This window comes from Camelina sativa, chromosome 20, assembly GCF_030686135.1.
Source record: "Camelina sativa cultivar CO46 ecotype springtype chromosome 20, ASM3068613v1".
Lineage (NCBI taxonomy): Eukaryota > Viridiplantae > Streptophyta > Magnoliopsida > Brassicales > Brassicaceae > Camelina > Camelina sativa.
In genome coordinates this window covers 13,519,675-13,661,380 of record NC_141899.1, presented here as the reverse complement: position 1 = coordinate 13,661,380, position 141,706 = coordinate 13,519,675, and the positions used below count along the sequence as shown (strand labels likewise).

Genomic DNA, 141,706 nt, shown 5'->3' with positions numbered 1-141,706 from the left:
AAAACACATAGAATCTAGAGATCTTAGCTTAGATAAGCCATGGTCATGCACTCACCTCTTTGCAGGAAGATTCTGACCAACAAGAACGAATTCCCTCACTCCTAGCAAGCTTCTAGCACCTTTCCAGCCTTGAATCTCCCAAGAACAGCAAGGAATCTCTCAATCTCTTCCCAAAAGCTCAAGAACACTCTCTCTTTGTGTTTTCTCTCAAAAACGGCGAATAAGACAAAACCACACGACCCTAGGTCATTTTCTTCTTTTAAAACTCGATTTAGGGATTCCCTAAACCAACCACGCAAACCGGACAATTAAAATTGAACCGACCAAACCAACCACAATTGGTGTCGATCGATGCCTCACTAGAAGGTGTCGATCGACACCCTTACCAAAATACCAAAATTTGGTTTGCGGGTGTTACAATTCTCCCCCACCAATCTAGATTCGTCCTCGAATCTCGAACAACCATCAGTCAAGGACTCCCGTGCAACCGTCTCCACGGCCCGCACTCCTCCGACCGATCTACAGAAGGTCACCTCTAGGCGATAGACTCACGTTCCAGGCTCATTTGCTCTTGACTTTTTGTACTTTCCTTTACTCCTAGGCCTAAACCTTGAGTTTTTATTGGCTCCTCATCAGACCTAAGTCTGCATGCCAAAATATATAAGGAAAAGTCCAAACTCGTCTCTCGGGTTGCCACCCTACAGTGCGCCCCCGGATCGTTATCCGAAGTCGATATACCACCCATACTCCCGAGCCACAAAGTCTCTGAATATGGCAGTACTAGGAGAACCTAAGTCCTCCAAGAGTCGCGAGCAAACGATTCTGAACACGTCTGAGCCCTATCCCTATCCAGGTTTCCTTCCCGTGGCTCGCGTAAAACATCTCAATGTCCTACCAACCACATATCCCCTCACCGGGATACCCCATGACCACACAAGTATCACCTTCACGCCACAAAGGCCATCTGTCCCGAAGGACCGTCTGTCTCGAAAGACCATCAGTCCCGAAGGACCGTCTGTCCCGAAGGACCATCAGTCCCGAAAGACCGTCTGTCCTGAAGGACCATCAGTCCCGAAAGACCGTCTGTCCCGAAGGACCATCTGTCCCGAAGGACCATCAGTCCCGAAAGACCGTCTGTCCCGAAGGACCATCAGTCCCGAAAGACCGTCTGTCCCGAAGGACCGTCACAAAGACACTCTGGCTAAACAGCCCGCCACAAAGGCCAAACAAACGTCCTAAAAAGGACCGCCACCAAGGCCACACAATTGTCCTAAAGAGAACCGTCACAAAGACACTCTGGCTAAAAAGCCCGTCACAAAGACCACACAAATGTCTAAAAAGACCGCCACACACGGGCACACTGACTCAAAAGTCCGCCACTAAGGCCACACCCAAGCCTCTCCAAGGCTCTCCACCGCTAAAATGGACAAATTCCAACTCCCGGAAAACTTTCCATATTTAGCACTTTCCATTTTTTGGAAACTTTCCACTTTAGGAAACTACTTTTTCAGGAAACTTTCTTCCAAAACCCCGCCTCACGGAAACTTTGTACCCCGAACACCACCTCATCTTGTTACTGAGTCGCACAACCAACCTCCCCAAGCGACCGAGTAACAAGAGAGATGGGCTGGAATACTCCATTCCCGCTCCAGCCATGGATTACAAATGGGACCAGGCTAAACAAGCTCAAGTCGCGGCTTGCTTCTCATACCACTTCTTGAACCTTGCCTTCATCTTTGCCTCAGGCTCCCAAGTCTGCTCCTCAACACCATCACAGTCCCACAGGACTCTCATCAAAGGAATCTTCTTCTTCCGAAGTTCCTTGATCCTCCTCTCGAGAACCCTCACTGGTCTCGCCTCCAAAGTCATGTTAGGCTGAAGATCCTCAGGAATCTTAGCCAACACCTCCTCTCCCTCACGGAGACACTTCCGCAACATAGACACATGGAAAACCTTATGGAATGCACGCATCACCTCAGGTAACTCCAATCTATACGCCACTGGTCCAACCCGCTCAATCACCCTGAATGGACCCATATACCTCGGACTCAACTTAGTCTCTGACAATGACCTGTTCGGACCCCGCAACATGGCCATATTGAGGTACACTCTGTCTCCCACCTGAAACTCAAGATCTCTCCTCCTCCTATCTGCATAACTCCTCTGCCTATCCTGAGCCTCCTTCATGTTCAGCTTGAGAACCCGAATCTTCTCTGAGGTCTCCTGAACAAAACTAGCACCAAACATGCTCGTCTCCCCCACATGAGTCCAGCATAATGGTGTACGACATGGCCTCCCATACAAAGCCTCATAAGGAGCCATCTTAATACTCGCCTGATAACTGTTGTTATAAGCAAACTCTACCAGGTTCAGGTGATCTGCCCAATGGCCACCCCAATCCAACACACACATCCTCAGCAAATCCTCCAGCGTCTGGATCGTCCTCTCTGGCTGTCCATCAGTCTGGGGATGATAAGCTGTACTCATATGCACCTTAGTGCCCATCTCTGCCTGAAACGCCTTCCAGAACACCGAAGTGAACTTGGAATCCCTATCAGACACAATGCTCGCTGGCACCCCATGCAACCTGACTATCTCCCTCACATACTTCTTAGCCAAGACCGCAGCTCCATCACTCTTCTTAATGGCCAGAAAATGTGCTGACTTAGTCAACCGGTCCACAATGACCCAAATAGCATCAGAGGTCCGTGACACTGGCAATCCCACCACAAAATCCATAGTGATCATATCCCACTTCCACTCCGGAATGGGTAAACTCTTCAGTAACCCGCCAGGAACCTGATGTTCAGCCTTCACTAGCTGACACACATCACACCTCGAAACCCAACTAGCTACATCCTTCTTCATCCCGACCCAATGATAGTACCTCTTGAGATCACGGTACATCTTAGTCGCTCCTGGATGAATGGACAACTTGCTCGCATGAGCCTCTCTCAGAATCTCCTGTCTCAACTCCTCATCCTTGGGCACACAAATCCGACCGTGCACCAAGATAGTACCATTATCTGAGACCTGATACTCTGAATCCACATCCTTAGAGGCATTCACCAGCCCCAAATCCTTCTCCTGAGCCAACCGCACTCTACTCAGAAGATCTGCTCTATCTACTGCTTCCAAACCCAACGGTTCCTGTGAAACAGCACATAAGCTCAACGCACTGATCTCCCCTACCAGAGACTCCATCTCCTGCTCCTGAGCCGAAGCTACCCTCTTCCGACTCAGAGCATCTGCAACCGTGTTAGCCTTTCCAGGATGATAGGCTATCTCCAAATCATAATCTGCCACAAGCTCCATCCACCGCCTCTGTCTCAAATTCAACTCAGGCTGAGTGAATATATACTTCAGGCTCTTATGATCTGTGAACACCTGTACCTTTGCACCATAAAGATAAGATCTCCAAATCTTCAGGGCAAAAACTACAGCACCCATCTCCAAATCATGGGTAGGATAGTTGCCTTCATGCACCCGCAACTGCCGCGAAGCATAGGCAATCACCTTCCCATGCTGCATCAGAACACAACCTAAACCAACTCTGGATGCATCTGTATAAACCACATAGGGTTCTCCCTGCTCAGGCAAAGCCAACACTGGCGCAGTAGTCAACATCTCCTTCAGGCTTGCAAAGCCTTCCTCACACTCTTCTGACCAGACAAAAGGAACATCCTTCCCTGTCAACTTAGTCATAGGACGTGCTCTGCTTGCAAACCCCTGCACAAATCTCCTGTAGTAACCTGCCAATCCAAGGAAACTTCTGATCTCTGTGGCATTCTGCGGTCTAAGCCAATCCCTGATAGCCTGAATCTTCTCTAGATCTACAGAAACCCCCTCTGTAGAAACAATGTGACCCAGAAAGCCCATCTCACGCTGCCAAAAACTGCACTTGCTCAACTTAGCAAACAACTTCTGCTCCCGAAGCTTCTCCATAACTGCCCTCAAATGCACTGCATGCTCCTCAGGACTCTTAGAATAAACCAGGATATCGTCGATGAAAATGATGACAGATACATCCAGAAACTCCTGAAACACACTGTTCATCAATCTCATAAACGCTGCTGGCGCGTTAGTCAATCCAAAAGGCATCACCACAAACTCATAGTGCCCATACCTCGTCCTGAAAGCAGTCTTCCTCACATCTGCCTCATCTATCGGTATCTGATGATAACCCGATGCCATATCCACCTTGGAGAACCAAGTAGCACCCCTCAACTGATCCAACAACTCGTCAATCCTCGGGAGAGGGTACTTGTTCTTCACAGTGACCCGGTTCAAACCCCTGTAATCAATACACAACCGGAAACTCCCATCCTTTTTCTTGACAAACAACAACGGCGCTCCCCACGGTGACACACTAGGACGGATGAATCCCTTACTCAACAAATCCTCTAGCTGCTTCTTCAGCTCTGCCATCTCTGCTGGAGCCATTCTGTAAGGAGCCTTGGATAACGGTGTCGTCCCCGGTTCCTGTTCAATGGTAAAAGGATCCGACCGAGATGGTGGTAATCCCTGCAAAGACTGAAACACATCTTCAAACTCCTCCACTACCGGAATACCGCTAACCGTAGACTTCCCCACTGACTCTGGCATAGATATAGTAACCAAATAAGCCTCACGGCCCTTCTCGATCATCTTCCCAGCCTGAATGGCTGAAATCACGAGACTCCCCGAAGTCGGTCTAATACCCTGAAAAACCAACTTCCCTCCTGGACGCTCAAACTCCACTCTACCCCGATAGCAATCCAAATGCACCATATGCCGATGCATCCAATCCATCCCGAGAATAACATCATACAGCTCCACTGGACTGATAAGCAAATCCGCTGGCCATGACTCTCCTGCGATCTGAATATCAATTCCTCTAGCTCGTCCAATAACTCTCAGGAACTTGCCTCCCGCAACTCTAACAACTCTAGTACGCTCTCCAGGATCCCCGCTGATCCCCGCACACTCTGCACACTCTGGAGTAATGAAGCTATGCGAAGCTCCAGAATCAAACATAACGTGGAACTTAAACCCGCCCACCAACAAGGTCCCTACACAAACCTCATGTGTTGAGAACCTAATACTTTATCACAGGAAACATAAAATCTGACCCTACTAAAATTCACAAGGATTAAGTACCAGAAATTATACCTGTGATCGCTCCGGCACTAGTTCCACCAGTCTCTGCTGTCGTGTAAACCCGTGGCGCCTGCTCAATCCGTGCTACCTGCTGACCTCCAGGCTGCACCTGCTGCAACGCTGCCACTGCTGCCGGCTGCAACTTGGGACACAAGGGCCTGATGTGCCATGGCTCCCTGCAATGATAACATACTCGAGGCCCCACCGTCGGAGCACTCCTCTTGGGACAGCTAGCAATCTTATGATCCTTGCTCCCACACTTGTAGCAACTCGGACCACTCTGTGTCTGCGTAGCCTCCCACTTCCTCTTGGTTCCCTGTGCAGGCCTACCACCCCTGCTCGAACCACCCTGCTGCTGAGCCCTACTAGACTGAGCCACTGGAGTAGCCGACACTGACTGTGCCCGGATATCCTCCTCAATCTCTGCTGCAGTCTCAACCAGCTCTGCACGCGTAGCATAACTCCTCCCTCTACAGTGAACTCTCAAGTCATCACGTAAAGCCCTCAAGAACCTCCTGATCTGAGCCTCCTCAGGCTCCATAGCCCAACCCCCATAACAAAGAAGTCGACTGAACTCCAAGTCCAGCTCCCGCACTGACCGTTTCCCCTGAGACAACTGAAGGAACTGCACCTCCAAATGATCCAATGCCTCTCTAGGAAAATACTTGCGGTTGAACTCCAAAACGAAGTCAGCCCAAGTCATCTCCCGCTGCACCCTCCTAGCAGCCACAGATCTCCACCACAACTCAGCATCACCACTCAAAAAGTAGACCCCTATGTCCACCCAAAACTCCTCAGGACATCTCAGAGTATGGAAGTTACGTTCCACTCTCGTCCTCCACGCATCCGCAGCAGTAGGATCTACACCTCCTGAAAACTGCTCAGTACGCAACCGACCCATCTCTGTCAACATGCTGAGATAACGAGCATGGACCCCCGCATCCGCAGCCACTGGCTGCCGCTCCTCCGCCACCACTGGTGGCACTACCTGAGCCTGAGCCGGTACCACTGGTGGTAACCGCTCTAACACCTGTGCTAGCAAAGCCGCAACGTCAACACCAGGGACAACCGACCCTTTTTTTTTTTTTTTAATAAATAAATAATAAATAATAATATAATAAATAACTACAACTAGTGGTCCCATACCCACTAGCCACCTAACCACATTCACAATCCAACAGCGGAACAACATACCAATAAATATCCAATAAAACAATATCCAATAACCAAATAAGTAATATCCAGCATTAATCCCAAACAGCATAAATCAAACAACCAGCAATCCTAACAATGCTCTAAGACTCAATTCTAGCAACCTAACAATGCCAGATAACCATACAATCAAGTCCCTAGAACATCCTCCTCTTCATTGCCTTTGATTCCACGATCACACTTTGCTTTTACCTGCACCACAAACACAAATTGAGATGCATGAGTATTTGATAAACACTCAGTGAGGCAATCCTCCCATCTACTGGGCTATACACACAAGCAATAAGATCTCTACATGCCACAAACAACAATCAATAAAACAAACCAGGCAATATACATAGCATGCAACATCCATCGTAACTGAACAAGGGGTGTCGACCGACACCAGATGGTGTCGATCGACACTGACTATCTGGTGTCGACCGACACCAAACTGGTGTCGACCGACACCCTGCCCGACACTCCCGAAAACCCTTGTTTGTGTCGACCGACACCTCCACATGGCATCGATCGACACTCGCCAAAGTCCCGAGCCGTCCTCGCGTTGGTGTCGACCGACACCCCAACTGGTGTCGACCGACACCCCAACTGGTTTCGACTGACACCGATGCCGAGCAGCGATTTCCCTCGATCAGAAACTCCGAATCTCGCCTCCAATCTTCTCCAATCCGCTCCTTGCACTCCCAGAAGCCAAACCCAGCCCAGACAGCAACGAAATATCATAGAGAACTCAAAGAAACAACCACATAAGCTCCAAAACACATAGAATCTAGAGATCTTAGCTTAGATAAGCCATGGTCATGCACTCACCTCTTTGCAGGAAGATTCTGACCAACAAGAACGAATTCCCTCACTCCTAGCAAGCTTCTAGCACCTTCCCAGCCTTGGATCTCCCAAGAACAGCAAGGAATCTCTCAATCTCTTCCCAAAAGCTCAAGAACACTCTCTCTTTGTGTTTTCTCTCAAAAACGGCGAATAAGACAAAACCACACGACCCTAGGTTATTTTCTTCCTTTAAAACTCGATTTAGGGATTCCCTAAACCAACCACGCAAACCGGACAATTAAAATTGAACTGACCAAACCAACCACAATTGGTGTCGATCGATGCCTCACTAGGAGGTGTGGATCGACACCCTTACCAAAATACCAAAATTTGGTTTGCGGGTGTTACACTTACACATAATATTTCAAAATAAAAAATATTACTTTTTAAGTGACAAACTAAATTAGTTTTCTTATAAAATTATATGAATTCTTCAATCTCATTAATTTTTAAAATCCCAAAGATAACTTATTTTTTTTTGGTTTTCACTCATCAATTTAATTTATAGTGCTAGATTTCATACTAATGGTTTCATCTTTAGAGAATTTAGTGAAATGACATTTTTGAAATTATACTTTATTTTTATATTTAAGTTCCAGTTGAATATGTTTTGTTTTTTGGATCATTTTTTATTTTAATTAAAGACACAAAAAAACCAATTGTTTAATTATGTTCTTTTTGTTTTCAAAAACCTCAAATCATAAAAAATATATATATTATACTAATCTCTGCAGATTTAACAATTGGATCACAAAACAAAATAGTCTTTATAAATGGATAAATGGATAATTATATTGATCTTTAAATATTATATTGATCTATATAAATTATTTAAAATGATACATGAATATGTGAGATAACCAGAGACATAATAGATAATTACATATGGATCATTTCAACTTTATGATCTTATTGTGTGGTGAATATTGTAAGGAAGTATGAAAATAATGACTTATAAGATGTTAATATAAAATAGAAAATGGAGATAAACATTTTAAAAGATTAAAATAAATATATAAGATATACATATCATACAAACTCTAAAACTAAGCTTTTACAATGATATTTGATTTGATTTTTTATAACCCATACAACAACAATAACAAAAAAAAATACAAAACAAAACAAAACAAAACAGAAAAGAGATTTGAGAGTAGTGGAAAAAGATGAGAAAATGAAAGAGTGATAGACTAAGAGAATAAGATAATGAGTATTCATAGGAAGAGAAATGATGAAAAATTACATTTAGAAAAATGAGAGTTACAATTCTAATTATTGTTTTGTTTTAATACAATTGATTAATACAACTTAGTGGAGAAATAAAGTTAATGCATAATTTATAGGGAGAAGCTATAAAGATTTCAGTTTTATATTATGTGAGTTAAATGTGAAAATTAATTGTTTTAAATTTGTGTTTTAATATAATTTTTTTTCTTATAAAATTATATGAATTCTTCAATCTCAATAATTTTTAAAATCCCAATGATAACTTATATTTTTTTGGTTTTCACTCATCAATTTAATTTATAGTGCTAGATTTCATACTAATGGTTTCATCTTTAGAGAATTTAGTGAAATGATATTTTAAAATTATATTTTATTTTTATATTTAAGTTCCAGTTGAATATGTTTTGTTTTTTGGATCACTTTTTATTTTAAATAAAGACACAAAAAACCAATTGTTTAATTATGTTCTTTTTGTTTTCAAAAACCTCAAATCATAAAAAATATATATATTATACTAATCTCTGCAGATTTAACAATTGGATCACAAAACAAAATAGTCTTTATAAATGGATAAATGGATAATTATATTGATCTTTAAATATTATATTGATCTATATAAATTATTTAAAATGATACATAAATATGTGAGATAACTAGAGACATAATAGATAATTATATATGGATCATTTCAACTTTATGATCTTATTGTGTGGTGAATATTGTAAGGAAGTATGAAAATAATGACTTATAAGATGTTAATATAAAATAGAAAATGGAGATAAACATTTTAAAAGATTAAAATAAATATATAAGATATACATATCATACAAACTCTAAAACTAAGCTTTTACAATGATATTTGATTTGATTTTTTATAACCCATACAACAACAATAACAAAAAAAGTACAAAACAAAACAAAAGAAAACAAAAAAGAGATTTGAGAGTAGTGGAAGAAGATGAGAGAATGAAAGAGTGATAGACTAAGAGAATAAGATAATGAGTATTTATAGGAAGAGAAATGATGAAAAATTACATTTAGAAAAATGAGAGTTACAATTCTAATTTATTGTTTTGTTTTAATACAATTGATTAATACAACTTAGTGGAGAAATAAAGTTAATGCATTATTTATAGGGAGAAGCTATAAAGATTTCAGTTTTATATTATGTGAGTTAAATGTGAAAATTCATTGTTTTAAATTTGTGTTTTAATATAATTTTTTTTTTGTTAAAATTGCATTGCCAAGTGGACCAATAAGGAGAGACTGAAACTCTACTTTTATATATATGATTAGACAATTTTTCTTGTCCAAAAATTTTGGGTAAGAACATAAATAAATTTTATGGTTCTCTCACATTTTTTTGACATGTAATTTATTTCATTTTGCAATAGAAGATTTATTCATAGTAAGTAAATTAAAAAACTACTTATTAATATTCAATTTTGCATAAATATATAGTAATACAACATAGTCAACCAATTGTAATTATTAAACTTTAGAGTTTTAAATACTTATTTTACGATAATTATTTAGAAATACAAATATAAATTGAAATTTCTTTGCTTTTTTTTTGTTATTTATAAATGATTTTTAATCCTTTTTCTTAAACAACAAATGTAATCCTTGAAATAGTTTATTTTCATAAATACATATTATTTTTATTTATGATTACAAAATATATTAGTGATATACGATATTTTTAAAGATATTTCTTGCATATCTTGTGTTTTAGAGAGCATTTACAAATAAGTTGATTTTAGATATATTTTATATATCCATTAAAACAAATTTGAATTGATTTTTCTTAATTTCACATATCATATATATTAATTAAAATTATATTATTAAGTCTATAATGATTACTTTACTATTCTAAAATCCCTTTTAAAGTAATTTAATTTTTATTTTAAATTATAATTAGTTAATTGTTTTCAAAATTAAACTTGATTTATTTATTTCTTCTTAAAATTGTGAGAAAAATATGCACAAATATTAATTGTAATTATCTTGTCTTGTTTTATTCGTTTTTTCCTAAAATATTTATAAAAATTCAGAAATTTAAATTTGAGATATTTTCAATGGTCAAGAACTATTGTATTTATAGTGAGATTAGGTATATTTAGATAAATATTTAGAAGTTAATATATATAATGTCAAATCTCCTAAAAATTATCTTGTTTCTTGTTTTGTTATAACTAAAATATGAATATTCCATGTGAGATTATCTCATAAAATTGTTTTAGATTTGCAGTTAATGAAATCTTGGCAATCAAGCAAGTTTGTAAGATTCAGAAATAAAAATATTTGATTTAAATTAAAATCATTGAAAAATCAATAGCCAAGATTTAATTTCATTTTGATAATCAGCGGTAAATATTTGAGAGATAATTGGGTCAACTAATCAGGTAAATGACCGCACATATCCATCTTAATTTAAAAGCTTAAAATTTTTTATCTCATTGATATACTAATGTATGAATATTTATTGATTACTAAACTTTTTATTTAAATCTACCAAAACAAAGTTTTATATTTGGGTCAACTAAAATTTTTATTGATTACTAATAGTATAAATACTTAAATAATCGAATATACTCCCACATCACATTATATGCTTCTTTAGTTCCACTGAAAACTTGACGATGAGCTATAATAAGAAAATAAAATTTTATATTTCTTATAAAAAGATTTTAAAATCTCATTCATATGATAACATCCATTTTTAATAAAACGGAAGTACACGACATCAAATTGGTAGACCATATAATATTAATATATGTTATAATTAAAATTAATTATTTAATAGGTTATATGGAATAATTATTTGATAGGTTATATAGATCTAGGATTAGGATTAGGATCCTCTTAAAAAGTATATTCCAAAGAATAAAATAAAATCTCCAAAAAATATTCAATTAACCATATATAGACAAAAAAAAACTCAAAAATTAATAGAAATTAATCACTCTTCCATATATTACAAGTGATTTCCGATTATACCAAAAATAAAATCTTACCTGACATTATAAGAAATTTTGAATGAGTAACAAGTCAAAATTTGAATATTTAAATTTATTTCATAATTTTTTTGTTGGATTGTATAGTTTTATATACTATAATAAACTTTTTAAATAATTTAAATTGGAATCTTTAAAAATAGTATAATTTGATATTTTTAAGAATAACATAAATATATGATAGATCAAAAAGTTAAAAATTATAAATACTTTAATTTGATTTGTTATAGCACGGATCAATAATATGTCACTATAATATGAAAAAATTTCAAGAGCACGGGTTAAAATTTCAAAAATATGATTTTTTGGATTTAATTTAAGTTTGGAATAATGTTGTTTGGTAGGCTTTCTCGGCCATGATGATTTTAACAAACATACGTTACATATTTGGACCTAAAATTAATATGTATTATACCATATGTTAAGTCATAGAATTAACAATCAAAATACAATATATAATTTTAAACACTAAACAAGTCAAATAAAATTAACAAACAAAAAATTATTTTTTTTATCACACAACTTAATCCATGTTATACCGCGAGCCAAAATCTAGATATATTAGGATATATCTTACAAAATAGATGTTATTTTCATAAGTCATATTCAATATGTGATTTCATGGCATAGTGTTTCATCCAAAAAAACTTTTAAAACAAATAAAATAATCACATATACGATGTTTTAAATAAAAATTACCAAATAAACAAAAAAATAAATTTTAATCTGTGCTAGAGTACGGGTCTTATTCTAGTAGTATGTATCTTTCAAATAACATATCAATTTCAGTTTCATGAATTAATTTGAATGTCTTCCAAATAACATTTGTTTCAGTTTTTGTCCGTTTACGTATAATGTGGTCCACCACCTAATGACCAATGCGTATAAAACATATCACGGCGACTAAAAATATAATAGGAAATAAAATAACTTGAGATTGTCAATGACGTGATTTGTGACTAGTTGATCGACAAGAAGACGGCCACGTTGAAAGCTTTGAATTACAGCTATACATTATAACAAGATACATTTCACTATATATGTTTCCTTAACTGTACTTACGTGAACACTTATTTATAGTACGAAGACGTGTTTTGTTTCTCGCCCAAACCAACTCACTTTTTATTTTTTATTTTCTTTTTTCTATTTCCTCCTTCGTCTTCAAACCAAAATCCCCATTTTCCTTATCTCTACAAGATACAGAGAAAAAGAGAAAGATCTATAATTGTTTTTTAAAAACACCATTTCTACGGCTGCAAATCTTGAAGTTCTCCAGGTTAGTGTTTATTTCATTTCTCCTTCTTTATTTTTCTGGGTTCATTGTTGACAGAGTCCATTACATCACTTTGTTACGAAAATGCGATTCTTCATTTGCATTAATATTGATCTTTTACAGCTATGATTTAGGAGTTCTTTTTCTGATGATTCTTGCTTTTCCTAAACCCAATTGAATGCTTCAAACACACAAAATTAGGCTTAAACCCCAAAATGTCAATTGATGCAAGTTTTAACGCGTTAACTGTGTAAAACCAACGTACATGATATGTTGTTAAATTTATTGGAGATTCATATTTTTACTAGTACAGGTAGTGATATTATATAGGATCAAATCAGTTTTCTCAATCGATGAAACAATTTATATTGGTTACCAAGACGTACGCGTGAATAAGCATAGCATTGTTTGGCCGGTTGAGCCATAACTTTGAAGTGGACCCGATGAGTTGATGGGTACATAGCAACCACACCATACATTTGAGATCTTTTGTTATTTTGTTTCCAAAAATAAAAGTTTTTTTCAAATGACAGCAAAAAGAAAGAAATATATTTTATTTTTTATTCTTTTTCTGTTGTTTACAGGAGTTTTTTTTTTTCGTTAAGAAAAAATTAGTTAGCTCTTTTGAATATTTCCAAAATATAGAAAAATTAAGTGTTAATATCATCTAAGAATTATTTGAAACTTGAAAACACAGATTTTTTAAATTGGTTTAGCTTTAGATCATTGACGTGGAACATCTCAAATGAATAGGACGAATGAATTACCACGTAAAAAAAAACGGTGTATATAAGTATTTATCAATGCAGTTCTAAAATTACAGTTTTTGTTTTCTAAAATACAGTTTCTCTTAAATAAAATATGAAAGAATTTATACAACTCAAATTCAGAAACCAAAAGGAAAACTTAAAATTCGAAAACCAAAAAATTATGAAACTGTATTTATTCTTTTTTCTCTTTATGATTGTTGTTTGATTTGCAGAGAGAATTCTAGGGATCTCAGATGCATGCAATGCAAGAAACATTTATAGGTTTCAAGTGCATGCAATTGTTAGTGTTCTTCTTTTCTCTTTCTAGCCGATAACATCATTTTCCAATACATATAGGGCAAGTGAAGTAAGTGACTACGTATGTCAAATTCCATTCAGCTGAGAAACCACAGCTTAGTGGCAAACCACTAGACATTGCATATTATTGATATACATATTAGGTAGATGTTATATGTGGAGAATTTAGGTCAGATTGATTTTTAGTGGGCTAAACCACTAGACTTTTCATATCAGTTTGTGATTTTAGTAAATGTAAAACCCAAATTCATTTTTCCAAATCATGTTATAGAGAATTGTAAAGGGAAAAAGGCGAACATTCTAATGAATTAAGAACTCGCTAGAGCCTAGAAGTCCTTTTCCCTGGCCAATATTTTATTGTGAATATTCTCTAATATATTTTTTTGTTTCCCCTCGCATATGCTTTTTTCAACCATCAAAAAAAAATATATAAATGCCAATTGAATTGACTTTAAGGGTCTATACTTATCAATCATTTTTGTTAATGAAATGAATCAATAATATAAGTCAAGTCAGAAGATTAATTAACTAGTATAAATTTTTAAAATAACGAAAAACTTATATAGGTGTCAACTAATTATGTAAATAATTTGAATTTGTTATAGGGTGGGAGAAAAGAAGAAAAAATGGATCAGAAAACAAACTATGCAATTCAAGTAGAAGAAGAGCTTCCAAGTCTACTGAGAAAAGCCACAACAGAAGAAATGGTTGGCTTTGACAATTACAAAGATAGTGCTCATCCTAGTCCTCACATAATCAGTCGTTTTCATCCTTCTCATAACTCCACGCCTACTTTGGTATATTATTTATTTTTATTTATCACTTTCCACATTCGCAAGAATCAGGTTACAAACTTATTATATAACTAACTCCGAGCAAATTATGTTACACAATATTTATATGGACAGGACGGTCAAGAAGCATCATCAGTATCAATAGACTCAATGGAAGGTCATCACAACTACAATGAGACTCCACCATGGACTCATCAAAGAAAACCATCAATCTCAATGCCAACTTCACCAAATATTCTCATGATCTCTGATCCAACGACATCTTCATCTTCCGACAACAACACAAACGGTGGATCCACTGGCAAATCTGTTAAGTTTCTCTCTCAGCCTATCACCAAAGTCTCATCTCTCTACATAGAAACTGGTAACGGTGATAATGATCGTCGTCGTAGCAATGATAATCATCATCATCATCAACATCAACAACATCAGAGTGGTCGTCAACATCAAGATCATATTCCGGCGACGCACAAGCTTAAAGACAATAGGTACAACTCGTTCAAGACTTGGTCGGGGAAACTCGAGAGACAGTTCACAAGAAAACCAGCTTCTATTGAACCGGAGACACCAAAACGGAATAACCCGAATATGAATACCAATGAAGCCATGCCTGTGGACCGCTACTATGATGCCTTGGAAGGTCCTGAATTGGAGACTCTACGGGTACGTACCAACGCTTATTTTTCGATATCTATATTACATTTCAATTAATACGATTTAGTTTCGATCATATATTAAAGCATTACGGCTCATATAACTCTCTGAAACAACGAATACAGATACAATAATTGCGTTAATATTTGTGATAAGCTTTTGGTTTAATGTTTTATAACACACTTATTTTTTCTTACGTCGCAGCCACAAGAAGAGATCGTTCTACCAAATGATAAAAAGTGGCCGTTTCTTCTCCGTTACCCGATCTCCACCTTTGGTATGTGCCTAGGAGTGAGCAGCCAAGCCATAATGTGGAAGACCCTAGCGACCGCAGAGCCAACCAAGTTTCTTCACATACCTCTTTGGATCAACCAGGGTCTCTGGTTCATCTCAGTCGCTTTGATCCTCACCATCGCCACCATCTACCTCCTCAAGATCATCCTCTACTTCGAAGCCGTACGCCGTGAATACTACCATCCAATCAGAATCAACTTCTTCTTTGCTCCTTTCATCTCTTTACTTTTCTTGGCCCTCGGTGTCCCACCTTCCATAATCACAGATTTGCCGCATTATCTTTGGTACCTCCTTATGTTTCCTTTCATCTGTCTTGAGCTCAAAATCTACGGTCAATGGATGTCTGGTGGCCAACGCCGGCTCTCTCGAGTTGCCAACCCGACGAACCATCTCTCGGTCGTTGGGAACTTTGTCGGGGCTTTGCTTGGTGCGTCCATGGGACTTAGAGAAGGCCCTATATTCTTCTACGCCGTTGGGATGGCTCATTACTTGGTTCTGTTCGTGACTCTATACCAAAGGCTACCGACCAACGAGACTTTGCCTAAAGATCTTCACCCTGTCTTCTTCCTCTTCGTCGCGGCTCCAAGTGTTGCCTCCATGGCTTGGGCTAAGATCACTGGCTCCTTCGATTATGGCTCCAAAGTTTGTTACTTTATAGCCATTTTCCTCTATTTCTCATTGGTACGTTTACATATAAGTTTTAACTCATACGTCTTTCCTTCTACAGAAAAGCATTCACTAATACAAATCTTCCCTCTCTTTGATTTATAGGCTGTTCGGATTAATTTCTTCCGTGGAATCAAGTAAGTCTTAAGCAAATTACTTCTGCTACGGTTTGGTTTTCAGTTATCCGCTGGCTTAGCTTCTTATACATTTTTTTTTTCCTTGTAGATTTTCGTTGTCCTGGTGGGCGTACACATTTCCGATGACCGGTGCTGCAATTGCAACCATCAGGTATGCAACAATCGTTAGGAGCACCATGACTCAAATCATGTGTGTGGTCCTCTGTGCCATTGCAACATTAGTCGTGTTTGCACTGCTCGTGACAACCATCATCCATGCCTTTGTTCTTCGAGAACTTTTCCCCAATGACCTTGCCATAGCCATCAGCAACCGCCCAAGACCCAAACAGAATAGCCATCACCGGTGGCTCGACCAACTGAGAAACGTAAGCTCAGAGAACATCGAGAATTACTTGAAATTCACAGACTCGGACAGCAGTCACAGTAATGATCTAGAAGCTTGCAATGTCAAAATTCAAGAGAGTGACTCAGCGTAAATCGGAAGATCACAAACATTTTTCAACCCCTGATATAGATTCGTATCCCAAGTTTTGGTTTTGATTTGTTGTCAGTGTCTCTGACACAAGTGAGGAACTAAGTAACCTATATGTTGCTGTGGTTCTAATGAGCATGTGTGTAAAGTAGTAGTAAACAAACGGAAGGGGTTGTCTACAGTGGTGAAAACGAACAAGTATCTCTTAAACCGGAACTATTTACAATGTGCTGAACCAGAAATCTTATAAGACATGTAAACTTGTTTTGCTTCAATAAAATAAAAGTTTTGAGGGGTTATCATTGTATTAACAGCATGAGAACTATGATGATGGACAATATTTTGGTTCGAGTCAGATCAGCTAAGCTAAGAGTTTCAGTTTCACATAATCTACTTTCAGAACTTAATGGATACCAAAGCACTATACTCAAGCCTATAGTACTAAAGGGACAACAAAATAATCATCTTACCAATTGGCTAACTAGGGGAAAGTTCTGATAAGATCAAATAAGCTATTAAAATTCTCATAACCATTTGACATAAGAACTTGAGATGTATTGAAAAATCTCAATTTTACAAAAACAGATTACAGAAACAGAAATCAAGAACCTTCAAGAAACAAAAGGCATAAGAAATCAAAAGCTTGAACTCAGCAACAAACTAGCAGTAGAATTTCACATTGTCCTAGGAACAAATCTAAATTCTCAAAGCCAAAGTGACAAAATCTTCCAAAAAAAAAAACCTAGTTCCTGTACAAAAGATTTCAATGCATACATACCCGAGGAAGAAGTCCAATTCAGTTTCGATTTCATATCCCATTCAACCGCCAAAGAAAGAAAAGAATCCACGTTTCTTAGGCTCTTCCTCAACCATAACAGCCTTCATACTATCTTGCTCCACGAGTCTCCAAGCTGCCTGCTCAAATGCCAATCCAGCAAGCGTTGGTGGCTTATTCAGAACAAGCGGAAACCCTCGATTCGTACTTCGAATAACCTCAGAATCTTCAGGAATCGCACCTAGCAACGACAACCCTAACATCTCCTGCACATCCAACACTGACATCATATCCTCTCCTTTAATCATATCAGTTCTCACTCTGTTCACAATCATCTTTATATCTCTTATTCCATCGCATTCGAGCAAACCAGTAACCCTATCTGCGTCCCGCAACGCTGTTATATCCGGAGTTGTTACAAGAATCGCTTCATTAGCCGGAGTAATGGCTGTTATGAATCCGGCATCGATTCCTGCAGGGCAATCGATGATGATAAAATCCGGTGAACCTTCCGGTCTCGTTTTCAACGCATCAACAAGCCATTCCAATGCTTTTCCACCAAATCCCATCGGAAGTTTCGATCTAGGTTTCGAGATACATAGCAATTCGAAATTCGACCAACGCTTATCGCGTACCAGAGCTTGATCTAGACGGCAATCTCCGTTTATAACCTCGACGCAGGTGTAATTGACTCGATTCTCTAACCCTAGGAGGAGATCTAGGTTACGTAGTCCAAGGTCCGCGTCAATGGCTACAACTGAGAAACCGTAACGAGCGAGAGAGAGACCGACATTTGCGGTGGTTGTCGTCTTCCCAACTCCGCCTTTTCCGGAGGTGATTACAACGATTCGCGGCTTTTCTCCGGCGAGCTCAGGCTTGCGATTAAACTGGAGTACGGATCGTATTGGACTCCGTCTGATAGGGTTTTTGACGAATCTTGGTGATGATGATGTTAGAGGATTGTGTGAGAGCGACGATGGAAGGAGAAGAGATTGATGATTCGTGGAGAACAATCTCAGAGACGCCATTGATAGCGCTGCTGCTTCAGCTGTCTCTAGAGAGAGACAGAAATGTTTCACTGAGCGTTGTGGCTTGAGAGGGTTTACGGTTTATCAAGAACTTTTTGAGATTCCGGTTTTTATTTTCTCCACTCTAAACCGGTTTAAGATTTAACCAATCGCACAAATAATGTGTTGGTTCTACCGGTTTATTATGTATGATTCATCCGTATTACAAACAAATGGCGAAATGAACAATCAAATAAGTACTCTCTCTACAAGTTACAAAACCAAACAAAATTATACCAAATACAAACCGAATTTCAGATACCGGTACACCGCTTTGGTTTACCGGTTAATGTCTTGTCCCCTCCCCTTTATATATAGCAATGTCTATTTTTATCTGCCAGCGTTGGTCATTAGCTGAGAGAACACTTGGCTGCTACTGATTATGCCTGAAGTTCCATCATCTGCACTGTCCCTCTCTGTGTTTGAGCCACTATAAGGACCTCGTCGAGCTGTTCCTGAACCGGTATCGTCTCCATTAACTTCTTCAGGCTTGTCTAACGGTCCGGATTCTTGAAGCTGAAGCACATGTTCCAAATTCCACAGAACATCACCAATCGTTGGTCTATCCACACCGTAGTCCGCACAGCATTTCTCTGCAGTTTCGGCGAACTTTTTCAACGAGCACGGTTTGATCTGATCAGCGATATTCGGATCAACAATTTGATCAAGCATCCCTTTCTTTTGCCACTCGATAGCCCATTCTGCTAAATTCACTTGCTCCCTAACAAGCAACGGATCAACAGCTGGTCTAGCGCAAAGAACTTCGAATAGAACAACACCAAATGAATAAACATCGGATTTATCCGTGAGCTGTTGTCTTCTGAAGTATTCAGGATCAAGATATCCGAAGCTTCCTTTAACACCGGTGCTCACATGTGTCTCATCAATACAAGGACCTGATCTTGAGAGTCCAAAGTCTGCAACTTTGGCTACATAGTTGTTATCTAGTAAGATATTGGTGGATTTTATATCCCGGTGGATGATTCCTTGCGAAGAACCGGTGTGAAGGTAATGAAGACCTCTGGCTGCACCAATGCAGACCTCAAGACGTTGTTTCCAAGATAAAGGCGGGTTGGTGGATCCGTATAAGTGACTTTTGAGCGGTCCTTTATCCATGTACTCATAAACCAGAATCATCTCAGACTGTTCTTCGCAGTATCCAACAAGCGAAACCAGATGGCGATGACGGATCTTAGAGAGAATGGTTATCTCAGAGAGAAACTCTGGTAAGCCCTGTCTTGAACCAGGCGAGCCTCTCTTCACAGCTACTCTGGTGTTGTCTTTAAGAGACCCTTTAAAGACCATCCCAAATCCACCAACTCCGATTACTAAACTTTTGTCAAAGTTATTGGTTCCGGATTGTAACTCCGCGAAAGAGATTCTCAGAGTTTGATAGCCACTAGAACTAACAGTTCTCTCAGTTGTTCTACTGTTAGAACTGCCTCTAAACCTTCTCAATGGTGTCCATCCAGTGCTCTCTGAACTCCTGGTCTTGGTGTTCTTACGCCTGCACAAGCACAAAGCGCACAAGAAGAGTAGAGACAAGAACACAAATCCTCCCAAAACTGAGCCAACCACGATCCAAACAACACTTCTTTTCCCAGATCCCTCTTTAACACTCACAGTCACAGGGCTCACAATCCTCATAATCTCAACTCCATTCAATAGAGCATTAACTCTAGACGGATTACTAAGATCAGAAGGTCCAACACTAATCCTCAACATTCCAGAACGATCAGACTCAGCAACGAAATCAATGTACAACGGAGAAGCAAGCACATGGAAGTTAAGCGTGGAGAGATCAACATCTTTATACGCAAGATGATCATTGATAAAGACATTGAAATAGAGCTGGTTAAGCGAAGTACTCACGACATCGCAGAAATGCAAACGAACCAAATGTAGAACTTGTTTCGAATCAACAGGGAACCCCCAACTAATGTTAAACCTTGCCTGCAACTCCTGATTATCTCGGTTCATCTCCTGAGCAGTCATGTAAACATTATCAGGAGCAATCTCTCTCGTGGCACCACCTTTTTGATAATTAGGAGAATGAGTAGTCCAAGCACGTTTCGCAGCAGCTCTCAAGAGAATATAATCATCATCAACAACCCAAGTCCTCCACAATGTATCATTAAAGGGCGTCAATTTCGAACCACCAACGTTGATTCTATGAACAGTCTCAAGAACTTGAGATGACAAGTTACTGAAGATTTGAGCTGAGTTAGGTATAACAAGCTTAGTACCATGATCTATTATAAAATCAGTAGGTGCTGAAAACACTTCAACCGCATTAACAAACCCAAATCCAGAAGCTTTAAGAGGGATAAACGAAACTTCTAAAACAGGATCATCGATTTTGAGTACAAATTCTCTAACCACGACGGAGCTAGTAACGAAACTGTTCATCACGGAGAACCCATTAAACAAAACTCGAAATTTCGCAGACCTTAGGTCAAAGCTCGAAGCTTTAAAAGGCGCGAAATGGAGACGGATAAAGTGAGTGCCATTGCTGGTGACTTTGAATTTGTATGCTCCTCCTCCGGTGGGGAAAACACGAGCCGTGTGGTATAAAACGGGTGAATCCGGAGATGGGTTCGGGTCAGAAACCGAAACGGATCGATCGGTTGAGAGGAAACTCGAGCCCGGGTTTGAAGAGTCGCTGAGAAAAGAACGGATTGAGAAGAAAGATGTGGTGGTGTTAGCTCCAGAGTTAAGAAGGTAATTATCAGTTGGAGTGAATGAAGAAGCGAGACAGAGATGAAGATGAGAGAAGAAGAAGAAGAAGAAGAAGAAGAAGAGAAGGGTTTGGATTAGATTTATTGGAAACGCCATTAGAGTGAAGCTTTTGGGGAGAGGTTTGAGAAGGTTTTTTGTTTTGATGATTGATGTTAAAGGAGAGAAGAGAGTGCGTGTTTGCTGTCGCTTCTCTGTATTCATTTTTCTCATTTTTCCCCCACTAAAGTGTGAGTGAAAGAGGAAAGTGTTTGTGAAATCATTAGGGAAAGCGAATTTTGTCAAACAACAATGGGAAACCAAAGGAGGCTTAAACCTGCCTTTTTGTTTTTGTTTTGTGATTCGGTGGCAATCATTTTCAAAAAGGTTTTGCTTTTTATATAGTTTTCATTTTTTTTTACTGATTTGGTAAAGTAAATAAAAGGAAACTTTAGATTAATCATTTTCTTTAAGCTATTAGTAAGCATGTTAAGTTCATTTAAATCTGTTATTTTCATGAGATGTGTTTTAGACTATAAAGAGAACAGAGAATCTGGTTGATTAACCTTGATGATTAACTGATGATTGTGGTTTTGGTACCAACAAGGTTTTGAGTTTGGACCGATACATTAAATAAATAAATAAGTATATTATAGAGTAGACATGTAAATTAGGTAATTTAATGGGTAAATAATATTATTTTATTCAATTAATCTAAATATTTAAATATTTAAATAACTTTGGTCCCAAAAAAAAAAAACTTTAATAATTAAAACTATATAAATAGAAAAATATCCAAAACATTATCTGACTTGAAACATTAATGTGTATTCCCATCTATGGCTCTTGTATTCACAGTGGTGTCACCAAATCCACTATCACCCACACTATCATCGCACCACGTGTCCCCTTCCCGCCATGGCTTTCGTCACGGCTTATCATCAACAATAACCATCCGCCGGAACAAATCTTCGATAAGATTTCCTTTACTAACACCACCGCGTCATGTTTCAATTCGGCGCGTGAAAGTCTTCTCACAACTCCGATTCCCTCTAATCTCTCCCGACGATCACTGGTCCCAATGGGCCACTCTCTTCGCCGCCGGAGCCTTCGGTGTTTGGTAAATCACCTCAATATCCCTCTTTGTGAGTTCTTAAGAGTTTTGTATACTGAAATCTCTGAAATTTACCAAGGTCGGAGAAGACGAGACTTGGAAGTATGGTGAGTGGTGCGTTGACCAGCACGTTGCTTGGTCTCGCCGCGAGCAATTTAGGGCTGATTCCGTTCGAAACGCGGAGCTCACAGCAGCCTACAAACAAGAGGAGGAGTATTGGAAGCAGCGAAGTAGACAACTTTGGCTTACTCTTGGAGATAAGAATTCGGGATATTTCCATGCTGCAACAAAAACCAGAAGAGCCATTAATAATATTTCAGTGCTAGAATCCCCTCTGGGCAATAAAGTGTATGAGGAAAGCGAAATTGTTAAAACTATCTCTGAGTATTTCCAAGATATATTTACCTCCCAGGAGGGAGATAGAGAAAGGGTAGTCCAAGAAGCTCTCCAACCGTGTGTTACACCGGAAATGAATGAAAAACTTATTGCCATGCCATCACCCACAGAGATCAAAGCCGCCTGCTTTGATATACACGCGGACAAAGCCCCAGGGCCTGATGGATTTTCAGCTAGTTTCTTCCAAACCAACTGGGATACGGTGGGAAATGCCATTATAGCAGAAGTCCAAGCTTTCTTCATATCCGGCAACCTGCCACAGAAAATAAACCATACGCATATCAGACTTATACCAAAAACAAAAACAGCTCAGAAAGTGTCTGATTACAGACCCATTGCCCTCTGATCAGTCTACTACAAGATCATTGCTAAACTCCTTGCAAAAAGACTACAACCTGTTCTAAATGATTGTATATCCAAAAATCAGTCTGCTTTCGTCCCTCAAAGAGCCATCTCCGATAATGTCTTAATTACCCACGAAACTCTGCATTACCTTAAGACCTCTGGAGCTGAGAAAAGATGTTTTATGGCTGTTAAAACAGACATGAGTAAGGCTTACGACAGACTTGAATGGGATTTTATCAAAGCAGCTTTAGAAAGGTTAGGTTTCCACAGTACCTGGATCGGGTGTCTGATGCAATGTGTCACCACGGTCACTTACTCCTTCCTAGTAAATGACCAAGCAAAAGGACTGGTTGTCCCTCAACGAGGCATCAGACAGGGCGACCCCCTCTCCCCCTACCTCTTCATTATCTGCAGTGAGGTTTCATCAGGTCTTTGTCTAAAAGCTCAGAGAGAAGGAAGCTTGATTGGCATCAGAGTTGCGAAAGGAAGCCCCAGAGTAAACCATTTACTCTTTGCTGACGATACAATGTTCTTCATTCGGTCGGATCAGCAGAGCTGCCACAAACTGAAAAGCATCCTACAAAAGTATGAGTCAGCTTCAGGTCAGAAAATAAACCAGGATAAATCATCAATCACTTTTTCTGTCAAAACTCCCCAGTACAGAAGAACACAAGCAAAAGCTACTCTCAATATACAAAAGGAAGGAGGTCAAGGTAAGTATCTTGGTCTCCCTGAGCTGTTCGGAAGAAAGAAAAAGGATTTGTTTACCTCAATAGTGGATCGAATTAAACAGAAAGCCCTCAGTTGGTCCTCGAGGTTTCTATCCACTGCAGGAAAGCTCACCATGCTCAAAGCGGTCCTCTCTGCGATGCCTACCTACACTATGTCATGCTTCCACCTACCGGGATCACTTTGCAAACGCCTCCAATCAGCCCTTACAAGATTTTGGTGGGACACAAACACGGAAAAGAAAAAGATGTCGTGGTTAGCCTGGAAAAAGATAACAAAACCAACCAAATTTGGCGGTTTGGGTATCAGAGACATAAAACATTTTAACAAAGCATTGCTGGCTAAACTTGCCTGGAGATTACTGACGAAGCCCCATACCCTCTTTGCAAAGGTCCTTCTGGGGAAATACTGTAAAAACGAATCTTTCTTGGAGTGTAGAGTCTCACGCTCAGCTTCGCATGGTTGGAGGAGTATTTGTATGGGCAGAGATCTTCTCAAAGCCAATCTGGGCATGTTAATAGGCTCTGGCAGCTCCACCCCTATTTGGAGAACACCATGGTTGTCTGTCTCCATCCCTTCTGCCCCCATGGGCCCCCCACAAGAGATTCATAAAACCTTACAGTAGCGGATCTCATTCTGCCAGAAAGCGGAGAGTGGAATGTGGACCTCATTAGACAACTCTTACCAGCTTATGAATCAGATATCCGAATGTTAAAACCTAGCTTAAGAGGAGCTAAGGATACATGGGCATGGCTACCTACAAAAGATGGGGTATACACGGCGAAATCAGGCTACTTTGAGTCCACCAAACTTGCGGATGAAAACAACTCACTGAGCCAGCTCAATCCGAGTACCACAGAAAATTTCAACTGGCACAAATACATCTGGGCTCTTAAAACATCCCCAAAAACCAAACTCCTCCTATGGAAAGCTGTCCATAATGCCTTACCCGTGGGCGCAAACCTCCTCCATAGAACCATCACTGATTCTTCCAAATGCCCCATTGCGATGGTGAAAAAATGACACTGCATCTCTTCTTCAATTGCCCTTTTGCGTCAAGAGTCTGGTCCATGCTCCCTGTTAAACACCCCTTTAGATCGGAAACTATAAATTCAACTATGGAAGGTTTTGCGCTTATGAATAACCTCATCTGCCTACCTCCTACCGGTATAGGTTCTGGTCCCATTGCTCCGTGGTTGATCTGGGCATTATGGACCACCCCGAACCAGCTAATCTTCAACAAAAAGGCTGTATCGGCGGAGGAAGCTCTGTCTATCGCCATGCAAAGAGCCAGAGAATGGCAGAAAGCCCAAGTCCCCCCTCCGAAAACAGATCAACGTCACACTCCAAACCCACAGCCCCCTCGACTTCGATCTAATACCACCTATTTCACAGATGCCGCTTGGCGCGACGGATCAGCTGGTCTTGGCTGGGCGATTATAGATCAATCCGGTCAGATCCAAGCCGAAGGTTCTTCCTCGACGACCCATGTTAGTTCCCCGTTGATGGCTGAAGCGTTGGCAACTCTCACAGCAGTGAGAGTTGCAATCGAATCGAACATCAGGGATATCTCCTTCGCTTCCGACTCGTTTATGCTGGTCCAAGCTCTTAATCAGAAGTTCCACCAGAAGGAACTTCATGGGACTCTCCACGATGTCCTTTCCCTATCCTCTAATTTCAATGTCTGCTCTTTCAATTTCGTTTCCCGAACTCTGAATCACCATGCTGATCGTCTGACAAAGAATGCCCTTCGATCTGTCGTTCTGTAATCCCTAAGTTTTATTTAATTGAAAGTCGTATTTTGTTCAAAAAAAAAAAAAAAACCTTGGTGATTAACGGATGATTGTGGTTTTGGTACCAACAAGGTTTTGAGTTTGGACCGACACATTAAAGAAATAAATAAGTATATTGTAGAATAGACAGGTAAATTAGGTAATTTAATGGGTAAATAAGATTATTTTATTCAATTAATCTAAATATTTAAATATTTAAATAACTTTGGTCCCAAAAATAAAAACTTTAATAATTAAAACTATATAAATAGAAAAATATCCAAAACATTATCGGACTTGAAATATTAATGTGTATTCCTATCTATGGCTCTTGTATTCACAGTGGTGTTACCAAATCCACTATCACCCACACTATCATCGCACCACGTGTCCCCTTCCCGCCATGGCTTTCGTCACGGCTTATCATCAACAATAACCATCCGCCGGAACAAATCTCCGATAAGATTCCCTTTACTAACACCACCGCGTCATGTTTCAACTCGGCGCGTGAAAGTCTTCTCACAACTCCGATTCCCTCTAATCTCTCCCGACGATCACTGGTCCCAATGGGCCACTCTCTTCGCCGCCGGAGCCTTCGGTGTTTGGTAAATCACCTCAATATCCCTCTCTGTGAGTTCTTAAGAGTTTTGTATACTGAAATCTCTGAAATTTACCAAGGTCGGAGAAGACGAGACTTGGAAGTATGGTGAGTGGTGCGTTGACCAGCACGTTGCTTGGTCTCGCCGCGAGCAATTTAGGGCTGATTCCGTTCGAAACGCCGTCGTATGACTTCTTCATGGAGTTTCTCTTGCCGCATACGATTCCGTTGCTGTTGTTTAGAGCTGATCTCCGTCGTATTATCCGATCTACTGGGTCGTTGCTCATTGCATTTTTAATTGGATCTGGTAAAGGTTTTGTCTTTGCTTAGTTTAGATCCGTAGGTTAGGTCTTGGAGAATTATGTGACAATGTCATTGATGATGTGGGTTAGTGGGATTATTGATTGATGTTGGTTTGGTGGCAGTTGCGACGATTGTTGGAACTGTGGTGGCTTTTGTGTTGGTACCAATGAGATCGCTTGGTCCGGATAACTGGAAAATTGCAGCTGCTCTCATGGGGAGTTACATTGGTGGATGTAAGTTTGTCTGGAGCTTCTTCATTGCTTCTTTCGCTTGTTAACCTGTCAAAGGTACTCAATGTTGATTTAAAAAGGTTCTAGGCTTCTAGCTTTACTTTAGATTCTAACAATCTGACATTCTTGGATATTTAAAGTAAAGAGAAAAATCTTGCTAAAATTGGCTTGTACAATGTTTCTCAGAGATTAGGAATAGCTTCTTTGTGAGAAAAGATAATAACTCTTTTGTTGGTTCTTTTTCTTGTTTATGCTCTGCAGCTCTTAATTTTGTTGCGATTTCGGAGGCTCTACAGATCACACCATCTGTTATAGCAGCAGGTGTGGCTGTGGATAATGTCATATGCGCTCTGCACTTCATGGTTTTGTTTGCGTTGGCCTCAAAGATTCCCCCTGAGACTTCCTCAGCATCTGCCCCTGGTAAAGTTCATCTTAATCACATGTTAAAGTTTCTTGTATTTTCAAGGTATATTACATTGCAGTTTGTGATTATTAAATAACTTAGGCCAGGTATTGTTAGAGAATCAGTGACTCTAGGGCTACTTACTTGTAGTTAGTAGTTGTCAAATTAATTTGAGTGGATATTGGTAAAATAGTTATTATGAGTTATGACATTATAATGTGCCTGGCAAATTATGTTCTGAATTCTGATCATAAATACTCAATACTTTTTTATATTATAACATAACCATTCTCATCTTCTAACTGCATTTGCATCCACATAAATGCGCCTGTCAAATTATGTATTGAAGAAAAAAAATTCATTACTTTAGAGTATTGACAGAATCATTTTCAATTTCTAGTCGCAGTTGCATCCAATTATAAGCACAAACACTTCTGTTTAAAGTTATCTGTGTGTGACCTATGGCAGATGCCGACATGGCTAAGGATGACAAGCTTGAGGACAAGAACAGAGTGGTTTCAACTTCGATTGCACTATCAATTTCCTTCCTGATATGCAAATCTGCAATTTTAATGACAAAGCTATTTAACATCCAAGGAGGCATGCTTCCTGCAGTAACAGCCATCACTATCGTCTTGGCAACTTCCTTCCCTGATTTCTTTGATTCTCTTGCACCTTCTGCTGAAACTATCTCTCTTATTCTCATGCAGGTATCTTTTTCGTTACACTTTTATGAGTTTATCTATTAAAACCAATTCAACCAATTAGGGATGTGTCATTGACGAATAAGAAATAGTGATGGGTTTGTCTGGCTTGCACCTGGTCTGTGATGAGTTTAACCATGTGGACTAAACCTGTAATGGTGGCATATTAGTAGTTCATCTAACTAACTATTTATTTCTTAAAATCTTTTTCGGTCAGGTATTTTTTACAATTCTAGGAGCTACAGGGAGTGTATGGAATGTAATCAACACTGCCCCAAGTATCTTCCTATTTGCTGTTATTCAAGTAATGGCTCATCTTGCAGTGACTTTGGTTGTGGGGAAGGTATTATGTATAGACATGAAGCTACTACTTCTTGCATCAAACGCTAACATTGGAGGTCCAACCACTGCTTGTGCCATGGCAACCGCAAAAGGATGGACTTCTCTTGTCGTTCCCGGAATTCTCTCCGGCGTTTTTGGGGTCTCCATTGCAACTTTTCTCGGCATTGGATGTGGAGTTTTTGTCCTCAAACGATTATAGATTTCTAAATGATCGGATGGGAGGATTCTGAAGCCACACTCCTTGTAAAAAATGTAATTGATGTTGTCTCATTTACTCATTAGTTTAGTAAGATCTTTTACTTTCCAAAAGTCAAGTGAACTCGCACGATACAGTTTTTCTTTTTTTGTTTAATTATTATTAATATATGAATTTATCTCATAAATAAACAATAACCATTTCGATTGGTTGAGCTCTACGTGATAAAAATAAAAATATTTCGGAAAAAAACTAATTAATAAAATCGTGTGGTACTGTAGATTGTACTACTGTACCGCTCTTTCAATATAAGTCAACTGTACTTCAGTTCGAAATTGAAAAACTCAACTGTACTTGCCCTTTTCAATCTGAAAAAGTCAACTCCACCATATTAATAAGATTCTTCTGATTCCATATATTTGTATTTTGTAACCCAAAGGCCAAAGCAGTGCTAGATTTATCCTATAAATTTGTGCCTTTAATTGTAACTTTTGATTCCAACTTATATAATATGCAATATGAATATGCCACGGCATGGCTTGGATTTAGATTCCTAACTGAGCCTTTACTTTGTGTTCACGCACCTGCTCGTTCCATAAAATTTATATGATGCCTATAAGGGTCGGAATCCGGACGAGAACACACTTTTGTTAGTAGTTTAGTACAAAGATAATAGATATATTATTAGTTAGCTAAGCTAAGAATAAGTAAAGGTGTAGTACATCAAGTACCAATTTGTCCACGCATGAATCATGCCTTTTTTGGGTCAAGATAGTAGAATGTTCCCAAATCTCAACTCTCTAAGCACGAAACCCTAACTAATAGTTTATTAGTTATGATTGGAACCATTAGTACTGTACTTTGATTTGATTGGAACCATCTTGTACTTCTCATTTCTCTCCTATATAAATGTACATTTGGTAATATTTCTTGTTTTTTAATTTACCAAGATTTATTATAGTAGACTTGAAACAGCTTTAAAAAAATAAAATCGAACCATTGCTCTCAACTCACAAGTTTTCTATTCGAAAATATATGTAACACGGTTTGACCTAGGGGAAAATCTAAGAACCTATCCTATGTTACCTAAAACTACAAGTACTAAAATGCGTTTATATTTTAATTCGTATATATGTACTCAAAGATTTTAAGAGTTTCATTCACAAAAGTTCATTTCAAATATATATAGTTCCCCCCGGAACAAATATTTTAGCATCTAAATGTTATTTTTTTTTGTTGATTTTGCTATCTTGGCGTACGTCAAGATAGGATTTTGTAATTTTGACGTCCAATTTGTTGCTGAAATAGAATTCCGAAATTTAGCACTACTCCATTATTATGTAACTAAACAAACATGTTACAAAGAAGAAAAAAAAGCAAGCGAGGTCATAAACTATATATATATTGCAGAGTTCAAAAAGAAGTAAATCTTTAATCATAAACTACATACAGGTTTTTGTTGTATGGTATGCGGAGTTTCATTTTGTACGCTCATTGATATATTTGAATTCTCGGTTTCGAATTGATAAATAATGAAGATGCTAAAAAAGAAAAACTACATACAGTTTTTTTTCCGTTTATTGTCAAAACCGAATATACTATATAATCATAAGAAGGCATTCAACTGCGTAAAGGGGGTCATAAACTGATCCATGTGTGGGTGTGGCTAACATGTGTCTATATAAATTTTGATACAATTTTCGGGCATTACATTTATGATATACATATGAGTTATCTAATTGCCTACATATTTTATTGTAAATTGTGTGTATATTCTCTGCCGGCAAATATATGTTGGGAGAGATAAGATAAATATATAAAAGCAAGGTTTCTCAAGACATATATGACGCTTACATATTTATATAAATATTACTAATTTGCCCTTGTAATGTACTATAAATAGCAAATCAAAAAAGGTTTCCACACAAACAACACACACATACATCAAAATATTGTATACTAGATATATAAATAAAAAAAATGGGGAACATGAGAAGTGTGGTGAAGATGTTGATGGTGGTTCTGTTTCTTGGATGGATGTTTATTTGGATTATGATTTCAACTAATCTTTTCAAAAGCAAATGGATCCCCAAACTCGCCAAGTATCTCAATACTACTTATTTTGGTCCTCAAGGTATTTATTTCTCTATGTATTCTCGCATTTACTTTGAAAATTTTAATTTTTTTTAAGGCTTGAGTATTCAAGAACTATTACTATAGGCACGAATCTAGTGCTTCTCACGGTTCCAATGATGTTCATTGCGGTTCTGAGTTGTGTTTATTTGCATACCCAGAAGAAACCAACCCAACCTCAAAGGTTCGTTCGACTTGTTATAATTTCATCATTATTGGCTACGTATTTTCATGAAAATATTTGTAACAAATTATCAAAAGTTTATTTATATAAATGCAGGGAATGGAAGGTAAAAAGGAAAATGGGGAGGGTGATGATGGTGATGAAGCCATTTGGGATAGTGACAGCCACGGAGTTGACTTTTTCTCTTTTGTTTGTGGCTCTTCTGGTTTGGGCTCTCTCCAATTATCTATACATTAGCTATCACGTCAGCCTTCATAACCACGACAACTCCAAAATGTAAGCTTCTTTGTTTCCAATTCTAAACTCTATATGGTTTAAATGGTTTGTTAGAATATGAATGGCTCGTTCTTAAATTAGTTTTAATTGGAAACTCATGATTGCTCAAAACCATGTGAAAGCTTCACAGTGAAACAGAACGGATGGTACATACCATTTTTGATACGTTTTGGTCCGATCTCCAAATCCGTAGGAGAGTTTATTAAACTTTGACTGAAATGGTGCAGATGGCAGGCAAAGTTTAGGTCTTTTGGACTGAGAATCGGATATGTTGGCCATTACTGTTGGGCCTTTCTGTTCTTCCCGGTGACAAGAACCTCTACGATACTACCACTTGTCGGGTTGACTTCAGAGTCAAGCATCAAATATCACATTTGGCTCGGACATGTCTCAAACTTTCTCTTCCTAGTCCACACGGTCGTTTTCCTTATCTACTGGGCCATGACCAATCAGTTGATGGAGGTCCGTTACATGATCTAACTAAAATTTCATTTTTGGTTTTAGACTAAAACTAAATTAATATATAACAACCCTTAGGATCGATTTTATGGTGTGTAAAAAATGTGTTTAGGTCACTTGATCACAATGATTTACCCGCGATTTCTTGCATAGAAAAAACAAAACTTACCAAAGGAATCTATTCAATATATACTAGATCATTCAAGTTGTTTCAGCAAAAATCGAATGTTCGATACAAAATCTAATAAAATAAAAAGTATTAAAGCTCTTTGGAGACAAAGTTGTATGATTGTATCTATCTTGCTTCTATTCCGAAACTGATGAATTTACGTTTTCTTATATATGTAAAGACGTTTGCATGGAATCCGACATACGTGTCTAATCTAGCCGGAACAATAGCGATGGTGATTGGAATAGCGATGTGGGTGACGAGTCTACCATCCTATAGACGAAAGAAGTTCGAGCTTTTCTTCTACACTCACCAACTCTATGCTCTCTACATAATCTTCTACGTAATCCATGTGGGAGACTCGTGGTTCTGCATGATCCTGCCCAACATCTTCCTGTTTTTCATCGACCGTTACTTGAGATTCTTACAGTCCACCAAGAGAACCAGACTTGTTTCCGCTAGGATCTTACCTTCAGACAACCTCGAACTCACTTTCTCCAAAACCTCAGGTTAACAACTAGTTCCTCCATTTACTTTATACATTCAAATTAAACAACAACAAACAGTTAGGGTTTTCCTTTTAATAGATACTATCTTTTTAATTATAAATAAATAAATAAATACAAACGAGATGAAAAATAGTTTTGTTAGATTTCTATTTTTTAAAAGTGAAAATTTCAACACTGGATTTAATTAAATGTGAACGTAACATTTAACATGTAAACGCAAAATAAAACACAAATATAACAATCAAAATCCTATTGAACGTAAACACATCCACGCTCAATAATTTGGGCTAGAGTGCCGTGTTCAAGACACAATATACAATGTATAATTATTGTAACCATTTGTTCATGATCTAACTATAGGGCTACAGTATACACCAACAAGTATATTGTTTCTACATGTGCCGAGCATATCCAAGCTTCAATGGCATCCATTCACAATAACTTCGAGCAGCAACTTGGAGAAAAATACCTTAAGTGTTGTAATCAGAAAACAGGGAAGTTGGACTCAAAAGCTTTACACCCATATCTCTTCTTTCATTGATTCTCTCGAAGTTTCTACTGAAGGTCCTTATGGCCCTAACTCTTTTGATGTCTCGAGGTACAAACTCAAAGGTCTTATTTCAGTTTCTTACCTAACTACATTGTCTTAAGTTTAACCAATTGTCATTTCTCATCATATTAGGCATGACTCTCTAATACTAGTGGGCGGTGGCAGTGGAGTTACACCCTTCATTTCGGTTATCAGAGAACTCATCTCTGAGAGCCAAAACCAAAGCACAAAGCTACCAGATGTTCTTCTTGTTTGTGCCTTCAAACATTATCATGATCTAGCGCTTTTAGACCTAATCTTCCCATCGGATATATCAGTTTCAGACATTTCCAGGCTGAATCTCCGAATTGAGGCCTATGTTACAAGAGAAGACAAGAAGCCCGAGACAACTGATGATCACAGACTTCTACAGACAAAATGGTTCAAACCGCAGCCTCTAGACTCTCCTATCTCACCTGTTCTTGGACCCAACAACTTCCTCTGGCTCGGAGTGGTGATCTTATCATCATTCGTCATGTTTCTCTTGCTCATAGCGATTGTCACACGTTTCTATGTATACCCTATTGATCGTAACACAGGAAAGATATATAATTTCTCGTACAGAGCGCTTTGGGACATGTTCCTAGGATGTGTGTGCATTTTCATCTCTTCAAGCATAGTTTTCTTATGGCGCAAGAAACAGAACAAAGAAGGAGATAAGGAGTCTAAGAAGCAGGTACAGAGTGTAGATTTTCAGACGCCCACGTCTTCTCCAGGTTCATGGTTCCACGGCCACGAGAGAGAGCTGGAGAGCGTTCCCTATCAATCTATAGTACAAGCCACTTCAGTCCACTTCGGCTCCAAACCTAATCTGAAAAGTAAGTAATCTGTTACATATATGAGCATGACTTCACTTACATAACATAATGTGTAAGTGAATGTATATGCATGAACCTGATACTTTTCAATCTTATCGTTTTGCAGAGATTCTGTTTGAGACAGAAGGTTCGGAAGACGTTGGGGTGATGGTTTGCGGACCAAGAAAGATGAGGCATGAAGTTGCAAAGATATGTTCATCTGGTTTGGCAAAGAACCTTCACTTTGAGGCAATTAGTTTCAACTGGTGATCGATTCCATGTTCTAACTATGTTTGTTTGTTGTATCTGTTATGGACCTTTGATGTTTAGATGGCTTGCTGCTAGCTAAATTATACTTGTAACATAATGCAAAAATGGAATGTTAATATATATGGCATCTTCATCTTATTCAGCCCATTATCACTCTTGTTTTTAGCTTTTGTTTGTTATAAATTATAATACTTTATTTTCTTCTTTCAAATTCATATAAAAAAATACATAGATGAAATCTACATTTTTTGTTTCTAAAATTCTAGTTGACCAATATTATAAAATTGTTAATAAGCCTTTGGGTGACTTACCCTTATATAGAAGAATTCTATTTCTTTCTCTATAATAGAGTTTAAAAAAATTATTTGCAAAGTAATATTTTAGTTTTTATTATTTAAAAATCGATAGAAAATAATGAGTGAGATTAATATATTTTACCGCTGTCTACTTATCTTTGCTAATTTCGTTACAGTCTAAAACACAAAAATCAAGCTTTAATTAACTTTAGCTTTAAACTACTCTTGAAAGTATTTGGTGTTCGGTCCATAATATACCACCAAAAATTTCACCGTTCCCTTGTGTTTAAAGTCAATTGGGTTACTGTTCACCAAAAAAAAAGTCTAATTGGTTACATTATGAGAAAGATTGTTGTGAGATAGTATATAAGGATACAAATTTTAGAAACTATTTTACTTAGATGAAAAATCAATCACAAAATTTTTAGAAACTATTTTACATAGTTAGATGAAAAATGTAAATTTGCTAAACATCAGTGAGTATATTAAGTAGTAAAATCTGAAGTAAAAATAATTGGTAAATAACATACACATTGTTATGTTTAGGGAAAAACATAAAGCTTATGTTACACATATTTTGGTAGGTCTCAAAAACAAGAGAAAAAAAATAATCACACGAAAATTAAAGAAATCAACGGTAATCAAGTACCAAAGTTTAAAATTGAACTTTATTTGCACCAATAGATCATTCTTTGGCTGCTTCTTCTCCAATGGTAGGAAGGAAGAAAAGGAGATAGAAAGGCATAAACTAGATCTACCACATTGAGGATTGCAACAAATGTGTTATGACCAATATCTTTAATCAGCTTAATTTCTACAAACTTAATATAACATGTAATAAATCACTCATCTAATCCAATCTAGTTACACTACGGATATTGGAGCTATTGCTGCCTCAGTTATTTACTATTGCAAGATTCAATATTGCTTCATCCACTCCACTCAATGAAAGATAAAATATTATATACACAAATGCTTAAAATGTGAGGACAACAATTTCTAATACAGGGAATAATTGTTATCTTAAGAAATTTATTAGTAGATGGTAAACTCAGTTTGACATTAGAAGATCCTAACTTACCATCAAAATGATGTAAAAACTTGTTGTTGTTATGTAATGAGACATCATGCAGAAAAAGTCAAACCCTTGCCCAAATCTGTAGATATCCGTACACAATGTTTTCTCCCCGTTACCACAAGCAACTTTGGCTTCAAAGAGGGATATCTCGTTCAAACCAACATCTCTTCTTTTTCCTACTAATATATATTCATGATGAGTGACATTATCACACCTTAGAATTGAGTTGATCACGCCTTAGTGACATTGTCGAGCCTTCGTCATTTGCTTCAACTTGTTTAATTTGATCCAATATATCTCCTTCATCCGGGCCATTATCCTAAAAATACTAGTCATCCTAAAAATATCACTAGATATGAGAAATCTAGAGATCCAAATAACAAATTCCTCAAAAATCTAGTTCAATAATATAAGAAAAACCTCATGATTAAATGAAATCTAGAAAAACACAAAGCATCAAAAGAAAATCATTAAAAAACTTCGGAAAAATACAAACAAACGACAAAATTTATTTTACAGATTTCTCTTAGATGAAACGAAATATGTAAATGACAACATTTGGTGTCAATGAATGATACGTTAGGAAAGCGACAAACATATACTTGTTGATATCCAATGGTAGGAAATGAAAAATAAGGAGATATAAGACGTCGAAACTTAACCAGGCATCGTGGTCTGGTGGTAAAGGAACCTCGGCTGAGGCGCCAGCCACCCGGGTTCGATTCTGGCCACCAGGGAATTTACATGCGGACTTGCTCTGGCGCCGCAGACCAGCAGTTCTAGGGGGCCCTTAAGTGGAGGCTTAAAAATCCCTGGTCGCGGGCTTAGACCCAGTGGACTAGTCAGATCACTGTGTGGTCTGGATACTGCGTTTAACAAAAAAAGACGTCGAAACTTGATTTACCACATTGGAAATTGAAATAAATGTGTAATCATCAATGTCCTTTAATTTCCGCAAACTTAATACAATGTGTAGTCAAAAAGAGTACGTTTATATATATATATATATATATATATATGCCTCAAAATATTTTTGAAAAATGTATGTTTTATATAAATTTGAAATTAGTTTTCCCATGCACAAAATAAATTACAGTTTTTGTTAAAGTTGTTTTTACTTTGTTTTTTTGTTATAACAATAAAGAAAATATTAAAATCATTAGACTGGAAGATAGATGTAATATTGTTTTCTTGTTATACTAGAATTTAACATTTGATACAAACAGGAAAATTTATATTTTTATATATTTTTGATTTGAAGAATAATTGGATTATTAACACTAATTGATCAACAGCGGCATAGTAGATTATTGGGTAAAATAGTTACAAGAGTTATATAAATTTTATTAGGAGGTAAAAAACAGAAACATGAACAAAAAAGATGAGGATCATGAAGGAGTTGGATGATCCTCTATCTATCAAAATGATGCTTGTCATCAAGAAGTATCCTACGAAATTTTTGGACAATACTTAGGTTCACCTGTAGTCCACCTCCTCTAAACCAATGAAACAATACCAAGTAATACTAAATCGAAACAAAATATTTACTTCAAACTAGAATAAGAATAAACAAAATAAATTAGAAAAAATAGAATCATTAAACAAAATAAATATTTATATCATATTATACTTAAATAAAAATTAAAAATTAAATAGATTAACATATTGAAATAAAAATTATTTTAAAAATATTAATTTTGTTGAACCTAGACCAAAACATATTCTCGTTTAATTATAAAATCTAAACTCTAATGATCATTCGTAAACCAAACCGACATATAAACTTGTTAAATATTATAAAATCTAATCCCTAATTCTCTTATGTAAACCTAAACCAACATTTAAACTTGTTTTGTGACAACCCGTCCCGCGGAACCCACTAGCCCACCGCTAGCTGCCCCAACGGACCATCCGTGGACCCCACTAGTCCACCGCTAGCCGTCCCAACGGATTCCAAGCTGGCCCTGCAGGGCATCGATCCTAATCCAGATCAATTGGTGGCAACTTGTCATGTGGGAAGATTGTTAAAGGGTGGGGACCAGGGTTCGAGGAATGCCTGGCGCACCAATAACCTACTGGTGGATTGGGATATCCACAGTGATGGGTTAGGATCGATGCCCTGCAGGGCCAGCTTGGGGTTCGTTTGGGCGGCTAGCAGTGAGGCTAGTGGGGTCCACGAGACGGGTTGTTACATGTTTAATATTATAAAATCTAAACTATAATTCTCCTTTGTAAACCCAAACCGACATTCAACTCGTTTAATATTATAAAATCTAAACAGTAATTCTCATTTAGAAACCCAAACCGACACATAAACTTGTTTAATTAAAAACCCAAGAGAATTTGTTAGAAATACTCTTTTTTATATGAGAAAATTGCACTCACACCTACTTTCTCTAAAACTATTCACCATTACACCCACTTTCTACTATTCCTATACTTTTCTTATGTCAAATTACAACTTACACCTTCCAACTAAGCTAACCTTCTTTTTTTACTTTTTCTTTTTCCTTCTCATTTCTCTCTCTATTTTCTCTTTCTCTTTTAATTATTTTTCTTCAACATTTGTTTTTCAGTTTCTTTACTATATTTTAAATTTAGTAACTTTAGTTGTTGAAAAAAAAAAAGTTAAGTAATTTGTAAATAAATATTTTTTGCATCTTTCAATATTTTTCTTTCCACAAAAAAATAAAATAAAATCTGAACCTAATACAATTGAATTGGTGTTCATAGTCAAATCAACAATTTCTAAGTCAAAACTAAATTAATTAAATAATTTAGAAATTAATGAATTTATTTAACTAGGTCCCATTAAATGTTAATGTCATGGATATGATTACTTTTGTATTCATCAATGACCACTTTTGGTGTTAGTATTTGAAAGATCTATCAAATAGTAAGAAATTATAAAATAGAGTTTTGTCAATTGTTCATGTTTGCTTATCCACCTAGCAATGTCCACATGGATGAGATGTATGGTAAAAAGAAATATATAATATGTAAGTCATTTTAATTTTTAAATGTGATCGGCTAAAAACATTTAGGTCTTTCATGGATTTAGTGTCAATATTCGGGTTTGGGTTTATTGTTTCAACTGTTTAAGATTTAGTATAAAAGGTTTTGGATTTATGGTCATGTGTTTCTAGTATCCACAAATTCTCTTGGTATCCACATAATCATGAATATATGGATTTGATGTTGTCGTTGTAGCCTAAACCCTAAATCTAAGCCCTAAATCCTAACCCCTAAATCCAAAATATTGACACAAAATCCACATGAACCCTAAAACCTAATTCCTAAAATTATAAAATTCTAAACACTAAAACCTAAACCCCGAATCCTAACCAAAAATCCTAAACCATACCCCCTGAACCCTAGCCCCTACAACATAAACCCAAAACATAGACAATGAATTCACATAGACATATCATCCTAAGTCCAAGACCTAAATTCTTAAACCTAAACCAAACATCCTAAATTCTAAATCCTAAACCCTAAACTCTAGAACCTGAATCCTGAACCCAAAATCAAAATCCTACACCTTAAACCTCAAACCCTAAACTCTACACCCTGAATTTTAAATCCTAAATCCTGAATCCAAAATAAGACAAATCATTCACATAAGCCCTGATACCTAAATCTTAAACCCTAAACCCTAAACCAAAAGTCATTCATATTACTTCACATGCGGAAGACATCCACAAAAGTGAATCCACAAAACCACATCCAACCAACCACATTACATACTCAAATTATGAATTTAATAAACTAATTAACTATCCAAAAATAAGTATCCACAAATGCTTTTGAAGCAAAAATTGTGACAACCAACTCCAATAGTTGAGAGAAGCTCTACAACCTACAATGTATTCTTACAAACTTTGTATTTATGTTAAGTTCATCTAAAAGATATTCTTAAAGTCTTATAATATAATATAGTAATTTATATAAAAAATTAGTTATACATGACTAATTTACCAAACCACAAACTTTTTAATTAATTAGGTTTTTATATGTTTTAAAATTCAAGCATAATTAAGTATCCACAGTTTACCATCCATTTATCGTCAAACAAATGTTCAACTAAAATTTATTCACCTAAAATATAACAAAATGCATCTTAAAATGTAGAAAAAATGAAATCATAATCTTTTGTGTAAAACAATATACAAAACATTTTGATAATAACTAAATAAATGAAAATAAAAATAAAAGAAAGAGAGAATAGAGAGAGAGAAAGAAAGGGAGAGACCATAGGATAAAGAAAAAAACAGACAACATTCTTTTTTTTTCTACCCTAAAAACCATCCATTGCACACTATGGGAGTATGGGGTTGGAAAATACTTTATTTTGGAGGGCAGTTTTGCCTGCAGACACCTAAGCTAATAAGTTGGAAAAGTATAGTAAGAATAGAAAGTAGGTGTAAGTGAAAGAAGAGTGATAAAAAGTAGGTGTGAGTGCTAATCACCCTTTTTATATACTCCTTTCCAAAAATACCATATTTTGGTCATTTTCATTTTTGCCCTCTTTTAATTTTTAATAATCATTTTACCCCTACTTGAAAAATATTTTAGTCAACAAAATAAAAACAAAACTTTCCCGTCAATTTTTTTTAGAAAACTTTTCCGCCAAAAAGTTTATGACAAAAATTTCGACAAAAAAAAATTCCCGCCAAAAAAAATTTACAAGGCTTCTTTAGAGTTTTTATAAGATTTTATGTTAGAGAATATTTGAGCATATATTTGGTGTATATTTTGTCTGTATGTTTTGGTAAGTGTTAGCGTGGAGAATAAGTCAGCATTGATAAGATGCAATCTCCTTAGTTTGGTAACTAGATCTTTTGTCTGTATATATATTTGCGAGACGATGAATGAATAAAAACACAGAAAACATTCTTCATTTCTATACCTTGTTTTACATGGTATCAGAGCCAATTGGCAAGAAAATTTGAAGATTTGAAAGATGTCATAAGAGACAAAGGCGATCATGAAATCAGAAGGTTCGAAGGCTGTTGTCTCAGCGTTCCAACTAGCACCAACGGAGAATCCTGGCGCGATCATAGCGCAAGTTCAATTCAATGGAGATAACTTTGATGAATGGGCTCAGGCAGTGCGGACGGCATTGCGAGTCAAGAAGAAATATGGTTTTGTTGATGGAACCATATCGAAACCAGATGAAGATGAAGCGGAGTATGAAGATTGGCTATCAGCAAAGTCAATGGTGGCACTTTGGATCCTCAACACGATCGATCCAAAAGTGAGAAGAACACTGGCAAACAAGGAAGATCCGAAGGAGCTTTGGACAGAGATAAAAGATCAATTTTCTGAAGGAAATGGACCAAGAATTCATGAGATTAAGGCGGAACTTGCTCATTGTCGCCAAGGGAATCTGAGCGTGATTGAATACTTTGGGAAGCTGCAGATGCTGTGGGAGGACTTGTCTAATTATGACAAGGTGATATCTTGCAAGTGTGGAAGATGCTCTTGCAACATTAACGGCGAACTGGAGAAGAAAAGAGAGGATGATCGAATTTATCAATTCCTTCTTGGACTTGACACGGCTCTATATGGAGGAGTGAGGATGTCGACCATCAGCAAAGATCCGCTTCCAAACATGAACCAGGTGTACTCGAAGGTGAAGTCAGTGGAGCGAGTCAACACCGTCATGAGAGGAAGGGAACAAGAGAACACTCAAGTGGCGTTTGCAGTACGAGGAGGAAATTCCTTGACTGGTAAGGAAGAAAAAGGAAAGATGGTATGTTCGGTATGCAAGAAGACTGGACATACACCTGATACTTGTTTTCAAGTGATCGGATATCCGGAGTTGTGGACTGAGCGAGCTCGAGGCAATGGGGGATTTGCGCAGGGTGGCGGACGTCAAGGAATAGGGAGAGGACGTGGAGGCATGGCTCATGCAAACATCATGGTGGCACAAGATGGAGCTGATACGAGTGTAGAAGCAGAGAGGAGTGGCTACACAGGCCTAACAAACGAGAAATGGGGAACACTCGTGAAACTCCTTGAGAACAGTAAGGGAAACACACCTCGTCTTAGTGGTAAGTCTCTCTCAATCGATTGGGTATTAGATACAGGAGCTACAAATCATATGACAGGGTTTAGTGATTTGTTGTCGGATCAAAAGTATATTTTGCCGTGTACCATAGGGTTGCCAAATGGAAATAATAGTTTGGCAAAAGAAAAGGGAACAGTGAAGTTTGATGATGATTTTGAACTGAGAAATGTGTTGTTTGTGCCTGAGCTGAAATGTAATTTGATATCTGTGTTACAACTAGTTGCGGATCTCGATGTGGTAATGCAGATTGCTAATAAGGGATGTGTGATTCAGGACCGTATAACGAGGAGTGTGACTGGAGCATGAGAGCTTAAGGATGGTCTTTACTTTTCCGTCGCTTGCAAGAGTTTCAAGTTTTTCATTTGAATAAAGTTGGAGCTGAAGATCTTTGGCATCAAAGGCTTGGGCATCCTTCTAATGGTGTTTTTGATTTACTTCCAGTTGTTGGTCCTAGGAATAAAGACTTTTCAGTTTGTGATACTTGTATAAAGGCTAAAACATTGCCGTGAAGTTTTTCATGCAAGCGATAATAAAAGTGATGGAGTTTTTGATATGATACACGTTGATTTATGGGGACCTTATCGACGTCCAACTCTGTGCAACTCTTATTATTTTTTTACCATTGTGGATGACTTCTCGAGAGGAGTTTGGGTATATTTGTTGCGAGAGTAGTCATAGGTCAAAGAAACTCTGATGAATTTTGTGGCACTAGTGTCAAGACAATTTAACAAGGATATCAAAGTTGTGAGGAGTGACAATGGTACGGAGTTTATGTGCCTTACGTCTGAGTTCAAAAGAATGGGAATCATACACCAAACGTCATGTGTTGGCACACCACACCAAAATGGGAGAGTGGTAAGAAAGCATCGCCATATCCTCAATGTGGCTCGGGCGTTGTTATTTCAGTCCTTGCTGTCGGCCAAGTTTTGGGGAGAGAGTGTATTGAGCGCTGCGTACCTGATAAACCGTACCCCGTCACGGTTGCTGAAAGGGAAAACTCCGTATGAGCTTATCTATAACACAGCTCCAGCATACGAGAATCTAAGGGTTTTCGGTTGTTTAGCTTTTGCACACAAACAACGTCGTGGAGGAGACAAATTCGAAGCTCGGAGTAGAAGATGCGTTTTTTTGGGCTACCCTTTTGGAAAAAAGGATGGAATATGTTTGATTTGGAAACCGAAGAGATGTTTGTATCACGAGATGTGGTCATTGTTGAGAACACTTTTCCGATGAGCTGCGAGACAACGGTCCCTATGAGAAAAGAAGATGACATTTCAGATTTTGGCTGGGATGAAGAAGAAGATGTCGAACAGGTCTTAGAAGATTCGTTGGCGTTGCGCAATAATCACGTTGAACAGGAAAATAACATTGAACGGGCTGAAACATAGGAGGATCATCCTCATACTGAAACAAAGGAAAATCGAGCAGAACAAGAAGAGGAGACGGTTGTTATACTCGATGATGAAGAACTTGCAGAAAGTGAATCAGAAAATCTTGAACCAGTGGAAAGACTCGGGCCTGGCTTGCGATCCATGAAACTGCCAAGTAAGTTTCGGGATTATGTGATGAACACTAACATCCAGGTTGAGACCGATGACAACAGTTTGTACCCGTTGTCTGACTATCTCGATGCCACAAAATTTTCTGCTCCGTTTCTTGCTTTTCTAGCCACGGTTAGTGAGAATACGGAACCGACAACGTTTCGAGAAGCGGTAGTGGATAAACGTTGGCGTGTGGCCATGACCAACGAAGTTGATGCCAATGAACTAAACAACACGTTTGATCTGACGGAGCTTCCTCTAGGTAAGAAGGCTATCAGTTGTAAGTGGGTGTTCAAAATCAAGTACAAGTCTGATGGGACTATTGAAAGGTTCAAAGCTCGATTAGTGGCACTTGGAAATAGACAAAAGGAAGGGGTCGATTACACTGAGACGTTTGCACCCGTTATCAAAATCTCAACTGTTCGAATTTTTTTGGAGATTGCTGCGGCAAAGAACTAGGATTTGAACCAGATGGATGTGCATAATGCATTTTTGCATGGAGATCTAGACGAAGAGGTGTATATGACATTGCCACCGGGATTTCGAATAGGGGGCAAGAACATGGTGTGTAAGCTGAAGAAATCGATCTACGGCTTGAAACAATCACCGCGCTGTTGGTTTACAAAGCTGCGCGGAGCTCTCCTCGAGTATGGTTTCTGTCAGTCTCGAGCAGATTATTCTATGTTTCATCTGCGTCGAGGTAGTTCTGAGATATATATTCTTGTATATGTCGATGATTTGATCATTGGCGGAAATGATTCGGCCGAGATTCGCAAGTTCAAAGGTTATTTAGGTGAATGCTCTCACATGAAAGATTTGGGTCCTTTGAGATATTTTTTAGGCATTGAGGTTGCAAGAAGCAAAAAAGGTATTTTCATATGTCAAAGAAAGTATACTCTTGATATCATCTATGAGACAAGTCTGTTGGGAGCACAACCTGATCTCACTCCTTTAGAGCAACAACATAAGCTTGGTCTCTCTAAAGCACCACTTATGGCTGACCCTGAAAAGTATCGACGATTGGTGGGTCGGTTGCTCTACTTGTTAGCAACACGATCTGATTTGGCGTATGTCGTAAATGTGTTGTCACAATTTATGAAGGCACCTCGCAATGATCATTGGCTGAGTGCATTGCGAGTGGTTCGGTATTTGAAAAGCACCCCCAGGCAAGGTATTTTTGTTGAAGTCTAGTTCAAGTTTAAAGTTAGTAGGTTGGTGTGATGCTGATTATGCTGGGTGTCCGTTGTCTCGTAAATCAGTTGGTGGTTGGTTTATTACTCTTGGGGATTCTTCGGTGTCATGGAAAACGAAAAAGCAGAATGTCACGTCTCGATCCTCTGCTGAATCTGAGTATCGATCCATGGCTCTCACGGTATGTGAACTGTAGTGGTTGAAAGTGTTGCTGAAAGACTTTGGAGTGAATCAAACAGAACCTATGGCGTTACACTGCGACAATCAGGCCGCACTACATATCGCTGCAAACCCCATCTTTCATGAACGTACCAAGCATGTGGAAGTCGACTGTCATTAGAGAATATTTGAGCATATATTTGATGTATATTTTGTCTGTATGTTTTGGTAAGTGTTAGCGTGGAGAATAAGTCAGCATTGATAAGATGCAATCTCCTTAGTTTGGTAACTAGATCTTTTGTATGTATATATATTTGGGAGACGATGAATGAATAAAAACACAGAAAACATTCTACATTTCTATACCCTGTTTTACATTTTAAATGATTGAAATATATTTATAGGACATTTACAAAGTGTTTATAAGTAGAAATTTTATAAAAAATTATAAAATAATCTTATAAAAACCTTATAAAAACTTTATAAAAACCTTATAAAAACTTTATAAAAACCTTATAAATTTTTTTATAAAAACCTTATAAAGTTTTATAAAAACCTTATAAAAATATTGTAAACGCTTTTACAAAGTTTTTGTAAGGTTTGTATAATTTATAAATTATAAAATTTTCGGCGGAAAAATCTTATTTTGTAATTTTGGCAGGAATTTTTTTATTTTTGGCTGGAAAATTTTTCATTTTTTTGCAGAAATTTTATTTCTATTTTGGTGACTATACATTTTTGTTGTCACCAAAAAAATGACAATTTGGTCATTTTGTACCTGAAAAAGGGTAGTTTTGAAAATGATCAACATGGAAGTGTAGTTTTGTACCTATAGAAGAGTAGTTTTGTGCATATAATATTGTCAATTATGGTAAACACATAAAACATAAATTTAAAATAAAATTTTAGCATTTTCATTAAAAGTTAGTACATTAGTTATTGTAAAACATCACAAACTCTTGATTTTAATGTCTAAATAACAAAAAAAGATAGTTGATTTATATTTCGCTACAAAAATAATCGGTATACAAAAAGTTAGCGGAAAGTAATCAGATTAGACAGGTTAGACAGATCACGGCCTCCACAAACCAAAAACTCGTCCATGACACTCAAAGTAGCCAAACCAAGCAACAGACAAAATATAAGTCATGGTCACCACAAAATCACACAAACTCACAAGGAAATCAATCACTGATCATAGAAACACATTAATCAGAGATCTAATCGCTCATATAAGTCATGGTCATGCACTCACCTCAATTTAGAAATAATAGAACGAAGAACAACAAGATTCAAGCCTCGCAGCAGCTCTCCTAACATCACCCAAGCCCATATATACTTCTCCACAAACAACCCACACCACCAAAAAGCCTAAAAACCTTCAGCAAAACCTCCAAGAACTCTCAGGAACTTTCAAGGACTTTTTCCTTTTCTCTAGCCTCTCTGGAACGACAAGGAGGCTAAGCAAAACCCCAAAAGTCGACCTTCCCCTTAAATACCACGATCTAGGATTTTCAAATTCCAAACCGCTTCAAACCAACAATTCAAACTAAACCGACCGAACTAAAAATTGTTGGTGTCGATCGACACTCACCCCAAAACCGTTGATAACATCATTATTTTACTCATATTAGCTATAGTTTTCATATGCATTTAGGAAGCGTTTGATGAGATTTCAAGGCTTTAATGTCTATTATCAAGTATTTCAGGTTTCAAGAAGGTTTTACAAGTTTTATAGCAATTTGGACCAAAAGACAAGGAAAATACGTTTTAGAAAAGTTTCAGAGGTCTTCAGTACGGGCCACTTTTGAAGACTTTCCCGAACTCACATTTTTACGTGCTTGGTGTCTATGGAAATCTGGAAGAGTCATCTTTCTCCTCGAAGTAGAATCAAGTCAATCCATTCATTCATCCGGAAGTTATGCCTGATTTACCCAGACGTATTATAAACCGACATAAGAAGAACCGACCAGCCGATTCAAGGCCTGACCAGCGACCATCACGGCGGCCCAGTCCAAGCCTCATCCACGGTCCAGAAGCCTCTTTTGCCCCCCCCTTGTCCTACACTCAATAAGAAAAGACGTCTTTACCCTTACAAACCCTAACCCTAGACAAAACCCTATAAATACTCTTAAGACCTAGGATTTTGAGGTGTGCTTCCTGTGTGCTTCATCGAGACTTCAAGTGCCTTCTATACCACCGCTGCCGTGCAACCCTAGACGACCAGAGAAGCTCTCTCCTGCTCGCCGAATCCCTTGAAGCTTGAAGATCCACCAATCTCTCTTTCTACTCTTTCTTGTTCTTTTATCATTGCTTTTGAACCCCTTTTGTTATTTGATTCATTTTTGATGATATACTTTATAATATCAATTTCGTTTCTTTGCATCATGAGCGAGTAGTTTTGTTAGTTGGGTTCTATGGGGTGATTCAAGGGGAATTCATGGTTCGCTTCAATTAGGTTGTTAGATCTTATTTTCGGTTTTATATTAGAGTTCTTTTGGGACATCTTTATCTTAATGCATGTGCTTGGATTGATCACCAAATGCTGATCTAGAGAACGGGAGCGTTAACCACGTTATCCTACTTCTCCGAACTAGTGTTATACCAAAACCTCGCGTCATAACCTGCGTAAGTTGAGTTGCGGAGTTTGGTGAATGTATCGAACTTCTTTAACTACCTGGTTGACATGCGTTGTTGCCTGCAAAAGTTGAGTAACGGAGTATGAAGACTTTAGACTTTCATTCTATGAAAATAGCTTGTTAGTTCATTAGTGTTTCATAGTTGAGAACCTAGACCGAAATTAGTATTTACTTGGTAGATCTTACACTTAATATTGCTTAGAACCATGAAAACCCTGAGATGACTCCCAAAACGCCCAACGCCTTAGTCTTATAGTTTTAAACCATTTTTATTATTTGCAATAGATATTAGGAAAACCAAAACCCCAATCTCTTATTTAGTCTTAGCCATAGTTCTTTCTCTTTTAATTCAATTTTTGTTTGCTAATACTCTCTGTGGGATCGATCCTAAAATACTACAATTGATTAACTGTGCACTTTCAGTCGTTGTGTAGTCTTTCCAGGTAAAAGATTTGGAGTGAAATTCTACACACATCAAAGCTTTTTGGTGCCGTTGCCAGGGAGTAACTAGCTGCCCATTGAATTTGATAAGAACTTTCGTCTAAGATACTTTGAATTTTTCTTTTGAATTTTTCAATTTTAATTTTAATTTTCTTGTTTTTCGATAACCTCTGTTTTCTCTTTTAGTTTCTGTTTTTGGATTTTGTAGTGCATGACTACGAGTCAACCTTCCGGAACCGTATCTCCAATTCAAGACATTGATCGACTAGAACGTGAAATTAGGAAACTTCGAAGACAACAACTCATGGCCGAAGAAAAGAACCATGACCAAGGTCCCCTTAACCTCGACTAACCGCTGATACCTCCTGCCCTCAATGAGCAAGGAGAACCAATTCTCGCACAAGGTGGCAACCCCAACCTTGTAGCCGCTGATCCGCAACTCGACCCTGAAGTTGGCCGAGACCATCAACAAGCTCTTCGTGATGCTAATCCTCTAGGCGTGGGAGACAACCTCGATGTTCTTCCTCACCAGCCAGCTCTCATCGCTAATCCACCACTACCTCAAGTTGGCGGAAGACAACCTGCTTATGTGCACCCTCTAAGACGTGCCGCACCTAACCGTACCATAGCCGATTATGATGCTCCTAACCAATTCGTTCAAGACCGCGCTGCTATCCGTATCAATCATCCTCCAAGACGTGATTACAAGATTAAACCTTAAATTATTGGTTTGGTGAAACAAAATCAGTTCCATGGCCTTACTACTGAACATTCGATGGACCACATTGATATTTTTGAAGAAATCTGCTCTACAACAAGAACCAATGGAATTCCTGAAGATTACTTGAAGTGCTTTTTCCTTTCTCTCTAGCCAACAAGGCTCATAGATGGTTAAAGTCTCTACCTCCTAGATCGCTCACTAGCTGGGAAGGATGCAAGTCAGCCTTTCTATCACTTCTACACCAAGTCTAGATCCAACTCTCTTCACAAGAAGCTGCAAAGTTTTCAACAAGCACTGGTCGAATCTTTTTATGAAGCATGGGAACGTTTCAAGGACTATGAACGTGACTTCCCCCATCATTGTTTTGCTCAAGGTAACCTCTTAAGTATTTTCTATGGAGGATTACACCCTAAGTATCAACTTTCACTCGACACGGCCAGCAATGGAGATTTTACAACAAAGACTGTTCAAGAAGGACGAGCTCTCATCGACAACCTTGCCGCAAGTAGTAGCAATACTTGCATCGATTTTGATAAAACCATCCGTTCTAACAATTCCGACTCTAAGGAGATTGCCGACCTTAAGAACATGATGAACCAACTTCTAAGGAATCAACAACGCGGCGTAAACGCTTGTGATACTATCAACAATGGAAGCATGGAGCCTTTCCAAGAAGATTCTTATGACCAAGAAGAAGAAGTCAACTACGTTGGTGCTCAAGGATACTACCAAAACCGAGGGTACAACAACAACTTCAACAACAATTTTAGAAACACTTCTAACCTTTCTTATAGGAACCCAAATGTGGAGAATCCCCAAGATCAGAACTATCCTCAGCAAGCTAACCGCTTTCAAGGCAACAACTTTGGTGGAAACAACAACAACTTTCAGCCGAGACCCCAATTCAACAACAACAAGCCGCCTTTCCAATCCGGACTAGCCCAGGTGCCTACCTCTCAAGCTGATGCCAATGTCGATATAAAGATGCAAGAACTCCTTGTTGCTTTTCGAAAGCAATCAAAAGACATCAAATCAAGGATGGATAACATCTATACTGAACTGAATGGGAAGTTTGAAAGCATTTCTATTCATGTCAAGAAGCATGAAACTCAAGTTGCTCAAACCGCTAATGCCGTTCCACGCCAAGTTGGTGTATTTCCGGGAAACCCCGAAGAGAATCCTAAAGGATATTGCAATGCTATCTCAGCCGTACCAGCCCTCACCTACCGTGAAGCAAAACCTACGGTACCACTCTTTGACTCTTATGAAGATGTTATTCGTATGACATATCCATTTGGTGAAGAAACCACAAGCCACTACCCTTTAAGGAGACTACCTAAAGCTGAAGATCCATGACGTTTTGTTTGCTCATGCTCCATAACAGGCATTGAATTCTCTAACTCTCTTTGTGATTCTAGTGCTAATGTTAATGTTATGTCAAGAAGTGTAGCTGAAAAGCTAGGATTGAGAGACATATCACCACCCAACCTCAGTTTAGTCTTTGGAGACTAATCACAAAAAGTTCCCGACGGATTAGTTCGAGACCTACAACTTGTAGTAGGAGACTGCATAGTTCCTACCGATTTTCACATCTTAGAGATAGAAGAAAAAAATGAAAGACCTTTGATTTTAGGAAGACCATTCCTAGCCACTGTTGGAGCTATCATCGACCACAAGTCAAAGAGGACAATCTTTGCTAACATCAACAAGAATAAGTCATATCCGACTATCTCTAAGCCGAAGCTATGGCCAACTAGCTCATTACATGAAGAACCGATGCATCCTAACATTGACAAGCTGAAGCAAATAAACCAAGGAGCGTCCACAAGTACCAACAACCTGCTACCCAAGCCACCCAAACCGCCTAAGCCACCACAAATTTCCAAGATCAAGATCATAGTTCCTCCTGAGCTAAGTAGCGAAAGCAAGGAACATATCCAAGAGATGATAAGGCATACTAAAGAAGTTCTTCTTCATGCAAAAGTTTTTGAAACTTCTGCAAAAGGACACCTTGTTATTGAAGCTGGAGCAGACTATCAAGATATCAAAGGAGCCATAAGAGCATTGATTACCAAAACTAACTCTCCTCACCCTGCTTGAGAAAGCTACCAAACGTCGAGCCAACGACGTTAAACAAGCACGCTTCTTGGGAGGCAACCCATGTCTAGTAAGTTTTTATTTTTAGGATTTATTTTTTTTTACTTTTAATATTTTTGCATTTTAGTTTCAGGTTTATAAAAAAAACAAAATAGAAAAATAGAAAATAGAAAAGCCAAAAAGAAGAAGAAGGACCATGGATTGGCAACACACCATGACTAGTGGCAAGCACCACCTACTGACCGGCCATGTTCAACCTGACCGAAGCAAGCCGAAGGCGACAGATCATCACCATCCTTGAGTGATTGATGCCGAGAGTCCCCACCAGCCATACCAGCCGTAGCCAATGCCATGTCCTGTACTACGCACCGTACCATGTACCGCGTACCACCACCGTACCAGCTGCTATGTCCGCGACCATTCATCCGTGTACCGCGAGACAACTCCAAACCACCACCATCCTCATCACTAACCATCACCATTCTTTTACTTAGGTATGTTTTTGTTATTTTTATTTTATCATTATTATTGATGGTTTTAGGTTTTTGTTTCAAGGAAGATGCATTTAGAGATATATCAAAAACAATTCGAATGAACTTAGCCTATTTCAAACTCGATGTCAAGCAACCAAAAGAAGTTACAAACGGTTAGTCACCACATTTTCATTCCATAGCCGAATTCTAAGACAATTTTTGGGCAACCATAAATGTCTAAGAGTCGACACAACATCATTCCATCAAGGTGACATTGTTCTTAAACCCTACACTTTTCCTTATGATTTTTAATCCTCAACTCTTTCTTTTTTCCCACCGAGGACGGTGTGATGTAAATCTGGGGGGGGGGGGAGGATTTTCCATCCTATACTAATGCTATTTTCTATTTTGTTGACTTGAGACCTTTTTCCACTTTTTACATCAATAATTTTGACATTTTTATTAAGACACATTTTTTTTATTTGAGTCAAAACTAGTAGGGGATTATGATCTTATTCTAACGGTTTATTTGATTTGGATTAACACTCTTATGACTCTTGATTATGCTTGACTACAGAACAAAATTTTGGAAAGACTGTGAGCCGACTCAACAATCCCCAATTCCCTATTCGATGGATATTCAGATGATCTAACTTTGTCTCCAACTTTTATAGGACCTAAACCGGACTAAATTTTCAAGCCCTGTGAATTGGTATACATTGAACTAGATCTCTACATTCAAGCCACACAAGACATTGCACTTTTTCAAAAGTATGTTTCCTTCTCTCTTCCCTTCAATACTCTAAAAAAAAAGAAAAAAAAAAAGAGAAGAGAGAAAATAAAAGATGAGATGATTTTGATCAGTTAAGAGGGGTAGGTAAATTACTTGTGAGTTGTGACCTCATTTTTCGACTCTTGAGTCAAATGATCACACAAAGCTTGGAAGCGAGTGGTAGCTAAATTACCGATGACCCCAGTATTCGCCTACACCTTTGATTAAAAAAAAAATTAGGGAGAAATAGATTCCTTGGAAGTAAGAAAAGGGAGAGGAAATGAATCATACGAAGAAAGTCTTGGCTTAAAGAGAATCGACAAGCCATTGATCGATTTTCCCTTGGTAAGATTTCACCTTTTATTATTGTTTTAATTTATGTAAAGAGATGACAATGGAGATTCTGGAGACTCTAAAAAATTGTGGGATCAAGGAGCGTTGATGACTCTCATGGTGGATTACAAATGGAAGTTCCTAATGTCAAGGTGATGAAGAGTGCAAAGACAATAACCCGAAAGATAAGTGAATTTCCATTATTTTCAAAACCTCTTTTCCATGATTTATTCTGATTATTTGCATGAGAACAAGCAAAGTCTAAGTCTGGGGGAGTTGATAACATCATTATTTTACTCATATTAGCTATAGTTTTCATATGTATTTAGGAAGAGTTTGATGAGATTTCAAGGCTTTAATGTCTATTATCAAGTATTTCAGGTTTCAAGAAGGTTTTACAGGTTTTATAGCAATTTGGACAAAAGACAAGGAAAATACGTTTTAGGAAAGTTTCAGAGCTCTTCATTACGGGCCACTTTTGAAGACCTTCCCGAACTTACATTTTGACGTGCTTGGTGTCTATGGAAAGCTGGAAGAGTCATCTTTCTACTCGAAGTAGAATCAAGTCAATCTATGAAACAAGTTTATTTTGGTGTGGGTGAATGATGATGAATGTATGCAATGGTGAGATATGAATGGAATGATGGATGGGTGTTTCAATTTCCCCTTATGCTGTTGCAGTATAAGAGGTATCAATCCTTAATGAGTGTTTGTGAACAATTAAGATATGCATATGAATCTAAGTTAAGACAAATGTAACAATTGTTTGTCACTAACAATCCTAAGATGAAAATGTAAAATGCAGAAGATAAACTACAAGAACTAACAACTAGATGCAAATAAAACTGAATGATTGAAACAGTGATAAAGCAAGAACAGAAACAGAGACTACTACTAATGAACTAATGCAAGACAATTAATGATCTGAAAACTAAATGTATGCAACTGGAATGAAACAGGAATGAAACAAGACAAGCACAAATCATAAACACAAGTTCTGGGGATGAACTCGAGCAGCACTCGACCGAGTGTAGGTCGAGTGGGTGGTCGAGCTAGACTAGACGCAGAAACAGAGCAATGCAATAAAAACAGAGTAGTGCTAAAACCAATCAAAGAACAAGCAAGCAACAAGATTAAGACTAAGATTTCAATAAACCAAGAAGGTCCTGAGGATGGATTCATGGGATGAACTAATCATTGTGGTTATCTAACTTGGTCAACAAATCTCAAGCAAACTTTGAGCTAACCTCTAGACATATTAATCTAAGACAAGTTTCTCTCACTCTCATGGTCAAGAAACAATCAAACCTATGCAATTCTAGACTTGTTCTCACACAGTAAAGAATCTACACAAGCAGGCATTAAGCAATACATCTCAAACCAAACAAGACCTCTAATCTCTTAGCAAGCCTAATGGTAAGCTCTAGATCTAGCCTTATCTATGCTTCTTAAACATTGGTCTGATGCTAAGAAGCTTGAGATCAGATCCTACCCTCTCAGATATATGATCAGCATTAAGAACATCTAGCCTAGAAGAGATCTACAACAATCAAGCTTGACCAAATCAAATAAACCACAAGATCAATCCATCCTAACCCATCCTCAAGATCCTAAGCAAACTACTCACAACAATACATGATGAACAAAATCAAAAACCCAGAAAATGTTGAATCTTGCATCATTAGAAAGATAAAACAAAGATCTATAATATTGATGAAAGGATGAAACTCAAATTCTCAATATCTTGAAAGTTATAGAACCAACAAAATACAAAAATCTAGTCTTCTTTCTTAAGAAAGTACAAGATCTTAAAAATAAAAATGCAAAAGGAATAAAGCTAAAAAAAGGTAAAAACTAGGTTCAGAGAATATCTAAAAAGCTGGCCTCTTTGGTGGCTGCAGGTACAAGGCTTTTTATAGTGGGGAAGGTGGAAGCCCTAAAAATAGAAAAAGTCAAAGTAGTCAACGGCTCGGTCAACTCGACCTTTGCTCGGTCGAGCTAGGGGTCGAGCTGGCTTCTCACGTGCAATCTCCACTCGGTCGAGTCCTCCTCAGCACACGGTCGAGTGTCTACTCGAGTGTGCGGTCGAGTTGGACTCCTGACCTTGTTGTTTCAGCCTTAACTCCCTTGTTTCCTCCTCATGATTGCTCCACATCTCTTCTCCATTGCTTACATGCTCCTTAAACTCCAAAATCACCTGTTTGTGCATGAAAAGATGCAAATGCAATGCAACTAAACTCTAATGCATGATTAGTCCTAAAGGTACACAATAATGGCCTAAATGGATAGCAAAAGATGCAAAAGATGTAAATAAACTAAGGGAAAACAAGGTAAAATATATGAACATCAACACCCCCAAACTTAGTCTTTGCTTGCCCTCAAGCAAATAAGCAAGACATAAGAAGGTAGATGAGGTTTTAAAGTGGGATCTCAGCTCCTAAAGCTTGCAAATAGACCATCTAGAATCAATGTCCAAGTTACTAATACTATGATGCAAGTTGAATGAGCTGGAATTAAAGACTTTAGACAAGCATTTCACAACCTTTATTGATTTGAGCCTAAGACATCCACATGCATTCAAATCAACCATTTCCTTTAACATTCATTAAGCAAGAATATGGATCAATCCTATGCAATGCTTAAACTCATTTGGCTTGGTAATAAAGGGTTTTGAGACAATGATGGTCTCTTTTTAAAAGTGGGATTTGTCAACATCAAGGTTCTCTCATGAAAATGGATTGAGCTTTAGAAGAATGCTAAAGGTAAGAACACCTAGACACATACAAGAATAAAACCTTGTCTACCCAAATGTACCCAAAGTGTTTATCCTAGCAATCTAAACCCAAATGATCCTAGTGCTACCCTTTACTTCTTCTTTTCTCTTTAACCCTTTTCTCTTTTGGTTTTGAAGTCTAAGGAGATGCTTTGTTATTTGATCTTTCTAGTGGGATGGGGGATTCTTACTTATTTGATATGGTTCTCTTTTCTTCTTATTCTTAAGACATAATAGCTTTTTGCTAGACTTTCCTTTTCTTTCTTTTCTTTTCCTTAGCTAGAACCAATCTCAATGATTTCTTTTTACTTCCCATCCTTTCACTAGACTTTTACTTAAACACAATCTCCTCTTAAAGACTCTACCCTTTTTCTTTCTCTTTTCTTTCTTTTCTTTTCATAATAGCCAAGTCCCAAATCCAACAAGTGAACCACCTAGTCCTATCTAGTTTGAAAAATGCAAACTAGAACTACATAAGGCTTTACTCTTGTCAGTTCAAACCTAACACTTTCTACCAAGCTCAATCCCAAAAATAGGCCTCACACACTCAAGATTAAACAAGGCTTGAAAGAAGGTTTGGTTTAGGGGTAGGAGAACTGATCTTAATGATTTAATCAGCTACTTGGATCAACAAAGGTGGTGAAAAGGAAAAAGATGATCCAAATATGTATGTGGTATCCATGAGTTTAAAGCAATGCACACATTGATAATTAAAAGTCAATATTAGGTTCTTATAAATAGGAAATAGTTTCAAATCTCAACATGCTTCAATTTAGACCAAATGCAATGCAGGAATTCAAGGCATGGTTCAATCTTATTCTTCTAACTACTCAACTAGCATCAAAGTACTATTAACTTGGGCATTGATCCTAGTCTAGTGAATAAGCTAGCTAACAAGGCAAACTCATCATAGATCCCTAATGCAAATATTATACAATCCTACATGAAACATGCTAAACAAGATCCTAATATGCAATACAAACTACATGAACACTCCTTTTTTATGAAGATTTTTTTCAAAATTTTTCAAATTTTTATGGTTTTTCTATGCCTTAGATGATTATGCAAATGCTAACATGACGATGATAAAAATTTGAAATAAGAACACAAAACACAACATCAAATGCTATCTCAAACCCTCCCCCAAACTTAAATCACACAGTCCCCTGTGTGAAAGAAAGTTGTGAGAGGATTCAAGATTTAAACACAACACAAAACACAATATGAAATGCAATGGTATTTACAAGATAAGGTGATGGTGGTACCTTTAGGGATTGTGGAAGAAGTTGTCCACATCCATCTGCATGCTGTCATAGGAGTAGCTGGGGTCAGGCTGGTGGCTTGGAGAAGAACTTTGGGGCAGCTTGACTATGGCAACCGACCTTGACTCGGTCGAGTACGTGTCCGAGTGTGGGGGTCGAGCTGGACCGCGAATGTCAAATTGGTGAGCTTGCTGCTGGCAGAACTGCTGGTAGAGAGATGGATCCATGTAGTATTGAGGTGGGATGGGAGGGTAACTTGGATAACCTGGATAAGCAGCTGGAGGTGGGAAGCCATAGGGTGATCTGGGAAGGTGCTCGGTCGAGTACCTTGGCGGTGCTCGGTCGAGTGGGTGCTTGAGTGACCCGGTCGAGTGCCTCGAAAATTGTTGTTCTCGGGTACTTGAGCTCCTCCTCCTCTGATTTGGCTCATACATTGAAGCCCTAGCTGGTTCCACGGGGTTTGCAACTCTTGAGAGTGCTCTAGTTGAGCTACTTCTCCTCAAAGGGCTTGAATGGCTTGGAGATGAGTTTCCACTCTTCAGCTCAGCAATCTCCTTCTTTAGTCCTTTGATGGACTTAGCCATGTTAGTCACCTTCTTCTTCAGCTTGTCAAACCTCTTCCCATGCCACTTACCCCATTTTTGCAAAAGAGTTAACCTCTTGGCATTCTCCCTCACTCCTCTACTATCTCTTGGGTTGGGCTCATAATCTTCAAAGTAGAACTGCTCCTCTCCATCAGCTACTTGTGCATTCCAAGCTTCCTCAACTCTATGTTGAATCACTCCATCAAACCAATGCTCCTCAGCTGGCCAAAAATCAATGTTGGCTCCTTCTTGAATGGTGGTGAGCTATTGGTTAGGCAATATGAGTTGCTTTTTCCCAAGTGTTGGAAGCTCAAAGTTGAAGATGTGGTTCCCTTGATGCATCTCCTTGGCTAGGATGAGAGTAGAAGTGAGGTAGCTTGAGTCAACCCATCTTGGTGAGACACTTTCTCCTCTAAGTTGAACTCTAGCAGCTTGAAGGATTGGAGTGATGATGCCTCCAATGGTAAGTGCCCCTCTTGACCCTTTGTTCTCCAACTTTCTCACCCAACTTCTCAATTGAATCATGTGGTCAATGAGCACCATTCCTAGGTCAGTCTCCACTGTGTTCCCAAGGATGATGGTACCATTCCTTGCTTGTAAGATGACTCCATTGAGAGCCAAGTCAATCATCTTTAGCTCTCCCTCATTGATGTTCCCAGTTTCCTTTCTTGCAAAGAAAGTATTGGCAAGAGCTTTGTGGAAGTACCTTAGGACTGGGCTCCTTATCCTTGAGCTCTTGGAGTTGGAGGATGAGTAGTACTTGTTATCCCCAATGGTTTCCCACGCAGCTAAGAGTTATTCTCTTGGAATCATCAAATTCCTATTGCTCCCAACCTCAAATCCAAAGACATTTGCTATCTCCTTCATTGAAAGCTCATGCTTCTTCCCTTTGATGGTAAAGGAGATGTGACCAGCTCCATGTTCAACACTCTTCCTTGCATATGTGTGCAGCTTTACAGTGGCTAGGAACTCACAGCTTTCCTCCTTGTAGCCTTCCATGCAAAGCCCCATGAACTTGGTGAGGTTGCTCTTCTCAAAGAGATATTCCACATCCTCATCAATGGCAAGCTACTCCATGGTCTCCTTGTGAGGATATCTAGTTCCCAGGAACTACATCCTCATGAAAGCATCATAAAGCTGCCTCTTTGACAGCCCACAAGACTCAGCCTCTCCATCATCCATCAATTCTTCTTCTTCACTCTCTTCCTCACTTTCACTTTCACTCTCTTCTTGCTCCACTTCAACAGCTGGCCTCTTCCTTTTGGCCTTGTGTCTCCTCATAAACTCATTGAGAGTAGGCTCCCTTTCCTCCTCACTCTCAGTCCTCTCAGGATCTTCCTCAACTGACTCTCTCCTTGGACACGGCATCTGGCTCGACCGAATGCTCGAACCGCCACTCGGTCGAGTGGTCGATCGAGTGCTCCGTCGAGTGGCTCTCCCAGCTTCACCTCTTGATTCAAGGTCAGCATCACGACGTTCCATGGAGCTTGCAGCGGTTTGGTGAGACTTCTTGGTCATCTTGGAAGACATTTTCAAAAGAAACTGAAGGGAATAGACTCAAAGCTCAAAGTTAATAGGTTAGTGACCCAAAAACTTGAAAGAACAAAGCTTGAGCAAGAGATAAACTTTGAAAGAGATTTTAAAGCTTGAATTTAAAAGTTTTGAGCAAATGAGAGAATGTGAGAGTCATAGGATCGTGCAAGGGCTATTTAAAGAAGCCAAGGGGACAAGGAGACAAGGGTGGAGCGTCCATACCATTCAAATTTGAATTGGGAATCTTTGACTTGCTTTTGGCTGCCACTCGACCCCACACTCGACCAGCACGTGGTCGAGCTCCTTGACCAAATTTGAAATTTCAAATTTTTTCTCCTTGTTCTTCCCTCCACTCGATCGTTCTAGAAGAATGGGAATCGAATGGGCCTCAATTAGTATCCAACTCGGCCGAGTACCTCTTGTGGCATGGTCGAGTGGGCCTGTGAGTCTTCTTCTCCAAGTCCACATCTCTCCTTAACCAACTACATTCTCACTAAAAGGCCTGTCCAACAAAAACATAAAAGAAAACACATCAAAACTACTTAGAAATTAAACCATATTTACAAAGGATACCTTAGGGACTTCCTCCCTAGTGAGCTTGTTTAAAGTCACTAAGCTTGACTTTGGTTTCCTTCTTAACTTTGGTCTAGATACCAAGGAGGTGATGAAATCCTCCCTGGAACCTCTTGGTCACTGTGAAGTTGATCCTTGATCACCTCACTCTTAACACTCAAACCAGATTTCTTCTTAAATTTGAGCCTTGGTCTTGCTCTCCTCAAAGACCTCTTATTCAGCTTAACTTGGAGATCCTCAACCATACTAGACAGCTCTTGAACTGACCTCTTAAGCTTCTCAACAGAATCCTTTTGAAGTGGGAGCTCAGCCTTTGGGGTTGTCTTATCACCTAAGCTTCCTTGACCACCTTTGTCATTGATAGTAAAAGGCTGGTCATCAATGGTAGGAAGGTTGGTTGGGTTATAGATGTTGAACTTCATGACTGTATCCTCAGAAATGTTCAAGGTCACAAGACCTTCCCTAACATCTATTACTGCCCCAACAGTGGCTAAGAATGGCCTCCCTAATAGGATTGGATCTTCAGGCTCCTTGTCCATCTCTATGACCACAAAATCAGTGTGAACCCTTGCCTTCCCTATCTTAAGTGGGACATTCTCCAACCTTCCAACTACCTCTCTATTTGTCCCATCAGCTAGGCACACATGGAGATTGGTGGATTTGAAATCAGTTCTCCCTAGCTTTTGAGCTATGGAGTATGGCATCACACTTGTTGAAGCTCCTAAATCACAAAGGCATTGATTGTAGTGAAGGTAACTGATTATGCAGGGTAGATAGAATGGTCCAGGGTCCTTAAGCTTTATTGGAATGATCACTCCTCCAAGGTTCTCAAGATCCTTCTCATCTTGAGCTTCAACCTTCTTCTTAGACAAATCAAGCAAAAAAATTTTGTAGAGAGGATATGGTTCATACTGTTCCAAGGCAGGTCCTCTCTCCTCTTCTTGGTAAGCTATGATGATCTCTTGAATGGCTGACACTTGTTCCTCTTTCTCAACCAAAGCTTCTTCTTTCAAAACCCTTTCTTCCTCTGGTTGCCTAGCCAACATCTCCTTGTTCTCAATTATTTCCCTTAACTCCTTGATCTTCTGTGCTTTGAAACGCTCAGGGAATGGTAATGGAGGCTTATAAGCAGGAGGAATGTACTTAGCAGGCTTGACAGCTTCGGAGTCTCCAGCTCGATCGACCACTCGAGCATGCACTCGATCGAGTGTGTGGTCGAGCTCTTAGTCGAGTTCGCCTGCGAGCTCCTGTTGCTTTGCACAAATGTCACTTGGGGTTTCAGTAACTAATGAATTCCCTCAAACTCGGACTTCACTGTCCTCAGTGACTTCTTCCTCTTGAATTAGAATGGCTTTGGCTGTGAACTCCCTTGGATTTTGAACAGCTTTTCCAGGGAGTTGGTTGGGTTTTGGAGCTGAAGTAGAGGCAATGTTACTCTCCATATACTTCACCCTTGAATTAAGACCCCCAAACTTCATATACAGATCATTGTATTGTGATGTTAACCTTTGGTTCAATTCAGCAAACTACGTGGATTCCTCAATCTTTCCTTGTGTTTGCCCAATCAACAATTGTTGCATCATTGCTCTTAAGTCTTGTTCCTAGCCTTGGTTAGTTTGAAACCCTGGTGGGGGACACAACTGTGGCTTGAACACTTGGTGTTGTTGTTTGGGGATGTAGTTTTGTTGCTGTTGAGGCTGTTGAGGTGGATAGACTTGGTCTTGAGGATTAGCCACATTGGTACTCCTATAAGAGAGGTTGTTGTTCTTGAACCCTCCTTGGTTGTAGCCTTTGAATCCTCCCTTGTTTTGCATGTAGCACAACTCAGCAAACTCAGTCTCCCCCTCTTGAACTGGAGCTTCTTCTTCACCAATGAAGTGTATGGACTTGGACTGGCTTAGGAGTATCTTGTCAAGCTTTTCATTCACCATTTTCAGATCCTTCTTGTACTTATCTTCTTGATCAGTTGATGATGATCTTATGGTTCTGTCATAGTCCTCATTGTAGTTTCCATCAGATTGTGCAAGATTCTCAACTAACTCCCAGCCTTCTTCCACATTCTTGTTGAGGAAATTTCCATTAGAGGCTGTATCAAGAAGCATCCTGAACTTTGGAAGCACTCCTCTGTATAATGTGCTCAACAAAGACTCCACACTGAAACCATGGTGAGGACACTGAGTTTCGTACCCTTTAAACCTCTCCCAAGCTTCACAAAAGCTCTCATTACTCCTTTAAGCAAATCCAGAGATCTCATTCCTCAGCCTTGCTGTCCTAGCATTAGAAAAGAACTTGGCCAAGAAAGCCTTCTTGCATGCATCCCAAGTAGTGATTGCACCAGTAGGGAGTGTCTTTTCCCATAAATGAGCCTTGTCCCCAAGTGAGAAAGGGAACAACCTTAGCTTAAAACCATCCTCACTTACACCATTGATCCTTGTAAGGCTGCATATCCTGTCAAACTCATCAAGGTGATCAAGTGGGTCCTCCATTAGCAATCCATGGAATTTATTGGCCTGAATCATGGAGATCAATCCACTCTTGATCTCAAAGTTGTTGTTGGCAACAGTTGGAGGCACAATTCCAGCCCTTTGGTTGTGAGTGTTGGGTGCATCTCCAGCACCAATGTTCCTTGGTCTCTGAACCTGATCCTGATGATCCATAGCTACTATAACCTCTTGTTGTTCTTGAACAACTCCCCTTTGCTTAGTTCCCAAACCCTTTGTCACCTTGTGGATGTTGTCAATATGCTTGAGAAGATGGTCCTTTCCTTTAGACCTTGTGTGCATCAACAAACACAAACGATTTTTGCCAGGCACACGACTGAGCACATGCTCTTGTTGGTGATCAAGTCGACTGGAAACTGATGGTTATAGAGATCCGGCGTCTGGCACGAGCAGGTGCTCGATCACTACTCGGTCGAGTGGTGGTCGAGTGGTACCTGAAATGGAACTTCAACCCAGAAACAGAAGATTCAAGTACAGCAACCTCACAAGTGTATAAACGAACTTAATCTTAGACTAATATGGATCCTAAATGTCACAAAAACACACTCAAATGGGCAACGGCGCCAAATTGAAGCAAGTTTATTTTGGTGTGGGTGAATGATGATGAATGTATGCAATGGTGAGATATGAATGGAATGATGGATGGGTGTTTCAATTTCCTCTTATGCTGTTGCAGTATAAGAGGTATCAATCCTAAATGAGTGTTTGTGAACAATTAAGATATGCATATGAATCTAAGTTAAGACAAATGTAAAGATTGTTTGTCACTAACAATCCTAAGATGAAAATGTTAAATGCAGAAGATAAACTACAAGAACTAACAACTAGATGCAAATGAAACTGAATGATTGAAACAGTAATAAAGCAAGAACAGAAACAGAGACTACTACTAATGAACTAATGCAAGACAATTAATGATCTGAAAACTAAATGTATGCAACTGGAATGAAACAGGAATGAAACAAGACAAGCACAAATCATAAACACAAGTTCTGGAGATGAACTCGAGCAGCACTCGACTGAGTGTAGGTCGAGTGGGTGGTCGAGCTAGACTAGACGCAGAAACAGAGCAATGCAATAAAAACAGAGTAGTGCTAAAACCAATCAAAGAACAAGCAAGCAACAGGATTAAGACTAAGATTTCAATAAACCAAGAAGGTCCTGAGGATGGATTCATGGGATGAACTAATCATTGTGGTTATCTAACTTGGTCAACAAATCTCAAGCAAACTTTGAGCTAACCTCTAGACATATTAATCTAAGACAAGTTTCTCTCACTCTCATGGTCAAGAAACAATCAAACCTATGCAATTCTAGACTTGTTCTCACACAGTAAAGAATCTACACAAGCAGGCATTAAGCAATACATCTCAAACCAAACAAGACCTCTAATCTCTTAGCAAGCCTAATGGTAAGCTCTAGATCTAGCCTTATCTATGCTTCTTAAACATTGGTGTGATGCTAAGAAGCTTGAGATCAGATCCTACCCTCTCAGATATAGGATCAGCATTAAGAACATCTAGCCTAGAAGAGATCTACAACAATCAAGCTTGACCAAATCAAATAAACCACAAGATCAATCCATCCTAACCCATCCTCAAGATCCTAAGCAAACTACTCACAACAATACATGATGAACAAAATCAAAAACCCAGAAAATGTTGAATCTTGCATCATTAGAAAGATAAAACAAAGATCTATAATATTGATGAAAGGATGAAACTCAAATTCTCAATATCATGAAAGTTATAGAACCAACAAAATACAAGAATCTAGTCTTCTTTCTTAAGAAAGTACAAGATCTTAAAAATAAAAATGCAAAAGGAATAAAGCTAAAAAAAGGTAAAAACTAGGTTCAGAGAATATCTAAAAAGCTGGCCTCTTTGGTGGCTGCAGGTACAAGGCTTTTTATAGTGGGGAAGGTGGAAGCCCTAAAAATAGAAAAAGTTAAAGTAGTCAACGGCTCGGTCAACTTGACCTGTGCTCGGTCGAGCTAGGGGTCGAGCTGGCTTCTCACGTGCAATCTCCACTCGGTCGAGTCCTCCTCAGCACACGGTCGAGTGTCTACTCGAGTGTGCGGTCGAGTTGGACTCCTGACCTTGTTGTTTCAGCCTTCACTCCCTTGTTTCCTCCTCATGATTGCTCCACATCTCTTCTCCATTGCTTCCATGCTCCTTAAGCTCCAAAATCACCTGTTTGTGCATGAAAAGATGCAAATGCAATGCAACTAAACTCTAATGCATGATTAGTCCTAAAGCTACACAATAATGGCCTAAATGGATAGCAAAAGATGCAAAAGATGTAAATAAACTAAGGGAAAACAAGGTAAAATATATGAACATCAATCTATTCATTCATCCGGAAGTTATGCTCGATTTACCAAGACGTGTTATAAACCGACGTAAGAAGAACCGACCAGCCGATGGGCTTTTATTCAAGGCCTGACCAGCGACCATCACGGCGGCCCAGTCCAAGCCTCCTCCACGGTCCAGAAGCCTCTTTCGCCGCCCCTTGTCCTGCACTCAAGAAGAAAAGACGTTTCTATCCTTACAAACCCTAACCCTAGACAAAACCCTATAAATACTCTTAAGACCTAGGGTTTTGAGGTGTGCTTCCTGTGTGCCTTCATCGAGAATTCAAGTGCCTCTTATACCGCCGCTGCCGTGCAACCCTAGACGACCAGAGAAGCTCTCTCCTGCTCGCCGAATCCCTTGAAGCTTGAAGATCCACCAATCTCTCTTTCTACTCTTTCTTGTTCTTTCATACTATCATTGCTTTTGGGATCAAGTTACTTTTGTGACAAATAGAGAAGTTTCCTTTGAACCCTTTTTGTTATTTGATTCATTCTTGATGTTATACTTTACAATATCAATGTCGTTTCTTTGCATCATGAGCGAGTAGTTTTATTTGTTGGGTTCTATGGGGTGATTCAAGGGGAATTCATGGTTCGCTTCAATTAGGTTGTTAGATCTTATTTTCGGTTTTCTATTAGAGTTCTTTTGGGACATCTTTATCTTAATGCATGTGCTTGGATTGATCACCAAGTGCTGATCTAGAGAACGGGAGCATTAACCGTGTTATCCTACTTCTTCGAACTAGTGTTATACCGAAACCTCACATCGTAACCTGCGTAAGTTGAGTTGCGGAGTTTGGTGAATGTATCGAACTTGTTTAACTAGCTGGTTGACATGCGTCGTTGCCTGCGAAAGTTGAGTAACGGAGTATGAAGACTTTAGACTTTCATTCTATGAAAATAGCTTGTTAGTTCATTAGTGTTTCGTAGTTGAGAACCTAGACCGAAATTAGTATTTACTTGGTAGATCTTACACTTAATATTGCTTAGAACCATGAAAACCCTGAGATGACTCCCAAAACGCCCAACGCCTTAGTCTTATAATTTTAAACCGTTTTTATTTATTTGCAATAGATATTAGGAAAACCAAAACTCCAATCTCTTATTTAGTCTTAGCCATAGTTCTTTCTCTTTTAATTCAATTTTTGTTTGCTATTACTCTCTGCGGGATCAATCCTAAAATACTACAATTGATTAACTATAGTTCTTTTAGCCATTGTGTAGTCTTTTCAGGTAAAAGATTTGGAGTGAAATTCTACACACATCAACCGTCATTTTGGTTTGTGAACGTTACATATAATTTCATTTAATTAGAAATTGAAATCATAATCAGCTTATATAAATTCAAACTGATATTTAAACTCATTTAATAAAAAATCTACAGATTTTGTTTCTTCCAAGGTTCGACTTAATGTTATAATTTCATCATTATTGGCTACATATTTTCATGAAAATATTTGTAACAAGTTATCGAAATTTTATTTATATAAATGCAGAGAATGGAATGTAAAAAGGAAAATGGAGAGTGTGATGATGATGATGAAGCATTTGGGATAGTGACAACCACGGAGTTTACTTGTTCTCTATAGTTTGTGGCTCTTCTGGTTTGAGCTCTCTCCAATTATCTATACATTAGCTATCACGTCAGCCTTCATAACCACGACAACTCCAAAATGTAAGCTTCTTTGTTTCCAATTCTAAACTCTATATGGTTTAAATGGTTTGTTAATATGAATTGCTCGTTCATAAATTAATTTGGATTAGAAACTCATGATTGCTCAGAACTATGTGAAACAGAACCGAAGGTACAGACCATTCTTGATATGTTTGATCCGATCTCCATAGTAATTATACCAAACATCCAAATCCGTAGGAGAGTTTACTAAATATTGACTGAAATGGTGCAGATGGCAGGCAAAGTTTAGGTCTTTTGGTCTGAGAATAGGATATGTTGGCCATTACTGGTGGGCCTTTATGTTCTTCATGGTGATAAGAACCTCTACGATACTGCCACTTGTCGGGTTAACTTTCAGAGTCAAGCATCAAATATCACATATGGCTTGGACATATCTCAAACTTTTCTCTTCCTCGTCCACACGGTCGTTTTCCTTATCTACTGAATTATCATAATAAGGAAAATAGCTGAGTTATGAGCGGACGGCTGACTTACGAGCATAATTTAGCCTGTAATTACGGCTGATTTAATGAAATCTGTCTGAGTTATGAGAATATGGCTGAGTTACGAGCATAACTCAGCCGTAATTACCTATGAGTTTTTACCCGATGGTTGAGTTGTCAAAAATTTGGCTGAGTTAATACTTCGACACAGTTGAATTAACTTTCTCCGGCTGGCTGAGTTATTAACAACGACTTACTTAAGAGGTGTCGTTATGGATGATTTATGATTAAGTACTATAATTCAGCCATCATGAGCTGGAATTATCGGATAACTCGGCCATTTTACGGCTGACTTATAGCAAAAGATTAATTACTAGAATATCATTTAGTTACGGCCGACTTTTTAAATGATACGGCTGAATTACAGATTTTCAGTTTAGTTATGACATTTAACGGCTGAATTTGGCAGCCATTTTTTTGCTTTTTTAATTACTGTAATAGTACTTATGTTGCGACTGACTTATAATTTTGTTTGATGGCTGATTTAATTAGGCTGATTTACATGTTCACTTGGTGGCTGACTTGTCACTTTGGACGCATCATCCATGTCATCATTCGATGTCATCATCTTCTAAGGAAATACAAAACGTCTTTTTTTTTACTCTTGTTCTTCACCTGGTTCAAAAGTGAATGATTTACATGTTTTTTACCTCGTTCTTCACTTCTTAATTTTCCTTATTTTCTTAATTTTCGTGCATGGATCCAGTTACGGAAAATAGGTAAAGAAACACAAATATATATTTAACACTGACGATAGATGGTGTAAAATTGTGCAGATAGATGCGGAAACAACGCACGACAAGCTTGTGAAGTTTATTCTTGATGACTACGAATTGAACGCGTTGAACCATCAGCTAAAGCTGAGCTACATGTTCTCGAACAAGGTTTGTGTCAGCTGAGTTATTTATATACAGTCGAGTAGCAATATAACTCAGCCGTCATATGAATACAAGACCTTTCATATTCCCTTTAAGTATTATAATTCAGCCGTCAAGTAATAAAATTCAGCCGTTTACTTTCAGTTTATTTCTTGTTATAAGCAAGTCATGAATCATTATAACTCAGTGGTCATATGAATCTACGAGACTTTTCGTTTTCTCATAACTCATCCATGAAGTAATATAAATCAGTTGTTTACTTTCGATTTATTTCTTGTTATAAGTCAGTCACCAAGCATTATAACTTAGCTGTCGTATGAATCTACGAGACTTTTCGTTTTTTCTTGAATGTTATAATGCAGCCATCAAGTATAATAAAATTCAGCCGTTTACTTTTAGTTTATTTTTTGCTATAAGTCAGTCACGAAACATTATATTTCAGCCATCATATGAATCTATGGGACCTTTCGTTTTTCCTTAAGTATTATAACTCAGCTGTGAAGTAATAAAATTCAACCATTTACTTTCAGTTAATTTTTTGTTATACGTCAGCCACAAAGCATTATAACTCAGCCGTCATATGATGTGGCATAGTTTGTTGATGTGTATTTTTAAAAATATTTTCGAAATTAAAAATGAAAAATTAACCCAGGGTAATAATTGTAATTATACATAGAACACTAAATATATGAGTAATTTTTTGAAAATATATAATATATCAGCAATATTCATACTTTTCTATAACATTTTGATTAATTTTTTCAATAAGGGAGATTTACTCACGTGCCATAAAAATTACCAAGGAATCTATTCCATACTAGATCATTTCAATTTGTTTCAGCACAAATCAAATATTTGGTACGAAATATAATAAAATAAAAAGTATCAAAGCTCTTTGGAGACAAAGTTGTATCTATCTTGCTTCTATTCCCATACTGATGAATATACGTTTTCCTATATACGTAAAGACGTTTGCATGGAATCCGACATACGTGTCTAATCTAGCCGGGACAATAGCGATGGTGAATGGAATAGCGATGTTGGTGACGAGTCTACCATCCTATAGACGAAAGAAGTTCGAGCTTAATTTTCTTCTACGGTCTCTACATAATCTTCTACGTAATCCATGTGGGAGACTATCTCCAACATCTTCCTGTTTTTCATTGACCGCTACCTGAGATTCTTACAATCCACCAAGAGAACCAGACTTGTTTCCGCTAGAATCAACAAATTTATAGTTTAGTGTTTTTCTTTTAATTATAAATAAATAAATACAAAATGCAAACGAGATGAAAAATAGTTTTTTTAGATTCTATTTTAAAATACAATGTATAATGATTGTAACCTTCAGTAGAGACTTCGAGAGAACCAATGGAAGAAGAGATATGGGTGTAAAGCTTTTGAGTCCAACTTCCCTGTTTTCTGATTACAACACTTAGCGTATCTTTCTCCATCCATTGAAGCTTGTGAATGGATGCCAAGTACACATGTAGAAACAATATACTCGTTATTGTATATTTTAGCCCTATAGTTAGATCATGAAACAAATCCTTATGGCCCTAACTCTTTTGAGGTTTCTGATTAGATTTAAGCAAAGTTACCTACTTATATTTCTCTTTTTTTTTTTTCTTTCCTTTTGAGCGATTAAAGTGACTGCTTTTTCAACCCATCTCTGTCATCTCTCATGGTGGCAGAACCCGCCTTTGTTTACCTTCTCATGCCCTCCCCTCCTCATGGGGAAGACAAATCGCAAAAAAAAAGGAAACCCACAGATGGCTCTTACCTGTAAAAGGCTCAATCTCTCCGGTTTTCTCAAATTTGAAATCCTCCGCGAGAAGCTCTCTTCATTACCTCCAACGACACCGCCTCTGTAATGACCCGTAACCAGAAGTATGGACCAGACGGCGAAACGTGTTCGAATGATGAGGAAAAATATCGAGAAGACGGAGAAGAAAAAAAGAGAGAAATCTCGAAGAACGGGATGTAAACCGTTAAGGCATCTTGTGAAGGTTAATGGAAAAATATATATCAAAAGAAGGGGAAAAAAGGAATGGCCGTGGTAAATGGTGAGGAAGACGTAAAACGGAAAATAGGGACAGAACAGCGACGTACCAGCCAAACGGTCAAAGTACCGCGGAACCATGGACAGAACGTACGGGAGGTACAAGAGGTCCAGATACAGACGAGGAAAGTCGAGGTCATAGACAAGAGGTCCGGAGATGGACAAGAGAAGACGATGTCACGGATGAGAAAGTCGAGGTCATAGACAAGAGGTCCGGAGACGGACAAGAGAAGACGATGTCACGGATGAGAAAAGTCGAGGTCACGGACAAGAGGTCCGGAGACGGAAAAAGAAGACGATGTCACGGACAAGAGGTCCGGAGACAGACGAGAGAATCTGAAATCACGGATGAAAGGTCAGAGTTGGACGAGAGAAGCGGAAGTCACGGACAGAAGGACCGAGGACTGACAAGGAAATAGAACCACAGACGTGTGAACTTTGAATTGCGGACAAGCGTGGGAGCTTGGGACGCAAGAGAGACGCGGGAAGGTTGGAGGAAGTGGAAAGGTCTCTCATGAGCTGTGAGACGCCACGTGTTGCCATCGCATACTCTCTCGCCAGTGTCTGAGATGCACGCACGCGTGAATGAGAGTGTGAGTACTCCGCATGCAGAATTTCTGCCACTTGTCGATTGAAGCTTGCCACATATCCAGCGAGAGAAATCGAGTGAGAGGGCTATAAATACCCCCTCCTTCTCTCATCTGCGACCAAAATCTCTCTCAAACACTAAACTCTTGCCAAATTTTTTCTCTCAAAAATTCTTGAAGAGAAATCAAGAGATTTCCGAGCAAGGAAGAAGGAGGAAGCTCGTCGGAGCTAGAGGCGAAAGAGGAGGCGAAGTGCTGTCGGATTGCGGTGTGGTGGTCGAGCTCGACTCAATCAAATCTCTGCCTAAATCACTGTGAGTTGAGGCTACGACTTTAGAGTTGTTGTGATTTGCGTTTGGTGTGGGTGTAGAGGATACATGAGCTTGGTAGCTCGTGTGTCTCTCTTTGATTGTTGTGTGTTGCATGTTTTTCTTTTTAGATCTAAATGACACCAAGTTAAGATCTGGAGAGTAGACTATCATGCATTCATCTATTGTTGCATATAGTCTTGTTTTAGTTTAAAAGATCATGCATGCATAAAGAGAAGAGTTATTTGGGTTGCTTTCAAGATCAGATCCAAAATGGATGATCATGCATGCATCCTTCTATGAATTTTTCAACCGGTTAAAGAAGAAAAATGAAGTGGTGTGAAGAGTTGAAAATGCAATAATTTTCTTGCATAATTTTTGGGATTGAATTTGAGTTGCATGCATGATAAAAAGAGGAAGAAAAATTGTTTAGCAACACTTGCATGTCAAGGAAAAATATTTAAGAAATTAATCTTAATATTTCTTGTGAGTTAAATCGGTTGCATACATGTGGTTGTTGTCTTAAATGCTTGATTAATTTTATTTTTGCATTTTAAGAATTTTGCTTGATTTTCTTGCATGCATTGCTTGATTCTTGCTTGAAATTATTTTGTTATTTAATTACTTAATTCTTTGTGTCAGTAGACTTATAATTAGTACTTGTCTAGCTAGTTCTCATGTGTCATGTTGGACTAGCAATCTACTTCTGTCCCCAAGTGAATTTGGAAGTCCGGCGAGCTAATCTTTGCGGTCTCGTGGCAAGAACAATCGGTGTCTAGTGAGAGACTAATCCGATTTATTGCATGACGATGTAAATGTGTGGTGATCCGATTGGTAGCCTTTGTGGTTTCAACGTGGTGTGGAATGGGGAGATGGGACAGAAGGTCATTGGGCCCTAGGTTGTGTGTGTGAGATGAAGTATAGTGTGTGCCTATGGTGGTAGCATCACTAGTACTTTCATTCCCTTTGAGGTTTGGGAGTTGTGTTGAGATGGCCTATGGTGGATATGTGTCTAGAAGTGTCAAGTCTTAGTCATTTCTAGTCTTGCTTGTTGTGCGTAGTTTGCTTGTTTGCTTTGCTTGCTTGCTTGCTAATCGCTTATACATTGTGTGATTCTGATTGTTGTTTGTGGGTTGTTGATGATGGGGGTAGTTGGATAAGGAGGAATGCATGTTAGAGAGTCACCCAACTCACTGAGTAATGTTAGATTACTCACTCCTCTCCAATACTGTTTTTCTTGCAGAGAAAAGTAAGTGGGTAGAGTTGGGCAGCTAGGAAATCGGATAGGATATTTTATGTTGTGTAATTGCTTAAATAAAAATCCTTAAATTACATGGCCTAGTCCAGGTCAGCATAACGCCGCGCATGTACCAAAGGTTGAAAAGTCGGAGGTGTGTGCGTAGCGGGTAGGCGGCGGCCGGTGGACTGGTCGAGGAATCTAATTCGTTGGTGGAACCTCGACCAGATCGCGGACTGTCAACCTCTCGTGATGACCTCCGGGCTGGTCCGCGGTTAGTCCGGCCGTAGGGACGGTTCAGGGGCGTTACAGCCTCTCTCTCCAAAAACTAATGTCTCAGCTAAAGCACTGCCTTTAGGCTCAACCATTGCCCAAACAGATGGTGGAACCTCTGTATCGACCTCCCCAAATCTACTTTCCCAAGTCTCAATAATCCTCTACTGCAAAAGTTGTTAACTCAACTGACCCATAAATTATAGAAGCCTTAACTAAACCTGCGACAGTCGAGAATGTAGATGTCGCAGCTTAAAAAAAATCCTATCGTTGCCGAAGACAGTTGGATGAATCTGTTCAATGGCTCAGCCAAGCCTCTCTTAAAGAAAGGTACGCCATTCACTCTACCCTCGAGTGAAGCTTTTGTGGAGATACAAAACTCCATCATCAAAAGGCACCAAAAGTCTTAAGAATCGTTCATCATAGGTCAATTCTACTCGGACCCCCCTCTTAGGGTACAATTCACTCGATTGTCAACGGAATTTGGAGCCACAAGTTTCATGATATCTCTGTTTCAAAATTGGAGGGCAATGCATTCATGTTTAGGATTCCTAACTATCAAACCCGTATGCGAGTGTTGAACCAAAGGCTCTAGAGTATTGAGGGTCAAACCATGTTTGTAGCAGACTGGCAACCGAGAGTAACCCTAGCAAAATCGGAACTATTTTCTGCCCCAATCTGGCTGAAACTCTTGAATGTCCCGTTGAAATTATTCAATCATGATGGATTGGAGCGTATCGTAGGGCTGGTTAGGGATCCAAAGTGTCTCCATCCCTCAACAGCAAATAGGACAAATCTTGAAGTTGCAAAGGTTTTCACTATCAACGATTCTCAGAAACCATTGCCTGAGGCAGTAAATGTGAAATTTCAATCAGGAGAGATTGGGAGAGTTTTGGTCTCAAGTCCGTGGATGTCACATGTTTGCAACCACTGTAAAGAGATTGGCCATAGTGTGAAGTGCTGCAAGGCTGCTCCAGTCTCCTGCTCGGGCTGCAACTCTACTATGCACACTTTGATCTCATGCCCCAGGAAAGAGAAAAAAAGAGTGTCATCGATCATGTTAAGCCACCTCAGGTTTCAGCTCGGGTTACCCCAGCGGTTTTAACGGTAGCAGTGGAGCAGGCTAGGCTTCCGTTGACCGAAACAGGAGTTTTATCTACAGGAAACTCAACATTTCTAGGTCCAAAGCTGGTTGGTGATACTAGTGGATCAAACGGTACTAGTTTATCGGTTGGTGTATCTGGTGCTGAGGCAGATTCATCGGATACTTTTTCAAGTGAACTTGGTGGTAGTGAAGATTATGAGGAAGATCAGGAAGATTATGAGTTCACGAAAGTGATGTCGCAGCGGCAACGCAAACTTGAACGAGGCAAGAGCCTCATCTTAAACTAACCTTTATGTATATAAATATCTTTTTTGTTAGAAGTCCGAGGCTTTAATAAGTTGTCTTATCGTACCGGATTTAAAAAGTGGCTTCGAAGAAATAAGCCTATTTTTGGTAGTCTTCTTGAGACTCATGTACAACGGCAAAAAAGATCTAAATTTTTCAATGAATTGCTGTCAGGCTGGTTTTATGATGATAATTATGGTTTCTCGGATTTCAGTAAGATTTGAATTCTCTAGCACCCTAGTGTAAAAGTCTCCATCATTTCAAAGTCCCTTCCATTGGTCACTTATGAAGTTCAGTTACCTAGTTCAGCTACACAATTGGTGGTTTCTTTTGCCTATGTGTCTAACGAGGAAGTGGATCGACTTGTGCTTTGAGAAGAGATTGTTAGCTTGTCATGGATTCAGAGTATAATGGGCAAACCATGGACAGTCATTGACGATTTCAGTCAGATCTTGAACCCCTATGAGCATTCTAAGTCTGATGGTTATTCGGTTGACAGACCAACTAGATCCTTCAGAGAATGTATTTTCAAAGCTTCCCTTCTTGATCTTACGTTTAGAGGGTGCTCTTTTACTTTGTGGAATAAGAGAAAAGAAGATCTGATTGCAAAGAAGCTTGACAGAGCTCTAGTGATGATGAGTGGGCTGTGCAGTTACCTATGTCTTTTTCTTATTTTGGAGAGCCTAAATTTTCATATCATGTTTGTATCTCTATAAGCATCTCCTCTACCCGCCCTACTCAGAAGTAACCTTTTAAGTTGTTTTCCTTCTTGCTCTCTGACCAGTATTTTATTCACCTAATATATGAGAATTGGTTCTCATTAAACTTGGTGGGTTCTGATATGTTCTGAGTCTCAATAAAGCTGAGGGCTCTAAAGAAGATCATCCGAGAGTTTAGCAGGGAAAACTATATTAATCTTGAAAAAAAGAGTTTAGGATGCACTTGAGGTGGTGATTTAGTGTCAGAAAAGTATGTTATCCTCTCCTTCTCCTTTAAATGCGGATCTATTAATTGAAGTAGAGAGACGATGGCAAATTTTGGTCAATTCAGAGGAAAGATATTTTAGATAAAGGTCTAGTATATCTTGGTTGCGAGATGTGTTGGAATTTATACCGGTTTATAACAATTTATAAACTAGTCATAAATTCAATTGCCAGGATTCATGTAAATATTGAATCAAAATCTATGTCATAAGATTATGAATATACCTGGATAGTTCGCAGCGGAAGATAAACTAAATTAAACTAAGGTTGTAAAGCACTCCAACTGTTGTGCCTCTACTGGTATCCACACGCACACAAACTGGATCAAACGGGATGCTAGTGCCGTAGAGATCAAATCTCGATCGTGACAAACACTTTTGTCTTAGGTTAGGTTTCGGCGAGATCTTAGTATTGCTATTAATCAAACGCAAAACGTCAATTATATATTGATCGACGTTAACCTAACTCGTTTAGGTTTGCTAATGGGCCAAGCCCAATTCTCACTTACGTGCGTTTATAAACATACATATATATATATATATCAAATATGACATATGTATTATATTAACATATTTTATAACTGCACAAATATAAATATATATATATGTATATCTCATATAACATATATATATATATATATATTATATTATATCAAACCCAACATTACATTAATCCAGTCTGCTTAGGTGTGTGACCCTGTAGGATCGAATAATATTAGCAATGAGCTTCTAAAGTCATTGATCATAAGAGGCTTCTAGCAAAACATTATGATCATCTAATATTATTCGACTTTCGAACCTTGACTATACAAGAGTAAGTACAAAAGATTTCAGGACATTCCAAACAATCTCCCACTTGTACTGGAATCATCTATTCCGAATATCCTTTCGTCGCTATATCTCGATCTTAGCATAAGGCAAGAAACAGTGTCATCCTTATTAACCTAAATCATATTTATCGAACTCCGATTTATACTGATAAAACAAACGATTGACATTCACCTCGTTTGAGCACGGCCATGCATTTCTCAGTATCAAATCTTCGATAGGCCCAAAGATATTTATCTCCTGTTATATAGGAGGGACAAATCCCATCTTGTTTAATCCTTGTTCCTTACACAGTTCATAATATACCCAATCACTGTTTTTATAATCACCTGTTACGGCTGACGTTTGACAGGATCAAAGCAAACTAATCCATGTATAAGAAAACATGACAAACTCAGGTCAAAGGACTATACTCTATAGTTGTGATGAGAAACTCTTATGACACTCATATAACATTCTTGTAGAGTTCTCATAGCGGGTCAGTCCAATACTGTGTTCTCCAACACATATTAATGTGATTGACTTTAATACTACATATCAATGACTCCATGAAACATAGTCATCAGTCACCTCACATACTAGTCATTTATAGTTATTAATGTCCCATTTTAATAACCTTGACTAGGGACCTCAATAATTCATGTTATCTTATATTTATAGGGTTTCATGATCAAGTCACATAGTTGATGACCTATAATGATAAAATAAATTATTTTGGGACAATTATTTAATTATCCAATAACCAAATAATACTGAAACATATTTCATTAATTTAAGAATACATCAAATGTATGTAAAAATGAATATCATATCATAAAATAAAATTCTCCCACTAAAATCGAGATCACATCTTTAGAAATTTAATGCCTACAGCAGTCGTATGACTCTCATGCTTAGGTTGTGGAAGAGGCTTGGTTAAAGGATCTGCAACATTTGCATCCGTTGAAACTCTGCTAATCTTTACATCTCCTCTATCAACTATATCACGAATAAGGTGATATCGTCTTAGAACGTGTTTGGATTTCTGGTGCGATCTGGGTTCCTTCGCTTGAGCGATGGCTCCATTGTTATCACAATAAAGATCCACCGGCCCAGAAATGCTAGGAACCACACCAAGTTCAGAAATGAACTTCTTAATCCAAACAGCTTCTTTTGCTGCTTCAGAAGCAGCAATATATTCAGCTTCGGTTGTAGAGTCTGCCACGGTGCTCTGTTTGGAGCTTCTCCAAATCACCGCTCCTCCATTCAGACAAAAGATAAATCCAGATTGAGATCGAGAATCATCTTTGTCTGTCTGAAAACTGGCATCAGTGTAACCACTCACAACAAGTTCATCACTTCCTCCATACACAAAGAACTTATCCTTAGTATTTCTTAAATACTTTAGGATATTTTTGACTGCTGTCCAGTGACTTTCACCTGGATCAGATTGGTATCTACTCGTCATGCTTAAAGCACATGCCACATCAGGACGAGTACAAAGCATGGCATACATGACAGAACCTATAGCAGAAGCGTATGGGATTCTACTCATGCGCTCTCGCTCATCATGTGTTTTAGGGCACTGAGTCTTGCTGAGCGTTATGCCATGACACATTGGTAAAAAGCCTTTCTTAGAATCATGCATATTGAACCTATGTAAGATCTTATCTATATAAGTATCTTGACTTAGTCCAATTAGTCTATTTGGTCTATCTCTATAGATCCTTATTCCAAGAATGTATGCAGCTTCTCCCATGTCTTTCATTGAAAAACAACTTCCTAGCCAAGTCTTCACAGACAGAAGCAAAGGAATGTCATTTCCAATAAGTAGTATGTCATCTACATACAATATCAGAAATGCAACTCCGCTCCCACTAGTCTTCTTGTAAACATAAGGTTCTTCTTCATTTCTAATGAAATCAAACTCTTTGATTGCCTCATTAAAACGAAGATTCCAACTCCGAGATGCTTGCTTCAACCCATAAATAGAACGTTGAAGTTTGCATACTTTCCCAGCATTCTCAGGATGTGTGAAACCTTCAGGTTGTGTCATGTACACATCCTCTTCCAGGTTTCCGTTAAGGAAAGCTGTTTTCACATCCATTTGCCAAATCTCATAATCATAATAAGCGGCAATTGCTAGGAGAATCCGAATAGATTTAAACATTGCAACTGGAGAATAGGTATCATCATAGTCAATACCATGAATTTGCTTGTAACCTTTAGCTACCAGTCTAGCTTTGTATATCTGTATATTACCATCCATGTCAATTTTCTTCTTGAAAACCCATTTACGCTCAATGGCTTTTACACCATCAGGTAAATCAACCAAAGTCCATACTTTGTTTTGTGACATGGAATCCATTTCGGATTCAGCGGCCTTTAACCACTTATCGGAGTCAGGGCCCATCATTGCCTCTTCGTAAGACGTAGGTTCATCATTCTCTATAATAAATATATCATGATGATCTGTCACCCAAACCCCATATCTATTAGGTTCGTGACGTTTCCTTTCGGACCTACGCACTTCAGGTTCCACAGGCATAGATTCTACGACTCTTCGTAAATCCAATTGATGCTCTTCCTCAATAGGTGGAGCCATCTCCTGTGGTTCTCAAACTTCTTCGAGTTGTACCTTACTCCCACTGTTTCTTTTAGAAAGAAATTCTCTCTCTAAAAAGACACAATTCCGAGCAACAAACACTTTGTTCTCGGTAGGGTTGTAAAAGTAATAACCTTTGGTCTCTCTAGGATAACCAACGAAGTAGCACTTATCAGATTTGGGTCCAAGCTTATCAGTAATCAAACGTTTGACATAAGCTTCACAACCCCAAATTTTTAGAAAAGACTAATTAGGAACCTTTCCTGTCCATATCTCATATGGTGTCTTTTCAACTGATTTTGATGGACATCTGTTTAGTGTAAACGTAGACGTTTCTAGAGCATATCCCCAAAAGGATAATGGAAGATCTGTGTGACTCATCATTGACCGAACCATATCTAATAAAGTTCGGTTTCTCCTTTCAGACACACCATTCCATTGAGGTGTTCCTGGAGGGGTGAGCTGTGAAACAATTCCACATTCCCTGAGATGATCACTAAAAACTTGGCTCAAATATTCTCCTCCACGATCTGATCGAAGAGCTTTAATTGTTTTGCCAAGTTGGTTTTGTACTTCATTCTGAAATTCTTTGAACTTTTCAAAAGATTCAGATTTATGTTTCATCAAATAAACATAACCATATCTACTGAAGTCATCAGTAAATGTAATGAAGTACTGATAGTTTCCTCTGGCACCTAAGCTCATTGGTCCACATACATCCGTATGTACAAGGCCCAACAAGTCACTGGCCCTTTCACTGTGTCCAGTAAAGGGAGCCTTAGTCATTTTACCCAATAAACAAGATTCACATTTTTCATATGATTCATAATCAAATGAGTTCAAAAGTCCATCACTATGAAGCTTCTTAATGCGTTTCTCATTTATATGGCCTAAACGACAATGCCAAAGAAAAGTAGGATTTGAGTCGTTAGACTTAAATCGTTTAACACGGATGTCATAGATAGGCATACTCTAGTTCAGAACATAAAGTCCATTCTCTAATGGACCGCTACCATAAAAAATATCATCACGATCAAATGAACAACATTTGTTCTTGATCGAAAAATGAAAACCTTCCATGTCCAAACATGAAATAGAGATGATATTCTTATTTATTGTAGGTACATAATAGCAATTCTTAAGTTCCAAAATCATGCCAGAAGGTAAAGACAACTGATATGTACCTATGGCCAAAGCAGCAACTTTTGCTCCATTAGCAACGCGTAGGTCCACTTGTCCTTTCTCCAAAATTCTACTATTACTTAGGCCTTTCAAATTTGTACAAATATGAGTGCCACAGCCAGTATCTAATACCCAACGAGTAGAACCACAAGTGGTAACATTTACATATATTCCTTTAGAAGAAGTTTCAAAAACCTTCTTTTCTTTCAGATCTTCCAAGTATTTTTCAGGAAAGTTATTTTTAAGGGTGAAACTCTTTTCTTCCCTTTCGAGAACATTTCTCGGAACTTGATACCAATCAAGGAGGTTTGATCCATCCAATTTATCATTCTTAATGACACATTGAGATGAATTAAAATTGTGAGGGTTTGACATCTCTGTATCAGAAGAATAGCAGAAATTAATATGATATTCATAAAATTAGAGAAATCTCAACAATTAAGAAAACTCATACTATACTCAAAACAAAATTTCCTCATAAGAATATAGTAATCCAAGATCCTTATTTCACTAAAATTCAAGTGAGCTTTGGCTCATCGCCCGAATATTTAGTTATTTAGGTAAGCAACATCCTTGCTAATTATATCCAATATAATTCTTGGTTGTTAGATAACATCTTATGTCATATCCAACATATGTCTCTAAGCCCAAAACCGTTTTGATAGCTTAATCAAGTAAACCAATCTTTTAACTCAAATGGTAACCATTACCATCTGTCTTACTCATGTAATCATGGACACTCTACTTGGTAGACCCATCACACAATGAAACGAGGCTTGACAGTAGACAAGATTGGAAAGACATCAAAAATACTTGATATTTGTTGAGGAATTAATTTTATAAATTAATCTTATATTTAAAATTTATATCCAATATAAATAATACATATCTTATATGTACTTAATTATTCGAAATTAATCTTAATTAATTTTATATTTTATCTAAATTTTATATCTGATATATAAAAATTTAAATGATATACAACTAATACATATCTAATATGTATAATTATTGTATAATTATTAATTTGTAAATCATTCTTAATCATATTAAAAATGATTTAAAACTAATTATTTTAATCAAATTAAATTTCAATAACACTAATCAAATTAGAATTTGAAAATTATGGCTCCGATCAACGAATTTCCGTAATGACTTTCATTACCAAATTCCAATCTCTCGGAGATGAAGTTTAATCTTATATATTATATTCATTCTTTAATCAAACATAATATATATATATATATATATATAAACGTGATGCTCTAACAAAACATACCCAATATATATTTCAATTAATTAGTTATATGTATCATCATATATGCATAACTATTATGCCCTAAAAGAGACGTAATGAAACAGATCATAAGTCTCTTATATATATGATACAAAAATCAAACAGACAAGTATTGCCGAAATACGTGTTGTTCTAATAACCATATTATATTCATAATAACTCTTATGTGTTTTTGTAATAATACATGCAACGTAAACAATTTTACAACTCTGCATGTATCGATTATTCATTGATCAACCATAATAATCGGATTTAACAAACAAAACAAAACTACTTTGCATATCAAATATGAACAGTAAATTAGGTTTAATTCAAAATTATACATGTATGCTCTGATACCACTGTTGGAATTTATACCGGTTTATAACAATTTATAAACTAGTCATAAATTCAATTGCCAGGATTCATGTAAATATTGAATTAAAATCTATGTCATAAGATTATGAATATACCTGGATAGTTTGCAGCGGAAGATGAACTAAATTAAACTAAGGTTGTAAAGCACTCCAACTGTTGTGCCTCTACTGGTATCCACACGCACACAAACTGGATCAAACAGGATGCTAGTGCCGTAGAGATCAAATCTCGATCGTGACAAACACTTTTGTCTTAGGTTAGGTTTCGGCGAGATCTTAGTATTGCTATTAATCAAACACAAAACATCAATTATATATTGATCGACGTTAACCTAACTCGTTTAGGTTTGCTAATGGGCCAAGCCCAATTCTCACTTACGTGCGTTTATAAACATACATATATATATATCAAATATGACATATGTATTATATTAACATATTTTATAACTGCACAAATATAAATATATATATGTATATCTCATATAACATATATATATATATATATATATATATTATATCAAACCCAACATTACATTAACCCAGTCTGCTTAGGTGTGTGACCCTGTAGGATAATAATATTATCAATGAGCTTCTAAAGTCATTGATCATAAGAGACTTCTAGCAAAACATTATGATCATCTAATATTATTCGACTTTCCAACCTTCACTATACAAGAGTAAGTACAAAAGATTTCAGGACATTCCCAACAAGATGGAGACTACAACTCTCAATTCTTTCACAGATGGGTAAACTCGAGGAAAACAATTAATCACAATCATTAACTTGAGGAGATTAATGGGGTGAAGGTGGACTCTCCAGATAGTATACAGAACATTTGTGTTGACAATTTTACTAATCTCCTTAGTAGTGAAGTTTCACCTCTGCTATTCACACAAGAAGATATCTCAAACCTGCTGGATTTTAGATGCTCGGAGGATCAGAAAACCCAAATATCAAAGCCTTTCACCTATGAGGAAATTAGAGAAGCTTTTTTCTCGCTCCCTCGCAATAAAACAAGTGGACCTGATGAGTATCCTGCTGAAGTCTTTACTAGTTGCTGGAGCATTGTTGGTGGAGAGGTCACTGCAGCCGTGAAGGACTTATTCTCCTCAGGTAAATTGCTAAAGCAGTAGAATGCTACTTCCCTCGTTTTGATGCCAAAGATTTCAAATGTTTCAAGGCCGACTGGCTTCAGGCCTATCTCTTGTCTAAACATAAGGTCATATCCAAGCTCCTTGCAAATAGGCTGCAGTCTCTGCTTCCTTCGGTCATCTCTCCATCTCAGTCGGCTTTTATTAAGGGCAGGTTTCTTTCTGAGAATGATCTATTAGCTACTGAGATTGTGCAGGGTTACAACATGCAAAATATTGAACCTAGTGGTATGCCCAAGGTGGATTTACGTAAAGCTTTCAACTCTGTGAGATAGGACTTCATAATATCTATGCTAAGGGGTCTTAACCTACCAGATGTGTTTATAAATTGGATCGTTGAATATATTACCACCCCAACTTTCTCTATGACTCTATCTCCATTAATAGTGTCTCTCGTGGTTTTTTTCAAGAGCAACAAAGGCTTAAAGCAAGGTGACCCCCTGTCTTCCTACCTCTTTGTGCTCACCATGGAAGTCTTTTCCAAGCTCCTCCTATTAAGGTACTCTTATGGATACATTTTCTATCATTCAGACTTAAAAATTACTCATTTGATGTTTGCGGATGATGTGATGGTATTTTTTGATGGGGGTAACACTTCTCTGCATGGAATCATTGTAACTTTGGATGATTTCGCTGGTTGGTTGGGCCTGAATATGAATAGAGAAAAAACGGACTACTCCTTGCAGAAGTCGATAAGACTGAAACAACAGCAGTTGCACAGTATGGATTTCCTTATTAGGCTTCTCTTCCAATCATATATTTGGGGCTTCCATTGATGAGCAGAAAATTAAAAGTCTCAGAGTATGCTCCGCTTGTGGAGAAAGTAAAGGGCAGGTTTGCTAGTTGGTCCTTAAATTCGTTATATTTTACAGGAAGGCTACAGTTGATTTGTCTCTATCATCACTGGGACTGTAGTTTTCTGGATCTCTACTTTCAAATTGCCAAGAAGTTGCATCAGAGAAATTGAATCCGTTTGTTCAAGGTTTCTTTAGTCAGGAGGAATAGAATCTCATCATAAAGCCAAGGTCGCTTGGTGGACAGTGTTTTTACCAAAAGAGAGAGAAGACTAGGCTTAAAAAGATTCTCGGAGTGGAATTTAGCTCTTAGCCTTAAGTTTGTTTGGCTACTTTTTACAAATAGTGGGTCCCTTTGGGTTGCTTGGCATAGACATCATAACTTAAATGGGAAAAAGAATGGCATTCTCTCTGATTTTTGGGCAATTCAAGAGAAACAGAGTGATTCTTGGAATTAGAGATGTCTTTTGCGGTTGAGACCACTTGCAGAACGGTTCTTAAAGTGTAATGTTGGCAATGGTTTAACAGCAAGTTTCTGGTGGGATTTGTGGTCTCCTTTTGGTCCTCTCATTAAGTTTTTTGAGGAAGAAGGTCTCAACATGATCGCAACAAGCTAAAGAGGGCTCCCTGTGGAGATTGCCTTCACCATACTCCCAACAAGCTCTCGAACTTCAGTTTTTCCTTACTACCATATCCCTTCCTCTGCAGCTGCATAGGGATGATTCTTATGGTTGGGTAATCAATAATGTGGCTTGCAAAGGCTTTTCCTTCTCCTTAACATGGGAAGCTCTTAGGCATTAAGAAAGGGGGAAAGAATTGGGCTTCCTCTGTTTGGTTTAAAGGGGCAACTCCAAAGAATTCTTTTCAGATGTGGGTCGCACACCTTGACCGATTACCTACTACATCACGACTGCTTTCTTGAGGACTGCCAGTCTCCCCTCTTTGCTGCTTGTGTTCTTCTGCTGTGGAGACCAGAGATCACTTGTTCCTCTTTTTTCGGTTCAGCGCTGTCATCTTGTCCTTGGTTCTTGCCAGATTAAGATCATCTCCATCTCTTTTCCAGGATTGGGAAGATCTTATGTTTTAGACTCAGGTCTCTACAACCTCTATCCTTCCATCCTCAGGAAACTGGTTGCTCAAGCTATAGTCTACGCTATCTGGAAGCAGAGAAACAATGTCTTCTACAATGGTCAAATAGTTCCGCCGCTGGCCATCTTCAAGACTGTTCACAGTTCACCGGGAAATCATCAACACAATGAGTGCAGGAAACCTATGTGCCTCTAGATATGATGAGGGTTCTAACCTATAACAAGCTTTTGCTTCCTTGTTTGATCTCTTTTTTGCCAAAGAACCAACTGGTTTGGTAATCTCAAATTCAAATCCAAACTCTCTTTCCTTTATATGATATTTACTCACTTAGCAAAAAAAAAAACTCTTTTGATGTCTCGAGGTACAAAAACTCAGGTCTTTGACATTTTTAGATGGCTTGCTGCTAAATTATTCTTGTAACATAATGCAAAAAGGGAATGTTAATATGTATGGCAATATGGCATCTTCATCTTATTCAGCCTATTATCGCTTTTGTTTTTCTTGTTGTTAGCTTTTGCTTGTTAATACTTTATTTTCTTCTTTCAAATTCAGAGTTCAGCCCATTATAACATAATGCAAAAAGGGAATGTTATTTTCTTATTAAAAAATTACATAGATGAAATCTACATTTTTTGTTTCTAAAAATCCAGTTGACCAATATACATCAATATTCACTAGACCTTATCTCGAGTATATATTATACTTATCTTATTAAAAAAATAAACTTAAATGCAGCATGTGGTTGTCAAAAAAAAAAAAAAAATGCAGCATGTAAAATCAAATATATATCAAATAACATGAAAAATAAATAAAATCATTTAATTATAGAACATCGTATACATAGTAGTATAATATTACATGGCCATACTTTTCTAGATCACAGGTCTATAATAAGTTTGAGCCAGTCTGTTTTAGTTTGGTTTGATAAAAATAGTTATTACTAGATGAGGACACTAGGACTTGGTGTAACGAAGAAGAGCAGCTCATCATCATTCTCAAACATAGCCATGTCAGTTTCAGATAGTGTGACCCATGCCTCAACCCCTCCAACGTCCTTTGCGTCCATTAACACGACCTGCGTTTTATCAATCGAATCGGGAGCAACCCAAACCGGATTACCCCATCCAAAATCCGCCTCATAAAATGACATTCTGCACCAGCTAGACACAGCATATGTCTCCGTCTCAGGACTTACCTCACACAACGAAGTCAGCATCGCACTTGCGATTCTCTCTTTGGCTTCAACTCGACTCTTTGCGTCTTCAGGATCGTTTCTGATAAGCTCATTGAGCTCCTCTTTAGTTCTATGCAGCTTAGATACCGTTTCTTGGATTTCCATCTTACTCTCTGAGCTCTCCATAAATAATGGTAAAAAGAAGAAGTTTCCAATTGCCTTGTGTGGCAAGAGAGAGGTAGAAACTCTAGGTCGCAAGTCCATTGTCTGTGTTATAGCGAATTCTGTAATCTCTCCCACCTTTGACTGGTGCGCCTTTGTCATGCATCTAAACAGCAGCGCCGTGATGGACTCAACACGGGTAGCTTGTGGCACACGTTTCCCATCCGAAGCTTTGTTTTTGAGCTTTTCAATCATCAAAGCACCAAAGTAAAAACTCTTTGTCTTGGATTTTGTTTCGTGTACGTGTAACGGAGGAAACTCGATAGTAATATCAGCAGGAGGGTAGAAATCAGCGGCCGCAAACTCAGGGTTCACTGTGTCAGCATACCCTTTTGCAGCCTTTGTCCAGCTGCAAACAAACGTTGACAACGAGGCTGCATCACATATCTTGTGAGAGACGCTAACTGCAACCGCGAATCCTTGGTCTCTGAAGAAAATGACCTTGACATGCAACAAAGGCCAGGTATCTGGATCTGCATGGTCCGGAGAGGCAATGAGCTTGTGAACCAAGTCAGCATCTGATGGGTTTCTCAGAAAATCGTAAAGAAGTATATCAGCCCGTGCCTCTGTAAACAAAGCTCCCTCGTCGTTGCAATGGACAGTGACACCGTCTTTGATTCTTCCAGCGAACGGATAAAAAAGAGACAGAGTCTGAGAGAGTGAGCCCTTGAGCCTCTGGACAACAATTTCTTCTTGGTTTGCTTGATCATCGTAGAAGAAAATGGCGGAAACGTAAGTTGAAGGAAGGAACTGGTCGAAGAGAGAAAGAGAAAGGGTTTGGAGATGATTGGGTGAAGCGGGTCTGATTATTTCTTTGCTTAAGAGTTCCAGCTCCATTGTTACTTTCTTACTTTTGAACAAAATACTAAAAGGCGTTTGAGGGCTGCTCATATTTGCACTCTGCAGTGTATATGTACATATAGACAGAATAGAGAGAGATACATGAATTCGCCACAACATATAGATCGACAATATCAATTCTTTGTGTACTGTTTTGGTTAGTGGTTGGAAATGGATATATTGGTTAGTCAATGTTTTGTTCAATGGCATTGACTCTTAAGAGCACAAAACAGAAAAAAAAGATTGGGTGTCTTAAAGGATGAGTTACGTTGGTAGCTCAAAGGACGAGTTCGGCACCGATATTTTTCAAAAGAAATCTATTGAACGTCCGCCAAGGTATATCATTCATTGAATGTTGAATTTAAAACGTTATATGCCAAAAAATTTTGTCCGAATAATGCATGCACCTGGCTGTATTACATTTACATATAAATAATGTTAAATGACTATTATATTATGGTTTCGTGGGAATTCGATGTACCAGATGTTGACGAATTCAAGCGGTTAAATTTGTAATGGATTTACCAAAACCATCGGTTTTATAATATGGCAATATTTTTTTCTGTCGAATGCTATATATACAGATTTGTTGCATTAGGCCATTAAGGCTATGCAAGTAGATAGATTAACCCTAAAGCAAGCGAATTTAGCTACACATTACGAAAATATCATTAGTAAAACATAGCGGAGTGTATTAGGAGATCTCGAAGACTACTAGATCCAGATATGGAAAACTAATATATTTGTATATCTATATATACAATTTGTTAAATACATTTTGGTTTATACCATTTTATTTGTATTTATTTAAAAGTTTATTTACAAAGTTAATCCCTAAAAGATTTCTAAAAATAACATTACGTCAGATTTTGTTTCCTAAATATTTTACATTCTATTCCAATTAAAAAATTACAGCAATCAATATGGAAACAAAAACTATGATATATTTAACCGCACATTCTATTGTGCTTTGAAGATATTTTATCTCCGGATTTTTTGCAAACAAAGAAAACAACAATTTGATTCCCATTTTGTTTTTCAAAACCTGTGAGTTTTGATTCTTAACATAGGAAAAACTTTGATTCGCAATTATTTAAATATTATAATTATTATATATAAACTTAATAAAATTTTAGAATATTACGAATATGTAAAATTAAAAAAAAATTAAAATACTATATAATATGATTATATAGTAGATGTGTTATAAAGAGGACATGTTGGAATAAATAAAATATCATTAAATTTGTGTTAGCACGGGTTAAATACTCATTTTAATATATGTCAACACTACAAATATTAGAAAATTTAACATATAAAATCAAGCTGATTTAACTAAGATTGTGTAAAATAATTAAATCATTAGGAAAAATATGACTTAATCACAGCGTATAAATTACTTATTATGTATTTAGATCCCTTATTTTTTTGTTATAGTAATTAAAAATTAAAATAGATTCTCAAATGCTAAACAAAACAAACTAAATATAACAAACTAATGGTCATGAAGTGTATTGCGGGTTAAAAATTTAATATGAACATTTAGCGGTACAAATAGCCAGAAAATTTAGTGATTTCTCTATTTACAAAACATTCAATGTTTAACAAACAAATACAACATAAGATATAAATATAAATAAAATTATATGCATACGGTATACCACGAGTTAAAATCTAGTATATTCTTATTATAAAAGATATATTCTTATTATACCACGAGTTAAAATCTAGTGAAGTGACCTTAGTGCAGTGGCAGGAGGTAAGTCCAATTGTAGAAGTCACCATCACACCCGGGATCGAGTCCCGGTTCTTACGAATGTAGGAATTTGGTTAATGGGCCGGTCATGGTTAATGGGCCGGTCAGTTGTGGCCCAATAGTTGACAAAAAAAAAAAAAAATATATTTACTATCATCTGAAATATAAGTATTTGCTAGACAAGTAGTGTTTTACCTACTAAGTATTTGCTAGACAAACTAAAGAATATAATAATTGAGAGAAACTATTTCACTACTAAGATTTCCTCCAATTTTGAAGAGCTTACACGGAAGGCTAAGTTTTGAGGTATTCAAATACCAGAAACACCATTATTCTTGATTGACAGCGTCTATTGTGAAGAGTTGGAATAATTTGCAATATAACTACCCAACTCTTCACACTAAGTTGCTTAAAGTTGGTTCCTTTGGTCTTAACTGATTTCTTGAGCTGGAAGCCACAACCTGACCTTCTTTCTTTCTCAAGTTCCTCTTTTAGTTTATCATAGAAATCAACCGTGGCATGGTAAATGTACTTCATGCTGTCTGGGAAGCCACCTGGTTAAATCCATCTATCTTATAAGTCAAAACCATAGAAAAATTCAAACTTTATAATACACATTATTTTATATATCAACAAATGTGGTACTTTTCCATTGCATCTGTGAAAAGCCCTTTTATAAAAGCTCAAGTTCCTCCATGTGCACCATACTTCATAGATGAATAAGATTAGTGCATTAGCTGATATAACTTGTGCTTACTGGGGCTCAAAATATGCTCCAAGTGACCACAAGTACGCCTCTGTTATCCTATATGCCTTGTGTGATATACATTGCGATAACGGGTTCCAAGATTTTTGGCATGGGATGATTTTCCAGCATATAAACTGATCAGTGGTCTTTATCTTTTTGGCTTATAAACCTTGTACAATGACCTCGTAGGAAAATTGTGGTGTTTTACTAAGGGACAAAAAATGTCTTGTTAATTCGCAAGTATACATGTGACTCTGTTATAAAATTTGTCCCACAATCACTCCGTCCAAAAAAATATGAATTTGGGAATAAGACTCAGCCTTAGGTCTAATATCCTGGTTTAAATTCAATGAGAAAATATTTTTGTTACTATCAAAATGAAAATGATGCAAAAAAAAAAAAAAAAATTCAAAAAAATTCAAAAAAAATATCTTTGTTTAAGAGGTGCTAGTGATTTAGATTTTTCTTTTTCATATTTTCGTCATCTTATATTAATCTTGCTAAAAACTCCTTTTGTCGTCGAAACAACACCACCAACTATTTGCCATGAAAACCTCGTGTCATAAAGGAAACTCTAGCAAAGAAGTGTACTATGTAACCTAAAAATATCAAGAAAAATTAGAAATTTCAGAACCTCCCATTTATTCTTCAAAATCAAAAACAAGATTACGCTGTCCTACCGATTCATAAAATACTATTATTATTATTTTTATTATTATTATTCTTCTTTTTTCTTTACTAACTGCATTTTTTTATCGTCCCATAAAAAACCTCACATATATCAACTGGAAGTCATTCAAATTTGTCTATCTAACATATATGTTATCATTTGACGATATGTAAATTCTTAGTGGGGTGAATAAGAGTATATGTAGTAGATGCCACAAGAATTAAAACTAATTAAGAAACTACCACAATTGTACAGTGTACTTCTCTCTCTTCATTTACAATTACTTTTATACCCATTACATATATTATAAGTTATTCGTTTAAATATCATGTTATTTTTCTTAAGAACGAATTTATATATCGGTTTAGGTTCACAAATGAAATGGTTAGGGTTTAAATTTTACAATTAGAACGAAAATATATGTTGGTTTGGGTTCACAAATGAGATGATTAGAGTTTAGATTTTACAATTAGAACGAAATTATATGTCGTTTTGGGTTCACAAATGAGATGGTTAGGGTTTACATTTTACAATTAAAACGAAATATATGTCGGTTTGGGTTCACAAATGAGATGGTTAGGGTATAGATTTTACAATTAAAACAAAATTATATATCAGTTTGGGTTCACAAATAAGATAATTAAGGTGTAGATTTTACAATTAGAACGAAATTATATGTCGGTTTGGGTTCACAAATAAGATGTTTAGGGTTTAGATTTTACAATCAGAACGAAATTATATGTCGGTTTGGGTTCACAAATAAGATGTTTAGGGTTTAGATTTTACAACTAGAACAAAATTATATGTCGGTTTAGGTTCACAAATGAAATGGTTAGGGTTTATATTTTAAAATTAAAACGAAATGACATGCTATTTTAAAAAATCTCACCAAATCTTTTACTTTTCAATCTTACACTAAAATTAAAAAGGGTGATTTTGTCTTTTTACACCCAAAAAAACGTAGGCCCTATGGTATTTTTCTAATATAAAAAAATAGTTGTGTATTCTCTTAAATACTTTTCAAAACTATGGTATTTAGTTAATTAACCCATTTTTTTAATTCTTAAAACCATTATTTACAAAAAGTCTAGTTTCATCAGACAACTACGTACCCATTATTCTCTTTCAAGTTCAGTCAGAATTCTCATATCATGCAAAAGAAGCTCAAAAAATTAACTACACTACAATATCCAAACTCGATCGCTAATTAAAGAATTGATAGTCTTATTCTTATACCTTTAAAATGAGACTAGAAAATTGACTTCATAAAGAATACATTCACTTTTCTGGTTAGTTGTTAAAGTCGGTTTCAAATCCACAGATGATTTATTCCTTGACTAACAATACAAAATAATAATGGTAAATGTAGAAAATCAATCCTAAACGAGTAAGCAACTAGTAGATGACTAAACAATAGTTTAAGTGAAACGAAATTCACGAATTATTATTATTATATATATATATATATATATATTGTAAATGTTTGCTTCATATGGGTTTATTTGGTCTGAACCAAGAACTAGGCCTCTATTGGTGTGAAGCCCATACAGGATCCGTGTTGTATGGTCTGCAGGACTAAACCGACATAAGCTCTAGGGTTTCACTATAAAAAGGAAACTAGGGTTGAAGAAACATGTATGCTGAAGAAAGCCTCAGAGCACGCACTAAAGAAGCTGGAAGTACATTGGTGGCGGCTGTAGGGCACAGCGCAGGGCGCTGTGCATGGCAGACGCAGAGACGCAGGGCGCAGTGCAGAGAGCATGCTCAGGGTGTCGTACATGGAGCTTGAAGTGTGCGCAGAACCATGATAAAGGAGCAGAAGCTCGGCTGGGGTCAAAGGGCTGAGAGCCGGACATAACCTTGTCTATGTTTAAGGTGTCTTTAGGACACTTTGATGAGAGACGAAGGTGGAGCTGCTTCTTTGGGGTTATGGAGGTGTTTATGGGTTATACATGGAGAGGAGAGCTGAACCAGAAACAGAGAAAGAGGAAGAAGAAAAGCTAGATCTATTATGTGTTTTCTTCTTCAGGTTCTCTGTAGTTGTTAGTTCTCTAAGCTTGTATATGTAATACTATGTAAAACCTTGGTTGATTGATAGTGGATGTTTGTGGGAGAAGGTTCCCACACGAGATGTACCCTCTGCATGAGGGGAACTCGTTAAATCTTTGTGTTATGTTTATGTTATGCAAACTGATCTGTGAAGTAGAAGAGGAGTAGGGGCAGAGTCGCGGTCTGCGGTTCACTACAGAGGTGAATCGGGGTCTGCGATTCTCAACAAGTGGTATCAGAGCACAGGCTCAGGAATTCACAGACTTAGGCATGACGCTAAAAGCATACAAGGAGGATCCGGAGACTGTTGTAGAAGACTCGAAGGTTGAATCAATTATGGGGTTGTTTTAAGGTGGAGTTATCTGCAGTATTTGATTCAGGTTCATGGATGGATGTGTGAAGGTGATTTGCACATGGCTGTGAAGAAGGAATTGAAGCATCATCCATAAGGCTCAAAACTTATCAAAACAGGAGTTCAGTTTTCCGCTGCGGTCACAAGGTACATGTGATGTTCTGTTTTGAAGCTTCTGAATACTCAAAGCTATTTCAGTTTATGGAATCTAGACACTAGGAGAACGCAAGGATGTAGATGTCTTCAACTATTAAAAAGTCAGTTTTCGGTTGTTGAAAGTCTGTGTAGTGGTGTTCAGAAATTGGTTGAAGGTACAACTATTGGAGTCACAGATTTACTAAGGGACGCCTTCAAAGGTAAATCTGTGTAAGAGGGTTGTTAGGTCAGCTAGTTGTGTCGAAGATTCAGATGAGTATGAAGATGGACCAGACAATTTGTGTTGAAGTGGTCAGATTTGAGAGGTGTTGGGTGAATGGTGAAGTCTCAGGTTGTTAGAGATTTGAAAGGACTACAATCAAGGTAGGTCTACAGAGAATGGGAATGCAGAAGAGTACCAAGAGTCGAAGTTGCAGCCAATGCGATTTAATTTGTCAAGGTGGAGTTGGTTCTTCAAGGTGACTTAAAATCTCGGGAAGACTTTTGTAGACGTTGCAGGACTGTGCAAGAGTTTGCAAGTAAGTGCAAGAATCTACAAGGCTGGCGGAAGGTGACTGGGGTTAGGTTTTGCATTGAGAAGAGAATCAGAAACAGAAAAGTTTTGGTTCGCCTGTTTGCATCTACAGAGATGATCTGGTGGATGAATCTTCTGAAGGTATCACTTGTAGGAAGTTTAAGTGTTTGTTGACACTTAATAAGGAAGTATGTGAATATAAGGGGAGGATTCAAGTAGATCTCTGGTGGTTAAAGATGCAGGTTATGATAGACAAGACTAGTAGAAGACTAGTGGGTCTAGCAACATCATTAAGTTTTCTCAGGAGAGTCACTTACACGAAGGTTAAGTGAGGATTCATCAATGGTAAAGACATGTCAAGTTGTATTGATGAATGGTGAGAAAAGATATAATGCTGGTACCAAGGTTCTTCTTGGTAAGGTCTGCAAACGTGAAGAACTATTGCAGGGTTATGTTAACAGTAGGTGTGGCTTCAGGGATTATAGAGTGAAGCACTAAAGGCTGTTACAAGGAGACTAGCAGAGGTTTTTAAGCTGTTGGTCGGACATCCGTTTTAACATGAGGTTGAACAAGAGTTTGTATTGTCAGGTCATACAAGCTGGGTTCATAAGTCAGTTGGTTAAACAGATGGAATGTAAACTCAATCTGAGGAGTAGTGCATTGGGTTGAGATTGTTTTACAGGATGAATCAGGGATTGTTTCAAGTTTGAAGCATGTGTGATTCATGTGTTCTGCATGGGATTCAAGAGAGTTTGGTTCAAGCTCAGTGCACATGAGGAGAATCAAAGGTCCACCAAGTGAATCATGTTGTAGATGGATACAAATGATATACAATCATGATAACAAGTCTATGGCGTTTATCAGAAACCATGGAAGAGGTTGTGTGATTGTTGTAATTGTATGCTGAGAGGTTGATATCTCAGAGCTTTACTTATTCTAGAGGTTTTCAAGACCAAAGCTCCACAAAAAAAAAAAAAAAAAAATTCAGGTGTTACCTGAGGGTGAATCAGAAGTTATGTTTCTAGGTGGATCTGTTGTGAGGAACAAGGGAATCAAGTAAAGATCTTCATAAGTGTTTCTAAGATCAAGAGAAACAAGATTGAAGAAGTTGATTCGTGTAGGGAGTTACACAAACTTGTTCGGACAGCTGAAGAGCATCGTAAGCGATTCAGAGAAGCTGTCAAGAACAAGGGAGAAGCTGTATGGCTTCGCAGACTGAAATTTCAGAAACTTCGAATATAGTGACAATCATGAGACAGTCTAAGGATTCGATAGGTGCTGGGAATTTCAGAGCAATGTCAGAGGATGACATTGGAGAACACAAAAGAACATTAAACGGTTGGTTGTGTTCTGTATTGATTATCAAGAAACAAGGTTGTAAGGGTTTCTTCAGTTGTCGGGTTCAGTGGTCGGAGTTTGTCTGTAAGTGGGATTACAGTCATCAGAAGAAGGAAGCTTGAGGGAGAGTCGCGAATCTCTTTAAGTTTCTGAAGATGAAGTTAAAAATTCCTAAGGTGGACAAAAGATAAGGATCATTGGGAGTTGCAGGTTCTACAGGAGAAGACAAGCTTTGTTTTTCTTTTCAGGAAAGAATCAACACAAAGGGGATTTTGTGAGTTGGACCAAATGAAGCAAAATATGGAGTTTGTTGTAAATGTTTGCTTCATATGGGCTTATTTGGTCTAAACCAAGAACTGGGCCTCTATTGGTGTGAAGCCCATACAGGATCCGTGTTGTGTGGCCTGCAGGACTAAACCGACATAAGCTCTAGGGTTTCACTATAAAAAGGAAACTAGGGTTGAAGAAACATGTATGCTGAAGAAAGCCGCAGAGCACGCACTAAAGAAGCTGGAGGTACATTGGTGACGGCTGTAGGGCACAGCGTGCATGGCAGACGCAGGGCGCAGTGCAGAGAGCATGCACAGGGTGTCGTACATGGAGCTTGAAGCTGTGCGTAGAACCATGATAAAGGAGCAGAAGCTCGGCTGGGGTCGAAGGGCTGAGAGCCAGACATAACCTTGTCTATGTTTAAGGTGTCTTCAGGACACTTTGATGAGAGACGAAGGTGGAGCTGCTTCTTTGGGGTTATGGAGGTGTTTATGGATTATACATGGAGAGGAGAGCTGAACCAGAGACAGAGAAAGAGGAAGAAGAAAAGCTAGATCTATTATGTGTTTTCTTCTTCAAGTTCTCTGTAGTTGTTAGTTCTCTAAGCTTGTATATGTAATACTATGTAAAACCTTGGTTGATTGATAGTGGATGTTTGTGGGAGAAGGTTCCCACACGAGATGTACCCTCTGCATGAGGGGAACTTGTTAAATCTCTGTGTTATGTTTATGTTATGCAAACTGATCTGTGAAGTAGAAGAGGAGTAGGGGCAGAGTCGCAGTCTGCGGTTCACTACAGAGGTGAATCGGGGTCTGCGATTCTCAACAAGATGACATGATTAAGGGTGCCTCAAGAATACTTCAGGAATAAGGGGGTACCATAGCCTAGGTACCTGGGTTTCGCTGAAGGTGAGACCAAAGTATCATGGTACATAGTTTGAGGGGAGGTTTGTTGGGATACAAACAATGTCTCACATCTGAAGATTAGAAAATAAGTTTCTAGTATATAAGCCAAGACCAACTCCAATTAGTATGAGGCCTTTTGGAAAGGAGCCCAATAAGAAATCCGTGCGGGCTTTGCCACCTGGGCCCAAAGCGGACAATATCATACTAAAAGGGGAGTTGGCTTGGGCTTAGAAAGTCCAACAATTGGTATCAGAGCCTAGGTCAAAAAGTGGACCTAGGGAAGTGGGTGTGGGCTCTATGTGGGAGGATCTCTTAAAAAGATGACATGATTAAGGGTGCATCAAGAATACTTCAGGAATAAGGGGGTACCAGAGCCTAGGTACCTGGATTTCGCTGAAGGGGAGGCCAAAGTATCATGGTACATAGTTTGAGGGGAGGTTTGTTGGGATACAAACAATGTCCCACATCTGAAGATTAGAAAATAAGTTTCTAGTATATAAGCCAAGACCAACTCCAATTAGTATGAGGCCTTTTGGGAAGGAGCCCAATAAGAAATCCGTGCGGGCTTTGCCACCTAGACCCAAAGCGGATAATATCATACCAATAGGGGAGTTGGCTTTGGCTTGGAAAGCCCAACAATATATATAATTGATTAATTAATTAAGGATAAAAAATGCTTCAGGCAACCAACATACATGAGCATGATACATTTCAAAGACGGTATTCAAACTTTAATCAAATCATATACGGCAATCGGTGTGTTCAGACGCTTTATGGAAAATACTAGATTTTAACCCGCAGTGTACAGCGGGACTATATTTTTTAAAATAAAGTATAAATATAAATTTTTAGTAAACTAAATATATATATATATATATGACTAATGTTTTGTAAATTTTAAATGTATATCCCTTATATCTATATATTATTTAGGTTTACCGGTTTAAAAATATAGGTTTACAAATTTAAATTGTTAAATTCAGAATATAATCCATAATACATCATAGTACTGCTTGTTTATTTTACATAACCATAATTTAATAAACTCAATTAGATATGCCTAATATTCTAAGTCGATGGTTTAAACAAAACAATGAACTGATGATTTACTAACAACTAATTATATAATTTTTAATTTTATTAATACACAAACTCATCCCGCTACATACCCAAACACAATTTTTCTTCCTTGCTTAAATAAGACATGCAAAAAAATATAGTTACATTAATTTTATGTATTTTATGATGATTTAAAGCAAGTAAACTAAATAAATCAAACAAAGATGATAGGAAAATCATAATTTTAATTAAAAAAATATATTTTATATTTCAAACAAAATCTTTTAATTGTGTTTGGTTATAAGGATAGTAAAGGATTAATTGAAGATATTGTAATTAATTTAATTAGATATTGTAATTAGTCATTGATTGATTATTGAGATATTTTAGGAAATTTTGTTTAGCCCAAAATATTGGTTTTAAATTTTAATTTAAAGTTTAATGATAATGGCATTCTTTGTAAGTAAGTAGCAACTTTAGGATTTATTTGCTAAATGTCTCTAAAAATGTATATATAGATAATACGTTGCGTAAGGATTCAGAAATACTACTTTCTATTCAGAATATCACTTTTAATTGTTGAAATTAATTTGAATAATTTCAAGTTTATGACATTTAATGAGATAATTAATACGCACGCTTTTGGTTTCTTACAACATAATTTATTAATACATATTTTGATATAATATCAAAGCCCTCAATCTAATTCTAAATACCAAAACAATTAAAGAATAAAAATAAGAGTAAACAATTTGACTAACCCATATCTTTTTTTAAAAGAGCTTCTAACCATTTTTCATATATTAACAAAATTGCCGTCTAACTATTTTTGCGTCTTCGGGATCGTTTCTGATAAGCTGATCATTGGGTTCCTCTTTAGTTCTTTGCGGCTTAGACACTCTCTCTTGGATTTTCTATCTTACTCCCAGAGCTCTCCTTAAATAATGGTAAAAAGAAGAAGTTTCCAATTGCCTTGCAAGGCAAGAGAGAGGAGGAAACTCTAGGTCGGAAGTTCATGGTCTGTGTTATATCAAACTCTGTTACGTCACCCAACTTTGACTGACGCACCTTTTTCATGCATCGTGACAGCACCGCCGTGATGGACTCAACACGGGTAGCTTGTGGCAGACGTTTTCCACACGAACCTCTATTTTTGAGCTTTTCAGCCATCGAAGCACCAAAGACGAACCTCTCTGTCTTAGATTTGGTTCCGTTTACGAGTAACGGGGGAAACTCAATAGAAATATCAGCAGTTTAAAAGGTTATTACAACATGTTTGGTCCGCACTATGCCAATATATATGCACGTACGTACCTTACATTTCTTAAAATGTTAAGATATTCATGTCTACAATTTGAGAATTTTCAAAAAGGTATCACTTATTTAGATTCTAATACTACCATCACTTTTTTCTTTTTCCAAAAATCCCATATCTGTTGTAAAACACTTAGTGGACTCCATCGACCGGCCCACTATCCAGTCCGTCCATACTCGGCCTATCGGCCATACTTGGTCCGCGCGCATTAGGCCCATCAGCCGAAGCCCGTCGGCGATCCTTAGTTCTATGTCGGTTTAGCTTAGGTCCTTGTAATCCCTATATATACTTGTTGTAACCTCAATTCCTATCGATAATAACCTAAGAGATTTACTTCCTAAACTCTCCAATTTACAACACGTTATCAGCACGATAGCCTCTATCCCTAAACCCTAAAGCAGCCGCCTATTCTCCCTTACCCTAAAACCCTAAACCGACTTCCTGTTCTTACTTCCATCCGAGATCAAATCCCTCCTGTTCGAAGATCCTCTTGTTCACAAGCAACCCTTAGCTTGTGATCAAAGTTCTCTCGACAGCTTGGTCGAGGTTTGCTGTTCGCGGTTCGTCGATCGGGGGTGAGTGCGAGAAGCTGTTCGCGGGAAGCAAGGAGCTGTTCGTGGGAAAGCTGTTCGTGGTTCGTGGTCAAGAGATATCTGAGGTCTTTAGCTCCCAGATCAATTCCAGTCAGAATCCTTGTGGTGTTAAGGTAAACAAAATTCAAACTTCTTAAAACCACATAATTGAATCTGGAACTAAAAACTATTGAACCCTAAAATATCCAAGTAAACCAACAAACAAATTTAAAGATCTATAATCCTATAAACTTTAAAATCTATTCACATAGGATTGTTAGATTGTTTGTTAAATTGCACCAAATTATATCAAGCTTTAAAATTGTTGATTGACTGCTTGATTGTTGCATAAGAACCTAGAACTGTTTTAGATTCATAAGGATCAGATTATTACAGATTGTTCTAGGAAATTAAATCTTGGATCATTCATGCATAACAATAAAATCGGACCATGTTTAGGTTGTTATAAAATCGATTGCATGAAGTATATTTTAGGATTGTTTAAACTGTTCTTGAGAAATTCAAGAAGAAAATTCCCTAGATCCTAAATTCATAAACTCGAAAATTTTAGAGTTGTTCTAGGATAATTTCCAAATTAAAATTATAGTAATTATCCTAAATTAACCCGATTAAATAAAACTTTTGATAAGTTTCTATAAATTAAAACTTTTAATCGGAAATTAAAATATTGGTTAGGATAAGTCCTTAATCAATATAGTAATTATCCAAATTCCTTAAAATCAAAAAAATATTTAATCCTAAATCAAATAGGAAATTATAAGATAAGGAAATCCTATCTAGGAATAAGGAAATTGTTGCATGCATATAGCTATTTAGTTTTGTTGTCTTGCATGCATGAATTTAAACCGAAAAAAAACTATAAGAGGCAAGGCATGGTTCGGTCTCAAATACCGCATGACCTAAGGCATGGTTTGGTCTCAAATACCGCATGACCTGAAAAATTATTGCATGTTCGGTCTCAAATACCGCATGCTAACTATCGGTTGTCTATATTTATGCAGATGGCTAATCTCAAGAGCCTTGACTACCCTATCTTGCAAGCCTCCGGAAAGAATTACTTGCAATGGGCTAATGACACCGAAATCTACTTGTCATCGAATGGCCTGAAAGGGTGCATCGATGAGGATGTTGAGTCTACGGACAGAAACAAGAATAAGTGTCTCCAGCACATACATCATCATATTGCTGAGAGTATCAAAAGCCAGTACCTCTTCCTAAGAGATCCTCTTGCCCTTTGGACACAGCTGAAACGCCGTTATGGGCACCAAAAGACGGTGCTCCTTCCAAAGGCAGAGTTTGATTGGAAGAGCCTAAGGATCCAGGATTACAAATCCGTAGAAGAGTATAACTCTGAGCTCTTTAGGATTGTCTCACTCCTTAGGCTGTGTGGGAAAGAGGTGACTGAGCAGGAGCTGATTGAGAAGACATTGTCTACCTTCAGCCCTAATAACAGAGTACTCCAGCAACAATATCGGCATCAAAAGCTTGCTGACTATGGGGAACTCATTGAGTGTTTACTGCTAGCTGAGCAGAACGATGAGTTATTGATGATGAACAGTGCCATGCGACCTCCTGGTACAGCCCCATTACAAGAAGCAAATAAGGTCGACTTGGGAAAGAGAGCTGTAGTGGAGTCTAATGAGCCCAAGGAGCCTAGTGAGATCAACTACGTCCACAGAGATAAACACTATGGCCGTGGTGGCGGTGGTGGTAGAGGACGTAGTAGTCGTGGGGGCCAGGCTGGTCGAGGAGGCCGCGGACGTGGTGGTAAGGGCCGTGGGTCCTTTAAGCCAAATTCCAAGGCCAAATCGACTTGCCATCGATGTGGTATGTCAAACCATTGGGCCAAGCACTGCAGAACTCCCAGACACCTCATTGATGCATATCAAGAATCTCTTAAGAAAAATCCAGAAGCAAACTATGTACACATCGATGATGAAGGAGACTTCGATCATGAGAATGATGATTTGCTAGGATATGAGACTTCCGACTGCCTCAAAGATGTTGAATGAATTTCAAATTTATTTTGGTTTATTTTCTATGCTTTATGATTTAATTTCCTTTTAATGTAATGGATAATTGCTTTGATTTAAATTCAATGGATTTTATTATAAATTGTTCTATTAAAATCCGAAATTCTTGTCCTATTTATAGACATGGCCGAGGACATGAGTGAACTAGTAGTGGATAGTGGCTCCAGCCACACCATACTAAAAGATAAGAGATATTTTATAAATCTTATACTAAAAAGTGCAAATGTTAATACAATTGCGGGTATAGCAAATCTTATAGAAGGCTACGGCCAAGCACACATATTGTTACCTAACGGAACTCATATTGAGTTATGTGATGCTCTATACTCACCTAGCTCTAAGAGAAGCTTATTGAGCTTTAAAGACATAAGGTCAAATGGTTCTCATATTGAAACCAAGGGTGAAGGATCTAAAGAGTTCCTCTACATTACAGAAAATGTGAAAGGACAAAAGAAGATCCTAGAGACTATACCTGCCTTAGCCTCTGGTCTATACCATGCTAAGATTAACATGATAGAAGCCAATTTGGCTAAGCACAAAATATACAAAGAAAGTTTCACTTTATGGCATGACCGGCTTGGCCATCCGGGAACTAACATGATGCGTAAATTGATAAAGAGTTCAAAAGGGCACAACCTTAAAGAAAGAAAAGTTCTCCCTAAGAATCTCACATGTGGCATGTGCACAAGGGAAACTTATTGTAAGACCATCACCAGTAAAAGTCACAAGAGAGACTTTGCATTTTCTGGAAATGATACAAGGTGACATATGTGGGCCAATACACCCACCTAGTGGGACATTTCGATATTTCATGGTGATGATAGATGCATCAACCAGATGGTCCCACGTATGCTTGTTATCCACGAGAAACTTAGCATTTGCTAAGCTCTTAGCTCAAATCATTCGATTAAGAGCACATTTTCCAGACTTTCCACTTAAGACTATACGTCTAGACAATGCTGGTGAATTTACATCCCAAGCGTTTAATGATTACTGTATGTCCATGGGGGTGAGTGTGGAACATCCTGTGGCACATGTACATACACAAAACGGATTAGCTGAATCCTTCATTAGACGAATACAATTGATAGCTCGACCATTATTAATGCGATCGAAGCTTCCTGTGTCGGCTTGGGGACACGCAGTCTTACATGCAGCAGAACTCATACGCATCAGGCCATCTAGTGAACACAAATATTCCCCATCCCAACTCCTATCGGGTCAAGAGCCAGACTTATCCCATCTTAAGACATTTGGTTGTGCCGTTTATATACCAATTGCTCCACCACAGAGAACAAAGATGGGACCACAGAGGAGAATGGGAATATACGTGGGGTATGAGTCTCCCACCATAATAAGGTATCTCGAGCCACTGACAGGAGACCTGTTCAAGGCCAGATACGCGGACTGTCAATTTATTGAGTCCGAATTCCCTATGCTAGGTGGGGAGACCAGCAAGCTGGGCAAAGAACTGACATGGAATCAAACATCCTTAGAATGGCAAGATCCTCGAACTATAACATGTGATGCAGAAGTTCAGAAGATTATACATCTTCAACAGCTAGCTAACCAATTGCCAGATTCCTTTGCTGACCCAAAGAGAGTTACAAAATCGTACATACCAGCTTGCAATGCACCAGTACGTATTGATGTTCACAAGGAACACAATAATCAAGTTGCTACAGAGTCTATGCCACGTTTGAAACGGGGTAGACCATTAGGTTCCAAAGATAAGAATCCTCGGAAAACAAAGAGTGCAAAACAGACCGAGGCTAAGGGAATTACAGAAAAGCCAGACGTTGTCACAGAAACTCCTACGGCACCTGATGAGGCTCAGGACGCTGAACCTCAAGAGCCTGAAGGAGTTGACAACAATGAGATCTCAATAAACTATATTATGTCTGGAATACAATGGAACCGAAAGGATGTCGACATTGATGATATATTTGCATACAAGGTAGCACTTGACATAAATGAGGATCATGAGCCCACATCTATACTAGAGTGTACACAAAGCAAAGATTGGCTTAAATGGAAAGAAGCCATTGATATGGAGCTAAACTCTTTAAAGAAGAGAAGTGTGTTTGGTCCGACCTTAAGGATAACACCAGATATTAAACCAGTTGGACACAAATGGGTCTTTGTGAGAAAGAGAAATGAGAGAAACGAGATTGTCAGATACAAGGCAAGGCTCGTAGCACAAGGATTCTCTCAAAGACCTGGAATAGATTATGAGGAGACCTACTCCCCTGTGATGGATGCAACGACTTTTAGATATCTAATAAGTCTGGCCATAAGAGAAAGTTTAGATATGCGGTTAATGGATGTTGTAACTGCATATCTATACGGTCCACTGGATAATAAAATTTACATGAGATTACCAGAGGGTATAGAACTCAAAGATAAGAAGGGTTCTAGAGACCAGTACTGCATAAGGCTAGACAAATCGCTTTATGGACTGAGACAGAGTGGTCGAATGTGGTATAACCGGCTAAGTGAATATTTGGCCAAGGAAGGTTATAGGAATGACCCGATCAGTCCCTGTATATTCATAAAGAAATTCGCGAATAAGGGATTTGTGATAATAGCAGTATATGTGGATGATTTAAACATCCTTGGAACCTCTGGGGAAATCGCCCAAACAGTAGAATATCTCAAAAGAGAGTTTGAGATGAAAGACCTAGGCAAAACAAAATTCTGTTTGGGGTTGCAGCTTGAGTACATAAACAATGGGATCCTTGTGCATCAAAAGGCATACACAGAAAAGGTACTCAAGAGATTTAATATGGAGCAATCTCACTCATTGACTAGCCCAATGGTTGTGAGAAGTGTGCAAGTGGATAAAGATCCATTTGCTCCTAAGAAGGACAATGAAGAAATTCTTGGTCCTGAAATGCCTTACCTCAGTGCTATAGGAGCATTAATGTTCTTGGCTAGCCACACTAGACCTGACATATGCTTCGCAGTAAACCTTCTGGCAAGATACAGTTCTTGTCCGACCATAAGGCACTGGAATGGTATAAAACATGTTCTGCGTTACCTACAGGGAACGACAGACTTTGGTTTATTTTACACTAACCATAACAAAGAAGGTTTAGTTGGTTTTGCTGATGCAGGTTATCTGTCCGATCTACATAATGGAAAGTCACAAACAGGTTATGTGTTTACACACGGTGGTACAGCGATCTCTTGGCGTTCTATGAAGCAGACTCTAGTAGCCACATCCTCAAATCACGCGGAGATCCTAGCCATGCATGAAGCCAGCCGTGAGTGTGTTTGGTTGCGGTCAATGACTCAGCACATTCGGACAGACAGTGGTATGGACACAGACAAATCAGCAACGGTCATCTACGAAGACAATACAGCCTGCATCGCACAACTCAAAGAAGGTTACATCAAGGGAGATCGGACAAAGCACATCCTGCCGAAGTTCTTCTACACACATGAACTACAAAAGGCCGGAGAAGTTCAAGTGGTGCAAGTTCAGTCATGTGACAACTCAGCCGATCTCTTCACCAAGGCATTACCGACAACAACATTCAAGAAGCTCACGCACCAGATTGGAATGCGGAGGCTTAAGGACTTGGAGTGATGTTTGGAACAGGGGGAGCAATGTGTGCTGTACTCTTTTTCCTTCACTAAGGTTTTTTCCCAATGGGTTTTCCTGGTAAGGTTTTAATGAGGCAGCATCCCCTAAGCACATTGCTGCGATCCCGTCCAACATAGGCACGGTCATATCGTCCAAGGGGGAGTGTTGTAAAACACTTAGTGGACTCCATCGACCGGCCCACTATCCAGTCCGTCCATACTCGGCCTATCGGCCATACTTGGTCCGCGCGCATTAGGCCCATCAGCCGAAGCCCGTCGGCGATCCTTAGTTCTATGTCGGTTTAGCTTAGGTCCTTGTAATCCCTATATATACTTGTTGTAACCTCAATTCCTATCAATAATAACCTAAGAGATTTACTCCCTAAACTCTCCAATTTACAACAATATCCTAAATCTTGTGGGAATTTAATATACCATGTTTTGACGAATTCAAGCAGTTCAATTTGTGATAGATTTACTAAAACAAATCCATATAATAACTAAAAAGTAAAAACAAGCGGATTTAGCTAGAATTCGTCAACTGTTACCACTAAAATTGATAAATTACACATAAATAATACTCATGATATACGAAATATTTATTAGGAAAACATGGTGGAGGCATAAGTCTTGAGGTTTTCGAATGCAAGAAACACCATATACATAAGTTACTACCGTAACTTAAGAAATCGAGTCATGCACATTCTAATTCAAATATATATAAATGGATTTACCAACAAAAGTAAATATACGAATAGAAATGGATTTACTACGAGAAATACAAATAAACATACATGATACAACAATGGATTCACCAACAAAAGTACAAAAACAAAGAGAAATAATGGATTTATTACCAGAAATACATATAAACATACAACAGAAATAAAAATGACAATCCGACCATCATTGTGCAATTCATCCGAATAACATTCTCAAATAGGTATACTTTCAACGAGCAAAGAAACGATGTGTGCCTTCAAGTACTCGGGGTGGGTGTAAGAATCTTGGTACCTATAGAATACATCGATGACACGGGAAAGGTTAAAAACTCGCATCAAAAGAGGGAAAGGAAACGCATGAGGCCTCATTATCTCTTGGTTCAAGTCCTTCCATGCATTTGAAACAATGTTTTTCATTTCTTCCACTGCTATTTCCTTGGAAACACCAAATTGATTCATATAACAATCAATTCCAGTCGCTACATGCTCCCGTTTGTGTTCATACTGCAATTACAAAATACCAAACGTATTCAGTTTGAGAAATACGTACATACATAGTTAGGATTCCAAACTTAAATTGTTCTCACTTCGTAGCTGGAAACGTCATCTGTAAATCTACAGATCATCTCAGAAGCTACCCTAATTTTAGGATGTGAGCTTAACCATTCAAAAGCATCAAGTTTCGCGACATCTGTCATCCTCACGAATGTCACGGCTATCAAGGCATAGTAAGCTGAAGTCAATATTGCATTCTCTTTATACTCATCAAGCTGAAGTTTCGCGACATCTGTCATCCCATTAGGAGCAGCGGGAAGCCACCTGCGATAAAGCCATATATCTTATAAGTCAAGACCATAGAAAAAAACAAACTTTACAATACACATTAAGTTTATATATATCAACAAATGTGGTACTTTTCCATTGCATCTGTGAAAAGCTCAAGTTCCTCCACTGTTCCATATGCATCATACGTATCATCAAGTGCTGTGAATAAGATTAGTGCAGTAGCTAATGCAATCGTGCTTGAGAATACTGAGGCTCGAAGTATGCTCCAAGTGACCACAAGTACGCCTCTGTTATCCTATGCCTTGTGTATGTTATTTTAGATTCAATCTCCATTTCATGGTACCACCTTAAATATTATAAAAGAAGTTCAACAATCCATGCAAGACAATTATGTGTATATGTATTGAGTGGCCATGATAGTTACCTTGCTACAAAAGAAAGCTCTTCACGGTGTAATATTTGCAGCAAATTAAAATCTATCTTTGCAAACTCAAGTATTGTTGGGTCACACGACTCTTCTTCCTGGTAGTACGAGATATATTGTCTTGTTTCTATCCTTGAGATGCCCTTGTGGTATGGATGTTTCAGGGCATTCTTGATGCGTACTGCGAGATGGGGGCTACATCGAGACGTAATTTCTTTTAAATGAGCGCGTGAGAAAGCGAGAGCTTCATCAATAATGTCTTCTCCGTGAGTGCCCCATTGTGCAGATTCATACAAACTTAACATCCCGTTTGCATCGGCCACCAAGTGTCCTTTGAACTTCCCATTTTTGTCCGTGAACTTCTCAAACACATCTTGAGGTAAATAAATGAAAATTTTGAGTTGAATGAAAACCATGAAAAGTGTTGTTCATTCATATATTTTAAAGTATTTTTAATTACCAGCAGAAAGTTTAAAGCCGAACTGCCTGAAAACTTGGAAAAGTATTCCAACCGTGTACAAATCGCATCCGTCTTGTCTTATCGTCTGATTAAAGTCAGGACAATCAAATAACTTATCCAACTGCTCTACAATATCTTTGTCAAAGTGATAAGAGACACCAAGGCGGCATAAAGCATCTATGTATTTGATGTGCTCTATCGGATTCGCTTTCGAAGACATAAACGATTCCTTTACAACCTCCTTTAGCGTAGCATGCTTCTCTTTTAACGTGTCAGTACCCTATATCCAGAGCCGTGCCCGAGATTTAGAGGCCGTAGGCAAAAAGAAAAAAGATAGTTTCATCTTTGAAATAATTTATAAAAGTATAACACTTTTAATACTTCATAAATCAAAGGTATAAAATAATCTTTCATAAAAAGTTACAGAAAAATAGATGGGCATAGTATTGTGTCACTATCAACAACAAAAAATAGTTTTGGTGATTATATGAATTTTAAATAAACTGTGGTATAAAAATGTGATATCTAATTAATATAAGAAAATATTAATATGCAGCAATCCTATCTTGCCGTTGTATCAGTATTTATAGATCCTATATATTGCAGTATTACTCTATATTCACTATATTCCATTATCACTAGTTTTAAATTTCCATAAACAAAAACTATTAACAAAAATATGATTTGTTAAACTTTCTACAAAATTAGAGACCGTATGTGAGTGTTTCTTTTTCCACCATGTAGGCACGGCTCCCTATATGGCAAAGAAATAATCGGGTATACATGAGTTTTAAGAAATCACAGTAGGCTACAAATAGTTAATACTGCATGAAATAATTAATTATAACATGAAAATGATATATATACGTACGAGGTCAGACTTTGAGAAAGTGGTTAAGGGATCTTTCCAGATGTTTGCAGGATAATCAGCTAGTGGACGGTGGATGTCACTCCCCATGCTAAAAGTTTCAGGTAGGAGAATGAATGAGTTTCTTACTATGATTACTCACTTGTGGTACATACATATATAGATATACATTGCGATAACAAGTCCAAGATGTTTTGGCATAGGACAATTTTCCACCATATAAACTGATGAGTGGTCTTTACTTTTTTGGCTTATAACCTTGTAAACTCTATTCATTTTCCTAGGAAAATTGACAAAATATATATACGATTAAAATAATATTTTTTTTTAATTAATTGTTGCCATTAGAAAAAGGACATTTGTCTCTAAAACGAGAGTTTTAATAAGCTTTTATTTATTTTATTACTTTTCTTTCGTTTGTATTCCTATACTTTTATCTCTAAAAAATAGAGTAACTCTATAAGACCATCTCCAATAGTTTTTCTTATTTTATCTCTATAATAGAGATGAGTTTTACTCCAATGATTTTCCCTATTTATTCTTCTATAAAAGAACATTCTAAATAGATACTATTTTATTTCATAATTAACACCTTTTATTTATAAAAATTGCAAACTAACCCATTTTACTTTAAATTTTGTAACACTTTCATAAAATTATCTTTTGCAAATGGTAGTCTCACTATTTAGAATAAATATTTACACTTCAATTTATATTATTAGTTCTTAAAAATACTTATTTTATTTATTTTGGTCATAAATAAAAAACTTAAAGATTAAGACGACTACTTTGCAAATAAAATAGTTCAACTCTATTTATAGAGGAAAAAATAGAGTTCCTCTATATATAGAGAAAAAATTAGCAATCTCTATTATAGAGGTGAAAATAGAGATGGATTGGAGCAAAAATTACTCTATAATAGAGTATAGAGGCAAAAATAGAGGACCATTGGATATGCTCTAATAAAAAAGAATTTTACTCTAACCCACCTCTAAAATAGAGATTGTTATTTTTTTCCTCTATATATAAAGAAAATATAGCAATCTTTATTTTAGAGATGAGAATAGAGGTAGATTGGAGTAAATTTGTCTCTAAAATAGAGATTGCTATATTTTTTTATCTATATATAGAGACAAATATAGGATTGGGTTGGAGATGCTCGATGTCTCGTTGAGCTAGTCTAAGAGCATCACCAACACATCTCTATTTTTTTCTATCATAGAGATATTCTATAATAGAGGTGAGTTTCACTCCAACTCACCTCTATTCTCACCTCTAAAATAGATATTGCTATATTCTCTACTATTTATAGAGAAAAAAAAAAATAGAATTCCTCTATATATAGAGGAAAAAATAGCAATCTCTATTTTAGAGATGATAATAGATGTGGCTTGGAGTAAAACTCACTCCTATTATAGAGTTTATCTATTATATAGTAAAAAAATAGAGAAAACCATTGAAGATGGTCTAATATCAAAGTTTAAATTCGATGAGAGAAAATAACTTTGTTATTATCAAAACGAAAATGATGCAAAAAAAAAAAAAACTATTTCAATAATAATATCCTTGTTTAAGAGGTGCCTAGTGATCTATATTTCTTTTTTCATCCTTTTGTCGTCAGAACACCACTCATTATTTGCCATGAAAACCTCGTGTAATAAGGAGACTCTAGCAAAGAAGAGTACTAACTGTGAGAACTGAAATCTAGTTTCTCTTTCCGAAGTAATTCGAATGTCGAGGAGCTTATTGCCGTTATAATTCCGAACTGAATTGAGAGAGTTTTGAGAATTTGAATTTGTATTACTGCTTTTGGAAAATATTTCTGACCCTTTACAAAAGACCCCTTCCTTACATATTTATACCGACCAATTTATTATCTAATTAATACATAATTAATAGGGTACGATTTGCGCGACCCAATTAATCCTCTTGAATGCGGGAATCTTTGACCGGGCCCGAGCTGCGAGCTGACCAACACGGATCACCTCCGCGCTCACTTCCTTCCTCCAGGCCTGATGGGCCGATCAGTAATACGCTCTTGGCCCAATAGACAAGCCCGGCATGGGCCTTTTTGCTTACTGCCCGAGATGGCAGATCGTGGGTACAACAGTTGCCCCCCAAGTCTCCCGAGCTGAACAGTTCGGGGGACTTTTAACCTTCAAGCGATCGATTTTGGGAAACTGAATATCCCCCATATCTCCACGATTTGATCGTGGTAATGATGAGATTTGTCTTCCCGAACAAGCCTCGGGCCCACTAGGTGGCGTGTTAGCTATAAGAGAGAGAGAGAACGGTGCGAGACCTTTCACTTCCCCAGGTAATCATTACTCCCTGGTTCCGTGTATAAAGGTAAAGTCGACTTCTCTCTTTCACTCTTAATCCCCAATTGTGCTTGTGTTTTCTCCGTTTTTTGATTTTCTCTCTTTCCTTCTGTGAACTTCTTTTACTTTCGCCGGAAAATCCTTCACTCTCCCTTTATTTCTTACTACTTTTACCGGGAAAGCATGTCTCTGCCAAAATCCTCATCGGGAAAAACCGCAAAACCCTTAATTCCGGGCGTTTTCGGCCCCCACCAGCCGTCGATTCTCTCTGAGATTAGAGGATCCACCGGGATTCCGTCGGAGGTCGAGATCAGATTCCCGGAGGCTCATGAGTCTCCGGAGAACCCCCCTCCGGGGTACTGTTGCGCGTTCGAGATATTCTTCTCTGCGTGCGGTCTGTCATTCCCCCTTCCCGAACTCATCGTGACGATGATGTTCGAACTGGGCTTCGCTCTTCCCCAGATGTGCCCCAACTTTGTTCGGACTGTCTTGTGCCTTCAAACTCTGGGGGAGGAGTTCAACTACCAGTTGTCATTGGCCGACTTCCTCCAGGTGTACACGGTGAAGACTGGTCGCACCAAGGGCACACTCTACGTGAGCCCGCTTGCCGGGCTAAAGGTCTTTGACGACCTGCCCGAGAAGGATGAAAAGTGGCGGAAGTCCTATTTCTTGTTCCCGGTTAACGAGCTCACTTTCGGCCACCGCGTGAGTTCGCACGTATCAAAGTGGACTTCAAAAATCGGTAGAATGGAGTTCCTTGCTAGGTCCAAGTTAAGTATTGCTTGACTTTCCGTCTCACCTTTTAACTGTTTCTTTTTCAGATCACTTCAAACGCGGATTGCTTTGCCCAACATTCGCGGAGTTTTTCTCGAGGTTCTGCAGCCATGGACAAATTGCTTGGGATTCTTTCTCCTGCGAAATGATCAGAGAGTCCACGGTGAGGCTCGGAAGACGTTCTCTAGTCTGTTCTACCCCCGTGAGCGTTTCGGAGATGAATTATAGGGAAGAAAGGACATGCCGAGCTACCAAAAAAGAGGCAAAGAAACAGATGGCGATGGCCCTTGCTGAAGGCAAAGCTCGCCTTTCTAACAAGAATTCCTCCGGATCCTCCGTTCTCGAGGTGAGCGGGACTTCCGCACCTCCAACTGGCTCTCCCGAGCTTGGTACAGAATCAACTAGGGCTCCTGCTGGCCCGTTGGTTCCCTCCGTGATTGTCATTGCTGATTCTAGCGATGAGCCACGGGAGGTCGCTGCTTCCCTCCCGGCATCGAAGAAAACCTCTGCTGAGATTTCCTCTCAGCAAACCGATTCATCGAAGAAGAGGAAGGAGCCCGAGACCGCCTCCTCTTCTCGTGAAAAAGTCCGAGCCCGGACTGGCTCATTAGGGGATGAGCAAAATAAACCGAGCTCGAAAGACAGGGGTCCCTCCTCAGAGAGGAGATCTAAAGAGGCCCCCCCGCCTAGAGATTCCGGGGACTCCTCTAGGAGGAACCCGCTGAAGGAACAACGTCCTCTCGCCCGAGGTAATAGATTTTCTGAGGTGCTCTTAAGTTTATACCTTTGACTGTTCGATAGTTGATGACTGAAATGACTTGCCCAAAAATCTTTCAGTCCCCCCTGCGTCCCCAGCTGACCTAATGAGGAGCTACGTACAGCCTGGAGTTCGGATTCCGGCGTTTGCTGACATGACCGAGGTCAATCGTGCGAACTACTTCCGTTTTACGGTTAAAATCGGCGAGGTAATACCCTTTGGCCCCTTTTTTTTTTCTTATCATTTTATCCGCTTCTTGACGAGCTGACTTTCCAGCTAATGATCGAGTTCAACTCCTCGGTGGCGTCCTACGAGGATTAATTGTTCGCCTCCCCTTCATCTTCCGAGGTGAACCTTCTTCAAGAGAGGATCGCTGACCTGGAAGCCCAGGTGAAAGAGTACGCCAGGCTGGAGGCTGAGAATGCTAGCACCGTAGCGAAAGCCGAGCAAATCCGAGCGCGGATGAAGAAGGCTGAAATAGAGGTGCTCGACCTTGGGGTTGCCAATGAAGACCGCCGAGACAAACTGAAGAAGGCGGGAGACCTTTACTTCGAAGCGGCGGAGGATGCGAAGGCGGCCAAGAACAGGTTGCACGAGATCGAGCTCTGCAATCAGCTACTCGAAGCTGGCAACAGCTGCGAGATTGAGAGCGTGCGAAGGGAGGAGAGGCAGGCAATGAGGCGGACTCTCCGTCCTCTGGTTGAGGAGGTGAGGGTCACCTTCGAAGAGAGGGAGAAGCTAGCTCCGCTCCAGGTCCGAGCTGCTGAGAGTAGGGCGAACCGGATGCTGATCGAGGAGATCGCCAGAGGAGAGATCCAAGACATGGAGGCCGAGCTCGGACTCCTGAAAGCTGATGAAGAAGAGGCGGACGAGAAGGTTTCGAAGGTAGCTCCTCGTGACCTCGACCTCTCAGTATTCTCAGATCTTTTGGCAGATACACCCGATCTCTTGTGCAGCAAGAACCCGCTAAGCGTCACAATCGACGAGTCCAGCACTAATCTCGGGCAAATGTCAAAGCAGGGAATGGACGATTTTCTGGCGAACACTAGGCCTGAAGAGGAGCTCGCAGAGATGGGCTTGGCCCTATCCGAAGCGGCGTCTGATCCCGTTCTTCCTAATCCTTAGTTTTTGTTTTGGGGTTGTTTTGGCACGGGTTGCCCCCTGTTTGTAGTACTTATTTTCAGACTTTTTTTGGAGTGTTTTGGTCGTGGTAACCACTCCATAAAAAAAAAAATTTGTTTTGTCATCTTAAATGCGAACTTAATTTCCGCAATCTTTTGTTTTAAAAGATGATATGAGCAGGAATAAACACGAAGTAAGAACTTCGGTTAAGTAGTTCGAAAAGATGACACCCCAACTTTAATAAGTAAAGCTGAGTACGAAGTGGATACTTCGGTTTAGATAAGAAACTAAGTTTTGACTTTACTAAGTAAAGTGGAGTACGAAGTAAGAACTTCGGTTTAGATAAGAAACTAAGTTTTGACTTTACTAAGTAAAGTGGAGTACGAAGTGAGAACTTTGGTTTAGAGTTTTCGCAAGGTTAAGCTTTAAAGTAAAGCTGAGTACGAAGTGAAAACTTCGGGTTAGACCTGCGAAGATGAACCTCGGCTTAAATGATATACGCGAAGTCAGACTTCGGCTTTTTTTTTTTTTTTTTTTTTTTTTGAGGAACCATTATTAATAAAAAAGTTTAAGAAAACTTTAAATTTTATTAATATGGATAGCTGGACATGAAGTGGGCTGCCTACGTACCCTTATCGGGATCAAGCTAAATCGTAGTTCGATACAAATAAATTAACTGTAAAAGAGTTTAAGGTGCAAAGAATTCTAAGACCTCGGGACTGGTTTTCCCTCTGAGTCCTCAAGCTGATAGACTCCATTTCGGACTTCGCCAGTAATTCTGTACAGTCCTTCCCAATTAATTCCCAGCTTTCCTGCATTGAGCTCCTCGGTGTTCTCGTAAACTTTCCGGAGGATTAGGTCACCAACTGCCAAGGGTCTGCTTCGGATTTTGGAGTTATAGTACCAAGCTACTGCGTTCTGGTAATTCTGGATCCAAACCAAGGCCTGGTCCCGACGCTCGTTGATTGTATCGAGAGTATCCTGTAGGAATTCTTCATTCTCCTCAGCTCGGAGCGGGTTTAGCGAGGTACGGATTCCGAGCACATCTATATCGGCTGTGACTACGGCATCAACTCCGTAAACCAGGGAGAAACGTGTCTCATTAGTGGCCCGACGAGGTGTTGTTCGGATCGCCCAGAGGACGCCCTGAAGTTCGTCCGGCCAGCACCCCTTGCGAGCATCGAGCCGTTTCTTCAAGTTGGCAAGTATGACCTTATTCATCGCCTCGGCTTGCCCATTACCTTGTGGGTAACGAGGAGTTGATTTATTGAGTCAAATTTTCCACTTCGCGCAGAACTCTTCGAACTTCGAGGAGATGAACTTTGGACCATTGTCCGTGATAATTTCACACGGGACGCCATAGCGATAGATTATGCTCTTAAGCACGAACTGCTCCACTTCGTCACTTGTTACTTTCGCATAGGCTGCCGCTTCTACCCACTTGGAGAAATAGTCGGTAAGAGTGAGCACGTACTGAACTCCTCCTGGTCCTCGATGTAATGGACCAATGATATCCATAGACCACATCATGAATGGGTAAGGTGCGGACACCGAAGACAGGAGCTCGGCAGGTTGATGAATTGACGGGGCATGCTTCTAACACTTCTCACAAGCTCGAGAATATCTTTCGCAGTCCGTGACCATGGTAGGCCAGAAGTAACCTTGTCTTTTGATTTTGAAAGCCAGAGTCCGACCTCCGGAGTGATTTCCATTGGGACCATCGTGAAGAGCTCGCATTAGCATCGCGGGCTCACTACCAGCCACGCATATTAGATATGGACCAGCTACACTTCGGCGTAGAAGTATTCCGTTGTGAACGGAGTACCGCGCACTGACAACCTTGAGTTTCATAGCTGCCCATTTGTCGGCTGGGAGTTCCCCTTTTTCCAAGTAAGCCTAGATCGGGCTCCGCCAGTCATCTGCCCCGCAGCTGTTAGAATTCGTGCCGCGCGAAGTAGCATGTGGGATAACAGCCTGATTGTCAACTGGTGAGCTTGCCGGTTCCGGAATTTGACTCGCGTCTAGCTCTGCCAGAGGTGGGTGAACGTCCATTGGAGTAGGCATAACGGGGGCTGGGTCCTCCGGTGGCAAAGAGTCCGCAGACGCCTTGCGAGCTGCCTCCTCTGCAGCCAGCTGCTTTTTCATTGCCCGGGTGACGACATTTGAGTTTTCTAGTCGAATGCTCGGATATTGGATAACTACGACGGGGATAATCCTGGTCGTCGCGGGATCCGAAGTGGACGCCAAAGATGCTAAAGCGTCCTCAGCGGAGTTTTCACTTCGTGGGATCTTAGTGATTTCAAAATCCTCGAACTTAGTGACTAGTTCCCGAGTTGTGGATAAATAAGCCTCCATACGACCATCCTTTGTCTCGTACTCCCCCAAAAACTGGTTGGTGACCAGCTGTGAATCGCAGAAAGCTCGGAGTTTTCGGACACCAATCCCCACTGCAAGGCGTAAACCAGCAAGGAAGGATTCGTACTCGGCTTCATTGTTGGACGCACTGAAAGCCAAGCGAAATGACTGCTCGATCACTTCGCCTGTAGGGGAAGTGAGGCGGACCCCAATTCCTGCTCCCGACTTGGACGAAGCACCATCGACATACAACGTCCATGCGGCTTCGACATTGTCGCTAACCGAAGAGGCTAGTTGGAGTTCGATCAAAAAAGCAGCCAGCACTTGCGCCTTTGCACAAGTTCGAGTCCGGAACTCGATGTCGTATTCACTGAACTCGACAGACCATTTAGCTAGCCTCTCGGATTGGCTCGGACTATGTAATACCGTCCGTAGTGGTTGCGTCGTCAGGATTATGATTGTATGGGACTGGAAGTAAGAACGCAGTTTTCTTGCCGAAGTGACTACTGCTAGGGCCAATTTTTCCATCATAGGGTACCTGGACTCCGCCCCAGTAAATGACTTGCTGATGTAGAAAATTGGTCGTTGCTCCCCCCTTTCCTCACGAACCAAGACTCTGCTGACTGCACTGTCCGAGACGGCTACGTAAAGAAAAAGCGGCTCACCAAACTCGGGTTTAGCCAAGACCGGTGGTTCAGATAGATAGGCTTTGAGCTGAGCAAACGCCTCTTCGCACTTTGCATCCCACGAGAAAGTTTTTCCCCCTTTTCGCAGCAACTGGTAGAACGGGAGGCACTTGTCCGTAGATCGAGAGATAAAGCGGTTGAGGGCTGCGATCCGTCCATTAGGCGTTGCACTTCGCGTAAAGTCCTAGGAGAACTCATAGACAAGAAAGCATTGATTTGCCTCGGATTCGCCTCAATTCCTCTCTCTGTGACGATATACCCTAGAAGCTCCCCTGATGGGACTGCAAAGGTGCATTTCGTGGGGTCAAGCTTCATCCCAAACTGATTCAAGATGTCGAAGCAAACTTTCAGATCCGCAAGATGCGAGCTGGCTTCCATTTAAATTTTCAGATTCGATGTAAACTTCCATGGTCTTTCCGAGCTGGTGCTCGAACATTCGATTTACCAGTCTCTAGTAAGTTGCTCCCGCATTCTTTAACCCAAAAGGCATCACCTTGTAACAGTAAGTCCTGCGGTGCGTAATGAACGCAGTCTTCTCCTGATCGTCTGGGTTCATAAGGATTTGGTTGTAGCCAGAGAAAGCATCCATGAAAGACATCAACTCGTGCCCCGAGGTAGATTCAACTAGCCGATCAATGTGCGGAAGTGGAAAGCTATCCTTGGGGCAGGCCTTATTGAGGTCGGTGAAATCAACGCAGTCTCGTGACTTTCCATTCTTTTTCTTGACTACCACTGTGTTTGCGAGCAACTCGGGGTACTTTACTTCGCGTATCTGTCCTGCCTTCAACAAACGTTCAACCTCTTTGTTAACGATTTCAGCTCGCTCAGGACCCAGCTTCCTTCGCTTCTGCTTTACAGGTCGGAATGTTGGGTCCACATTCAGCTCATGGGAGATAACCTCTGAACTGATACCGGGCATCTCGTCTACGGACCACGCGAAGGTAGCCATCCTTTCCTTTAGGAAGGTTATCAGACTGGCCCGGAGCTCGTCACCCAACCCCACTCCAATCTTGATTTCTTGATCCGGAAACTTGTTATTGATGAAAATGGACTCAGTGAGGTCACCTTTTAACTACTTCCGAACTGGATTCTTCGGGACCTCGAGCTGTGGTTGCTATTGGACCAGGAGCTTGTGACTTGCGAGGTAATAGCTCCTCGCCGTCCTTTGGCTTCCTAGAACCTCCCGTACTCCTTGTGGGGTCGGAAATTTGACGCACTGATGGTACGTCGAGGCCACTGCTTTCATCTGGTAGAGCCAAGGAGTTCCCAAAATAATATTATAGGCCGCAGGTCGATCGAACACCGTGAACTCCACCATTTTAACCACTCCTTGAGTAGACACCGGTAATGTGATCGTACCGAAGGACATTGACGTCTCGCTGGTGAACGAGACCAAAGGTGAGGGCGGTCCTACGATGTGTTCTTTCCCGATACCCATTCTAGCAAGCGTCTCGAGGAAAATCAGGTCTACCGAGCTCCCAGTGTCAATTAGGATTCGGCAGACTTCGTGGTTCGCCACGTCAAGCGAAATGACGAGTGTGTCATCGTGCAGAGTGTTCAGCTCCTCAGTTTCCTTCTCGGAAAAAGAAACTTCAGGTAGATCGCTTGCTGCAACCTTAGCTCGCTTCGGCTGGGGGCTGTTGAGCTTCCGTTGATGGTCTTTGATCGCAGTGACAGAGTTCCGAAAGAGGCGCGATCCCCCCATTATCACATCGATTCTTTTCTTGGGGAGTTCATTGCCATCGGACTGCTTCGGTTTCTGCTCCAACTCCTCGATTGTTACGTTTGGCATTTCTCCCGCCACGTACTTTTCTGCGAGGAGGTGCATCAGCTTCTTGCAGTCACGAGTGGAATGACTGTTGGTTTTGTGGAGCTCGCAATACGTGTCCTCATCTCGGACCCACTTGTTACTCGGGAGTACACCACTCTTGGAGCGCGGTGAGAATGGAGGTTTGGACGGTGAATTCTTTGGAGAATTCTTTTTAGGAGATTGAGTGACTGCAAACGTGCTCGGCCCGGACTTCGGAGTCGTAGGCGGAGTCTTTTTAGCGGGCGCTTCGAACCGTGGTTTTCCTATAGGGGAGCGTTTTTCTTTTGCGCAGCGGCGATTTTGTCTTCCTCTGCGACTATCAAGTTCGATGCCCGGTGTAATGCGTCCTGAATGGTTGGGAACTGATTCACGGACAACTCTTCGCGGAAGCGAGATTCATGCCAGAGGCGGTTTTTAAGCGCGGCCAGGGCTGTGGAGTCGGAGAGTCCTGGAATCTTGACCTGGATCTCCTTGAACTTTTTTATATAAGACCGAAGAGACTCTCCTGCCTTTTGGCTTAAGTTCCAAAGCTGAGCATCTGTCACCGCAGTTTCGATTAGGCTAGAATACTGCTTGACGAACGAGGTTGACAGCTCGGTGAAGTTTGTTATGGAGCCGGCTGCCAAAGATGCGAACCAAAGCAGCACCGGTCCACAAAATGTTTCTGCGTATAACTTGCAGTACCCAGCGTCTGCTTCGTGGGGCTCGAGGTCCACCCGGCTAGCTGTCAGCAAGAAAGTCTTGAGGTGATTGGTCGGGTCCCCTTTTCCTTCGTAACTAGAGAACTTAATTTTGCCAGTATCCTTGATGCGGACCCGGGCTATTTGATCGGAAAAAGGAGTTCGCCTCGACTCCTCGATCACTCGAGAGATATCCGGAGCTGAAGTGGTCGCACTGTGCATCACAGACCGCATGTCCCGGATTTCGCTTTGCATGCGGAAGATCTCGGGATTGGTAACATACCCCGAAGTTGAAGTGTTTCCATCCACAGGGAGAGGAAGACGAACTGGGATCTCGGAAGATCTGATGGTGCCGGGCTGAACCGGAGTGCGGCCATTGCCAACCAGTGGTGGCGCTGTTTGCGTGTTGATTTGAGGTGGGAACGAATCTCCCGGGGTGACGTTTGTTGCTGCCACCTGCGAGGTGGAAGGTGGAGTCACACCGGAGAAATCCAAAGCACGCCGGCGTGGGTTTGGGTCAGAGGACAGGAGGTCGACCCGATAGGCGTACGCGCGGTGGGAGGCTGAGAGGTCTGCTACGGACGTCGTGACTTCCTCAAGACGTGCGGAGACCTGACCCTCCTGGCTGTCAAAACGTTCAGTAAGAGCGGCGGAGGCAGCTTGCTGTCGGTCGGATTTCTCAGACAAGTCCTGCAGGAGCTTCTGGATCACCTCCAAGGATGCCTGATTGGGAGAGCCGGTTGCCATAACGGTGGTTGTGCTTGGTGTATTTACGTGCGAAGTCAGAACTAATGAGAGTCAGGCGATAACTCCCCTCCTTCTAGCGCCAAATGTGAGAACTGAAATCTAGTTTCTCCTTCCGAAGTAATTTGAATGTGGAGGAGCTTATCGCCGTTTATAATTCCGAACTGAATTGAGAGAGTTTTGAGAATTTGAATTTGTATTACTGCTTTTGGAAAATATTTCTGACCCTTTACAAAAGACCCTTCCTTACATATTTATACCGACCAATTTATTATCTACTTAATACATAATTAATAGGGCACGATTTGCGTGACCCAATTAATTCTCTTGAATGCGGGAATCTTTGACCGGGCCCGAGCTGCGAGCTGACCAACACGGATCACCTCCGCGCTCACTTTCTTCCTCCAGGCCTGATGGGCCGATCAGTAATACGCTCTTGGCCCATTAGTTAAGCCCGACATGGACCCTTTTGCTTATTGCCCGAGATGGCAGATCGTGGGTACAACACTAACCCAAAAATATGAAGAAAAATTAGAATCTTCATAACCTCTCAATTATTCTTCAAAATCAAAGACTATTGCGCTGTCCAATAGATTCATGAAATATGAATTATCTTTCCTTTTATTTTTGCACTCTTTACGCTGGAACCATTCATCAACCGCATACTGTATATAACATTCATTCATACTTATCAAAGCCCTCAAATTAATTCTAATTATCGAAATAGTTGAAAGATGGTACGTAGGTTTGTTGACATTTGGGGTTCTTCCTCTGTTTCACTTGAGAGGTTCACCATCTCTCTACTCTCTCTGTTTCTTTTCTTGTTGAAACAGAGATTAACAAGAAAATTCTTGGGAGGGGACCATATAAAATGTTCTGGTCCCTGGTCTGAGAGAATATACGGGTCTAGGTCCGGAACCTCTTAATAATTCAAAAAAAAAAAAAAATAAAGATTAACTTGTTCTCTCTTTATTCTCTTTGTGTTTTTTTTTTTTTTTTGTCAAACTCTCTTTGTGTTTTGTTTATTTTCTTGTTCTAAACAAAGACACTAACGTTTAGTAAGAGAAGATAGAAAAACATTAATTGTCTACATCTTTTTTATTTCATCCAAGGATAGTTTCTTACAAACACAACACACACATATGTAGTAGTTCTCACTACTCACTAGATACACAGACACCATGTTTCTACTTAGACTAAATCTTACTCTTAGACATCATTACACTAAGACAATACCAAGCTTACAAGCAAGGTGAATCAACAACTCTAGGACTCTTAACTAGACATTAACTAACACACTACTTTAACTTAATTTAGTTAGCTTACACTTACACAACCTTATTTTGGGCCTCATTAGTCCGCAGCCCATTAACCATCTTATTTCAAAACACTTGATGCCTAACTCCTCTTTTGTTGACTTCTTCTTTCTCTGGTTGACTCTTCCCCTTCGTCAACTTCTTCTACGACTTCACCGTCTTCCTCTTTGCTCTTGATTCTTCTTCTGTTCATCATCGTATTCCTTCACTTTAAGCTTTTCTTTTGTTGCAGGTTCAATCAAGGTTCAACTTCAACAAGGTTTGTGTTTTAATTAAATGATGTCTCTGTAAATGTATTGTAAATGTATTCCTTCTATTTTGTATGCATTTCAATTCACGGGGGTTTTCTTTTGCATATATCCATCACATTGGATTCCTTTATACAAAACGGTGTACAACGATTGAATATGATTTACCTAAAAAAATCAGAAGGAAGAATTTTTTTTAAAATCACATGCATGTAATTACAAAAGCTTGCCAAGACGATGGTACCTGCTCTATTCATTAATACATATATGGAAACTAACGGATTACGTAGGCTGTGGATAGTTATCCGCCATAACCTAATAAGTGGTCGTTCTCTTTCTCAGACATATCTTGTGGGACGCCACGAAAATTCGGAAAGACGATGAAGAAAAAACTTCATCCCATGTAGTTCCAAAAGCTTGCCAAGAGGAATAGACGATGGTACCCTATACATATATGAAATATATCTAAATTAATCTTTTTTCTATGGAAAGTGATCAAAGGAATCTTTTTGTTATATGAAAACTAAAGGAGTACTATCTTAATTATTATCCACCATAAACCTAATAAGTGGTCTTTCTCTTTCTCAGATATATCTAGTGGGACGCCAATATGACCAAAACTCGGTCGATGTTCTTGTTCGTTTTTACTTCTTACAATTGGATTTATTTGAAGGATTTTTAACAAAATGGTGTACAACGATTAAAAATAATATATCATAAAATGAAAAGAGAAAATAATCTTATATGACTTGATAAAATAGTAAAGTATCTAGAATAATCCAGTTCTAAAGCTCTAACTAGACCAGCCCATCTCCAATAGTTTGCTTTATTTTTTTAGAGCAAAGGTTTGCTCCAATAGTTGGCTCTATTTTTAACTTTTTTAAAAATTTATTCAAATATATTTTATTTTAGCTTCTAATATAGTCCTCTAATTTTAAAATTTACAAATTCAACCCACTTAGTTTATTTTAAATAAATATCTAATAAAATTATGATATTATCAAAAATAAAATTTTGTTACAAAACATAAATAGAAGATACAATGGTAAATACATATTTATAAACACTATCATTAGTATAACTTTCTGACAAATGATCAACTAATGCGTTACGAAGTGAGAAATAGGCCTTTTTGTCTTTGATTTGTCTCCTTGCATACCTACCTTTACTCCAAACAAGCAAAAATCTTCAAGAAAAGACTTGATCAACAAGTTCTGTTGGCATCTACTTCATTTGGTCACTATTTTGATAATCTTCATGGATCGTTTAACGACTTACCAGATTATTAAATAACTAGTTTATGATGTGTTTAGTATTTTTAATGGCAAGTTTAATTGAGTTTTTCTATATATATTATTAAGATTTTGGTGCTAATTATGTATTTTTAGTTTATCATTTGTGATTTCATTTTATTTTCTATTTTAAAATATGTTATTGTTATATTTTGAAATTTTAAATTTTAATTAATTTAACAACTATGATTTGCAATATAAATTTATCTTATAATAAAATTTTATTCAATAGTTTTGTTTAGGTATAAAATGATAAGATATCTGGGGAACACTTTGTAAATAAAAATTTTTTACTTTAACAATGGAGAAATAAATAATATTGTTCCAAATTGTATATAACACCATTGCAGATGAATTTAAACTAAATATAGAGTTTGGAGCAAGATTTCTGTTACGGAAAAGGATATGTTCCATATATTCTTGTGTATATCTTTAGTCAATATTCTCTACTTGTACATCAAGTCTCTTGTATCTATATATACTCTTTACCTATCAATAAGAAATCCGACGTTTTCTCTGAAATTTACATGGTATCAGAGCAAGGGTCCAAAACCTAAATCCCTAAATTTTTCTTTTCTTTCTTTCCGCCGTTTCTCTCAAAGAACCCGGTTTTCTACTCTTAATTTTGTTTCTACTACTTACATGATGTCTACGACATCGGCTCTTTCTACTACTACTACTAAGGAATTGATCTCATCTTCTCCTTACTATCTCTCCTCTAATGATCAGCCGCATCATGTTCTTACTCCGTTTCTCCTTAATGGTGAAAACTATGAGAAGTGGGCTAAGATTGCACGTATCAATCTTGCTGCCAAGAATAAACTTGGTCTTGTCGATGGTTCTCTTCTCAAACCTTCTGCTGATTCAACCGATTACCAACGGTGGGTTCAAGTCAACTCGATGTTATGCAGCTGGCTCTATGCAAGTTTAGATCCTCAAGTACAGAAGGTGATCTCGTTTGTTGACAACGCAAAAGTTCTATGGGATAATTTGCGTGTTCGTTACTCTATCGGGAACGCTTCTCGGGTTCACCAAATCAAGTCTTCTATTGCTCGCTGTGCTCAACATGGTCAAACTGTTGCTGATTACTTCGGCCAACTAAAGGTGATGTGGGATGATCTTGACGACTTTGAGCCTTTTATTGATTGTTGTTGCAATTCGTCATCTTGTCCTCAACGTCTCAAGCAGCAAGCCCGTCGCGACCTTGAACGTATTCATCAATTTCTTATGGGTCTCAATGTCTCTCGGTTCGGTACTACTTGAACCAATATTCTTAGCCTTCTTAACCGCGACACTGACATGACTCTTGATCATGTCTACTCTGAAGTTATTGCTGAAGAACGTCATCTCATTGTTGCTCGATCAAAAGAAGACTGTATTGATGCTGTCGGCTTTGCTGTGAAAGCTAGTGTTAATGCCATTGCATCTGCTACACGCCTTACTCAAGGACCTTGTACTCACTGCGGACGTACCAATCACTCGGTGGATACATGCTTTGAACTCCAAGGCTTGCCTGATTGGTGGATCGAGAAACATGGTGACACTAGAGGAGGATCACGATCAGATTCTACAAGAGGTAGAGGTCGTGGCTCTTTCAGAGGACGCGGTCGTGGGCGTTCCTCTCCTACTACCTATCGTGCTAATAATGCTCAAGCTGTTACTGAAGCTGAACTCCCTGACTTACCTGGTGTTAGTAAAGCAACTTGGTCTGCTATTGTGAACTTGTTAAAAACAGACCAAACCTCCAGTTCCGATAAGCTCTCCGGTAAGCATTCTTGTGTTGAGTTCTTACTTGATTCTGGAGCCTCTCATCATATGACAGGTGATGTTGATCTTCTTGTGGATGCGCATGACATTCCTCGAAGTATTGTTGTTCTTCATAATGGAAAACACACTTTTGCTACTATAAAGAAGGGATGATGTTTCTTGGAGATCACGTCAAACTCAATCCTGTTCTTTATGTTCCTGATCTCTCTTGCACTCTCATCTCTCTCGCTAGACTTTGTCGTGAGATGTCCTGCTACGCTATCACTGATTCATTATGTGTTATACATGACCGCACTTCGAAGATGCTGATTGGCGCAGGTGAAGAGAGAGATGGGGTTTATCACTTCGTGGAGCGGTTTCGGCTCGAGCTAACAATGTCAAGAAATCCACAAGAACTCTTTGGCATGAACGTTTGGGGCATCTATCTGCGAAGATCTAAGCTAGTATTTTATCTACTTTACCGGATTCTGCACACCTTAGTAGTGCTAATAATGATTTTTGCGAAGTTTGTATTCAAGCTAAACAAACGCGGTCGGTTTTTTCCGAAAGTATTAACAAAGCGGATGCATCTTTTTCTTTGATACACTGTGATATCTGGGGACCATACAAAATTGCTTCTACAAGTGGAGCACATTATTTTCTTACTATTGTGGATGACTACTCTCGGGCCGTGTGGACCTATCTTCTTCTGGCCAAAAGCAAAGTTGATATTCACCTCAAACAGTTTGTCGCCATGGCTCATCAACAATTTGGAAAAAAGATCAAAGTTATCCGTAGTGACAATGGGAGTGAGTTTCTCGGACTTCGCCATTTCTTTAAAGACCATGGCATTCTCCATCAAACTTCTTGTGTTTACACCCCACAACAAAATGGGAGAGTTGAGCGCAAACATCGTCATATTCTCAACATGGCACGTTCTTTGCTCTTTCAAGCTAACCTACCCATTGATTTTTGGGGCGAGAGTGTCCTCACGGCTGCGCATTTAATCAATCGCACTCCTACTCCGCTTCTACAAGGAAAGACTCCGCATGAGCTTCTTCATTCTACTCCTCCGTCTTATGCACAGCTTCGCGTATTTGGTTGTTTGTGCTTTGCCAAACGATATTCCTCTCGTCGTGATAAATTTCAAGAACGTGGACGGAAATGTATTTTTCTTGGTTATCCTCATAATCAAAAGGGTTGGCGTGTTTATGACATGGAAACTCAAGATATCTTCGTTTCTCGTGATGTTATCTTTAACGAAGATATTTTTCCATCCAGTTCGTCTACTGTCCCCGATCAACCTATTGCATCTCTGGTTATACCACTGCCGCTTGTCTCACCAAATGAATCAGTTGATGACACTTCTCCTGAGACTCTCAAAAACAGGGGGACTCTCTCCACACCTCTCACTCCTACAATCGCTGATACTACTACATTTGTTGACTCTACTTCGGCTCTTGAATCCGCTGCTATTCCTGATGAGTTTTCTGATGACTTTGATGTTGGTACTGAACCGCTTGGTCGTGGTCATCGAATGAAGTTACCGTCTACTCGGCTCAAACCGTATGTCACGTACTCCGCACGTCACGCTGAAACCCTCATCTCTCTCAAGCCTACGTCTTCTCTGGCATCTTCAGGTACTTGTTTCTATCCTATAGCACATTATGTCTCTTGTGACAACTTTAGCTCTACTCATCAAAAGTTTCTTGCCGCCGTGACTATGGTTGATGAACCTGTTACTTATAAGCAAGCTGTTCAAATATTAGAATGGCGCGATGCTATGCGCAAAGAGATCGATGCTTTAGAACTTAACGAGACTTGGACGCTTGAACGACTTCCTCCTGGCGTCAAAGCTCTTGGCTCTAAATGGGTGTATCGGCTTAAGTTCAATTCCGATGGTACCCTTGAACGGTATAAGGCGCGGTTAGTGGCTCTTGGGAATCATCAAAAAGAGGGTGTTGATTTTTCAGAAACATTTGCTCCAGTTGCTAAACTACAAACAGTTTGTACCTTACTTGGTGTTGCTTCAGTTAAAAATTGGGAACTCCATCAGATGGATGTTCACAATGCCTTTTTACATGGCGATCTTGACGAGGATATCTACATGAAACCACCTTCGGGTTTTCTTCCAGCTGATCCGTCCCTTGTCTGTAAACTTAAAAAGTCTATCTATGGTCTTCGGCAGGCTCCTCGTTGCTGGTTTTCTAAGTTATCTACAGCCCTCCTAGACTATGGTTTTGTTCGTTCTCACAAAGACAACTCTTTGTTTACTTATCGACGTGGTGCTGTTGTTCTGCATGTTCTTGTTTATGTTGATGACTTAATTGTGTGTGGTGCTAATTCTACGGTTCTACAATCATTTAAAGCTTATTTGTGTCGCTGTTTCAAGATGAAGGATCTCGACATGTTAAAGTACTTTCTTGGCATTGAGGTTGCTCGTGGACCTGATGGCATATTCTTATCTCAACGGAAATATTGTCTTGATATCATTGATGAGTGTGGTCTTTACGGCTCGTATCCGTTAGATACTCCTATGGAGCAAAATCATACGCTGTTGGATTCCACATGTAAACCGTTCTCAGACCCAGCACAATATCGACTTCTTGTTGGAGGTCTTGTCTATCTGACTCATACGCGTCCTGAACTGTGTTACGCTGTGAACATTCTTGCTCAGTTCATGCAGATTCCTCTTGTCGATCATTGGGATTCGGCACAACGTGTGGTTCGTTACTTAAAAGTCTTCACCTGGTCAAGGTGTCGTTCTTTCTTCCACCGCTTCGCTCCAAGTGAATGCCTATTGTGATTCCGATTACAACAAATGTCCTTCTACTAGGCGGTCTCTTACTGGTTACATTGTTATGCTTGGTGATTCACCACTTCAATGGAAGACAAAGAAGCAAAGTCGTGTATCTCTTTCATCGGCTGAAGCAGAGTATCGTGCCATGGCTATGACTTGTATGGAGCTCTTGTGGCTAAAGGAGGTTTTGCAGTTTCTTGGCGTAGATCATCCTCAGCCCATGCGTTTATTCAGTGATAGTCAAGCAGCTCTTCAAATCGCAGCAAATTCTGTCTTTCATGAACGAACCAAGGATATTGAAAGTGATTGCCATTTATTCGTGATGAGATTACTTGCGGTACCATTTCTACTACTCACATTCCTACTAAAGAACAGTCGGCTGATATCTTCACTATAGCTCTCAGCTGTAATCAATTCCCGTATCTACGGTCCAAGTTGGGCGTTCTAAACTTACACGCTGCACCTTGAGGGGGAGTGTTACGGAAAAGGATATATTCCATATATTCTTGTTTATATCTTTAGTCAATATTCTCTACTTGTACATCAAGTCTCTTGTATCTATATATACTCTTTACCTATCAATAAAAAATCCGACGTTTTCTCTGAGATTTACAATTTCAAGCGTCATTGATGTTGCTCTTACACCACCTCCATTGGTGAGTCAATGGAGAGGTTTGGGTATGATTTTGGAAAAAAAAAACTCATTTTATGTTATAGTGTCTTCCCTTAGACACTAAAAAAAAGAGAGAAATTTAACAGTAATACCATTGACCGTACTGAAACTTATGCCCAATGCCACATTTCGAAAACCTTTTTCGCGGGTGCCATAGAGCATAGATTAAAGACCAAATGACATAACAAAGTCAAAATATTTGACATAAAGTTGTTTTACTCGGCATAATCGCCATGTATAATGAAACCGTGAAAATATATTATTTTCTTATAACATTTATTCTCAAAACACAAAAGGAGACCACTTGATGTGTCCGTGATTTATAGGATTTTAACAATGGTTTTTATATTCATTTTGAATCTTTTGTTGAGTCAATGTGTGTTTTTAGAGTTTTTTTAGTTTTTTATATATGAGTCTGTACAGATTTTAGATTACTTTGGAAGGAAACTGAACGTTTTGAGATGAAAACATGCAGTTGAAAATAGAATACCAGTAGAATCGTCACATTGTTTGGCATGAGACGAAGGACTTCTCACCAATGTATCGTTCACAAGTTTTGACACAAGGTAGATGAGGATGTTAGCTGTTATTCCCAAGTGGTTTGAAGAAGATCCAACGGCGCTATCAAATATTATGAGCAATACAGTGAGACTGATCAGTCTGACGAGCAGATGGTACAGACGCAGAAGAAGCACCCATGATCGACCGGTCCTCACTTGGGATCGACTGGTCCTCACTTGGGATCGACCGGCCTCATACCGAAGCAATTTTTCATTTTTTGTATTAAACCGATTTTTAGGGTTTTATTTTGGTATTTAAGATAGAGGCTTGGTCTCCAAAGACATAACTTTTATTCTACGCAGCCTTTGCGTACTTGTAAGCTTTGGGAGAAGATCTCTAATCCTTTTTAACACTTTGGAGAAGAATTCTGAACCCTTCTAATATTTTCTTTTACAATTCAATTATGTTTTTTTCATCATTGATTTGCAGTTCTTTTATCTCCATGTCTGAGTAGTTTCTTTGTTGGGTTTAGGGTTTCTTAAGATATTTATGATTTAATTGATATTAGGTTGTAGATTGGAGTTGATCTTGTTGTTCTTCATCTTTGTTGCTCTTATTTCTGGAACTAGATTAGCTAATTAGTTTCTGTTCTTAGGATTAATTCATCTAGGCATCGAAAGTGTTGTTGAATTTTCTGAAAAATAACAAAGGTGAGCAAAGTGATTCTTAGCCAACGGAAGTTGAAGTTAAGACACTTTGTGAACATATCAAACTTGAACCTTGTTAATGTTTGCATGATTTTCTGAATTCAAACGGGAGTTTATGGTTTTAAAATTTTATTGCATAGATAGTTAACACTGCAGTAGCGGGTTAGCTTTACACTAGTGGTTTGAGTTCAAGAATGGTCCTTAATGCACTCCATCTAATTATCTGCATTTGTTATCATAATTCTCTGATGATTCCCTGTGCCCAATGCCTTTTTATTGATTGATTTAAACACATTTTTAATTTACAACTTTTGTTAGTGACTTTCAAACACAAACTCTTCTTTGTCTTAGCTATATTTAATCTTTATAATTTCATATTGTGATTGTTTCGTCTCTTGGATTCAATCATGAAGTGTTACGATGATACCACTAGATCTTGGTTGAGTCCGTATTAGGTTTTAGTTGACCTGGTGATTTATATAGCGATGTGGGTGACAAGTTTACCATCCTATAGACGAAAGAAGTTCGTGCTTTTCTTCTACACTCACCAACTCTATGGTCTCTACATAATCTTCTACGTAATCCACGTGGGAGACTCGTGGTTCTGCATGATCCGATCCTGCCCAACATCTTCCTGTTTTTCATCAACCGTTACTTGAGATTCTTACAGTCCGCCAAGAGAACCGGACTTGTTTCCGCTAGGATCTTACCTTCAGACAACCTCGAACTCACTTTCTCCAAAACTAGTTCCTCCGTTTACGTTTACATTCAAATTAAACAACAACAATAGGAGGGTTTTCCTTATATTGTAACAAGTATATTTTTTATTATAAATAATTAAATACAAACGCAAAATGTAAACGAGATGAAAAATAGTTTTGTTAGATTTCTATTTTTAAAAAGTGAACATTTTAATGATGAATTTAATTGAATGTGAATGCAACATTAAACATGTAAACGCAAAATAAAACAGAAATATAACAACCAAAATCATATTGAACGTAATTACGTAAACTATACGCTCAATAATTTGGGCTAGAGTGCCGTGTTCAAGACACAATATACAATGTATAATTATTGTAACCATTTGTTTCATGATCTCACTATAGGGCTACAATATACACCAACAAGTATATTGTTTCTACATGTACCGAGCATATCCAAGCTTCAATGGTATCCATTCACAATAACTTCGAGCAGCAACTTGGAGAAAGATACGCTAAGTGTTGTAATCAGAAAACAGGGAAGTTGGACTCAAAAGCTTTACATCCATATCTCTTCTTCCATTGATTCTCTCGAAGTTTCTACTGAAGGTCCTTATGGCCCTAACTCTTTTGATGTCTCGAGGTACAAACTCAAAGGTCTTCTTTCAGTATCTTACCTAACTACTTTGTCTTAAGTTTAACCAATTGTCATTTTTCATCATATACAGGCATAACTCTCTAATACTAGTAGGCGATGGCAGCGGAGTTACACACTTCATTTCGGTTATCGGAGAACTCATCTCTGAGAGCCAAAACCAAAGCACAAAGCTACCAGATGTTCTTCTTGTTTGTGCCTTCAAACATTATCATGATCTAGCGCTTTTAGACCTAATCTTCCCATCGGATATATCAGTCACAGACATTTCCAGGCTGAATCTCCGAATTGAGGCCTATGTTACAAGAGAAGACAAGAAGCCCGAGACGACTGATGATCACAGACTTCTACAGACAAAATGGTTCAAACCGCAGCTTCTAGACTCTCCTATTCGTCATGTTTCTCTTGCTCATAGCGATTGTCACACGTTACTATGTATACCCTATTGATCGTAACACAGGAAAGATATATAATTTCTCGTACAGAGCGCTTTGGGACATGTTCCTAGGATGTGTGTGCATTTTCATCTCTTCAAGCATAGTTTTCTTATGGCGCAAGAAACAGAACAAAGAAGGAGATAAGGAGTCTAAGAAGCAGGTACAGAGTGTAGATTTTCAGACGCCCACGTCTTCTCCAGGTTCATGGTTTCACGGCCAAGAGAGAGAGCTGGAGAGCGTTCCATATCAATCTATAGTACAAGCCACTTCAGTCCACTTCGACTCCAAACCTAATCTGAAAAGTAAGTAATCTGTTACATACATGAGCATCACTTCACTTACATAACATAATGGTGTAAGTGAATGTATATGCATGAACCTGATACTTTTGAATCTTATCGTTTTGCAGAGATTCTGTTTGAGGCATGAAGTTGCAAAGATATGTTCATCTGGTTTGGCTAAGAACCTTCACTTTGAGGCAATTAGTTTCAACTGGTGATCGAGTCCATGTTCTAACCATGTTTGTTTGTTGTATCTGTAATGGACCTTTGATGTTTAGACGGCTTGCTGCTAAATTATTCTTGTAACATAATGCAAAAATGGAATGTTAATATATATGGCATCTTCACCTTTTCAGTCCATTTATCACTTTAGTTTTTCTTGTTGTTATCTTTTGTTTGTTATAATACTTTATTTTCTTCTTTCAAATTTATATCAAAAAAAATACAAAGATGAAATCTACATTTTTTGTTTTTAAAAATCCAGTTGGCCAATATTATAAAATAAACTTAAATGCAGCATGTAAAATCAAATATATATCAAATAATATGAAACATAAATCATTATTTATAGAACATAATCGTATAATTAATATTACATGGCCATTCTTTCTAGATCACAGGTCTATAATCAGTTTAAGCCAGTCTGTTATAGTTTTGTTCGATAAAAATAGTTATTATACTAGATGAGGACACTGGGACTTGGTGTAGCGAAGACGAGCATGTCAGTTTCAGATAGTGTAACCCATGCCTCAACGGCTCAACCCCTCCAACGTCCTTAGCGTCCATTAACACGACCTGCGTTTTATCAATGGAATCGGGGGCAACCCAAACCGGATTACCCCATCCAAAATCCGCCTCATAAAATGACATTCTGCACCAGCTAGACACAGCATATGTCTCCGTTTCAGGACTTACCTCACACAACGAAGTCAGCATCACACTTGCGATTCTCTCTTTGGCTTCAACTCTACTCTTTGCGTCTTCAGGATCGTTTCTGATAAGTTCATTGAGCTCCTCTTTAGTTCCATGCATCTTAGAGACCGTTTCTTCGATTTCCATCTTACTCTCTGAGCTCTCCATAAATAATGGTAAAAAGAAGAAGTTTCCAATTGCCTTGTGTGGCAAGAGAGAGGTAGAAACTCTAGGTCGCAAGTCCATTGACTGGTGCGACTTTGTCATGCATCTAAACAGCAGCGCCGTGATGGACTCAACACGGGTAGCTTGTGGCACACGTTTTCCACCAGAAGCTCTGTTTTTGAGATTTTCAATCATCAAAGCACCAAAGAAAAAGCTCTTTGTCTTGGATTTTGTTTCGTGTATGAGTAACGGAGGAAACTCGATAGTAATATCAGCAGGAGGGTAGAAATCAGCCGCCGCAAATTCAGGGTTCACTGTGTCAGCATACCCTTTTGCAGCCTTTGTCCAGCTGCAAACAAATGTTGACAACGAGGCTGCATCACATATCTTGTGAGAGACGCTAACTGCAACCGCGAATCCTCGGTCTCTGAAGAAAATGACCTTGACATGCAACAAAGGCCAGGTATCTGGATCTGCATGGTCCGGAGAGGCAATGAGCTTGTGAACCAAGTCAGCATCTGATGGGTTTCTCAGATATCAGCCCGTGCCTCTGTAAACAAAGCTCCCTCGTCATTGCAATGGACAGTGACGCCTTCTTTGATTCTTCCAGCGAACGGATAAAAAAGAGAGAGAGTCTGAGAGAGTGAGCTCTTGAGCCTCTGGACAACAATGTCTCCTTTGTTTTCTTGATCATTGTAGAAGAAAATGGCGGAAACGTAAGTTGAAGGAAGGAACTGGTCGAAGAGAGAAATAGAAAGGGTTTGGAGATGATCAGGTGAAGCGGGTCTGATTATTTCTTTGCTTAAGAGTTCTAGCTGTTGACTTAAGTTTGAAGTTAACTTAAGAAATGAGCTACACTAATCCTATTATGATTCTAGAGAGATAAGGATCAAAATAAGTTAGGAGTTATCTAACTTATGTGGTTTCCTAGTAGGATTAGGATTTGTGTTTTACTATATATATATGTGTCGAGGCATGACACAATGATGTAGTGGTTTTAAGAGAGGAAGAGAGATTGGGAGTTTAAGTTTTGAGAGAATTTTCTTAAACTAATAAAAGTGAGTTTATACTTTTACAATCTTGTGTTCGTTAAAACCATATTCTATTTCTAGATTTGGTATCAGAGCTATGAGAGATATTGTGGAAGCAGCAAAGATGGTGGAAGGAGGAGGATCCTCTTCCCTTAAATGTCCTATGTTGAATTTCTCAAACTATACTGTTTGGGCGATGAAGATGAGGATCCTTCTGAAAATACATAAGGTGTGGCCAATTATTGAAGAACCAAAGGATGATGCTGACATGAATGATATGGCGCTAGGTCTGTTGTTTCAGTCTATTCCAGAGGCTCTTATTCTGCAGGTCGGAGAACTTGGTACTGCTAAGAAAGTGTGGGATGCGATTCAGTCAAGACACGTAGGAGCAGAAAGGGTTAAAGAAGCAAGGCTGCAGACATTAATGGCCGAGTTTGATCGGCTCAAGATGAAGGATACAGAGAGAATCGATGATTTTGCTGGGAAACTATCCGAGATATCCTCAAAATCCGTAGCTCTTGGAGAAATCATTGATCAAACAAAGCTTGTGAAGAAATTTCTCAAGTGTTTGCCTCGAGCAAAATATATACACATCGTAGCCTCATTAGAACAAGTTTTGGACCTTAACAAGACCAGTTTTGAAGAGATCATTGGCCGTTTAAAAGTATATGAAGAACGTGTTGCAGAAGAGCAAGAAGAATCAATGACAACAGATCAAGGTCAAACCAAGTTGTTATATGCAAACAACGACACACAATCCAGCTATTCACCAGTTCCCGTTGCTGCTCCACCAACTCGTGATTACAATAGTAATTTTAGAGGTAGAGGTCGAGGAGGACGCTACTACAGGGGAAGAGGTCGAGGGAGATCTTATGAGGCTAGAGATTTGTCTGAGGTGACATGTTTCCAATGTGATAAGCAGGGTCACTTTGCCTCAAGATGTCCTGATCGCCTTCTCAAACTTCAAGAAACACAAGAAAGGGAGAATAATGAGACAGAGAATGCAGATGAGCTAATGTTGCATGAGATAGTGTTCTTGAATGAAAAGAAGGTTGTACCAAGCAAATATGAGTTGCAGAGAGGAGAAGATGATATGTGGTATCTTGACAATGGAGCGAGTAATCACATGACTGGTGATCTAAGATATTTCTCAAAGGTTGACTATTCGATTACTGGAAAAGTGAAATTTGGTGATGATTCGAGAATAGATATCAAGGGGAAAGGCACCGTGAAGTTTACTGATGAGAATGGAGAACTATGAACATTAACCAATGTTTATTACATACCAGGTCTTAAGAGTAATATCATTAGCCTTGGCCAAGCCACAGAATCAGGGTGTGATGTGAGGATGAAGGGAGAGTACTTGACAGTACACGATCAAGAAGGAAAGCTGCTTGTTAAGACACCAAAGTCTAGAAATCGACTTTACAAAGTTCGTATGGGGATAAAGAATGATGTGTGTTTACAGTCTGCAGTTTAAAGTGATTCATACACATGGCATGCGAGAATGGGGCATGTCAACTTCGAGTCAATAAGATCAATGATTCAGAGAGAGTTAGTCACCGGGTTTCCACATATACAACTTGAAAGAAGGATCTGCAGTTCGTGTCTATTTGGGAAACAGACAAGACAAATGTTTCCTCAGGCAACAACTTTTCGAGCAACCATGGCATTGGAGCTTGTTCATGGTGATTTGTGTGGTCCGATAACACCAAGTACTGCGGCTAGGAACAGATATGTTTTTGTCCTTATTGATGATCATTCTAGATATATGTGGACAATTTGAAAGAGAAAAGTGAGGCTTTCAACAAATTCAAGAAGTTTAAGGCAGTAGTGGAGCAAGAAACAGGGAAGCACATACAAACTTTCAGAACAGATAGAGGAGGAGAGTTTGTGTCACATGAGTTTGACTCTTTCTGCAGTGACAATGGTATTAAGAGACAGCTCACAGCTCCATACACCCCTCAGCAAAACGGTGTGGTTGAAAGACGCAATAGGACTTTGATGGAGATGACTAGGAGCATCCTAAAGCACATGTCTGTTCCAAATTACTTATGGGGAGAAGCAGTACGGCATGCTACGTATCTGATCAACAGGTTAGCTTCAAGGTCGTTGAATGAGAAGACTCCGTATGAGGCGTTTCGTGGAAGAAAACATAATCTCAGCCATCTTCGAGTGTTTGGTTGCACATTTGCTAAGATGGAGCAACCACACCTGAAAAAACTCGAAGACAGATCACGAATGTTGGTACACTTGGATACAGAACCAGGATCAAAAGCATATCGCTTGTTTGATCCTAAAACTCGGAAGGTTGTGGTTAGTCGTGATGTTAATTTTTGATGAAACAAGAAGCTGGGACTGGGATAAGAGACAATTAGAACAGGGTGAAGTTGGAGGTTTCAGGATCAATGTCGGTGGTTTTGGTAATCATGGAATTCAAGGAGCAGAGTTCGAAACAGAGCAAGGTGAAGTCAGGTCAGAATCTGGTAATCATGATGATGGTGGAAATAGTGATAATGTTGATGACAGTGGCGAAGAGGTTTCAGAACAACCAGTGATACTGAGAAGAACTACAAGGCATAGGACGAAACCGGCACACCTTGATGACTATGTCTTACCGGATCATCTGGATAAGTATGCTCTCTTTGCTGAGGAAGAAGGAGAGCGATTATTTATGTGTCTAAACAATGAGCCAAGAGATTTTTATGAAGCTCAAGAATCAGAAAAATGGATGAAGGCATGTGAGGAAGAGATACACTCTATTGTTAAGAATCACACCCTGAACCTTGTTGATCTTCCAATTGGAGTGAAGCCAATAGGTCTGAAGTGGGTTTTTAAGCTCAAAAGAAACTCTGATGGCAGCATAAACAAATACAAAGCAAGGCTTGTAGCTAAGGGATATGTGCAGCGGTACGGTATTGACTTTGAAGAGGTATTTGCTCCGGTTGCGCGTATAGAAACAATTTGTCTTCTGATCAGTCTTGCAGCAACGAATGGATGGGAGATACACCACCTTGACGTGAAGACAGCGTTTCTTCATGGAGAACTGAAGGAAACAGTTTTCGTAACTCAGCCAGAGGGTTTTGAAGTAAGAGGCTCAGAGGACAAGGTCTACAAGTTAAATAAAGCCTTGTATGGCTTAAAACAAGCACCATGGGCTTGGAATGATAAGCTAAATCAAATTCTCAAGGATCTGCAGTTTAAGAGGTGTACTAAAGAGCCATCGGTCTATCGAAAAAAGGTGAATCAAGGTTTCATTGTTGTTGCAGTATATGTCGATGATCTGTTTGTGTCAGGAACAGATATAAAAGTCATTGAGGACTTTAAGAAGGAGATGGCAAGTAAATTTGAGATGAGTGATCTCGGAAGATTAACCTACTACCTTGGGATTGAGGTATGTTAGCATCAAGGAGGAATTACGCTAAGCCAAGGTCGTTATGCGTTGAAGATATTGGAAGAAGCAGGGATGAAAGACTGTAATATGGTTCACACGCTCATGGATGAGGGATTGAAGTTGTCAAAGTCTCCAAAAGAAAAGGATATAGATGCGACTAAGTATAGGAGAACTGTTGGATGTTTTCGTTATTTGCTTCACACAAGGCCGGATCTGTCATATTGTGTTGGGGTGCTAAGTCGTTATATGCAGAATCCGAAGGAGTCACATGGTGTGGGAATGAAGCAGTGCTTGAGGTACTTACGAGGAACAACAACATTTGGACTGACGTTTGCAAGATCAATTTCACCACGGGTTTCGACCAGGCTAGTTGGTTATAGTGACAGTAGTCACAATGTGGATCAAGACGATGGCAAGAGCACGACTGGTCATGTTTTCTATCTAGGAGACAGCTTGATTACATGGTGCTCACAGAAGCAAGATACGGTGGCGTTATCCTCCTGTGAACCTGAGTTCATGGCCGGCACCGAAGCTGCGAGACAGGCGATTTGGCTGCAAGACCTCCTTGGAGAGATCACAGAGTTATCATGTGAGAAGGTGGTTATTCGAATAGATAACCAATCTGCCATTGCATTGACCAAGAACCCAGTTTTCCATGGGAGAAGCAAGCACATACACACAAGGTACCATTTCATTAGAGAATATGTTGAGAGAGGGCTTGTGGAAGTTGAGCATATACCAGGAGAAGAACAGAAAGCAGATATATTAACTAAAGCTCTTGGAAGGATCAAGTTTAAGGAGATGAAGGAGCTTATTGGAGTAAGAGACTTGGCTGGAGTTAACTTCAAACTTAGGAGGGAGAACGTTGACTTAAGTTTGAAGTTAATTTGAGAAATGAGCTATACTAATCCTATTAGAATTATAATTCTAGAGAGATAAGGATCAAAATAAGTTAGGAGTTATCTAACTTATGTGGTTTTCTAGTAGGATTAGGATTTGTGTTTTACTATATATATGTGTCGAGGCATGACACAATGATGTAGTGGTTTTAAGAGAGGAAGAGAGATTGAGAGTTTAAGTTTTGAGAGAATTTTCTTAAACTAATAAAAGTGAGTTTATATACTTTTACAATCTTGTGTTCGTTAAAACCATATTCTAATTCTAGACTAGCTCCATTTGTTACTTCTTCCTTTTGAACAAAATATTAAAAGGCGTTTGAGAGTTGCTCATATTTGGCACTAGATCTGTATGTGTACATATAATAGAGAGAGAGGTAGATACATGAATTCGACACGGCCGACAATATCAATACTGTGTATACTGTTTTGGTTTGTGGTTGGAAATGGATATATTGGGTTAGTCAATGTTTTGTTCAAAAGGCATTGACTTTTAAGAGCACAAAACAGTAAAAAGATCGGGTGTCTTAAAGGACGAGTTATGTTGGTAGCTCAAAGGACGAGTACGGCACCGCTATTTTCAAAAAAAAACTCTCTTGAACGTCCGCCAGGGTATATGATTCATTGAATGTTGAAATTAAAACGTTATATTACAAAAAATTTGGTCCGAATAATGCATGCAGCTCGCTGTATTACATTTATGAATGTTAAATGAGTATGATACTCATTCCGTTTCAAAATACATTATAAAATGTTTTAGTTAAAACATGTATATTAAGAAATAATTATTTTTAAAAAATTTAACCAATCATACTGACTGCATAATATAAAATATAAAAGTAATCTAAAAGTTACATAGAAAATTGGAAACATGCTATATTATGAAACAAAAATACTTCTCTAAACATCCTATTTTATGAAACGGAAATTGTATTATTTTTGATCTTTTTAAAAAATATCTGAATTTTCATTAATGAATATGGATTGTAGAAGCTACAAAAGAGTATGATATTATGGTCTCGTGGGAATTCGATGTACCAGATGTTGACGAACCATATAAAATGGATTTACCAAAACGATCGGTATAATAACGAAGCAATCTTTTTTTTTCTATCAAATGCTATGTATACGGATTTGTTGCATTAATTAGGCCATTATGGCTATGCATGTAGATAATCCTAAAACAAGCGGATTTAGCTAACACATTACGAAAATGTCATTAGGGAAACATAGTGGAGGTAAAACGATTTTTTTTTTGAAGAGCTTACAGCGAAGGCTAAGTCTTCAAGTTTTCGTATGCGAGAAACACCATTATTCTTAATTGACAGCGTCTATTGTCTATAGCTTTAGAGGGGAAAATGACTAAATGAGTCCTGTGCAGTTTATATATAACTTCCAAGATTTTTTGGCATGGGACGATTTTCCACCATATAAACTGATCAGTGGTCTTTATTTTGTTGGCTTTATAACCTCGTAAAGTAAACTTTATAATTCATTTTTCGAAGGAAAATTATTGTGTCTTAGTAAGGGACAAAAAATATCTTTTTAATTCGCATGTATAACATGTGACTGTGTTAAAAAATTGTCCCACAATTACTCCGTCCAAAAAAATATGAACTGGGGAATAATAAGACTATCAGCCATAGATATAATATCCTCATTTAATTTCAGTGAAAAAAAAAAATTGTTACTATCAAAATGAAAATGAAGCAAAAAAATAAAAAATAAAAAATCGAAATAAATAGAATCTTGCTAAAAACTTCTTTTGTCGTCAAAACATTACCAGTTATTTGCCATGGAAACCTCATCTCATAAAAGAAACTCTAGCAAAGAAGAGTACTAACTAACCCAAAAATATCAAGAAAAATGAGAAACTTCAGAACCTCTCAATTATTCTTCAGAATCAAAAAGAACTAGATCAGTTTCCCATGCTATTGCACTAATTAAACTTTATTATATACAGAAATTTTGTATATTATTTTTATAATTGTAAAATATTTTTTGATTTTTTTATATTCGTTTTAAAACCATTTTGATATTTTATATTAGTTTTAAATCATCTCATCATATAATTTTAACACTTTACATAACTCATTCATCATATAACTCATTACATTTAATACATCATCTGCTATAAAGATTTTAAATATATTTATTTTTAAATTAAAATTAGAGTATTTTTGTAATTTTAATTTTTTTGATATGTTAAATATTTATTATAATCTTAAAAATATCGATTTCAATCATTTTTAAAATATTTCAATTATTTATTTTATTATGTAAAATTATGCATTTCAACAAAATAATTTATGAAGCTGAATATAAATATTCAAAGAATGACCCGCTAGTCAGCAGAAATTTTTGTTTGGCTACAATTTTTTTCTCATAGATTGAACAACTTTTATTTGTTTTTAAATGTTCAAATTATAACATATGCTGAAAAGAATATAGTTTTTATTATTATATGGATGATAAGATGATTTATTTATTTCACAAAAATATAATCATATGAGGATAAGAGGTGAAATATAATTATTAATGATAAATTAATATGGTAAGTTAGATATCAAATCTTATATATTTATTTTAATTGGGTATATTTTTTTGAAATTTATAATGTACTTTAGTTTTTCTAAAATACTTTAATTAAATAAATTAGTATTTGACATGTTTACTCTTAATGACTATGTATTTGTTTGTTTTTAAAAACTTATATTTGTAAATGACATTGTGTTACCTTTTAAAAGGTTAAGTTCAAAAGTGTATTTCCCAGTTAATAAAAGGAGAATATTATTCTTTCCTATACACAGATTCATGAAATATATTAATCATTGTTATTATTATTTTTTTAATTGCATTCCTTGCTCTAAAATCAGTCATCAACCGCATATATAATTAATTATATAACATTCATTCATACCTACTATTTTGCCTCAAATTAATTCGAAATACAAAAATAATGGTACGTATGTTTTGTAAGTTTTAATTAAATGATATCTCTATAAGTGTATTATGGATGTATTCCTTCTATTTTGTATGCATTTCAATTCACGGGGGTTTTCTTTTGCATATTTCCTTTACAGTGGATACCTTTAAATAAAATATGTGTACGATTGAATATGATTCACCTAAAAAATCAGAAGAAACAGAAAAAAAATGGCATCTATGTTAATATTTCTGAAGTACATTTTGTGGTTTACCCTTTTAGTTTTACTTATTTATAAAGTTATTTACAACATTAACCTCTAAGAAATTGAAAAATTAACCAATAACTAAAACAGAAAATTCCTAAAATATCTCTACAATAACTTTCTGCTTTCTTTTAAATTTCTTTAAAGAAAAAATTATTATTTAAGAACCATATCAAGAACAAAATCCTAAACTTCCCTAACAAAGATTCAATTACAATAACTTTCTGCTTTCTTTTGGTTAGTGGTATCTTAGATATTGTGCTTGGTGTTTATTACAATGATTCAATTACAATGATGTTCTCTAAAAAATATCTCTTGAAATCGAATCTTTCTTAATTTTTTCTTTAGTATAAATATGAAGTATAACCAACAATTAAGTTATATATTAACTCACTTAGATTGGTTGGATCCTAGGATAATTGATATTAGATTCTTTGAAGATTAAAACAATTTTATTTTTGATTATTAAAATATAGTTCCACAGTGTACCACCGATTTAAAACCTAGTGTAATTACAAAAATCTTGCCAACGATATACATGGTACTCTATACATATATGGAAACCAAAGAAATCTTTTTCATATGAAAACTAAAGAAGTATGAGTGGATAGTTTATTCGCCATAAACCTAATAAGTGGTCCTTCTCTGAGACATATCTGGTGGGACGCCAATATGAAGAAAATTGGGTCGATGTTCTTGTTCGTTATTACAATTGGATTCCTTTGAAGGTTTTTTAACAAAATGGTGTACACCGATTGAAAATAATATATTATAAAATTAAAATAGAATAACTCAGTTCTAAAGCTCTAACTAGACTAAGTGACTAACCCATATCTTTTTTTGTACAAGAACTTCTAACCATTTTTTCATATATTAACAAAACTGCCATCTAACTATATTTGCGTCTTCGGGATCGTTTCTGATAACTGATAAGCTGTTCATTGAGCTCCTCTTTAGTTCTCTGCGGCTCATAACCATCATTTTTGAACAGCTTACAGCGAAGGCTAAGTCTTGAGGTTTTCAAATGCAAGAAATTAAAACACCATATATACAATATACATAAGTTACTATCTATGACCGTAATATATGAAATCGAGTCATGCAGATTGTAATTCAAATCTAAATGGATTTACCAACAAAAGTAAATATACGAACAGAAATGGATTATTTACCAGAAATACAAATAAACATACAATAATGGATTCACCAACAAAAGTACAAATAGAAAGAGAAATGGATTTATTACCATAAATACAATAAACATAAAAGAAATAAAAATGACAATCTGACCATCATTGTGTAGAGAATTTATTCAATGGATTGGAATAACCACCTCCACAACATTTTCAAATAGGTATACTTTCAACGAGCAAAGAAATGATGTGCGCCTTCAAGAACTCGGGGTGGGTGTAAGCATCTTGGTACCTATAGAATACATCGATGACACGGGAAAGGTTAAAAACTCGCATTAAAAGAGGGAAAGGAAACGCATGAGGCCTCATTAGCTCTTGGTTCAAGCCCTTCCATGCATCTGAAACAATGTTTCCCATTTCTTCCACAGCTATTTCCTTGGAAACACCAAACTGATTCATATAACAATCAATTCCAGTTGCTACATGCTCCCGTTTGTTTTCAAACTGCAATTACAAAATACCAAACGTATTCAATTTGAAAAATTAATACATATATACATATATAGTTAGGATTCCAAACTTGAATTGTTCTCACTTCGTAGCTGGAAATGTCATCTGTGAATCTACTGATTATCTCAGAAGCTACCCTAATTTTAGGATGTGAGCTTAACCATTCAAAAGCATCAAGCTTCGCAACATCTGTCATCCTCACGAATGTCACGGCTATCAAGGCATAGTAACCTGAAGACAAGATTGCATTCTCTTTATACTCATCAAATGTAGCAATGTAGTCCCTTTTCAACCACTTTGCCTCTTGCATATATCCATTCGCTGTTCTTTGCAACTGATTGTGAAGAGTTGAGTTAGTTATATTGGATATATATACAATCAGAATGATGCTTAAAGTTGGTTCTTTTGGTCTTAACTGATTTCTTGAGATGGAAGCCACAACCTGACCTTCCTTCTTTCTCAAGTTCCTCTTCTAGTTTATCATAGAAATCTACCGTGGCATGGTAAATGTACTTCATGCTGTCAGGTATCCCATTAGGAGCAGCGGGAAGCCACCTGCGTTAAAGCCATATATCTTATAAGTCAAAAAAACCATAGAAAAATTCAAACTTTATAATACACATTATTGTATATATATGTATCAACAAAGCCATATATCTTATATATGTACTTTTCCATTGCATCTGTGAAAAGCTCAAGTTCCTCCACTGTTCCATATGCATCATACATATCATCAAGAGCTGTGAATAAGATTAGTGCAATAGCTGATATAATTCGTGCTTGAGAATACTGAGGCTCGAAAAATGCTCCAAGTGACCACAAGTACGCCTCTGTTATCCTATGCCGTGTGTATGTAACTTTAGATTCAATCTCCATGTCATGGTGCCACCTAAATATTATATGAAAGAAGTTCAACAATCCATGCAAGAAAATTATGTATATGTGTTGAGTGGCCATGATAGTTGTTACCTTGCGACCCAAGAAAGCTCTTCACGGTGTAATATTTGCAGCAAATTAAAATCTATCTTTGCAAACTCAAGTATTGTTGGGTCACACGACTCTTCTTCCTGGTAATATGAGATATATTGTCTCGTTTCTATCCTTGAGATGCCTTTGTGGTATGGATGTCTCAGGGCATTCTTGATGCGAACTGCGAGATGGGGGCTAGATTGAGACGAAATTTCTTTTAAATGAAGGCGTGAGAAAGCGAGAGCCTCGTCAATAATGTCTTCTCCGTGAGTGCTCCATTGTGCAGATTCATACAAACTTAACATCCCGTTTGCATCAGCCACCAAGTGTCCTTTGAACTTCCCATTTTCGTCCGTGAACTTCTCAAACACATCTTGAGGTGAATAAATGAAAAATTGTGTTAAATGAAAATTTTTGAGTTAAATGAATACCATGAAAAGTGTGTAGTGTTGTTCATTCATATATCTTAAAGTATTTTTAATTACCAGCAGAAAGTTTAAAGCCGAATTGCCTGAAAACTAGGAAAAGTATTCCAACCGTGTACAAATCGCACCCGTCGTGTCTTATCGTCTGATTAAAGTCCGGACAATCAAATAACTTATCCAACTGCTCTACAATATCTCTCTCAAAGTGATAAGAGACACCAAGGCGGCATAGAGCATCTATGTATTTGATGTGCTCTATCGGATTCGCTTTCGAAGACATAAACGATTCCTTCACAACCTCCTTTAGCGTAGCATGCTTCTCTTTGAACGTGTCATTACCCTATGGCAATGAAATATTCCAGTATACATGAGTTAATAAAATCATAGTATATACTACAAATAGTAAATACTGCATGAAATAATTAATATGAAAATGATATATATACGTACGAGGTCAGACGTTGAGAAAGAGGTTAAGGGATCTTCCCAGATGTTTGCAGGAAAATCAGCTACTGGACGGTGGATGTCACTCCCCATGCTAAAAGTTTCAGGTAGAAATTATTTTTTTCACTAATTATAAATGAATCACTTTTGGTTTCACAAATTAAGCTTTGGCTATACAACTAATTAAGTTCCATACACTTATATATAGAAATGTTCGAAAAACAAAACCATTGCGATATTCAAGATTTAGGCATTGGACGATTTTCCACCATATAAACTGATCAGTGGTTTTTAATTTTTTGGCTTTAAGAAATATGGTCAACATTGTACTATTCAGTTTACGTAGGAGAATTGTTTCGTCTTAGTGTCTTACTAAGGGACAAAAAAAGTCATTTTATTCCACAAGTATAACATGTGAAATTGTGAATGGTTCGCTATAAGTTTGTCCCACGCAATCTCTGCCAAATAATATGAGTTGGAAATAAGACTTGGCCCCTTAAAGCATTTTCATTAGACATATTAGAAAAGTGTCTTAATGTATATAACTTAAAAGTTACTAGGTTTGGACCCGCACATACGTGCGGGGTTAATTTCAAAACTAAGTTAGGTTTGCAATATATTAGATATATACGGATTATCTTTGTAAACCAATTTTTAGGAATATTATTAAAATTCATAATCAAAACTATACCAATTTAGTATTCCATTTGATTTTAATGGGCTTAGACACAAAAATGATCATTTGTTTTGTTATGAGCAA

General features: G+C 38.3%; 8 protein-coding genes, 1 long non-coding RNA gene, 1 other non-coding gene and 8 pseudogenes across 15 annotated transcripts; 10 read left to right on the top strand and 8 right to left on the bottom strand.

Annotated features, from left to right (window-relative positions):
• The first annotated feature begins 12,339 nt into the window (after positions 1–12,339).
• On the top strand, positions 12,340–17,079 carry LOC104770774 (S-type anion channel SLAH3). Its single transcript, XM_010495233.3, has 6 exons — positions 12,340–12,699; positions 14,369–14,560; positions 14,672–15,220; positions 15,416–16,186; positions 16,277–16,308; positions 16,397–17,079. The coding sequence occupies exons 2-6, from the start codon at positions 14,390–14,392 to the stop codon at positions 16,782–16,784; spliced, it is 1,911 nt and encodes a 636-aa protein (XP_010493535.1). The 5' UTR covers positions 12,340–12,699; positions 14,369–14,389; the 3' UTR covers positions 16,785–17,079.
• A 234-nt stretch (positions 17,080–17,313) lies between these two features.
• On the bottom strand, positions 17,314–18,689 carry LOC147918826 (septum site-determining protein minD homolog, chloroplastic pseudogene; annotated as a pseudogene). The gene has a single exon (XR_015593007.1). The product of XR_015593007.1 is annotated as a septum site-determining protein minD homolog, chloroplastic pseudogene (transcript).
• Positions 18,690–18,716: 27 nt separating this feature from the next.
• On the bottom strand, positions 18,717–21,702 carry LOC147918825 (putative receptor-like protein kinase At5g24010 pseudogene; annotated as a pseudogene). Its single transcript, XR_015593006.1, has one exon. The product of XR_015593006.1 is annotated as a putative receptor-like protein kinase At5g24010 pseudogene (transcript).
• Positions 21,703–22,920: 1,218 nt separating this feature from the next.
• On the top strand, positions 22,921–24,944 carry LOC147918824 (uncharacterized). Its single transcript, XM_087503723.1, has 5 exons — positions 22,921–23,095; positions 23,198–23,905; positions 23,986–24,176; positions 24,360–24,486; positions 24,544–24,944. The coding sequence occupies exons 1-5, from the start codon at positions 22,921–22,923 to the stop codon at positions 24,942–24,944; spliced, it is 1,602 nt and encodes a 533-aa protein (XP_087359849.1).
• Positions 24,941–25,690, top strand: LOC104772516 (uncharacterized). The gene has a single exon (XM_010497118.2). The coding sequence runs from the start codon at positions 24,941–24,943 to the stop codon at positions 25,688–25,690; it is 750 nt and encodes a 249-aa protein (XP_010495420.2).
• A 281-nt stretch (positions 25,691–25,971) lies between these two features.
• Positions 25,972–28,660, top strand: LOC104770771 (uncharacterized). The gene is made up of 6 exons (XM_010495227.3): positions 25,972–26,298; positions 26,372–26,598; positions 26,717–26,827; positions 27,086–27,244; positions 27,696–27,937; positions 28,149–28,660. The coding sequence occupies exons 1-6, from the start codon at positions 26,018–26,020 to the stop codon at positions 28,470–28,472; spliced, it is 1,344 nt and encodes a 447-aa protein (XP_010493529.1). The 5' UTR covers positions 25,972–26,017; the 3' UTR covers positions 28,473–28,660.
• A 1,731-nt stretch (positions 28,661–30,391) lies between these two features.
• On the top strand, positions 30,392–33,993 carry LOC104770770 (ferric reduction oxidase 4-like). 2 transcript variants are annotated; one of them, XM_010495225.2, is made up of 8 exons: positions 30,392–30,603; positions 30,690–30,786; positions 30,883–31,062; positions 31,290–31,524; positions 31,872–32,199; positions 32,560–32,797; positions 32,882–33,606; positions 33,713–33,993. In XM_010495225.2, the coding sequence occupies exons 1-8, from the start codon at positions 30,450–30,452 to the stop codon at positions 33,853–33,855; spliced, it is 2,100 nt and encodes a 699-aa protein (XP_010493527.2). In that variant the 5' UTR covers positions 30,392–30,449; the 3' UTR covers positions 33,856–33,993. The 2 variants fall into 2 exon arrangements, with proteins under 2 accessions (XP_010493527.2, XP_010493528.2); XM_010495226.2 differs by having other exon boundaries at positions 30,410–30,571; positions 30,883–30,975; positions 31,297–31,524.
• Positions 33,994–40,216: 6,223 nt separating this feature from the next.
• LOC104772515 (uncharacterized) lies at positions 40,217–41,608 on the top strand. Its single transcript, XM_010497117.2, has one exon. The coding sequence runs from the start codon at positions 40,217–40,219 to the stop codon at positions 41,606–41,608; it is 1,392 nt and encodes a 463-aa protein (XP_010495419.1).
• Positions 41,609–48,259: 6,651 nt separating this feature from the next.
• On the bottom strand, positions 48,260–48,359 carry LOC147918823 (small nucleolar RNA R71; annotated as a pseudogene).
• Positions 48,360–60,551: 12,192 nt separating this feature from the next.
• On the top strand, positions 60,552–60,658 carry LOC147918822 (small nucleolar RNA R71). Its single transcript, XR_015594208.1, has one exon. It is a non-coding gene; the product is annotated as a small nucleolar RNA R71 (small nucleolar RNA).
• A 4,080-nt stretch (positions 60,659–64,738) lies between these two features.
• LOC104772514 (ferric reduction oxidase 5-like) lies at positions 64,739–128,094 on the top strand (annotated as a pseudogene).
• LOC147918821 (secreted RxLR effector protein 161 pseudogene) lies at positions 74,816–75,598 on the bottom strand (annotated as a pseudogene).
• On the bottom strand, positions 83,231–84,863 carry LOC147918820 (BAHD acyltransferase BIA1 pseudogene; annotated as a pseudogene). The gene has a single exon (XR_015592729.1). The product of XR_015592729.1 is annotated as a BAHD acyltransferase BIA1 pseudogene (transcript).
• On the bottom strand, positions 102,755–105,407 carry LOC147918819 (alpha-humulene/(-)-(E)-beta-caryophyllene synthase-like; annotated as a pseudogene). The gene is made up of 6 exons (XR_015594023.1): positions 105,271–105,407; positions 104,400–104,679; positions 103,940–104,312; positions 103,644–103,861; positions 103,317–103,548; positions 102,755–103,233 (listed from the first exon to the last, which is right to left on the bottom strand). The product of XR_015594023.1 is annotated as an alpha-humulene/(-)-(E)-beta-caryophyllene synthase-like (transcript).
• On the top strand, positions 117,929–118,838 carry LOC147918818 (uncharacterized). The gene is made up of 3 exons (XR_015592025.1): positions 117,929–118,091; positions 118,423–118,519; positions 118,669–118,838. It is a non-coding gene; the product is annotated as an uncharacterized LOC147918818 (long non-coding RNA).
• Positions 128,095–128,555: 461 nt separating the features above from the next.
• Positions 128,556–130,052, bottom strand: LOC109131187 (BAHD acyltransferase At5g47980 pseudogene; annotated as a pseudogene).
• A 29-nt stretch (positions 130,053–130,081) lies between these two features.
• Positions 130,082–131,245, top strand: LOC147918817 (uncharacterized). The gene has a single exon (XM_087503721.1). The coding sequence runs from the start codon at positions 130,082–130,084 to the stop codon at positions 131,243–131,245; it is 1,164 nt and encodes a 387-aa protein (XP_087359847.1).
• Positions 131,246–138,611: 7,366 nt separating this feature from the next.
• Positions 138,612–141,218, bottom strand: LOC104770766 (alpha-humulene/(-)-(E)-beta-caryophyllene synthase-like). The gene is made up of 7 exons (XM_010495223.3): positions 140,953–141,218; positions 140,563–140,842; positions 140,078–140,450; positions 139,779–139,997; positions 139,525–139,663; positions 139,194–139,442; positions 138,612–139,102 (listed from the first exon to the last, which is right to left on the bottom strand). The coding sequence occupies exons 1-7, from the start codon at positions 141,037–141,039 to the stop codon at positions 138,812–138,814; spliced, it is 1,638 nt and encodes a 545-aa protein (XP_010493525.2). The 5' UTR covers positions 141,040–141,218; the 3' UTR covers positions 138,612–138,811.
• Positions 141,219–141,706: the final 488 nt, after the last annotated feature.

What these genes read in the sequence shown, in the direction of transcription:
- LOC104770774 (XM_010495233.3), top strand. Translation starts at nt 14,390, where the DNA reads ATGGATCAGAAAACAAACTATGCAATTCAAGTAGAAGAAGAGCTTCCA. An exon ending in ATAACTCCACGCCTACTTTG is followed by an intron (nt 14,561 to 14,671) that starts GTATATTATTTA and finishes TTATATGGACAG; the next exon opens with GACGGTCAAGAAGCATCATC. An exon ending in CTGAATTGGAGACTCTACGG is followed by an intron (nt 15,221 to 15,415) that starts GTACGTACCAAC and finishes CTTACGTCGCAG; the next exon opens with CCACAAGAAGAGATCGTTCT.
- LOC147918824 (XM_087503723.1), top strand. Translation starts at nt 22,921, where the DNA reads ATGAATGAAAAACTTATTGCCATGCCATCACCCACAGAGATCAAAGCC. An exon ending in CCAAGCTTTCTTCATATCCG is followed by an intron (nt 23,096 to 23,197) that starts GCAACCTGCCAC and finishes CCCTCTGATCAG; the next exon opens with TCTACTACAAGATCATTGCT. An exon ending in GGAGAACACCATGGTTGTCT is followed by an intron (nt 24,487 to 24,543) that starts GTCTCCATCCCT and finishes AAAACCTTACAG; the next exon opens with TAGCGGATCTCATTCTGCCA.
- LOC104772516 (XM_010497118.2), top strand. Translation starts at nt 24,941, where the DNA reads ATGACACTGCATCTCTTCTTCAATTGCCCTTTTGCGTCAAGAGTCTGG.
- LOC104770771 (XM_010495227.3), top strand. Translation starts at nt 26,018, where the DNA reads ATGGCTCTTGTATTCACAGTGGTGTTACCAAATCCACTATCACCCACA. An exon ending in TGCATTTTTAATTGGATCTG is followed by an intron (nt 26,599 to 26,716) that starts GTAAAGGTTTTG and finishes GTTTGGTGGCAG; the next exon opens with TTGCGACGATTGTTGGAACT. An exon ending in TCTCTCTTATTCTCATGCAG is followed by an intron (nt 27,938 to 28,148) that starts GTATCTTTTTCG and finishes TTTTTCGGTCAG; the next exon opens with GTATTTTTTACAATTCTAGG.
- LOC104770770 (XM_010495225.2), top strand. Translation starts at nt 30,450, where the DNA reads ATGGGGAACATGAGAAGTGTGGTGAAGATGTTGATGGTGGTTCTGTTT. An exon ending in TGACCAATCAGTTGATGGAG is followed by an intron (nt 31,525 to 31,871) that starts GTCCGTTACATG and finishes ATATATGTAAAG; the next exon opens with ACGTTTGCATGGAATCCGAC. An exon ending in AACTCTTTTGATGTCTCGAG is followed by an intron (nt 32,798 to 32,881) that starts GTACAAACTCAA and finishes TCATCATATTAG; the next exon opens with GCATGACTCTCTAATACTAG.
- LOC104772515 (XM_010497117.2), top strand. Translation starts at nt 40,217, where the DNA reads ATGAAATCAGAAGGTTCGAAGGCTGTTGTCTCAGCGTTCCAACTAGCA.
- LOC147918817 (XM_087503721.1), top strand. Translation starts at nt 130,082, where the DNA reads ATGAGAGATATTGTGGAAGCAGCAAAGATGGTGGAAGGAGGAGGATCC.
- LOC104770766 (XM_010495223.3), bottom strand. Translation starts at nt 141,039, where the DNA reads ATGGGGAGTGACATCCACCGTCCAGTAGCTGATTTTCCTGCAAACATC. An exon ending in CTTTCTCAACGTCTGACCTC is followed by an intron (nt 140,843 to 140,952) that starts GTACGTATATAT and finishes TCATTGCCATAG; the next exon opens with GGTAATGACACGTTCAAAGA. An exon ending in ATGACATTTCCAGCTACGAA is followed by an intron (nt 139,103 to 139,193) that starts GTGAGAACAATT and finishes TTGTAATTGCAG; the next exon opens with TTTGAAAACAAACGGGAGCA.